This window comes from Amphiprion ocellaris, chromosome 1, assembly GCF_022539595.1.
Source record: "Amphiprion ocellaris isolate individual 3 ecotype Okinawa chromosome 1, ASM2253959v1, whole genome shotgun sequence".
NCBI classification, from domain to species: domain Eukaryota; kingdom Metazoa; phylum Chordata; class Actinopteri; family Pomacentridae; genus Amphiprion; species Amphiprion ocellaris.
The window spans coordinates 1281214-1425392 of NC_072766.1; the positions used below are offsets into that span (position 1 = coordinate 1281214).

The following is a 144179-nucleotide window of genomic DNA, read 5'->3' on the forward strand; positions in this document are numbered from 1 at the left end:
TTAATTAATTATTTAATGATGTATTTATTTATTTAATTTTGGCACTTTTAGTCCTCCATACCAATAATCCCCATGTTCCACTGTTAGCTGTCCACTAAACCGAACCTACTTAAAACAGTCCCAGTTTTCAGTTGGAATTAAGATTTCTGGAATTATGAGGCTTTTAAAACAAACATAAACACAAAAACAACAACAAAAATAATCCCATTTAGCAGTGATACAGCATGAAACCCTTCGAATCAAACTAAGTTCTACCTTTAGCTGAAAAAGACAGAAAACTAAGCTCCCTTCTTGAGCTTCAGCTTTAAACTCTGTGAAGTCAGAGATCCAGTTTTAACACATCAATCTGATCAATTAATAACTAATTAGTCTAAAATGCCAATCAGAAGTTTCCAGGGTCCCTGTGAATTGACCCTCCAACTGATTTCTGACTTTGTGTCTTGTTTCTGTCATTTTGTATCTGGTTTATGCCTTTTTTTTGTCATTTTATGTCTCATTTTTGTCGTTTTCTGTTTCATTTCTGTCATTTTATGTCTTGTTTCTGTCATTTTGTGTCTCGTTTCTGTCATTTTGTCTCGTTTTTGTTGTTTTATGTCTCCTTTTTGTCGTTTTCTGTCTTGCTTTTGTCATTTTCTCTCATTTCTGTCATCTTATGTCTCGTTTGTCTTGTTTTTGTCATTTTATGTCTCATTTTTGTCGTTTTCTGTTTCATTTCTGTCATTTTTCGTCTTGTTTCTGTTGTTTTGTGTCTCGTTTGTCTTTTGTGTCTTGTTTTTGTCATTTTGTCTCATTTCTGTCATTTTGTGTCTTGTTTTTGTCATTTTATGTCTTGTTTTTGACGTTTCGTCTCATTTCTGTCATTTTGTGTCTTGTTTTTGTCATTTTTGGTTTTGTTTCTGTCGTTTTGTGTCTCGCTTTTGTCTTTTGTGTCTTGTTTTTGTCTTCCAGTAACAAAGCAGGAGGCGTCTCATTGTGTGCAAGACAATCCCTACATGTGTGACCCTGAGCTGAACAACAGTCGGTCCTCGCCAACACAAACAAGTCAGCAAAGACTCCATGCTCCCTGCTGGACCAGAGTTTTTTTAATTGAAAGGCCTCCACCTCTCAAGTCTCGTCTCCTTGTCCTTCTTTGTCTCTGGAGACAAACATTTTGTGCCATCACAAGACGTCCTCCAATCCAATTAGCTGTAATCTCGTTAAGGCTGGAGAATCGCTGCTCTCTCTCTCGGGTTTCCCTGCAGCTTCAAGGTGTTGCTGCTGCTGCTGTTTGATGCAAATGGATCAAAGTTTCTCTTTCACGAGCTAAAGTCGGGTTTTTTAAAGGCTTATCTGTAGAAAGTGTCATGTCAGCTCTTCCTCTTCCACGTGCAACCTGCAGCTTCACACAGAGAGCAATTACAGCTAATTAAATCCACCAAAAAGCACTTCCAAATGAGCTACTGTAGCGAAGGAACTGAATAAAAACTGAAGATTTCTACCTGAAAGAGGCTCCCTTGGAGAGAAAACAGGCAGTGGAAGTGCAAGAGGAAGTGTGAGAATACGACACTAAATTATTTATCTGTTGGACAATATTTAAGTCGCCTGCAGGAGGTTTAGTGTTGCATCTTTAGTAAATCATTTTCAGAGCTTCGTTTCATGATTTGGCATCATCAGGTTTGTTCTTCTTGCCTTTTTTGTTTGTATTTTAACTTTATTTGCCTCGTGGCATTCCTCAGACGCTGTAAAAACCTGCAGCAGACGTCCAGCCTTTGGACTCTCAGATACTCTATCTGCACCGCTTGAGACCTCCTGAAATAACCTCCCCATTGTGCACAGACCTCAAAACAGCCTTTGATGGCCAAAGTGTGTTTTCCAGCCAGAACAAGCCTTGAAATGCTCGTCTGACCCAAATGCAGCACAATAATTAGCAATTAAAGGGGTTTAAGGGGAAAGAAAGAGGCACAGTTTAGTTTTTAAAAGACAACAAACATAAAATAATTTAGTATATTTAGAAATATATCACTTCGCCTGAGTCAGCTGGGATAGGCTCCAGCACCCCCCGCGACCCTAATGAGGATTAAGCGGTGTATAGATAATGGATGGATGGATAGAAATATATCAACATTTCTGTTATTTACCTTTAGTTTAGGCAGCATTAGTAGCTTAAACTTTCTGATGAAAGTGTTAAAAAAGCAAAAAAAGGTCACATTTACTCACATTTTTCACTGTAAACGTGCCTGAATACACATCATTCCTGAAATATATCTGCATGGACGGGACTTGTCTTTAAAAAAAAAAAATTAAGGCTGTCTTTTACGATCAAAAACTGTAAAGTTAGTCAAGAGAAAACCGGAAGAGGATCGATATTTCAAAAATAAAATTGGAAATTATGCAGTTTTGAAATTAAAAAAAGGGATTTAGTGCAACAAGTAATCACTGTTTGGTTATAATTTACAAATCAATTTAGATTTAATTACAAACAGATATTCTACTAGGGTTTGTGGAAAATATCCAACTATGATTTTATCGTTATGTATTGTGATTTGCATTCAATTAAATATTCACCGTGTCTCATTAAAACATACAAAATCTTCACCATTCTGTATTCTAATGTAAGATCGAAATACCTTTGGACATGAAGTGCCATTTTACAAAATGGCACAGAAGAATCATCACAGTGTCGAGATAAATAAAGCAACAATAACAAGAACAAAACAGAACTTATTCCACAAATTCAAGAAAATTCAAGAATTTCCTATAAATAATCTCAAAACACTGAAACAAGTGGCTCAGAAGTAATAAAAATACCAACGACAACAAAAACTACCAATAATTCGAGGAATTCAAAAACTTTAAATAAATAATCTTCAAATACAGAAAAAAGTGGGTCATTCAGGGCTGAAAAGTATCTGCAATCAACTTACAGTAATAAAAAATACCACGTCCAACAACTACTAATAATTCCAGGAATTCGTGAAAATTCAAAAACTCTTCTGCAAATAATTTCTAAATACAGAATAAAGTGGCTCATTCAGGGCTCAGAAGCAGCATCCGAGTGTTGCACAATCAGCAATCAAGTCAAATAAAGTAATAAAAATAGAAAAATGTACAAAAAAAATCTGATTTAAATTTGCAGAAAAATGTTTTTACTGAATTGCAATATTTAATATATACAAACTAGCAACTTGTAAAGTTTGTTTAGTTGCATATTCGAACCCAAACGCTGCATTTTTGTGGTATAATTTTGATTTTAACCTGTTTTAGCCACAACCTTTTTCTAAAAAAAAATATTTTTCCCACATTTTCTACTGCTTGAGGTTTTTTCATTAGTGTCTTATTTTGAAATCCCTCCCGGAAGTCCCCTCTCTCCCTCAAGCTTGACTCCAGCCTCCTACCTGTAGCTCTCCGACTCTTGATTCGTTCAGTTCTGGCCTCGTAGCTCCACTAAACTGTCCAGGTCGCTGCTGCATGTCTCGGTAAAGTCATTTTAGGGTCTTCATCCACAGAAATCGGCCTAAAAAAGCCCCTAGTTCGGCCTCCAGAGAGGAGCTCAGAGCGGACAGAGGAGCTCAGAGCGGACAGAGGAGCCGAGCTGTGGCCGCTGCAGAGGTGGGCTGAGCTTCACCTATCACAGGCTGTTTACAGCAGCAGCAGCAGATTAAAGAGGCTATTTTCTCCCACAGACGCCCGCAACAACACACACTGCTCTTTATTTACAGCTGCAATGCTCCCTGGGAAATAAAATCCATCAACACTGTAGACTAATTTAATTTAGAGCGGTTTAATAATAGAGAAAATAAACATTTTGACAGTGTTACTGCAAGTTTTGGTGGTTATATTTTGAAAATCACTGCAGTTGAATCATTTTTAGTTAATTTAATCCTCCTGTTGTCCTCATTTACAGGCACCAAAAAATTGTTCCTTGTCTGAAAAAATTCAGCAAAAAAATTCCCCAAATTTGTGAAAATTTGTAAAACCTTCAGGAAGAAAATTCCAATAATTCCTTAAAGTTTGACTGAAAAGTTTTATTTAAAAAAAAAAAAAAAAAAATCCCCCAAATTTGGCAAGAAAATTCTTGTAAATATTTTCAAAAAATAAGTTAAAATCTTCCAGAAAATACTAAAAATATCTAAAGTGATTCCATATATATCAGTAAGACTTCTCACATTTTCTTTCAGAACAGTCACATAAAAATCAACCAAAATCCAGCGAAATTCGCTGGATTGTGGTTGATTTTTATGTGAATGTTCTTAAGAAACTTTGTTAACATTTCCTTTTTCCACCAAAAAAAAATGGTCAGAAATTTCCCAAAAATGTTGAAAATGTGTACATCAGAAGTTTCACAGTGAAAATAATTTTTTTTCTCAACATTTTCAAACTTTAAAACGGGTCAATTTGACCCACAGGATGACACGAGGGTTAAAGATTATTTGGCTCATCCTCTTCATAGATTTTTACATTTTTAAGATGGAAACCCAAATGTGTGAGGTTATTCTTCTTCCTCCTCTAATTAAAAATAATAAAATAAATAAAATCCCCAGTTTGAAATAGAACCATTGTTAATAAAAAAAAGTCATTAAAACATCGATACAAACCGCCGTTGCACAAGTTCAAGCTCAGCAACCACAACCTTACTATTAATAAAAGCAAATACCTAAAAAAAAAAAAAAACAACCTAACTTTACACCCTGATTTGTCCCATTTTTAACATCTTGAACATTTAGTGATGAACTGGAGACAGCTGGTAAAGCTTCTTAAAGCTTCTCTGTAAACCAGTATAAACAGATAAATAAACGTTCACCACAGTTTAAATGTTTTTAAAGTCACCTTTTATTCAGTTTCAATGGACATGAAGCTGATAAAACAGCTCAGCTTATTTTTATTGACCTTTCTGATTCTGGTTACAGGACATAAATGTGTTCATCAGAGGTTTAGAGCTGCCTTTTTATGACAGATTTGAATAAAGCTTGTATATATAAACATTTCCAACTGTGGCTTTAGTCCATTAGATTATAAAAACAAGCTGCTCTTAGTTGTTCATTAATTTTTGGCAAATTTTATTCAGATATTAACTAATGTTTTTTTCAAACATTCTGAGCAGCTGGAAAATGCAAATTTATCTGAATAGTTTTTAAATGAGTCAATAATTCAGAAGACGACATGAAACAGCAATTATTTTAAGTTAAATTCAAAACTTCCTGATGGGATGTAAAACTAGACTTCCTCTTTTTAACGACACCAGACACAGAATCCAGTCAATAAATGAACCGAGACTCTGGGAAATTCATGGATTTATTCTTATTATATTTATTTGTTGTTATCATTATTATTATTATTATTATTATTAGCAGCAGCATTACCGTTGTTAGCATTATAATGATTATTATTAGCATTATTATCATGATAACTTTTATTATTATTATTATTATTATTATTATTATTATTATTATTATTATTATTATTATTATTATTATTATTATTATTATTATTATTATTATTATATAAAAAATCTGTTAAAATTCCTTAAATATGAACAGTATTTAATTTTGATGACAAAGCTGTAAAAAAAAAAGATTTACATTTCAGAAGCTTTTTTGCCTGATTATTTAGTCATTTAATTTTTAAATTTATATTGTATTAATATTTATATTTTAGATAATGAGTCTGTCTGTGCACAAAAATAATAATTTTTGAAAGTGATGTTTTATAGATAACATTTGATAAAAATCACAGAAAATGGTACTAATTTACATAAAAATACCCAAAACTGTGAATAATATCACATCAAAACTCAATGTATTTTAAATAGTAATTCATTCTTTTATGTTTGATTGTAAAATTCCACTATTAGTGGATTTAAAGCAGCAGAGAATCTGGTTTTCTTAACTGAGCTGCAGTTTCTTTTCACTGTTTTTGAATGTTAATTTTTTAACCCTCGTGTCGTCCTGCGGGTCAAATTGACCCGTTTTAAAGTTTGAAAATGTGAAAAAAATAATATATTTTTACAGTGAAACTTCTAATGTCCACATTTTCAACATTTTTGGGAAATCTTTGAACATTTTTTGGTGGAAAAAAAGAAATGTTAGAAATGTTTCTCAAGAACATTCACAAAAAATCTACCAAAATTCATCGAATTTTGCTTGATTTTTTTGTGAATGTTCTTAAAGAAAATATGAGAAGTTTTACTGATATATATGGAATCACTTTAGATATTTTTAGGATTTTTTAAAAAGATTTTTACTCATTTTTTGAAAATATTTACAAGAATTTTCTTGCCCAATTTGGGGGATTTTTTTTTTTTTTTTTTTTAAATAAAACTTTTAAAGGGAACTTTTAAGGAATTATTGGAATTTTCTTCCTGAAGGTTTTGCAAATTTTCATGAATTTGGTGAATTTTTTTGCTGAATTTCTGGATATTTTTTTAGACAAAGGAACAATATTTTCTTGGGTGCCCATAAATGAGGACATCAGAAGGGTTAAAGTGTTCTTTTTCAGAGTATTTAGTCTGATTTCTGAGATTCTCTGGGTAGAAGTGTGTCTCCAGCACTGACCTGGCTCTGCTGGCTGCTATCCTCTGGCTGCAGGTACCATGGGGGGGGCGGTAGTGGGGCAGCTGGTAATAGCGGTCCTGGCCCGGGGCCTCGTCGGCGGGCAGGGCCTTAGGGCTGGCAGCGTAGATAGTGCATCCCATGAACACCTCCTGGAAGTCGGCCTCAGCGTCCTACAGCGATGGAAGCAGCTCCTCCGTCCTCCGGTCCGTCCTGATGCCAACCAGCTGCTGGGAGGAAAGCCGTCGGCTCAGCATTTTGTCTCTTAACCCCTCCTTCCTTCCTCTGGATCTCTCCTCTCGCCTCCCTCCCTCCCTCCCTCCCTCGGCTCAGAGGATAATCAGATTTCACATTTACACTCAACAAAATCATCCCGGCGTAATCAGGGAGTGTTCTGTTAATGCAGCTCAGTTCAGCAGCATCAGGGCCAGTTATAAATACACTGGCTAAAGACAGCAGATAGAAGTTCTGCAGGTCCAGAGATGCTCTGAAGAGATGGAGGACAGCCGCTAGAACTCCCTGCACCTCACCTTCCTTCTGTTTTCAACTCTGTACCTTCTGTAGGATGGTAAAAATCATCCCTGCATTGGCAAATATTCCTCAACACCGCTGCAAGATCAGTTAAAAAACCTCACAGGGGCAAATGCGAGATTATTTTACATGATTATTGACTCCGAGCATGTTTTACCACATAAAAACTTTAAAGAACGCATCAATAACTTACTGACAAATTCTTAAAACTACATCTACACCGTCTGTAAATGAAAAAATCCTAAATCTGTGTAAAATGTCTGTAAAATCCAGCTTTACACCCAGCAAATGCCTGATTATCAACTCTCTGAATGTGTTTTACAACATAAAACTGAGGAATAGTTGATATTATGGAAGTTTTCCACAAAAAATTGAAATAACACCAAGAAAATACAGAAAAATTCTTCAAATCACATCTGATTTATATTAAATGTCTGGCAAGAAAAAAACTTTTAAATTCAGATTTGACCCGATAAAATACACAGAAATACATCGGTTTTAGTTTGTGTGTGTGTGTATATATATATATATATATATATATATATATATATATATATATATATATATATATATATATATATATATATATATATATATATATATATATATATATATAAAAATATAAAAAAATGTTTTCCTATATGCGGGTCTTACAGATTTAAGGTGATCCTATAAACATCCTTTCGGTGTCCGTCCAGCTGCGTATCAATAATTAAAGCCATATTTCCAGAGCAGAGCGTCAGAATAAGGTTTCCAGAGTGTTTCCTGTTTGAAGCCTCTCAGGTCAGAAAAAACCTGAAACTAGCAGAGAAAAGACATCTGATTGGGTTCAGAGACGCTGTTCTCCTGCTTGTTTTCCTGCCAACATCCAGCCTCTGCTGCAGGAAGGAAAGAGAACTTTTACTGTTTAAAGCAGATTTAGAATTTAGATCTGCACATTCTGAGAAAGAAAAATATTAAATCACAGTTATTAGACAGAAAAATGAGAAAAAACAACAACCTACTCAAATTATAAAATGTTACAATGAGATTTTCTGTAAAATGAAATCATTGTTTGTGATAATTTGACTTCCAAGACAGAAATGTAAAAATAAAATATGCAGAAATGCACTGGAATGCTGAGCCAGCGGTACAATAAAGATGAAAAAAAGGTCAATTCTGCTCTTTAATAAGACTTTGACTTATCAATGGGTCTAAAATGAGCTCTTTAACCCTGGAAGATGCAAATATAGACGAAAATTAGCAAAAAAATAAACAAGAAATTTTTTTTATATATATATATATATATATATATATATATATATATATATATATATATAAAAATAAAAATAATTGGTTTATATATATATATATATATATATATATATATATATAAAAAAACCAAATATAGAAAAAAATTAGCAAAACATAAAATAAAACTAAAAAACATAAATAAAAATAAGAATAAAAACAAATGTAGAAAAACTTGCAAAAATAAACAAAAAATTATATATATATAAACACAAATATAGAAAAAATATACAAAATATAAATAAATACATATAAATAATAATAATATCTAAACCAAAATATAGAAAATTAGTTTAAAAAAAAAAAAAAAAAGGATATATTGTTACAACTCGGTTCCTCAGTTGTAACAAAGACGCTGAGGCCACCACTGTACGATGCAAAAACAAAGCTTTTATTACCAAACAAACTAATCTGTCACTGCTGCCCAGGCCCAAATCAGCCGGATGTCTACGAGGGACTGGAGCTCCCCGGACACACCGCTCCTGTCAGCGAGAGCCCTCGACTAGAAAAGGAGAGCAATTAAATGCAGCTGAGCCACTGATTGCAGATCCCCCCCCCCCTTAAGACGAGGCTCCCCCTGAAAAACTCAACCGCAACACAAATACACAACCTCATAATTCTGATTTAAATTGGTTATCAATTCCCCATATCCCAGAACCTGTACAACCACGACACTGACAAATTACCTACCACTATACATCATATCCAAGCCATCATACCCACCAGTCCTACGTCCTACCGGCTCACAAACCAGGGGCTCGGGACAATGCATCGGCCACCACATTTTCGGAGCCTCTGATGTGGCGGACGTCCAAACAGTAGGACTGTAGAAACAAAATCCACCGCATCAGTTGGTGGTTTGGGCTGTGCAATGAGTTGAGGAAGGTCAGTGGGTTATGATCTGTGTAGACCACCAATGGCCCCCCTGAGTCTACATAGATATCAAAATGTTGTAAAGCCCAGATAAAAGCCAAGGTCTCCTTCTCTATAACTGAGTAGTTCATTTGGTACGAGTTGAACTTCCTGGAAAAGAAACTCACAGGACGCTCAACTCCATCTGGGCCAGCTTAGGACAACACTGCACCCGCCCCAACATCACTGGCATCCACCTGCAGCTGAAACGGCCGAGTCATGCAGGGTGCACTGAGGACGGGAGGAGAACACAGAACAGCCTTAACACTCTCAAAAGCTCGTTGGCAGGGAGCAGACCATACATACCTCACCTTGGCTTTAAGCAGGTCTGTGAGAGGAGCAACAACACTGGAGAAATTCCTACAGAACCCCCGATAATAGCCCACCAACCTCAGAAAACGCATCAGCTCCTTCTTAGTGGTGGGAACGGGGTAGCTCTCAATAGCAGCCACTTTGGCCTGTACTGGCTGCACCAGACCTTGCCCCACAACCTTCCCAAGGCAGGTAATTGTAGCCTTGGCGAACTCACATTTTGCCAGGTTAACTGTTAGGTGCGCAGCACGCAAACGGTCAAAAAGGTTCTGAATGCGGAGGACATGTTCCTCCCAAGAATCACTGTAGACCACCACGTCATCCAGATACACTGCACAGTCCTCCAGTCCTGCTACCACAATGTTCATCAGCCGCTGGAAAGTGGCCAGCGCATTCCGCAGTCCGAAACTCATCACATTGTATGAAAAAAGGCCAAAAGGAGTAATAAAGGCGGATACTTCTCGTGCCCTAGCAGACAGGGGAACCTGCCACTACCCTTTGAGAAGATCAAACTTGCTGACAAAGCAGGCTGAGCCCACCTGATCTACACAATCTTCCACACGAGGCAGCGGGTTGGCGTCTTCATCTTCATCAGTTACACCTGGCAGGAAAACCTTCATCTTCATCATTACACCTGGCAGGAAAACCTTCATCTTCATCAATTACACCTGACAGGAAAACCTTCATATTCATCAATTACACCTGATAGGAAAACCTTCATATTCATCAATTACACCTGACAGGAAAACCTTCATCTTCATCAATTACACCTGACAGGAAAACCTTCATCTTCATCAATTACACCTGACAGGAAAACCTTCATCTTCATCAATTACACCTGACAGGAAAACCTTCATCTTCATCAATTACACCTGGCAGGAAAACCTTCATCTTCATCAATTACACCTGACAGGAAAACCTTCATCTTCATCACGTACACCTGACAGGAAAACCTTCATCTTCATCACGTACACCTGACAGGAAAACCTTCATCTTCATCAATTACACCTGGCAGGAAAACCTTCATCTTCATCAATTACACCTGACAGGAAAACCTTCATCTTCATCAATTACACCTGACAGGAAAACCTTCATCTTCATCAATTACACCTGACAGGAAAACCTTCATCTTCATCAATTACACCTGACAGGAAAACCTTCATCTTCATCAATTACACCTGACAGGAATAACAGGTGCAGAACCTGAAGATGGACGCACAACCTGGAGACGGGAGCACAATCTGGGCGCAGAACCTGGTTATGCTTTTTTGAGCAAATCAAGTCATTTGGATTCATTTTGAACAGTTTTCAGTTATTTTAGCTGAACTTTTGCCAAATCTTGAGTAAAATTGGTGAAACTGTGTTAATTGTTGTTGTTGAGTCTAATCAAGCAAATAGAAGAATAGACATACTTCAATTTGAATTCACTTTTTAATCCACTTCTGCACAAATTCTTAATCTTTTTGGACAAATTTTGGGTAATTTCAGACAATTTCAAGTCAGTTTGGAAAAGTTTTATCTCATTAGGAGAAATTTTTGAGTAATTCTGCACCAAGTTTCATCTTTTTTTTGTCATTTTCAGACAGTTTACAGTTCAAAGAAATGTTAAAATATTTAAGAACATTCACAACAAAATCAACTAAAATCCAGCAAATTTCGCTGATTTTTTTATGAATGCTCTTAAAGAAAATATTACAAGTTTTTTATTTATATATATATATATATATATATATATATATATATATATATATATATATATATATATATATATATATATAAAAATAATCACTTTGGAAATTTTTTTGGATTTTTTGGGAAGATTTGTAAGATTGTAAATATATTTACAAGAATTTTCTTGCCAAATTTAGGATTTTTTTTTTTTTTTTTTTTTTTAAATAAAACTTTGCAAATTTTCTGAAATTTGGGGAATTTTTTTTGCTGATTTCTTTTCAGACAAGGTAACAATATTTTTTGGTGCCCATAAATGAAGACAACAGGAAGGTTAAGTTAGCTCAACTTGAATTCAGTTTTCTCTCAGCTTCTTTATAAATTCCAGTGTAAATTCCACGTGATGTGAAGTTGATGCTACATTATGATGTTGACCCAGTTTGGTTGACAGAAATAAGTGATAAATTTCCTCTCAGAGTGCATAAATAGAGTGAACTGTTGGTCTGTGGAAACTCTGATCTGTTAAATGTGGCGGCTTCCCGTCCTTATTTTCTGCCTCGCTACATAAACGGAGCAGCATCACGTGACTCTGAGTGTTACTAACAGTTTACACCTGTTACCTGTAATCTGCCCGTTACCACGGCGTTGCAGTTGTCTGTTCAGGGTGAAGCTTCCAGGAGGGATTTAGAAGTTCAGTCTGTTCAGAGCTGGATTTCCTCACATCAGTGGGCTGGGAGGGTGAGGAGAGGTGGAGGTTTTCAAATGTCAGGTCCAGAGAGATTAACAGACTCCCTCCAACATCCTCCAGTCTGGCAAAAAACGGAGTCGTTTTTTTCTCTCTGCAGACAAAGTTTTAATGCTGGAGAAGAGAGGAAAGTCTGAGTTAGAGCTCCGAATGTTAAAATACGCTCTGAAAAGCCAATAAAAGTCTGAGTTTATGTTAAAATATGCTCTGAAAAGTCAATAAAAGTCTGAATTTATGTTAAAATACGCTCTGAAAAGTCAATAAAAGTCTGTGTTTACGTTAAAATACAAACAGAAAAGTCACCAAAAGTCTGAGTTTATGTTAAAATACGAACAGAAAAGTCATCAAAAGTCTGAGTTTATGTTAAAATACGCTCTGAAAAGTCACCAAAAGTCTCTCTGTTTGTGGATTTAACACTGAATCTAACATTAGATTTGAAGCCGGGTTAAATCAGAAACCAATACTTCAAATTAAATTTGTGGGGGTTCTTTGTTTCCCAAGTTATTTACATCTAATAGAATTTATACAATGAATTGTGTTTTACAAAAACCTATGGCGCAACACATTAGTAGAAATATGAGAAACAGCACCAGAAATAGTACTAAAAACAGAAACATACGGCTGTGGCACCTAGTGGGCAAATAAAACCCACAGTTACCACACTGCCCTCTATAAGCCTCTGTTCTAAACACATACTGCAGTAACACAAAAGCAGTTAGAAATATCTCATCATTAACCAACACAAAAACACAATGCATATAATAATACATTCATATTTCATGGAACTAAGAACATCATGATTGATCAGCTTGGGTCAAGATGGTGCCAGTGTGTGTGGCAGCTTGTCTCTCACTGTCAGTTTTGTTGATGATTTTATTGTAGTTCACCCTCGGCACTCAACAAATCAAGTCGCTGCTCATGTATGATGGACAAACACTGCTGGAGCTTCGTTTCTCTGCTAAAGATGGAGTTACGCCCGCTGGGGGCTGGAGTGCAGCTTATAGGGGGGGCTCCAAGCCAAACAGGTTGGGAACCACTGCTCTAACTGTCGGTACTCCTCAGCACAGTACACGAACATAAAGTGGTTTTTTAATGCAAATAACAAACAATTTACCACCCTGTCACTATATTTCATAATTCAGTCTTTCATAGCACGGTATTATTTACATTTTCTTACTGTCCCACAGTAACCAGTAACCCTTTGTTCTGTTCCCACCACTTCCAGTATCTTGCCCTTTGACTTCAAAACTACCCCCAATACAACAATAACAATACGCCCCCTGCTGTCCAAAACGACAATCAGCAGAAGAGTCACAAACGGATTTCAGTGGTTTTCAGGATATTTACTTGCCTCTGTTTACCACCTGGTTACACCTGTATTAAAATTCAGGCCCAACAGCAGGAACTTTATGCATTTGGACACATTATGAGTCAAGACTGAAGTTTTCAGTGATTTTGTGCAGAACTTTAATTAGTCTGGGGCAAACTTTAAGTCATTTTGGTTGACTTTTAAGCTTTTAAGTCATTTCAGACAATTTCAAGTCAGTTTTTATCATTTTGAGCGGGTCACGATACATTCTGGTTATGAGACAAATATTTTAACTTGTTTTGGACAAATTTTGAGCTTTAAAGTCATTTCAAAGAATTTCAAGTCAGTTTTTATCTTGTTTTGAGGTATTTTGCACAATATTGTAACTTGTTTAGACAAATTTCGAGCTTTTGAGTCATTTCAGAGTCAGTTTTTATTGTTTTTGAGCAGGTTTTGAGGCATTTTGCATGTTTTAACTTGTTTTGAACACATTTGGCCTCATTTCTGTCTCCTTTTATTCCTTTTCTCTCTGCAGCAGATAATTTAATGAAATACTGGAAAAAAAGATCCCACAGAACAAAAGAAAAGGATCATAAAAACTCTGTTAAAACCCCTACTAGAAACCATCACCATCCTACCGGCTGATAAAGGAAGAACCACATTCATCATGGACACGGACACGTATGAACAACAGCTAACTAACATGTAGAAGACAGGAACACAGAGGAAATACTGGAAAAAAGATCCCACAGAACAAAAGAAAAGGACCCTAAAAACTGTGTTAAAACCCCTACTAGAAACCAAACAGATACCACAGGAAGCATAAAACCATCTGATACCCACAGCCAACGTTACCCCCCCCAGATATATGGAACACCCAAAATACACAAAAAGACACTGCACTGCACCCCATAGTGGACAGCATCATATCAGTCACCTACAACCTTTATAAAGCTCTGGTAGAAATCATCAAACCCCTCCTTGGTACATCACAACATCACTGCAAGAACTCCAAACAACTGGACAAGAACTAAACCATATCACAGTAGAAAAAGAGGAGATATTCATATGACATGACGTAGTTCATTCATCACTAAAACCCCGTAGACGTCACATTACACATCGTACAGGAACGACTCATGAAGGACAGGACACTGAAAAAACACACAAACCTCCCAGTAGACGACATCATCACATTACTCCGGTTTATTGCCAAATCCACCTATTTTCAGTTGAAAGGAATAATCTACAGTCAGAAACCAGGTTTAGCAATGACACATCTGGCCAGGTCATCATTGTAAAGGAGAAACTGTTCTCATCTGATCTTACCTGGTAAAATAAAGTTGAAAAAAAGATCCACTTTCAGCCATAATGAGTAACTTTTTCATGGAGGACCTGGAAACCAAAGCCATCCCCGCTTTGCAGACCCACACTCTGGAGAAGATACGTCCACGACATCCTGGAAATAATAAAATCTGGACACACACAAGAACTCACTGATCATCTGAACAACATGGACGACACAGGAAACATACAATCCACACACGAAGAGGAAATAAACCGGACCATTTCATTCCTGGACATGAACATTCACCACAGAGAAGACAGCAGCATCAAAATAACAGTTTACAGGAAACCCACACACACGGACCAGAACCTCCTCTGGACATCAGAACATCCACAGAACACAAACTACCAGTTAGAACACTATTAGAACGGACCAGAACCTCCTCTGGACATCAGAACACCCACAGAACACAAACTACCAGTTAGAACACTATTAGAACGGACCAGAACCTCCTCTGGACATCAGAACACCCACAGAACACAAACTACCAGTTAGAACACTATTAGAACGGACCAGAACCTCCTCTGGACATCAGAACACCCACAGAACACAAACTACCAGTTAGAACACTATTAGAACGGACCAGAACCTCCTCTGGACATCAGAACACCCACAGAACACAAACTACCAGTTAGAACACTATTAGAACGGACCAGAATTTCCTCAGAACACTGATACATTATCAACCAATCATATTTTGGTCATTTTGTACATGTTTCTGGTAGTTTTATCTCATATTTTGGTCATATTCACAGGACTCACCTGTTTTGAGAAAATCTCCACAACTCCTTGCACTGCTGGCATTTTCTGCACTTTTACAATTACATGTATTCCACAAGCCACTTTATGCTGATGTCACTTACAGTGTAGTAATACTGTATTTATTCATTTTTCATTCTTGTATATATTATTGTTATTATAATTATTATCTTTACTGTAGTAAACTGTAGTTAGTGCTGCTCTGAAAGATTTTTGCTGACCTGGGGAGTAATAAAGGACTGTTGTATATCTATGTGCAAGAACTGATACCTCATCTTCCTGTATATAGTCCTCTACATCAGTGTTTCTCAACTGGTGGGTCGCGACCCAAAAGTGGGTCGCGGGGCCGTTTTTGGTGGGTCGCGAGCCTTTTTCTAAAAAGAGAGAAAAATAAAGATAATCCAATTTAGTGGCGAGTCATTGTAGTTCCCCTCCGCACCCGCAGGGGGTCGTCGTGTCAGCAGCGACCGGTGAGGACACTCGTATTACTGTAGAAGAAACTGCATGTTTTCATAGCAACAGCAGCATGGCTAAACGCAAGTACGACAGCGAGTACATTAAATATGGATTTTCCTACATCGAAGACAAAGGAGTCCAAAAGCACGCATCTGAATAAACTTTTCGAGCGGTTTAGCGACTACTTTCCCGATAAACAACCCGAGGACGACTGGGTGCGCGACCCGTTTGGAATAAACATGGAAAGCATCACGTTGCCTAGCAGCGATGAATGTCAGCTGGTGGAGCTATCATGTGACCGCACTCTCAGAAAGAAATTCACAGAGGTAAGCCTTTCCCAGTTCTGGTGCAACGATGTGATGAGAGAGTATCCCTCCATTGCTAGTCGAGCTGTAAAAATCCTCCTACCATTCAGCACCACATACCTCTGTGAATGTGGCTTCTCAGCTCTTGTTCAGCTGAAAACAAAATACCGAAATAAACTGAACATTGAGCATGACCTCAGAGTTGCTTTATCATGCATACAGCCAGATTTTGAGACTCTTGTAAAGGCCAAAAAGCATCCTCAGCTAAGCCATTAGAACTTCATGTAGTTCTGCAGTACTTTTATTGTGACTTGTGACTTTTGTTTATTTGTAAGTGCTTAAAAACACACTTTTCTTTCAATATTGCACACTATTTTTTTCCCCAAATATTGGCTTTCAAATATAGTTAAGCCCTTTGAAAAATGTTTTATTGTGTTTACATTTTGAGATTGATCAGAACATTAAGCATTTCTTCACTTTAGTAATTTGTTGAATGCACTTCATCAGTTTTCATGTTTTGGACTCTTTTGCACATATTTCTATACATCGTTTCTCCAGCTACAACAGCAATGTTGCAGACTTGTGCAGTATTATGAGAAGCTACTGGTTTTGTTGAATTGCACTTTTTTTGTAGAAAAAAAAATGCACTTTTATATATCCTGAGAACTACTTGAGGCTATTGTTCTACTTGTTTCAAAGTCCTCAGTACTTGAATTAGTATTGCTGCTTGATTTTGAGTTGTTGTGAAGTACTTGAGTTCAGGTTTAAAAGTTTTGTCTTCGAACGCTCAATCAATAAATTGTTGATTTTTGGAGAAATATTGTTTGGGTCACGACTTGTCATTTCAGTTTTATGGTGGGTCCCAGGCCCAGACCAGTTGAGAACCACTGCTCTACATGGTATTTAAAAAAAATCTGTATATCCCTCAGGGCTCTATGCTGGCCATTTGTGTCCACTTTGCTTTTTTTTTTTTTGACCATTTCAGCTTTGTTAATGCATATGGAATGAAATTTCCCTAGGGTCTAGATTCTTTCCAGATCTTTTAATTTTCAATTCAATTCAATTTTATTTATATAGCACCAATTAGTCAAATTGTCTCAAGACGCTTTACAGAACCCATATGCCTGAACCCTAGAGCAGCCCTAAGGAGACAGTGGCAGGAAAACACCCTTTTAACAGGGGAAAAAACCCTTGAGCAGAACCCGGATCTAATGTGGGGGAACCCATCTGCTGCTGGCTGGACGGGTTGAGAGGGACAGAAGAGGTAGAGATAGAGGGGTAGAGATAGAGGTTTCCAGTCATTTTTATTGAAGACAACAGTGTGTAATAAAAAATAACTTTTAACTTGGTCTTATATTTGGGCAATTTGTTTTTTTCTCATTGTATGTCTTTATTTACTTGATTTAAAATTTATCAAAATGCACCGCAAAACATGGGGGCCTGGAAATGGTAGTCCCCATGAAACACAAAGCTCCTTATAACTGGCCTGTACATGCTCCAATCTGCCACAAAGTTTACATTGGTTATCGAATTACAACCCCAATGACATTCGCACAAACATTGACAATCAGTGATAGCACCACTTGATACATGACATAAAGTGCTTCCTAAATCGCCTATGCATTCTCCAATTTGCCTACAACTTCTCATGTGTGACCCTACTCCCCTCCTAAATGCATTCACAGGTAAATATACAGTCCCAATGATAGCATCACCTGATGGACGGAAAGATATTGCTACATAACTAGCCACTACGTGCTCCAATGTGTGATCTGAGTCTGGACCTTATCACATCCATCGGCCAAAATACAGCCTCTGTCGCAGCGCCACCTGGTGAACATGCGTGGATTCACTGACCAGCAAGAATGCGAGGACCTGTTCAACGCTGCTTGCAGCTTTAATTACTCCGCCAAGGAATGGGCGGACTTATGTGACGATCAGCGTACGTTTGTCTGTGAATCTATGAATCTGTCTGTGTGAAACATTACTGAAAAACGGAGCACCAGATTTGGATGAAATTTTCAGAGAAGGTCAGAAATGACACAAGGACCAAGTGATTAGATTTTGGCAGTGATGCAGCTTATAGTCTGGATCTCCAGCTTTGTTAAAGATCTCTTCTTCCTGTCCTTCACTCATTCCTTCACAGGAAGAGTTTCTCCATTGCAGCTGCTTCTAAGTTTAGACACATCCTTTGCTAGACAGCAACAGCTGGAACCGTTTTATTTCATCTTTATGTGAATTTTCTGACTTTTCGGCCGCGTCTTCGTCATGTCAAGAAACCGCTTCTTAGAGAATCACTTCCTGTGCTGCTGGAATGGTGACAAAATAAAAGCCCACAAGATTAAAAATACGTCTTCAAAATAAAAGCATGGAAGGAACGTTATTTTAACAGTAGCAAAACAAAGGTTTGCCAAAAGTGATGAACTGATCAACAGACCTTTATAAGAGTAATTTACCCACAATGTGGTATCCATACATAACATGCATAACACATGCCTGTGCTCAGCGCAAGGTCATTTTTCATTAAAGATTTCATCCGCCGAAAATGATACATCAGCTGAACAGCCTTGGAGGAGGACTGTGCTCTCTGACTGCATTTCTAGTTTTCTTTGTGGTCATATGTCTCTTAGTTGACATTTTAGACTGTGGCCGTTTTACATCTCTGTAATCATCTTACGTACCTTTGTGGCCATTTTATGTCTCTTTGTTAACACTTCAGTGCCTTTACGATCATTTTATGTCTCTTGGTGGTTATTTTATGTCAATTTATGGTCATGTTATGTCTCATTGTCACGGCGTAGAGAATGGAACGCAAGTGAAGGTGCACGGAACAGGAGAGGGATGGAGGTGAAAAAAATACAGATTTATTCAAAATAATTTAAGCTGAACAAAACCAAACTGGAGAGTATTATTAAACAGAACTCACTATGGGAATAAATGAGATTAAGAATTCAATAATCTAAATTAACAGTAAGCTAACCAAGGGAAAAAACTAACTCACAAATGGGGAAGGAAGGGGAGGTGGGCAGCAGGCTTCTAGGGACCGGCAGTCTGGGAGGACGCTCTGCGAGGCGGCGAAGAGCGGTGGTGGTGTCTGGAGGACGAGTCGGGAGAAAGCCGGTCCTCTTCGGGAGAGGGAGATGCGGAGGTCCGGCAGGCAGCCGGCAGGGAGATCCAGAGGCAGGATTTCCACTGATGATCCAGTCCAGTGGGCTGGAGCAGAGCCGGGCACAGCAGCCAGCGGAACTGTGGTGAGAGAAACAGAGATTAGACAGGTTTCACAAAAACACTGAGCAGAACATGTATGAAGCCAAGCACTAACTGTAGCAGCAGAAGCTACGACCTGGTAGGGAGTCTGTATGGTGTATGGTGTAGGTGATCGTACAGGTGTGCTGTGCCGCAGCTGCCCGGTGTTTCTGCTGATTAATGAGCGAATGATTGCAGCTGCTGACAGACAGCAGAGCAGAGAGGGGAGGAGGAAAGGGATGGAAAAGAGGTGAAGGAAAAGGAAGTCACGGGGGAGAGGGCCCTGACACATTGTGGACATTTATGATCATTTTACACCTCTCAGTGGTCGTTTTAAATTCCTTTATGATCATTTTATGTCTGTCTGAGGTCATTTCACACCTCTTTATGGTTATTTTACATGACTTTTGTAACCAGTATAAGAGGAATAAGAAAATAGGTAGTAGGAAATGGGACCAGTATCAGAAGATTTAAAGGTACGACAGGAGCCCAGATGCTGAATAACTATAGTGAAATATGACACAGACAATGCAACTAGAAAATACAGTTGTATTGGAATAAAACAAATAAAAGTTGCAGCTGCTTATTGTACATATTCCCCTTTTACAGAAACACAATTAATAGCATATATCACATCCAATCTGAAGTTTTAGTCTTTTGTCCTCAGTCCAAATAGTCCAATAACAGTTCAATAGTTCGTTCACATGGGTTGTGTGACACACACCCACAACACAGTTCAATCCTACCGCACGTCACGCCTGTAGGTAGGTTCTTTTGGGCAGTGGCTCGCCATCCATTAATGGAGTTCTTCAAAATGTCTTCCAGTAATCCTCAGCAGAATGTAGGAGACTTCAGTTCTCACACTAGTGCAACCTGGTATTGGAATCCAACTCAAAAAACCTGACCTATGGGCAGGGTCAGAATTCAGTTACACTTGTGTTTGAACAAAGTAACTGTAAATCATCTCTCATCTCATTTCTCAAGTTATCAAATATAGTACTATTTCACACATTCAGTTCAAAAAATATCCTGACCAGTTTTAACTAGTTTCCCAAGTTAAAGGTTGACATACTGCACTTACACACTTCAGGAAAATCAATTAACCTTGTGCAACGATACACAACAAACACACAATAATAATTGTTCACCGTACAAAATGAACTTATAAAGCATGAATACACCGCGTTCCATCTTCTTTTAACTACCAAACGAACACGTGTCAGAATGCTAACATCTTTAGCATAAGAAAATGTAACTTGCAAAGGTAAAAATTAGCATAGCGGCTAGCGCGATTATGTGCCGATTTCCACTCACCGAAGCAAAACATCAGACAATAACCGAAGAAATAGCCTCCCCCGGCTCTTATGTTTCACTCTGAGACAGGGATATCTGGTCTTCTTATGTTTAACTTTTGTACCAACATGAACAGTATATCTCTCCCATTCTCTCCCTCTTGCCGCGTGCCGTTCTCTTGTGTGTAACAGAACTTTATTTCAGAGCAACCAAACACGGGCGGGACCTTTCTAACCTTTCTAACATCAAAAATACTCATCCGATGGTTATGTTCTTTTTAGTCCTCGCCTACCACGGGAATAGGAGCCGTTTGGCCGCGGTATATGTCGGGATTGTCAAGGGAATTGGTGAGTCTGTCTGTCTGTCTGAAATGTTTGGTTGTTGGTTGCGCTAGCTTAGCATTAGCATGTCTAACCGATGCAATTCTATAGACTGGCTACGTAGCACCTAGCCTTTGACATGCTAATACAGCGCTCACATTTATTCAAATATAATCGTTCTTTATGTTAAAGAGCATTCAAATATTAATAGCATTTTGACAAAACATTGGTCAAATGATTTTGTGAACTTTTCTATTTGTTCTATTGTGGCGAATGGGATGAACTGACTTATGGAATGAATCATTGATGTTACATACTGTGTACACAAGAAAATAATTATTGGAAGTAACTGAACAATAATTTAGATTCTATGAAATGAACTAGCTAGTGTTGATGATTTCTGATGCATGGTCCTGTTTATATATATTATCTAGGCCAGGTCCCCTTGCATCCTGTTGGGGTAATGCCCAGATGGCGAGCTAAGTTACCTGGAGTCCCAGAACCTCGGTCTACACCTTCTGCTGGTACTGGTAGGAGGCTGTGGCAGCCTTTATCCACCCCCCACGTTTACTCACACCCACTCACTCGCACACTCGAGGCCTGAGGCCTATAGCCTATGGCCCATGGACATTGGCCAACTTGTGTGTGGGACCTTCAAGGACTCTTTGAATTATACCTGGTCGGAATGAACTGAACAACCTGTCCGGACCGAACTGTGCAGTCCTAAATCCATCCGTGCGTGTGACTAGATCCCAAACTGGTTTCCCCATTGTGGGCTGAACTGTTTTTTGTTTTGCTTATTATTTTGTAAATATTCCACTCAAGTGCACTAAACAATATCTCTGCAGATTGTAAATATTTGGGTTTTCTGTTTCTGGTTATAATTTATGGTTATATTTTGTATGTCAAAATCCACTTTAATATATGGTACCAACACCAACTTTGAATTCCTGTCTTGTTGTGTTTTATTATTGCACTATCACCTCCGAGAGCCGAGCCAGATCTTTTGAACTAGCCTACCTTTAAATTCTAAATCCTAAAATATTGAAATAAATATTTGGGCCACATGTACATGTTACACGTAGTAGACAATAAAATTGTCCCATAAACACTTTGCCACAGTTCTTGCTTTTTGGTTTGGCGTTGGAATGGCCACTGCAAACTTGGTAAAGTGATCCGTTAGAACAAGTATGTCTCTGGTGTTACTTGAGTCAGGCTCGAGGCTCAGGAAATCCATACATAGTAAGTCGAGAGGACGTGAAGAGATGATGTTGACCAGTGGAGCAGATTTATTGGGCAGCGCCTTCCTCCGGACACAACGACCACAAGTCTTGATTTTGTGTTCTACGTCCATGGCCATTTTGGGCCAGAAAAATCGGGCACGGACCAAATCAAGGGTTCGCTCGATTCCTAGATGACCCATGTCGTCATGAAGGCTCTTGAGAACAACCGGGCGGAGTTCTTCTGGAAGGACCAGCTGGTAAGACAAGGTATCGTTATCTTGCCGTTTTCGGTAGAGAACACCATCAATGAGCTCTAATCTTGTCCATTCCCTCAATAGAAAAGGGAGTTCAGGCAGCTCTGCTCGGGCTGTTGGAGGGACCTTTTCTCCGGTCTCCATCTGATGGATGAGCTCTCGGATGCTAGGGTCTTGTCTCTGTTTCTCTTTCAAGCTGGTGTGAGACATCGCAGGAACAACAGATAAGGGGTCTTCATCGATGTACATTTCAGGAACGGAAGCAGCTTGAATAGAGAGCGACTCGATAAGCGTCATGCAACACTGACCAGAATCAACTCGTGGAGCAGATTTAACCAGCTGACTCTGACAGATTGCGTCAACAACATCAGGAGTGATGGCATCAGAGTCTGCAAGATGTCTGGAAACAAACTGGTGGATCAGCTCGTGGTCTTCCAACGCCTCTTCAGTGGAAGTCAGGTGAGGGCGTCTGGAGAGTGCATCAGCGTCGTAATTGTGCTTTCCAGCCCGGTACAGCAACTTAAAGGAGTCGGTGGAAAGGGCAGCCAACCAACGGTGACCAGCAGCATCCAGCTTTGCGGTTGTTAAAATGTAGGTCAGCGGGTTGCTGTCTGTCCCTACAGTGAATTCGGCTCCATATAAGTAGTCCTGAAACTTTTCAGTGACACTCCATTTAAGGGCTAAGAATTCCAGTTTGTGAGCTGGATATCTGCTCTCACTCTGGGATAGACCACGGCTGGCAAGTGCAATGACTCTGAGCTTCCCGTCCTGTTCCTGATACAATGCAGCACCCAATCCAGAAGTGCTTGCATCGGTGTGTAATATATATGGAAGTGCAGGATCAGCGAAGCCGAGGACAGGTGCAGATGACAACTTGTCAATTAGTGTCTCAAATGCTCGCTGACAGTTCTCGCTCCATCACTCACCAAAAGGCTGGTTTGGGCTGCAGCGTGGCTTGGTGGAACTTTGGACCTTAGACTTCCCGAGAGGAGCGTATCCCCAGGTAAGGGTGTTAAGGGGCGTTGCAATGACAGCGTAATCTTTAATAAAGCGTCGATAGTACCCCGCGAATCCAAGAAAAGACCGCAGTTGCTTCAGGTTTTTGGGAACTGGCCAGGATTTGATGGAAGCAATCTTTTCCGGATCCGTCTCAACTCCTTTTTCCGACACAATATGGCCAAGATAGCGAACTGAGGATTGGAAGAATTTACGTTTCTCTGGGGACAGTTTCAACCCATATTCCCTCAACCGGTTCAGCACTCTGAGCAGGCGTCTTTCGTGGTCCTCTAGAGAGTTTGAGAAAATGATCAGATCGTCGAGAAACACTTCCTTTAGATTGAGATCTCCCATACATCTCTCCATCAAATGCTGGAACGTGCTGGGTGCATTGGTCACCCCCTGAGGCATCCTGTTGAACTCCCAGAAGCCTAATGGAGTGACGAAAGCTGTCTTGGGTTTATCAGATTCATTCATCTCGATCTGATCGTAGCCCGACTTCAGGTCGAGTACCGAAAACCATTTTGCACCAGTGAGGGCAGTTAAAGATTCTTCCAAATTTGGCAGAGGGTAGGCATCCTTTATCGTCTGTAGATTGAGCTTGCGATAGTCAATACATAACCTTACTTCACCGTTTTTCTTCCTTGCCACCACTATTGGAGATGCGAATGGCGATGCGGACTCCCTGATGACACCGGCCTCCAGAAGCTCGTGCAGATGTCTGCGCACGGCATCGATATCCTGGGGATGGATAGGCCGGGCACGTTGTTTAAACGGGTTGGATCATGAAGTGGGATGTTATGTTTGACTCTGTTGGTGCAGCCGAAGTCGAGGTCATGATGAGAAAACACCTCAGACATCGTGGCAAGCTTCCCAGTGACTCTCTCCTTCCACTCTGGTGGTATCGGAGAATCGTCAAAGTTCAACCTCAGCGTGGCAGATGATTGCTCGGCTGGAAGGCTGGTCACTTGATGCTGAGACAGGATGCACTGGTAAGCCTCAAGCTCGGCAATGACACTTGATGGTGGAAGGTGAACATCTTGTTCTGACTCATTGGTTACGATCACCGTTACTTTGTAGGGTGCATGAGCTGGTTGCGAAATCAGACAGCTGCTGACACATAACCCCCCAGGAAGGGCAGGAGTAGGATGGTGTAACAGGACAGACTGGCAAGTTGAAGGAGAAGACGTTCTGGCGGAGCCCTCGTTGACAAGCGTGCGGCCGGCCGGTACTCGCACAGGAACTTTGCTCAATAGTCTCACTACTCCAAGATTGCCTGTGTCCCTCTGCTGGTGTGTCAATTGCAGTGTCTTTAATACAGCTCTGTAACCAGAAGTACTGGGTTGAAAGCTCGGGAGTTCACTGCACAGGTGTTGCTCGTACAGGGGTTCAAGTGTATTCATCCCAATCAACACAGTAGATGGAGGATCGGGACATGAATCAGGAACCACAAGCGCCAAGGTGGAAACCTTTATTTCTTTGCCCAGAAAGTTTTTAGGGAACATCATTGAAAGATTAATATATCCAAGGTAGGGAACAGACTGACCTGCCGCTCCTTCGATCCGTAACAAGTCTTTAAGTGGATATATGGGTTCATCAAACAGATGGCTATTGTAGAATGATGAAGGTATGGTGGTCACTTGCGACCCAGTGTCCAACAAACAATCCACTCAAGTGCACTAAACAATATCTCTGCAGATTGTAAATATTTGGGTTTTCTGTTTCTGGTTATAATTTATGGTTATATTTTGTATGTCAAAATCCACTTTAATATATGGTACCAACACCAACTTTGAATTCCTGTCTTGTTGTGTTTTATTATTGCACTATCACCTCCGAGAGCCGAGCCAGATCTTTTGAACTAGCCTACCTTTAAATTCTAAATCCTAAAATGTTGAAATAAATATTTGGGCCACATGTACATGTTACACATGCATTTTAATGCAATTATAACTTCACTGTACATAGTTCAAACTAGTTAAAGATTTTTAACTATTTTGTATATAATAACTATTTATTTATTTTGCTAGAGTTTCAAGTGTCAGATTTTATCTACTCTAGTATATTGCTTTTTCTAGTAGTCTACTGTGGGCTACACTTTGTTGTCATTTTATGGCTCAACATGGACATTCTGTGACCCTTTATTATCATTTTGTGTCTTTTTGTGGCCATTTGATGTCTCTTTGTGATCATTTTACATCTCTTTGTAGTTATTCTATTTATTCTGATGTCATTTGATTTCTTTTTGAGCTATTTATGGGTGGGTTGTGCATCTCTTTGTCATCTGCCGCTGAGTGGTCTTTTTATGTTTCTTTGTGGTTGTTTTGCACCTCCTTGTGGTCATTGTGTGTCTCTTTGTGGTCAGTTTCTGTTGCTTTTGGGTTGTATCATACATTGTGGTTATTTTATCATCTCGTTGTAGATATTTTGTCCCAGTACAGTCATTTTATTTCTCTTTGTTTTCTTTTTGTGTCCTTTGTGATTATTTTAAATCCCTTAGTGGTCTTTTATATTTTTTTCAGGTTGCATGTCTCTTTGTTTTACTTCTCTTTGACATTGTTTTGCGTCTCTTAGTAGTGTCACATTTTTCCAAACTTATAAGACTATACCTGGATTTTAAACTGTCATCTGGATTTCATAATTAAACTGATTACATCTCAGTGTGTGTTCACAGACTGATTGTGTTGCTGAAGCAGACGGAGCCATATGTTATGACTACTTTGCATTTATTCCGAATTAATAATAGATAAAATAGTAAAGTGGCTGCTGCTGCTGCCTGTAGTTAAGATTAGCTTCATGAAGCAGGACGCCATGCTGCTTCTGTACAGCAGCTTGTTTGACACTAATGGACTGAAGCAGGGAGTTAATGTTTAGTGCTGAGAGTTGAAAAAGATGAATGTTTCTGAGGCTACAGAGGAAAATAACACCGTTACTGGCAGTTACCGCTTATCATCAGCCTGCACATTATTTATCACAAACCAGTTAGATGGACAAGGCACGCCTCCCTCCTGATAGCCAGTGGCATTTATTTTATATCTGTCTCAATAAAGCTCCACCTTGGTGAACATTTGTCATTGTTTTCTGTTCACATTAGGTTTTATTTTACTTAGAAAAGGCTTCTGGCTCCATTATTCCACTTATAGTCACCACATCATGCTAGGAAGTCACATACTCTTTATTTTTCTGAGTTCAACTGAAGTTTTAAACATCCTAAAGACGATCACTGTCTTTGCTTCCCCCTTGTGGAGAAGCTCTGCACAGCCTCACACTGAACTCTACTGTGGGTCTGATGGCACAAATGAATGATCGCTGCACCTGTTTCTTATTAGTTCGAAATGTTTGAGTCTATATAGCACCAACGCTTAAGAAATGTGAGAAATGGCTTCATTATCACAGCATCAATCTACACGCTGACAAATCTGTGCTCAGTGGAAGAAGAAAAATGCTCGATGTCACACGTGTGACGAAGAAAAATCAGATTTTTGAACATGAAGCTACAGTTTTATGGTCTTATTTTAATATTCAGTTACTTTATTTGATTTTTGTCTGCTCACACATTCATATGAGCTCATATTTTTGGTGGAAACCACTAATAAGATGTTTGCAATGTTCTAACATCATCGTTCTTCAAAGGTGGAGTCAACAAATCTGTATTACAGGACAGTGAATCTGGATTGTTTGTATTTTTATCCCACTTGGTTAATTTGTAATAATTTCAACATTTCACCTCTTCTTTTAAAGTCTTTAATGAGGCAAATTTTTGTTGTTATTGAGTTTTGGGGCAAGAAAAAAAACACAGAGGAAGCAGGTTATAATGTTTTTATACATTAAATAAACATATTTATATATGGCCACAAAAAAAGAGAGAAAATCTATATTTAGTGTAGTTCTTAACATTCCACATCACCTTTGTGTTATATATTATATATCATTCATGCTTGCTTTTATTTTCTTCCTTTGCTTGTCCATGTTCCATATTAGGTTAAATCGCCGGTATTTTAATTCTTATTTTATGAGTATTGAGATGAATGTATTATCTGCAAGCCGTTTTGCGACATATAGAATAAAGGCTCCATGAGTTCTCCGTAATTCACAGTTTAACACGAGGCTCCGATGTATGTGGGGGTTTAAGGGTGATAACTGAGCACAGACACTGTTCCCTCTAAGCTGCGCGCGTGCACAATTGCGCACTGCTGACACGGTCTCCGCGCACAGAAAAAATCCAACCAAAATTGTAAATAAAATAAACACGTAACAATTCATTCTGTGCTATTTTTCAGTGTGAGTCAGTGAGTGACCGGTGACTGGCTGCTGCAGCCAATGATGCGATTCACATACGTATTTACCATAGACTGTATATAATGGTATTTACGCAGCTAATCTACGTCAGACGTCCTTATTGTGTAGCCATCGTTGTTGTCATAGATATGAATGAGTAGATAGGACACGCCCCTTTGAGCTGCTGCTACAGCGAGGCTAAGCTAGTGGGGGAAAAGTTTCAGTGCATTCCGTTGATGTTGACGGCGTGAAAACGGAAACAAGAAGTATGCCGGCTCACTGTGCTGCATACAGTTACACACTACGTTGTACGATTGAGATAAGGAAACTTGGAATAACTTTTCATATGTAAGAATAGTTTTTGGCTCTTTTTCATTGTGAAATCTTGTTGAGAGCTTCCAGTCTATGAGAGCTAACTAGTTAGCCACTAGCAAAACGCTAAGGCGAGCTAGCAGCTTGACAACCAAATACCAGACGATTAATAGTAGCTGTAGTATAGTTGTACAAGCAGTAGTAGTAATACTAAAAGTACAAGCAGCAGTAGTAGTATAAACAGCTGTTAGTCGTAGAAGTAGTATCAGCATTTGTAAAAGTATTACAAGTTGTAGTAGCAGTGCCAGTATCAGCAACAGTTAATGTACTACTAGTAGTAGTAGTCATATTGCTATTACTACCACCAATACTACCAATAGTAGTTATAAAGCCTAAATCATGTATATCCAGATTACCATCTATGTTCTTCCTCCAAACCCATTTTATGATTGGGATTACAGGTAGTTCTTTACTACTGACTGCTCTCAAATAATTGAAATGTTACTAAACAAGGTTATACTTATCAAATTAAATAGCTCTGGTCTCCAGTATATTGGCAAATTCGGTTCTTTGTACTTAATTTATTAGCATGATTTCTTTTTAATATGTTGTGTACAGACTTATTTACTTGTCTGTCTACTTTTCTTACTCCATGTAGGTTTCCCAGAGACTATGGGTTGAGGAGGAATTGGAAGTTTGTCGGCTTAGACCTGGTGTCATTCCATCAGTGTTAAACTTCCCGGCTCATCTTGGAAGAGTACGTGCCAGAAAAACCACGACCAAGCAGCCTTGAGATCTTAGACAGCGTCTCCCTGAGGTGGGTGTCAACGGTGTTCACGGTCAGGTCTGTGGTAATCCTGTCAAAAAACAAAACAGAAAAAAATCTAGATTATAAATCAACATGTAACCAGAGCACTCTGTGTATAACGCCATAGTATAGGATGTAGTTCAGAAAATGTCAAAGTATAGTATGCTTTACTCAAGAATAACATAGTATGGCCTGTAGTTCATAGTACAGCATGTTGACAAGAAACAAACAAAACATAGATTATTATGTGGTTCAAAAAGCGCAAAATGATAGGATGTTGCCTAAAATTGTCATGCATGATATGTGGTTCAAAAAATGTCATAGTGCAATATATTGTCAAAATAGTATGTAATTCAAGAAAACATCAGAGTATAATATGTCATCTAAAAAATGCCATAGAATAATAATTTCATTGCACAAGTAAAAGTATAGTAACTTTATAGTTTCAATATCAGCAATTATCCTCTGAACATTTCTCCTCGTTTGAGTACGTAGCTCTTCAGCTGAAGTCCTTATCTCGAGTTGTGCTACTTAATATTTACAGGCCTCCTAAATACTGTGCAAACTTTTTTGATGATTTTAGTGAACTGCTGTCTATGACCTGCATTGATTTTGACTGTGTAATTATTGCTGGCGACTTAACATCCATGTTGACAATCCCCAGGACAAAGGGACTAAAGACCTGTGCAACACTCTTGACAACTTTGGGCTGGTCCAGCATGTAACAGAGGCCACACATGACAAAGGGCATACGTTAGACCTACTTATCTCCAAGGGTCTGAGTATTTCCAATGTCACAGTGTCTGATGTTGGCCTTTCTGATCATTCCTGTGTTTTCTTTGAGAGCACCGTCTCAGTGCAATCGACAGTTTTTACAGAGGTAACCAAAAAACGGTGTATTACTGAAAGCACCTCTGAGATATTTAACCAGGCTTTCTCTTCAACACCAGCTCTGTCTTGGGGTTTAGTCGATGAGCTGATAGGTAGCTTTAATGATAAAATTGTAAATATTATGGATGCCATTGCTCCAACTAAGGTGAAAGTGATCTCTGGTAAGAAAAAATCTCCATGGAGAAATGCCACACTGGTCAGAAATAACAAAAGAGAGTGTCGGAAAGCTGAACGCAGATGGCGAAAATCAAAACTTCAGGTTCATTATAACATTTATAAAGAGAAACTGTACACTTACAATTTACAACTGAGGAATGCAAGACAATCTTATTTCACAGATATAATCACCAAAAACAGTCACAATACACGAGCCTTATTTGCTACTGTGGACAGGCTAACAAACCCTCGTGTGTCAGTAGCCCCTGAGTTACATTCTACCAGGGCCTGCAACGATTTTGCATCATTCTTTATAGAGAAAATCCAAAACATTAGACAAGCAGTTAGTGTGAAGACAAACACAAAAATTTGTTTACCGGTAATGTATTAAAAATAATCAACAGAAAATACTTGAATATATCAAGGCAACAACAATAATCAAAATAATAATACAAAACTCAAAACAATAACAGAAAATCTGAATCAGAAAATCAAAAAAAATCAACCTTCACCTGTCCTTCAATCAATCCAATTAAGAATAAGCAGCTTCACTTTCAACAATATAAAGTGACTATGTGCTTAGTTCAATTATCAATAGTCCACTGACAATTCCTGGTTGAAGTGAACGATAAGCTGATTCAATAAACAGTTCCAACAAATTCTTACAAAGTCCAACAAATCCAACAAAGTCCTACCACACCATTCTGGAAGGGATGAAGCTGTGAGGCTTTAGACCTGCCAATGAGTGGGGTGGGTGAAGGGGTAAAACATGTCAGACGGTTGTCCAGTTTGGTCCAGGGTAGCTCGCCATCAGTTCAAGCCTAACCTGTTCAGCAGACAGGCTTAATAATTATCATCATCATTATCATCATCATCAGTCATTCATCATATTAGTTGCTCACCAATATTCAATGTTCAGCACAATGTGGGTTCAGGTGGGTGGCATCCAGAAATCCAAAAGCAGTTGCAGGTGTCCTCTTTGATGCTGTGATTTCCAGGTTTCCAGGCTTGTAAAAAGTGAATGGTTTCCAGAGATGAGTGCTGTGGGGTGATCCTGCTGTTCAGTGACTGTCTGTGACTGAATGAAGCTGATGGGCTTCAAACAAAGGAACAGGGGTGGATTCCAGGTGTGAGAGGTGATTGGCTGAGGTGTTGAGAGTGACTGCGAGAAGGTCCAATAATATGGAAGTGACTGACTGCAACTGATTGTGACTGATTGTGACTGATTGTGATGGGCAGGTGTCTGTTCATCACTATTCCAGAGTCACTGCTACAAGTGCCTCCACAGCAGGTTCAGGACATGTCCTGTGTCAGCGTAAAACCAATTTAAACACCATGACACAATTTAATCCTATCAATCGCAAAAACCTGGAGGACATTATACATCAACTAAACTCCTCCTCCTGCTGCCTGGATATTCTGCCTACAAGGTTTCTCAAAAAAGTTTCCCAGGTACTGCTGACAGATCTTTTATGGATTGTGAACTTGTCTCTTACGTCAGGTGTCTTTCCTCAGGCTTTAAAAACTGCTGTAATTAAGCCACTTCTAAAAAAGAGCAACCTCAACAAGTCACAAATGAACAGGTACAGACCAATCTCTAATCTCCCATTTTTAAGTAAGATCATTGAAAAAGCAGTTTTTCAACAGCTAAACAATTACCTAACAAAAAGTAACAGTTACAATGTTTTTCAGTCAGGTTTTCGGCAGCATCACAGCACTGAGACAGCCCTTATTAAGGTGATTAATGACATCCGCTTAAGTACAGACAGCAGCAGGATGACAGTCTTAGTGCTGCTGGATCTAAGTGCTGCGTTTGACACAGTCGACCACAATATACTACTCAACCGACTGGAGAACTGGGTGGGACTGTCCAGCACAGTACTCAACTGGTTCAAATCTTACCTAAAAGACAGGAATTACTTCGTGTCTATAGGTAATTTTACGTCTGAACAGACAGCAATTACATGTGGAGTTCCGCAAGGTTCCATCCTGGGGCCTCTTCTGTTTAACATCTACATGCTCCCACTGGCCCAGACTATTGAAAACAATAATGTAAGTTACCATAGCTCTGCAGATGACACGCAGATTTACATTACAATGTCCTCAGGAGACCATGGCCCTATACAGGTGCTGGGAAAGTGTATTGAACAGATAAATGAGTGGCTGTGTCAGAAATTTCTTCAGCTAAATAAAGACAAAACTGAGGTAATGGTTTTTGGAGCCAAGGAGGGGCGATTAAAAGTGAGCTTAGAGCTTCAGTCTCTACAGCTAAAAACCACAGACCAGGCCAGAAATCTGGGTGTGGTGATGGACTCAGAACTCAGCTTTGAAAAACACATCAAAGCAATTACAAAGTCGGCTTATTATCACTTAAAAAATATCTCAAGAATTAAAGGACTGATGTCTCAGCAGGACCTGGAAAAGCTCGTCCATGCGTTCATCTTCAGTCGGCTTGATTACTGTAACAGTATCTTTACAGGTTTACCTAAAAAAACACTCAGACAATTGCAGCTGATCCAAAGCTCTGCTGCTCGAGTCCTCACTAAGACCAAGAAAGTAGATCACATCACTCCAGTTCTGAAGTCTTTACACTGGCTTCCTGTCACTCAGAGGGTAGATTTTAAAGTCCTGCTGATGGTCTACAAAGCTTTAAATGGTTTAGGACCAGAATACATCAGAGACCTCCTGACTCAGTATATACCAACCAGACCACTCAGGTCATCTGGATCAGGTCTTTTATTAGTTCCCAGAGTGAAAACCAAACATGGAGAAGCTGCATTCAGCGTCTATGCTCCGTATATTTGGAACAAACTCCCAGAAAACTGTAGATCAGCTGAAACTCTCAGCACATTTAAGTCCAGTCTGAAGACCTACCTGTTCTCAGCTGCTTTTGACTAAGTTCTTCTAACAGTTATTTTAGATCTTATTTTATGACAAACTCTGCAGTGTAACTTTTAAAATGTCCTTGTTTCCTAACTTCTCTTTTTGATTCTTTTACTCTTCTGCATCCTTAAATTTTAATGACCTTTTTAATGATTTTATAAATGTTTTCTTTCTTTTTATAATTGTGTTTTCATCTGCTGTTTTAATGTCCTTGTGAAGCAATTTGAATCACCTTGTTGTTGAAATGTGCTATATAAATAAACTAACTTTAACTTTTAAAACTGTTCAAATTCTTATATGTTGCTAAAAAAAACAAAAAAACAAAAAAAAGGCACAATATGTCAATTAAAAAAGCCTATAGTATAGCATGTCGCCCAACAAACATCATAGTATAGCATGTCGCTCTAAAAACGTCACAGTATGGCCTTTAGTCCACAGCTGTCAGTAGGTGAGGAGCAACACAAAAACAGTCCAAACGCTGGTTTCCAGAGGGTTAGATGAGAATTTATTTGAAAGAGTAAGTTTACAACAACACAACATGTGAGGGGGTTAAAAACAAATGGGTGTTAGTAAAATAAAAATAAATAAACAGAACTAAAAGTGAACTTCACGTTGACATTGATGGGCATTCCAACCAGGAACAAAGTAAAAGATAATCAATATGAAAAAAAACTCTTCCTGTTCACCTCTTAAAACTCAAAAACACACCACAGTAGCACCCTAAACTAAAACTACCAATGGGTTCCCTGTTTTCCTTTGTGAACAATTCAAAGGTCCCTCTCTATCTCCCCACACATCCACCAACCACTGGAACACATCTCCAAAGTTCTGCTGGACCAGCTCAGCTTCCCCTCAGAAGAAGTGCCTCCACCTGCCAGATGAAGGAGCCTTTTGAGAGGCAGCTGGCATCGTGATTGGACTGTACTTTGGTCTGTTCCAATCCAGCTTCAGCTCCAGAGACGGCAGGTGGGACGAGTCAACGGAGGCCGGATGGACGAAGACATGCAGCTGAGTACAATCCAGAAAACAACAGAGGAGGAGTGCAGCAGCCCAGAGCCAGAACAACCAGAGTAGCATCGTATGTCTCTTAGAAAACATCAGTATAGCCTTTGCTATGAAAAAACACCATCATATACATCATATATTGTACAAATAACAAGTCAAAGAGACATACATTGTAGAATTGTAGTAATTGTGGGCTGACTGATTTACTGATTATCAGTATTTTATTTTTTACTGATTTACGGTAATAAATACATTTAAAAATGGTGCTACTTTGGCTCTGAACCTTTATCTACCTGTGGTCGCTCTGTCTTCTGGAGTGATGTGATTGGTTATACGTCATGAACAAAACTCCTTTAACTTAACATCTGTAAACAAAACAAAAACGTATCAACAAGGAGGTGGGGGAGTAGAGGGGGGGGGGCCGCCACCCACCTCCCCACCTACTCTCTGCCCTGACTCCACCCAGACTCCGCCTTGGCTCCGCCCATGTGGTCACTTCAGGAACTGCGATGCCAAAGGGACGACGAATTTATCTCTTTTCATCTGATCTGTAGCTCAGTGAGTTAAGGATTTGCCTATGGAGCTGCAGGTCGCTGGTTCAAGACCAGACCCTCCTTAAATTTTCTCAAAAGTGTGACAAAGACAAACAAAGAAAACTGCCACTGGCGGGTCTTGAACCTGCAACCTTCCAGTTGGTAGTCCTCTTCTTATCCTCCTGAGCTACTCGCTCAGATACTAATTCTTCTTTTTTTTGCGCATTTATCATCTATTTTTTGCCATTTTCAAGTTTTTTTTTTAATTCGAGTCTCGACTCGACCGTTTTTCTCAGGAGGTTGGACTTCAGCCTTTGTGCTGGAGGGTTGAACCCTCAGTTCCAAGACTTTCCAAAGCCTCCACACCTCCCGAGTCCTCAGGACCTGAGCTTTCACACAGTCTGGGGGCTGAAATTTTCTAAGTCAGACAGTAGTTCTCTGTTAGATTGAACCTTCAGACAGTCCGAGGACTGATATCTTCTAAGTTCCTGAGTAGTTCTCTGTTAGTTTGAACCTTCAGACAGTCTGAGGACTGAAATTTTAAAAGTTTCTCACTACTTCTGTGTTAGTTTGAACTTTGTGGTGAACAGAAGCCTTAAAACTTGTGACCATGAGTCTTGATTTCACATTTAGATCATTCATCTGAGTTCTTCTCAGACCTTCACCTGTGGGTTTTTTAGAAATCCTCAACAAACTTTGATTCTCTTCACTGAACAGTAAAGTTTGTGGAGATCCGAAATAACATTAGTTTGATAAATGCCTTCAGCTACTAGTAGACTTTATCTGGAAATCAGTTTTCTGAAATGAGTTCTTAGTAAACCTATCCACAATCAAACCAAGAACATAGAAAGAGGAAATGTTTGAAGAAACAACTTGATGTTTTCATTTCAGACTAGAAAACACTTTAAGGCTTTTATCTGTATTTTCTCTTTTGATCATTTTATTGTTTCTTCTGTTTAATTTGATCTTCTAAAGTTTAACTGGTGTCTTTTCAAAGGTTTTATCTTTAGTTTGATTCTTCTTAAATGTTTAGTTTTGCTCTTTTCTCACCTTTTATTCTGTTCTAATGTCTGATCTGATTTCGAAATGTTTTGTCTTTTTAATGTTTGTTGTTTTTTTCAAATGTTTTATGGGCTTGTTTGAAAAATGTCCTTTTCTTTCCCAATGTTTAATTTTTCGATTAAATCTTTAAGGTTTTTCTTTTTAAATGTTTTACCACCTTTTAATGGTTAATTTTCTTTTTTAATGCTTCATTGTATTTTCTGTTTAATTCCTATTTAAAGTTTTATTGTCTTTAAGATTTAATTTTCTAATTAAACATTTAATTTTTTAATTAAATGTTTTGACTTTTAAAGGTTTAATAATCTAATTAAATGTTTTGTATTTTTCTAAATGTGTAATATTCTTGTTTAATTGTATTTTTTAAATGTTTAATTATCTAAAATATTTCATCTTTAATGTTTAATATTTTTGTTCAAAATTTTTTGTTTAATTTCATAATTACATGCTTTGTATCTTCTGTTTAATTATCTAATTAAATATTTTGTCTAATATAATCTAATTGTATTTAATGTTTAATTTTCTTTTTAAAATTTTTATTATATTAAATTTTTTTCCCTTTGATTTAATTGCTCTTTTACTGTAGGTTATTTCTTTAATCTTTTTTTGTCAAGATTTTAACCCCAACCTTAAAGATGAAATAAACCCTTAAATCACAATGAAAATACTTCTGTTGTCACAATCATGAGTTAGTCAATTATACAGTTTATCAATTCAGCTTTATTTGTTTAGCACCTTTAACACAGATTACAAAACTAAACAAGCAAAGAGAAAAAACTATGCTAAAACTATGATTAAAACTCAAAAACAAAAAAAAAAAAAAAAAAAGATTTAACATGGTAATAAAATCTGTTGTGTCCAGGGGATGGAGGGAGTTTATTGAAGTCTTCTTGGGCTCACATGGTAAATCATTTAAAATATAAACTTGATATTCAGTCTAAGGAAACTGCAGAGTGACAGAAGAACCAACAATATCTCCTGTTTTCTCCTTTAACGAGTCGACTCTTCTTGTGCTTTCAGACCAAAGAACTACAGACTCTTCACAACCTGCTCAAACTCTTGGTACAGGACCTCACCACACGGGTTAAGAAGGTTTCCTTCTCATTTCTACTCTGAAGCTCACCTTCTCCTGCTCAAACTGCTGACAAATGTTTCTGCTGCTCTAAAGTCTGCTCTCCAGAACTTCCTAAAAACTCTCAAAGTCTCTTCTGCTGCAGGTTGCTTTGTAGAACTGTTCCAGAAAACCTCACTAAACCACATGGAGGGGCCTCAAGATAGTCGTCCAAATGAAACCGTACAAAAACCAAACTAGCACAACCCAAACACTAAAGTCTCCTGCAGCCTACCAGAGAACCTCTGAGAACAGAGAATCAGGACAGGAACTCTTACCTTCTGGACAACCAACGTTGGTTCACAAACAAGAATACAGAATGTGTCTGACCAGAAACCTCTAAAGACTCACTACAGCCAAGATAAAGACACAACTCAGCTGCAACAAATCCACTAATCACTGCACACATTAGCACCATGTGCTAACTGTGGCTAAAGAACCACATTTACCAAGACAACTATCCAGTACAAAGCCCTAAAACACACCAAGAAACACATTAAAGACGATTTTACTGCTGGAAGCTGCAAGCCAACGCCTAAAGAACAAACTAAAGTAACGGAACCAAACCTCAGTGGTGAACAGAAGCAGAGGAAATGTTTGTCTGCAGCTAAATAAAGCAGGAAGACACTGAGCTGCTCAGGTGTTCCTGATAACACCAAGCAGCCACCTGGACAGCCAATAGGAACACAGCTTACTGGAAGTCCAGAGGGCTGGCTTAGTGAAGGAAATTTAATTTAAAGTTGAAGCAGAAAGTTAACAAAGAAAGTTGAAAACCACCTTCTGATCCCTGAAATCTCTGAGTTTTCCCACAAAGAACACCTGAACATGTCAAACTGGTTCCATAGTAGAACCATCATTGTAAAAACGTCATAGTATGGTGTGTTGCTCAAAAAACATTAGGACCCAGCTGTCAGGGGACAAACATGTAAGAACCATGAGAACAGAGAGAATCCAACCAGTAGGTCACAGTTTATCATCATCTAATCATCTCCTGAAGTCCATATGGTGAGAGACATCAGTATCTGGTTGTTAATTTACCAGAGGATGCTTATAATCATGCTGATGTGGTCTGTACTCTACAGTATTTTAGTGACTCAATAAATGCCTAAGTTGTTTTTTTTTTTTAAATGCTTTTTAGTTTTTAATAAACATTTAACAGCCTATATGTAATCAATAAATGGCCTTTGCCTATCTTAAGAAAAATTCACTCAGAACTCTATGTTAACAGTACTAAATAAATCAATAAATACATGCATACACACAAAAATAAGTTAATACATTAACTGTGTTAAGATAAGATTTAGATATAAAAGAAAAGTTGTTTATATTTTTGTAGAATCCAGTATTGCTCACTGGTTGGTCATTACATTTTGTTAGTTTGATTTCACTGTTTAAAATGATGCCACCTCTTTTCAGACAGAACCTGTGATAATAAAACAATACAAAATTTTTAGTTCCGTGTTAATAAAGCACTTAAAGCTTTAAGTATGGCTAAATGCTTTTTTCAAAATTAAATATATCACTCCTTAGGTGGTAGTGGCCCCAAGTTCAGTAAAGTTGGAAAGATATTCACAGATTCGGACTTCCAGCATCAATAACTCATTAGATATAGGTTGTCAAAACATAAACGGTGCCTCTTTCCCATTGTTGCAAGGCAGACAATGTGCTACAAGCCCAGTTTTATCAAAAGTAGCTGTCTTTCAAGCTACAGGAATAACATTGGTGTCTATGGAGTGAACAGGGTCCGTCTGCAATTTACAAAACCGCTGCAACAGTAAAGAGAGACAAATATTCAATAACTTCACTCTTATACATTGTAGTGTCACTAAAATCACTGCAGCCTTCAACTGGCTCCTGTTGACAAAGTGTTTTAACAGAAATGTAAATGCTGTAATTTGATTCTTTTAATGAACCATGTAACTTGAATGGATGTGATGCTGGTGTGACCACAGTGCACACATCTGATGTTGCTCACAGTGGTCCAAGGAACGCTCAGGGAGTTTGTGTGTTTGCTCAGACTCAGGAAAAATTACAGGGAACATTGAGCACAGATGGCACGTTTGCAGACACTATAGGCAAAGACATTGTTTCATGCCCTGGACAAATTGGGGATTTTGAGATATTTTGCTTCCATAACATGTCTGCTTTCAGTCTAATAGAAAGGAAACATCAAAAATACACATTTAGGTGTTTATTTGAATATACTTTTCAGTCACTAGAGTTCAATTATACCACATATTTTTAGAGGCTGTTTCCTCAAAATTAGTTTTTTTTCCCTCAAACTCTCCACTTCAGGAGCACTTACATAAAACAGACTTTTTTTTGTTTAATTTTGAAAGGTTTGTTCATGTGCCAGTCATAGTCTGATTTCTAGAACATTCTGTTAATGTAAAATCAGTCCCTCCAAGATTTCAGGGCGTTTCTCTTCATTGTTTCTCCCTAAAATGTCTGAATTTACGGCAGCTTTTCTAAAAAATTGTGATGCAAGTTGTGATGTTTTAAACGTATTTGTTGTGATGAAATTGCAGGAGACAGTGACAGTTCCTAAAAAGTTTCATTTTTTTCAGTTTTTAGAACATGTTTCAACATTTTAATTGACAATATTTGTTCCTAAACTAATTCTTTAACGCTCCAACCCATTTCCACCAGCTGGTACACCACGGTGGGAAACTAGCAGCAGCCAGATACTGGTTTAACAGGAAGTGGTTGGTAGATTTAAGCCACTAAATGATCATTTACTACTGAATGAATCATATTTGGACATATCTGTCAGTGGCTTAAAAAGTTAATTTCACATCCTGATATTCACACACGTGTTCAATTCAATTCAATTCAATTCAATTTTATTTATATAGCGCCAATTACAGTCAAATTGTCTCGAGACGCTTTACAGAACCCATATGCCTGACCCCCAGAGCAAGCCAAAAGGCGACAGTGGCAAGGAAAACACCCTTTTAACAGGGAAAAAAACCTCGAGCAGAACCCGGCTCTAATGTGGGGGGACCCATCTGCTGCTGGCTGGACGGGTTGAGAGGGACAGAAGAGGTAGAGAGGTAGAGATAGAGGGGTAGAGATAGAGATAGAGGGATACAGATAGAGGGGTAGAGATAGAGAGGTGGGGGGTGGGACACAAGGACCATAAAACACAGCCACACATCTGAAGCATCCAGCATCCAGCTCTGGGACCAGGGACACTCGGAGAAAGGACACAGAAAGAAACAGAGTGAATGTAATGCAATAATGGTATATATAGTAAATACATAGGTAGTTAGAGAAGGGCTCAGTGCATCCAGAGAGGTTCCCCAGCAAGAGAGGGTCTCAGCAGTTCACACGCTCACGGCTCGTTACGTCCATTAATGAATCTAACTTCCCTTCATTGTTTCAGAGCTCCAACAGATCTGGATCAACAGCTTCCATCACGGTGATCTGTCTGCTCTGTTTCCGCTCCTTTCAGACGTTCTCCTGATATGTTTGGTGGTAGAAAAGTGTTTGTCAGTCGATGGTTTTTGTTTGTTTTCCACCACAATATTTCACGGGTGTAAAACAGTTTAGCTCTGCTTTGGTGAAGAACATCAGGAATTGTTTTTCACCGTCTTTAGCAGTAATTTTTGTTGGTAAATGAGAGACATTAGAATGGGACATACATGCATCTTCAGACCAGAAACAGGAAGTGAATTCAGTGACGTACGTGCGTTACGTTTAGGACTGCTATGATTGGTGGAACTCACGGGAGGCGGGACAAAATGGTGGAAAAGTTGCGGTGATTGGACAGAATTGCAAGGTCACGTAGAATTCATGGAGATTGGTTGAATTTGCATGAATTTGCATGAATTTGCGCGATTGCAACATCGCGAATTCCTGGAGGGACTGAAAAGCATGCCAAAAAGATGATTTTTTTCTGGCTATGTACAATATTATTTGATTTATGGAATTATAAAAAGACATATCCAGAATATATGAGTGTCTTGTTGAACATTTTGGGGAAACGCATTAAATTTCCTGGATTCGGGTGTTTTTATGGACCGTTTCGTAGCATTTCTGTGTAAATTTATAGTAAAAATGTCTTTATTTATGTAAAGGAAAACACTAAATTTAGGCCCCCAAGAAAGAATCCAAATAAAAAGTTAATTTAATGCATTAAGGGTCTCAGATATTCTACATTGCTTTGTAAGTATATATTCTCCTGGAGGTTAACCTTTCATATCATCCCTGCTGAGTCAAAACACACATATACACGTATGATTTACTTTTCTGTCCTCTTTTCTGTCTTTTCTTGGTGAAAGTAATTTTTAACAATAAACTATTTCATTTTAATTCATTCATAAACAACCAGATTTGAGAACTCACATCACACACATCTGGGTTTTGGGAGGATTTTTAGGAATCATTAAAGAACACTGATGAAATCTGTTATGGAATTACAGTGTGATTTTCAAAATAAAAATACGTGAAAGCTTCTTTTATGTTGAAAGAGGACAAATGCATCTTAATATTGAGTGAAATGTGTTCGAGAAATAATCCAAATAATAATTCCTTGCATGCCAATTGGGCAATTTTAGAAAACCTTATTTGCATATTTAAATTTTAATCAATATCGTTGTCTAGGGCAGGTTTATTGTAATCTGGATTTTTCCAAGACAAGTTCTTAGATATAATAAGTCACCTGCATATTGAACACAAAATTTCATAACATTTATCATAAAAAATCCATGTGTGTATGATAAACTGCAGACATTTTAATTTGAAGCTGGATTCATCCAGTGCTCAGTTTTCAGTTTTGGAAATAAATGTAAATTAAGATGAGTCTAATACCTGACTTACATATTAAATATATTCATAAAATTATATATAGTTTGTGTTATAAAACCTGCAACACAAAAAAATCTTTAGAGCTTCATAGTTAACTGGAGTTAACTGGACCAATTCCATCTGAAACTGAGTTTATTCATGTTTAAGTATCTGTCTAAAAAAAAAAAATACTCATTTGCGTGAATTTTTCTATATCTACAAAACCTCATTTAAAGACATACATTTTCAGAAAATGTGGAACAAAAAAAATCCTTAGATCCTTGTTGTAAATAGAGGATATTTCATTTGAAGCTGAATTTATTCAGTATTTGGACATCTGAAGAATTGATTTGAGCAAATTAATGCAAATAAGGGGCATTTATATGTATCCGTATACAGACAAAAATTTACAATAAAAAAAATCATTATTGCTTTCTAGTGAACTTGGTGAGTTTAGTTTGAAGATGAATTTATCCAGTGTTCACATATCTGTTCAAAAAAATTCATGCAAGTTAGGGCAATACCTAATTAGCATATTTAAAGAGTTTTTTTTTTGTTTTTTAAGAAAACTTTTAATAAAATATAATTATTGTTTTAAGGTGAACTGGGGACATTTAACCCTCTAAAACCAAAATATACAAAAGAGTTCAAAAGATCAAGAATAATATATGTATATATGTAAATAATAAAAACAAATAACTAAAATATTTTTTTAAATTACATAGTGTTTTTTAATAAAATCTGTAAAACCCAAATACAGAAAAAAATAGAAATAATATAAATAATAAAAATAGAAATAATAATTACAAACCAATAAAACTCATGTATTTTTGCAACAGTGGGTTTTATAGGGTTCAAATTAAGATGGATCTGTCCAATTAATGTAAATAAAAAATGAATGAATGAATAATTTTTAAAAACTTAATCCAAAAACCAATATGTGCTATAAACTTGTTAAATTTCATGTGAATTATCCAATGTTCAGATTTCTGTTGGGTGAATGATTGTAAATTATGGCATTTTTAGATATATAGAATGAAATTCATACATTGAAAGACGGATTATAAAACATTCTTTAATCCTAAAAAAATATATTAAAAAGCACTGCCTTAAAGTAAATTAAGGAAATTTCATTCTAAACTGGAAAATTTATGCAAAACATGGCTTAAAAATTGCATTGTGTGCGTGTGTACACACACACACATATATATATATATATATATATGTACACACACACACACACACACATATATATATATAAATATATATATATACACACACACACACACACACACATATATATATATAAATATATATATACACACACACACACACAGGCACTTCTGTAAATTAATGCAAATTGTGGCATTTTTCTACAAAAATAATACCTAATTTGCATACTAACACCTGATATTTTATAGAACTGGTTAACAGACAGCCACCAGCTCCTCACAGTGAACTGGGTCAGTTCCAGTTAAACATTTCCCTCCAGTTCCCTCTCAGCTTCTCCTCTGGGGTCAAACATCACCCTGCTATTTCCATGTAAACTTAAGTTAACAACCAAACACGCCAACAAAACCCCACCCAGGTGGATCGGGGCGGACTCATTGGTCCGTGCGTCTGTAAATCGGTTCCCTCTCCGTACGGCACCTCCTATTGGCCGCCGGTGACGACCATCGGGCGCGCAGCTCCCGCCCACCGAGCGGATCAAGTTTGAATGAACAGCAGCAGTCTGCTCCGGAGCTGCCACTTGCATTTGCAGTAATTATTAAAAGTGTGTATCGTGTCGCAAGGCGCGCACATCCACGATGGACATGAAGAAGCGGATTCACCTGGAGTTGCGGAACCGCACTCCGTCAGACGTAAGTTGGACCTGCTCTCCTCTGCGCCTCCCGCCGCTCCGCTCTCCGTTAATGGAGAATTATTTGGTGTGATGTTCTCAGATACTAAGTTTCCTCCTGAAGTTAAAAGAGAAGCAGGCGTCGGGTCACATTGTTGCTCCGCCGTCGCGTTTCCAGCCGGCAGGTGCTGCGGTTCCAACTTTTACGCGGCTCCTGCTTCACGTTTGTGGATGAGCAGTTTGGAAATGCAGCTCAGCTTTTATGAAAACATACAAACAAGCCGACCAGGAGCCATATTTGGAACTTTTGCACGTTTAAAGCCCCTCTGTGTTGTTGTTGTGTGCGCGCCGCTGTTGTGCAGCTTTTGGGCATTTTTACGCTTCGCTCTTGGCGCGGTTCGGGATGCGGATCCTCAAAGTCAGGAATTAGCAGCGATGCGTAAAAGAGCACCGCCTCGGTTCGAGCTGCACGCTGCTCCCGGGTGTTCGCTCGTAAAGTGTCCGGTTTGAAGCGGTGTGTTGGTGCGTTCAGACGAGCCCCGGCAGCCCCTCCAAACCCCAGAGCCTCGGTGCGCACCGGGGAGAAAGCGGCGTGCACCGGGATGGAGGAGAAAGAGGAGGTGGAGGGAGGGAGAGGGAGGCGAAAACACGCAGACATCGGACGCAAACACGCCCGTTATCCGGTCGTTTTTCACCGGGAGGAACTGGTGAAAACAAACAGCCGCGCTGTTGCTCCAGTTTTCCAGAACTAGGACAAGCCGCCATTTTACCGAGAAACAAAGGCAACGCACCGAAAGCCCGTTTCTACTCGACACCGAGCTGCGATTCTCGGTTACCTCCGCGGTAACAGAAGCCTACCCGCGCCACCGAGTCCAACCGGAGGGAACCGTTTGGCACCACCGACAATGAAACGCGGCTTCAGCGGCCCCTCCTACTCACGGACGACCCCGTGCACGACTCGTAGCCGCTCACTGCGCCGCGCAACACCTCAGCCTCCCGTTATAGCGGAGAAAACCACCCTCAGCCTCCCGTTACAGCGGATAAAACCACCCTCAGCCTCCCGTTACAGCGGATAAAACCACCTGCAGCCGCCCGTTTCTGCGGAGATTCTTTAAAAAGTGGCCAAATGTGGTGAAATTGCGCAGCGGACGGAGCATCGCGATATCTGCGGCGGGTTAAAACGCTGTGTTTTGTTTATTATAGTCCCGCTGCTCGCTGCTGATTGGCTGAGTCACGTCCGAGGCCGAGGTGAAAGATCCGATCAGTGCACACCTGTGACCGCAGAACAGCGTCAGTATCAGTGCGCAGAGCGGACAGGTGCTGCGTTAGAAGGTGAGCAGGTCTTCCAAAACTGTGACCTCAGAAATGATCATGATTCCACCTCTGCTCTGTTTAAAGGCTTTAAATGACCAGTGAGTCTCAGAATACACTTTTCTACAAAAAGTGAAAACTTAGCAACTGTTATTGATGCATTACAATGATTTAATTTCATTCATGAAGGTTGTTTTTAAAGATTACAGGCCAGAGAATGTCATTGTAAAATATTATCAATAAACAGGCATTGTAGGGGCTTCTACAGCAATTATTTCATTTATTCTTTTTCTAAAACAGTGTGATTATTTGCTCGTAAGTTTAAAATTGATGAGCCTAGTAGAAAAGTTTTAACTTTACCGTAACTTTATCATTACAATAATATACCTTAATGAACAAATAACAAGTTTGTATTGACTGAAATGACTTCTGAAGTTAGATTCCTCTCCCCTCTGAGGCTTCTGCCACTGTTGACTTATTTATATATATATTTTAAAAGAAAAATAGAAAATAGTCTTACTGCAGTTTACTTAGTTTTTAATTTCAGTAATATGCTATACTTATATCTGATGACTTTTCTATTAGAAACTGCGTTTATTCTCGTTTTCTGTAACTTTTCTGAGCAATAACTGGAACAACAGTTTCTTTTGAGATGAATAAAGTTCTATCTGATCAAATCTTATCATTGATTAAAAAAAATGCAGAAATTATTTGGGATTCTTGAGTTTGATTATTGCCAGTCAGTTTAGAATTGATGGACCAAGGACAAAAATAATGACTGTAGTACAACTTTATCATCACGGATATTTAAGTTCCACTTTTCTCACCAGTAGTTTGGTTAATCTTTATTTGATAAAATATTGTAGCATCTTAACTGCACTGCTGACTTACTCTGATAAATTTACAGAGTAAATAATAAAATAGGGTCTTACCTTTAATATTTAAACAACACTAATGTTTAAATCCACAGAGATTTTTAGTGACTAATATTGATGTTTTGCATGTTTTGTTTTCTTTTTTTAACTTTATCTTAATGGTTATTATGCTGCCATCTGGATATCCTCTTTTTGCTTTGTCTTTTAAAGCACTTCCTTAACTTGTTATATATACAAATAACCTTAAATCATGTTGATTACTAGGATATTAGATGCACCAAACACATATTACCGAATATAATCCTAATTCCTGTGTTTCATTATAAATTGCAAAAAAAAAAAAGTGAAAAAAAGTCATAATTATTCAGTTACAGGAAATAAGTTTCACAAAAAAAACTGTTTTGCTGCAAACACACAAAGTTTTGCGTCTTTGCACCTTATGGCTGTTAGATCCTGATAAAAGTAGCTGCCGAAGTTCTATAAACTGGACCAGGCAGCTTCTTTTTTTTTTAGCAGAATGACGCTTTTTGGCACGAAACTGGAATTATTGTTTCCACTGTAAAATATGGAACCAACTGAACGATATGCAAAAAAGTCAAAGTAGTTGAAGTTTGCAGCTCCTGCCATAAGGACATTAAACGTGGCCACGTTCTGATAATATTTCTATTAATTGTTCAGCTGTAGCACAAACACAGCATTTTAGTACCTACTCAGAGGACAACATTTTCTATTGTCTTTTTTATTATTGAGGGGAGCTTGGAATCAGTCTTTAAATCCTATAAGTAGCGGTGGAAGAAGTTTAGGTCCCTTTAGTTTAGCAAAATAGCAAAGTTTAGTAATGGTTAAAATTATATTGGCAAAATGTCATACACACATTAAAAATAAAAGTGATTTATGTTTTTACATGTAAATATGTCACATAGTGGACTGTTAGTAGTGGGTTAGGGTTAGGTCTTATAATGATGTCTTTTGTCAACGTGGACTGTTGGGCAGCTTCGTATTGGATCATATTTTTGATTTTTATGAAAAACCTTTAGCTGTCAAATGAATGCAGTGTGGTAGGAGTCCAATATCTTTCTCTGAGTGGGAGAGAAAAGTGGCAAAGTGCTGAACATTTCCACTTTTCCTGTCAATACGGTTTTAAGGTTAAATTAACTCATCTAGTTTGGGCCTTTTTCCAGAAATGAACACTTCATTTTACAAAAAATAAGAAACCTCGATGGGAAAAGTAGTTGAATGGCGCTTCTCAAAAGCTGAAATCAAACTGATTTATTGTGTCAAATAGTACTGAACATTTCTGCAGTAGATTTATTCTGCAGATCCATGAAGTCAAATTCAACTCAGTAGGAATAAGAGCTAGAAGACATCAGATATGACCACAAAACTTTCAACTTTAGATTCAGTTTCTATCCAGACAGGTTTTAAATCTTTTACTTCCTGTGTTTGACCTTTTCATGTTGACAAATGCTAATCAGTCCTATTGGTTCATTCTGCAGGTCAAAGAACTCGTGCTCGACAACTGTCGCTCAAACGAAGGGAAGATTGAGGGTCTAACGGATGAGTTCGAGGAGCTGGAGTTTCTAAGCACAATCAACGTCGGTCTGACAACGGTGGCCCACTTGCCGAAGCTAAATAAACTCAAAAAGGTGTGTCTCTTTTCTTCTATACACAACAATTCTGTATTTTTTATCAAGTTTTTCCACATTTGATTTGTTCAATCGATCCACAGCTCGAACTCAGTGATAACCGGATCTCAGGAGGGTTGGAAGTTCTGGCAGAGAAGTGCCCTAACCTCACACATCTCAACCTCAGCGGCAACAAGATTAAAGACCTCAGCACAATAGGACCGCTGGTACGTAGGAGCCCAGAATATCTGATGTTTTAAAAGTACAAAGCAGCTCTCTGATGTGTTGATCAAACCTTGATTTCTCTCCTGATAGAAAGAACTGGGGATCCTGAAGAGCTTAGATCTGTTTAACTGTGAAGTGACGAACCTGAACGAATACAGAGACAATGTGTTCAAGCTCTTACCCCAGCTCACGTACCTGGACGGCTACGACAAAGACGACAAAGAGGCGCCGGATTCGGACGCCGAGGTTTACGCCGAGGGTCTGGACGATGACGAGGACGATGAAGATGGTAGGTCTGGAGGAGCCTCGTCTGTCTAGCATCTGCTTTAAGGTTAAGACACATCTGGCTGATAATGAACTGGTTTTACTCAGATGTAGACGAGGAGGACTACGACGAAGACGCAGCACCGGGAGATGAGGAAGAGGAGGAAGGAGAGGAGGATGAAGAGGAGAATGAAGAGGAAGAAGAGGAGGATCTCAGCGGAGAGGTGGGATGAGAAAAGATGAGAGTTGTGTAATCGTTGAATAGAACATAAGTTAATTTTGTCTTTTTTAATAAAGGAGGAAGAGGAGGAAGATTTGAATGACAGAGAGGTCGATGATGAGGATGATGAAGGTGAGGAAAAAACATCACAGTATCTACCACATACTACTCATTATATATCATTTGATTTGCAGTTTTTAGACAAATATCTGCACAAATGTACTCACCAAAATCCACTGTATGTATCCCTGAGGCCTCATTATACTTTGAACATTTTTAGTTTTTATCCACGTTTGCAGGTTTGTGTTCTTCTAGTGGTGCTTTGATGCCACTTTTCTTTGCATGTTTCCACCAAAAAGCGTAAAACCAGCTGCAGGAATTTTGACTGTGATCCATATAAACACTCATCCTGGGTGGGTGCGTTAGTGTGCGTTAGTGTGCAGGATGCAAACAAAACTGAAGAAAAATAAAGGTTTTAGAGGAAAGCTATTTTTGCACCAACAGGAAATGGTACACGACTACCAATTAAACCTTTTCCAAAACTTCTGTCATTATTTTTGGCCTTCTGAAGTGTGTCCTGGACCCATTTCCACCACTAGTTGTAGTTTTTTCCAGCTGCAGAAAGCACCGTCATTTCCTTTTTTTTGTGCTTTGAGATTGCTGTAAAGGTGCTTCTGACACTCCTGAACACACAAATACTAAAAACTTGCTTAAGATTAGTAAACTGATTCTGAAAATCCCAGTAGTCCATGTAAACTTGCCTTTTAATGTGAAATTTGTGTGTTATTTGCTTGATTCTGGTGTTTTTATCTCTAGAAAGGCTAAAGGCTCTAAAGGCTTCTTACTGGTTTTAACAGACGACATCACATCTCCCCTGTTCTGGCTTTTCTCCACCGGCTCCCTGTTGGTTTTAGAATTGATTTTAAGATTTTACTGATCACTTTTAAAGCTCTCCTGGCTATATTTAGACCTGTTAACCCCGTACATCTCTACAGCATCCTTAGATCCTCGGGTGGATCCCTCCTGATTGTTCCAAAGTCGAGGCCTAAATCCAAGGGGGACCAGGTCGTCTCCATAAGGACCTCGGCTTTGGAACGACCTGCCTGAGGAGATAAGACTTGCCCAACAAATAACTTCTTTAAAACCACTTCTAAAAACCCACTTTTATAGACTCGCCTTCCAATAAAGTTCTCTTTTATTTCTCTTATCACTGTCTGCCCTTATGTTCACTGCTTGTAGTTTCTCTCTCTAACCTCCTGATCTTCATCTATTTCTATCTTTTATTTTCTCTTCAGCTTCTCTATTAACCCCCTGATGTGACGTCGTCCTTTTAACCAGCTTTTAGTCAGCGATCCATTCTGGACATTTTTGTCATTTTTTTATGTTCTACCTGTTAAAGCACTTTGTGAATGTTCTTCTTAAAGATGCTACACTAATAGAATTATTATTATTATTATTAACATGACTCTTTGTTTTCCAGAAGAGGAGCGAGGTCAGAAGAGGAAAAGGGAATTGGATGAAGAAGGCGAGGAGGATGAAGACGATTGAGAAGCCTCTTTAAGTTAAGTTGTGAACTGTTTTAAACTCATATCTCCCCGTCACTTCCCACCAGCCCCATGTACTTTCCCCCCCAGTTTCATATTGCAGTAGGAGTGTTTTTTGTTATCGGCCAGTCAGGTAGATGGGGTTCCCTGTAGGAAAGAAAAACCTACAAAAAAAGATACATTTCTGTACCTTTGATGCTCCTGTGTTCCAGTCTTTTCTGTCCACTTTTAACTGCTTCGTGGACACCAGTTTTGTAATCTGAAATAATAGCAAACCTTTTTGCAGAAATGTTTCTGTTTTCTCACCGTTTGTGTAAAACCAGTTTCTGATGTATTTTAAGACCTCCCTCCTTGAAAAGAAAAACAGAAAATCAAGCAAAAAGAGTGCATGTCTAATACATTCTAAAGTCAACTACTGGATTCATGTACTGCTGTCCTCTACTCGTCTTAAACTCGTTTGGTTTTTTTGCATTGTTCTTTTTCTTTCTTATTTTTTTAAGTTATGTGTTTGTAGTGTCACCAGTATGCCAATACTCTCTGCTGTCCTGGTGTGAATCTTGTGTCTGAACATGCACAATGTGACCCTCGCGGGACATATTTTTAAATCAAAGCAAACTAATGTCTGCCCTTGTCAAAGCTGCTCCTCCTCCTCCAACCCTCAGCTTTGATAGTTCGGAAATTACGTGTTCTTGTAAATAATGACCAAATATATTTTTTTGTATTCTCTTTGATGACGGCAGACATTGAACAGACAACTGAGGTGAAACTATGAATTGTAATAAGATATTAAATATGTATGCTGCTTTATCTTAAAAAAAAAAAAAGACAAACATACGCAGTGTGAAATTTCATGAATCTGAACATAACTTTGTATGCATAAGCTTTCCATAGAGAGAACATCATCGTTGCTTTTCCCATGTTCTTTTTTTCCCGTGACACCTCAGTTGGAAATGTTTGACTCCGTGGTGGTGGTAGTAGTGTAGACAAGTACTCGATATAAATGGAGGTTACAACTTTATGTGCATTGGAAATTTATTGATTCAAGTGTAAACTCTGGAAAACGGCCATTTATTTGGACGTTGTTTTCTCAAGTTAGACGCAACGGTCAAATTGGCCTACCTCAGTGATTCTTCACTCTATGTTAATTCCACTGTCATCAGCCAAATTCTGTTTCTTTTTTTTCTTCTCCTTCCCATTCACTTCAATAAATCCCTTTTATATATGTTTTTGAAGTTTGTGGTCCTTGTACAGCAACACAGTCCAGTCAAAAGGGTGAAATGTGTACAGAATTTCAGGTTTCAGGTGTTAATTTCCACACGGTAAACCAAACCAGGATGCATTTTCACAAGACTTGAGGCATAAACTCTTATTAAATATCAACTTAGCATACAAGTTGAAGCCAGGTTTTACTCAATTCCCAAAAATTTCAGCTCAGTACTAACAAATTTTGAGGTTCTGCCAGTTTTTCAAAGTCAAAATGCCATTTAGCAACTGTACAAAAAGACATTTTAAAAGCACATTTCTGCCTCGTTACCTTACCTTCTCCAACAAGAACAGCTAAAGGTTGATTTTTAGTCCTCGGTTCGTCTACATGAGAAGCCTTGTCAGTCTGGAAGATCCCTTTTCGCTCTTTCTACTTTCACTGTAGCTTTTTATTTTCCCTGCAAGAAACACACACATTTACCATTAGCCTGTCGCTAGTTCAAGTCTACTTTTCAAGGGTTCCTATGTTTTTATTTTCAAGCTTTTGACCCTTTATGTCCCTGCTGTGATGTGATCAGAGAAGACTTGTGACCTTTAATCCTTGACTTACTTTCTACATACAAATTCTAACTGAAAATGGCTTTTGAGCAGAATCTTTCTTGAACCTGGCCATTATATCGGAGCCAATCGACTGTTAATGCAGTCCCCATTTCTCTTAAAATGTAACACTAACGGAAAGCAATATTTGGTGGTAAAATTGAGGCATTTAAACTACAGTTTAGCCTAAAATCTGTTGATGGTACAAGTGGAGGAGAGGCAGATGACCTGAAGTCTTAAAAGCAAAATTACAGAGCTACAGGCGAACACGTCTCAGTAAGAGTAATATACTTAAGTTTAAATGTAAAAGGATGGTTATTAATACAGTCTGCACTGTTAGGAAGAGGCAAGAATATAGCTTTATAACTTAGCTTAAGTTATGCAGTTGGAGTCGAAGAACTAAATACTGTTTAAGGTGCCATTTCACACAAATCTCGCACCGTTTCAACCAGAAACATTCAGCAGAAATCTATCAAGCATCACAATCATTACTTACGCAGCCACGTCGTACAAAAACAGTGGGATTAACAATTATACATGTCAGTAGCCAAAAAGGTAAGATGTGACAAATAAATAGAAGCAAATATACATTACCCCCATCCTCAAAATTAGCCCTAAATACCAGTAACAGCCAATAAAGTCCACCACCTGGATCCAAGTTCTCCACTGCTTTCCCACTATTTAAATAAACAGGAAGAAGAGTGTGAGCTGTCCACCCTCCTGACTGCATTTCAGAGAGCTATGTGTTACTGAGTAGATCTATAGTCAACATTTGTAGGTGAGGAAAGCAGTTACAGGATAAGCAGCTTTGTGATAAAACACGATCCACCTCAGCAGAACTCTTCGGTCTGTCAGAAAACTACTTCACATCAGCCATGTTGAGATGCTGCAGCTCGCTGCAAAGTGCAGCAGGGTCTAAGGCCTTAGGGAAGAAGAACAGGAGCCGCTGATGGTCTGTTTCATCCTCCGGTTTGAACCTGGATGAGGATTCGTAGGTGGTTTGGTCGGTACGAGAGGATGGGAAACGGTGATCAAGGCATTGCCACGAGGACAACAGGGCAGGCATGGTGAGATGAATACCGAGGCGGTGTGGTGGAAATATTCAATCCTAACACTCATTTATAAAAACAGAAAACACCAAAACTGACTGGATCTCAGAATCTGGCTCTCATCAGTTGAATGTGTGAGCGGTGATCCCTGAACTGTCTCGCCTACATCTCTGATGATCACTACAAGACTCCAGTTAATCAGTCAACACTTATCCCAGTTACCATACTATCGTGAGCACTATGCGGGCAGCAGGAATGAACTTATGATATAATGACATATATCAAAAAAGCAGGGCGGGGGGCTCAGGAGCTTGTGGAGGTCTGAGTTGGGGGCAGCTTTGCCAGTCCGGGAGGCTCCGAGGTCAGACGTTGGTGGGACTAACGTTCTTCAGGTTGTTGAGCTCCAGCTCCAGCTGGCGTATTCGCACATCCTTGGTGGTCAGCTCCTCCTTCAGCCGCCGCAGCTCATCCTGCTGCCGGAAAAACATCCGCAGGAGCTACGCAGAGAGAAGAAGAAGAAGCACACATGCAAGAACATTCATGTAACGATACTTTGACTCATGGAGGAAAGCTAGAAAGAAGGCCAGAGGACATTTGTAGTGTAACTGTAACTGCTCCGACCTAAAACAACAGGCTGGTACCTGAAAAAACAACCTGATCTCAGGCTCCAGTTCTTATCTTTTCCAGATAACATCACACTGCACTGTTATTCCACTGAGTAAAGCCCTGCTGCAGCTAGAAAATCAACCTTGAGGTGAAGCTGTTTTGTCAACTCCTGTTTCAGTGAAGTTCAAGAATAAACTTTAAAATTCTAACAAAATAATACTCCTTTTAATAACCACCAAGTAGCTCTTCTCCAGATATTTTTTTCTCTTTTCTGCTGAGTCAGTCTGATGATTTATCAAATTCTGCAGCTGATCAAATGACTCCATGACTCTTGTGTAGGTTCTCTTCATTTCTCTGGGGTTTTTTTCTGCCCATATGGCATTTTTTATTGCTAGAAGACACATCAGCGAACACTAAGGCTAGTATTTCCACCTTAAAACTGCAGTGTACTGATGCTGTTCTAAAAAACACAGATTCACACTTCTGTGGATTTTGTACGGAACAAACCTAAGGAACCAATCCCTACTGCCTATTATTTCATTTTTTTTCCGATTCAAACTTGTATGACTGAATTACTTAAATATTACAACCTGCTATTGTGTGGTGAATAATTTGCACATTTGCAAACACATTTAAAAAAAAAATCCTTCAATTTGCTTTACTTGCTGTTGATTTGACTCGTAACACTTTCTGTCTACTGATGTGTAACACCTGCTATTGCTTTATAAAAATCTTTTTATTCTTCAAAGATTTTTTTTAAGGTTAGCTGAAATGCACCAAAACACAGAGTCAAAAAAAGCAGGGAGACAGGGATTTAACAGGTACATCTGAGCCATTTGTCAGGTTTTAAGGTATTTTTTCAGGGAAAAAAAAAAATCTAAACATGCAAATTTCATACACAGAGATAATATTTTAAGAATTTAGTTAATAACCAGAGAGGGACTTTTAATCAATTTAGACCAGAATTACTTAACAATACAGTAAAAAGCATCTTCACTGGGCTCATGAATATACAGTCATTGAAAAATGATCAGACCACCCTTCCCTTGTTTTCTTCAACTTCTTGTTTATTTTAATGCCTGGAACCATTAAAGGTATATATGTTTGGACAAATATGATGATAACAACTGAACTAGCTGATAAGAGTTTAATTTCAGAGCTGATATCAGACATTTTCCATGGTATTCTTGATAATAACCAAAATGATTTCAGTTCTTCCATCAGTATCTATGGCATTGTTCTGCCAAAAACAGCTTTTAGGATTCCATGTTTTCTTTTCTGTCTGTTTTAGTCACATGATCCACACAGGAGTTAATACTGATTCATAACCATTGTTTCTGATGACTGCATCCATGCATCTTGGATGTTCTCCACCAGCTTCTGACATAGTTCTGCTGTCACAGCAGCCCAGTCCTGTTGCCTAATTCTAACTAATCTGCTTTGTTTTTGGGCTGGTGGTTTTCCATTTAGTGTTTGATGATTTTCCACAGGTTTTCAGTTGGATTTAGATCTAGTGATTGAGCAGATCAAGGCATGTTTCCAATGTTCTGGTTCTCCATCCAGGCTTTAACTGACATTGTCTTGTTGGAAAATCCAGTCATTGGAGGCAGGAAAGAGTTTTCCAGCTGATGGAAGAAGACTGTTTTCTAGAGTAGCCCCAAACATGACCTGGTTCATTCTCCCTGTTCCACCCAGACTGAAACTACCTCAGATGGTCACTGATCCACCTCCATGTTTTACTGTAGGGACAGACAGTCTGGTTTGTAGCTTCTCCAGGCTTCCTCCTAACCAGTAAGTTGGCTGGAGTGGGTATCAACTGACATTTTTTTTTCATGAATATATATTTTTTAAATTAAACATAGAGAATTAAGTGATTATAATTAGATTTTAAGTTCAGGCATTAGACCCAATTACCTGTGAAAACAGTAAAACTTCTCTTCATTTGGTTCATTTGTACAAACAGATGAAGAAACAGTGAATATTGCAGATATGCACCACATGCTGTAGTATGCAGAGCAACCCGTCACACCTTTACAGAAAAGGAAACCCCTGTACAACAATAACAAAACGTCCAATACTTGTGGTATTATTGGACTCTCTAAAAGCTACTACAGCCACTGTCTAGGACATTTTTATTAGAGCGATTATCTGTGCTTTACCTCGTTCTCCGTCCGGGGCGGTACGTTCTCCAGGAGGTCGATCCCATTCACCACCACGCTCTTCTTCTCCTTCACCGGGGCCTTGAACACTAGCTGGTTTGGCCGGTGGTAACCGTCCTTCAGGGACATCAAGACGGGGTCTGTTTGGACCAAGGAGCAGAAACTCTTCTCACTGAGCATGTGAATACCAACACAAAGCACAAAGAGGCTAAAGTCCTCCACAGATCGCCACAGGGAGTCTCTTGTTGCTCCGTGCTGCTCTTTAACTGTGACAGCATTGTTTGATTGTCTACAAACTGCAGTTTCCTCATTAAATGCTTGGTAATGTTTGGGAAGCATTACATTTATTATAATTATTCCTTCCGCCAGCTCTTTGTTATGAAGGATACGAATGCTGAGAACACACACACCATGAAGAATGGAGGTGATGAAAAGAAAAAAAAAGATTTCCTCAATCCACAGTCACCTCCTGGATGCTCTCTTGGTTAACGCTGTAATTTTAAGGCTCCATGAAATGAATCAGAACCCCATTCAACTTGTATGATGCTGATTAAAAGGAAATATCTGTGGGACTTTGCGCTACAGCGATGACAATACAAGCCATATGCTGTCAACAAAACAAAGATTCTGTGATGGAAGTTGGCTGCATTTTAATTGCCATGCTCTTCTTCGGTTCCGTTTGCTTTTTAGTGTGAACGTTTTTGCCTAAGTTATCTGGAAAATAAGTTATAGCACATGATTGTGATCCTGGTTTACCTAACATAGGTTTATATTTTTCAGAAAGTGAAAGTAAAAGTTGATTAAGCCTCGTAACCCCAAACAGTTTCTGAGCATTTTTGGATCCTGTCAAATTTTGACTCAATGCAAGTTTATTTTTCACTGCAATATAAAGTCCTGCATCGCTATGGAATAATATGGAATATGCAATAAATCACAAAAAAGAAAGACAAAAGTTGCATTATTTTATTAAGATTGAAAGTACTTGAATCAGTTTTTAATAGTAGCTAATTTAAGTGTTCACAGGTGTTAGCCATACCAGTAAAAAGGTGGCTCCTCATGCTGTAGATATTTTACTTTTTAAAATATTTTTATAAACCTTTACATATCAGGCAGATTTCACACTACTCTGCACATCAACTCTCTCTATATGTATATTTAGATTTCACCATGTGGAATGTATCTTCCAACAACCAGCTGATCATTTTTCTACTCAGTTTTGCACATTTGTCTCCTTCCTACTGTGTGAAAACACAGCCTGCAGTTCAGCTGAATAGTGACACAATCAGTTGGTTGCAGCTCAGTAACTAAACGGTTCTCGTTGCACAAATGAGTGCAGAAATTTTAGTTTTTTACTGAATCTGGTACAAAAAAATGATTTTAAAATAAGAAATGTAGAAAAAAGTGATTTTGTTGATATCTTATGATTTTAACTAGACACGATTAAAAAAGTTAATCTAATCAATTAGAGGCTTTGTAATTAATTAATCAAGATTAACAGCAGCAAAGTTTATCAGCTCAACTAAATGTTGGTTGACTGAATGATGACTAGACATATACGTGAACTATAACAATAAAATTTTCATCTGTCTGCTACATCCACAGATTACTGCAAACTCAAAGCGACATTATAGCGATTATATTCAACATCTTAAGACTTTTTGTAAACTCAAACACTTTCAGCGTCTTCTGAAGTGGTCTATTATGGGATGGCTACACCGTTAGCCGGTACCTGGACTGTAGTAGCTAATGTATGGGGCGTCACCCTGGAGCTCGTTTGCATGAAGTAGTTTTGTTTATGCAAATGAGGCACAGGGAGCAGAAGTCCAACGCAACGCAAAACTTTCGTAAAATGTCGAAACCAGCCGTCATTGAACTGAACCCAGGACAGATTCTTTCAGAACGCTTTCAGAAATACTTTTTTTTGAACAGTTTTCAGAATAAAAGAGAAAGTTTGCGGCCGAGCCGCCGTGTTGGTCCGACGTTTATGCTCGGATTCACTCTTTATCATGGCTGGAAAAAAGACTTTAGGTTCATTAGCGGCACCTACTGGGCCGGACTGTTCATCGGTGTTACTGGTGGGACAGATATTAGGGAACTGAGAAAGGTGCGATTAAATGCGTTATTTTTTTAACGTGTTATTTTTTCTGTAATTAATTAATTGTAATTAACACGTTAAGGTTCCAGCCCTAATTTTTTTTAATTGAATTTTTTCGATGTTACTGCATGTCGCAGGATACGTTCAAAGACTGAAAGAAAGTTGAAAATTCTGGCTCTGAAATGGGGCAATTTTGGTGATTTTTAAAAAACAAAACCATACATTTAAAATCCGTCGGTGGGTTTTGGGCTTCAGAGGGTTAAAATGTGGCTCAACAGACCAGTCCATAGGTGTCTACTGTGTTTTTTTTTTACCTCTATCGATTCCGCTGAGCCATTCGCTGGCGGACAGGGCGGGTTCTGTCCCTGCTGTCATGGGGTAGATGTCCTCCTGGTATGTGTCGGACTGTGAACACACATTTTCAGATGTTTTGACCACATTTTCTGTCTTACTTTATTTGATATTCAGGTAATTACCTGAATGTCTGGATAAAAGGTCACACAGGGTCCCTTGCATAAAATGTCTGAAAATAATAAACAGAATCTTTTTACATGAGTCTGAAGGGACTTTATGCTAGCAAGATGCTTTAGACATCACCTTGACAATTCTGTGACCTCTAAGAACTTCAGCAGAAGTTAACTGAACCTCGCTCAGATTACCATGACTTGAGGACCTACATATACATCTGTCCTCTCATCAGCTAGATCTGGAAGTCCTTTCATGACAATAAAAGAGAAAACACTGTACGTGTAGCATTGCTAAGACATGTTAATTAAAGTCCGACAGACACTTTAAAAGCCTCTAAGTGTTGAATAAATGTAATATACTGCAGACATCGACCCTACACTCACCCTCCTCGGCACAATCATGGAAATTGGCTCAATCAAACCCTTCAGCGTCACCAGTTTGTAGAAGCGAAACACCTCGCAGGCTGCCACATCCAGCCCGTGCTTTGGCATCACACCTGCAGACAAAAACAGCAGCATGCGGTGATAAAAATCATTTCCACCACATAAAATCCCTTCGCAGAATTCATAGCTGTTTTGGAACCTCAGCAGCAAGTTCTAAAAAAAAAAGCTACAATGTGATGCTGCTGGACCAGTCAGAGGAGCCTCTTCAGCGTCATTCAGGGAATATTTGATTTCATCTTGCTCTTTTTTTCTTCAATGAATTTCATCCTTTCAGGCTCCATTTTTAGAGGCGTTTTGACGCCGAGCCCAGTTTCTCAGTGATTCACTGCCTCCATCCTCCTCTAAGGACTGCTAATGAAGTGGGTAGGGTTTCTCTTTCCTCTCTGGCAGGAAAGATCAGATATTGCTGATCAACAACTGACTTACCGAGTCCTTTCTGCGGGGCCGGGGACCGGAACTCCATTAGGTATTGGATGTATGGCTTCTCTGTGGTGATTTCAAAGTAACGGATGTTTCCATCGCCCTGCCAAAGCAGCACAATGTGGCCGTTACATTCTCAATGCTACAAGTACAGCTTCCTCTTATTTGCTGCTATGCTCGTATTCCCAGAACAAACTATTCACCCCTTAGAGAAAAGCCAGAACATCATAAAACCTCACAGCACTTCTCAGAGTGGTTTCTTCTTTAATCCTGTGAGCACTCGGCTAATTTCAAGGTAATTTCACTGCCTTTACTTTGAAGCTCTTATCTTGGTCATTATGAGGGCTATGCATGTTGTAGCTTGTTTTTTTCAGCCTAGTCTGATCTCCAGTGGACCAGACCAGTAAAACCACAGCATAATAACCTATGAATAACCACAACTCCCGATGGTTCCTTTGGTTTAGTGCAAAAATGTTCATTCTGAAAATGTTCACATTTAAGGATTATTATTTTTTTTTTACTAAACATCATGAACAACCTGACATTTCTTCAGAAAAATAAGTTCAATTTCAACAACATTCAGCCTCAGTTTATCATTTCCACATTACAACTTCCAGATCACAGAGTGTCGACAAAGGAACACAACATTTAGTCACCTGGAACTGAACCAGAGAGGATTTAACTTATGATCAAAATGACAAAAGTCAGACAAAAAAAGACAAACACAAGACAAAATATTACAAAAACGAGACACAAAATGAAAAAAGTGAGAAACGAACCGACAAAAAATAGACAAATGACGCAAGCAAGACAAAAAGGAAACAGATAACGACAAAAATGAGAAACAAGATGATGAAAACATGAGACAGGCAACAAAAGTCCGACAAAAAAAACAACAAGAACAAGACAAAATATGACAAAAATGAGACACAAAATGACAAAAGAACAATGAACAATCTAGTATTTTACTTCATGATCTAAACAACTTGTCATGGTCTAGAAATGATTTAAAATTTATAGTTTTACTAATTTACAATCTGTAGTTAATGTCTTCTCTGGAATTTTTACACTTTGAGTGTAAAAGTTTATAAAAAAAAAAGGGTTAGGGTGTAAAAAAAAAAAAAGTGATTAGACCCTCTGGAGGACCGCTTTTGGCCCGCAGGCTGCATGTTGGACACCCCTGGTCTAGAATATGGCAATAAAGGTGGGATCCTGTATGACTTAGAAATTGGAAAAAACATTTTTTATATATATATATATATATATATATATATATATATATATATATATATATATATATATATATATATATATATATATATATATATAATATATAATATATAATAGTTCACATACCCTGGCAGAATTTATAAAATATACCATTCTTTAGTGAAAACATGAATGATCAGAGCAAATGTGGCAATAAAAACTTTGTCTGACCACTAACCCTAAAAGTAAGAAATCCATGATCAAATATATTTTCTAAAAAGAAACTGACAATGCTTCATAAATTTTGTGAAAATAAGTTAGCACATGATTATGATCCTAGTTTACCCAACATGGGTTTATATTTTGCAGAAAGTAAAAGTTGATTAACCCTCTTAAGCACTGAGCATTTTTGGATCCTGTCAATTTTTATTCAGTGTTTAATTTTCATTTCTCCTCTCTGGAAGCAGCTCAGCCATGTCTGGAAGCAGAGAGAACTCAGAAAGTCTTTTGTGCTGAATAACATTGTTAAATGTAAAAAAATCACAAAAAAAAGAAACAAAAAAATGAATAATTTTATAAAGATTGAAAAAACTTTAATGTTAATTTTTTAAGTGCCCACAGGTGTTACAATACTAGAAAAAATGTGGCTGCACATGCTGTAGATAGTTTAATGAAAACATTTCTAAAAAAACAAACAAAAAAAAAAACTGGCAATGTTTCACAAATTTGACAAAGATATGTAAACTTATGAGCACATATACAACACTTGCTCCATAAATTTAACTCATACTGCTGCTTATTTGTTCTGCTTATTTAATTTTAACCTAAAATAATAAGATATCACGTTTTTTCTTCTTGTAATTTCAGCTACCTTAGTTTTCTTTTGATTATCTACGACTGTTTGCAGCATGTATGCTCTTGTAACTTCAAAATGGTTAATTCTGGACCTCCACCCTGTTACTGTGTTACCATGTGTGTTTAATGCTCCTTTTACATCTCATACCAAGAACAAAATCTTTTATTTTCTGCAAAAAGGTGTTTTTTCTGCATCTGGTGCCATCTGTGTGCAAAGGTGCAACTGCTTTTCATGCAATTTAAAATCCCACTGCATTCTGTAGAAAAAAAATTAAAGTAAAAACTAGAGCTGTAGAAAGATCCTGGTGTGACCCAGTGAGCGGTTCTGACCTTTCCTGCCAGGTACAACATGTGGGTGTCGGTGTCATAGAACGGAAACAACAGTCCCGAGAGCCCGTCTATGTCCTCCTCCACAATCGGCATCGACAAATCCTCCTGGGAAGAGCAACGCATGCATGGAGTTAAACTCACAAACACACCGGCTCCGCCCAGCGTGGCTTCAGACATACGGAGGCGCTTCCTGACCTGATCCCAGAGAGCGATCTGCCGGGTGTTCCAGCGAGAAACTCCCGTGGTGAGCAGTCGCTTCATGTTGCCCAGGAACACCACTCGGTTCACACGGTGGTTCTTACAGCTGGCTTGCTGTTGGAGAAGCACACAAAGATCAGCCTTTGATGCTAAAAAGCCAAAGCTCTACTATGTTAACAGCATTTATTCTGCACATTCTTGTGACAGTAGAGTGTAAAGAGTCCACTGAAATATTTTACTGACTGCAGATACACAGGTAGCAAAACTTTACATTACACATACAGTTAGACTAAGAGCTTTGCACACCAGCATAAACATAATTATAAGCCATTACTGGTACTAAAATAACGCACACAGAGCCATAATCTTTGTAATTCTGTATTTCAGGTACGGAACATTTTCATGATTTCTCCCAGATTAACTTTTAACTAACCCTAACCCTGCCGCCTTTAACTTGGTGCAGCAGGGGAGAAGCAAATGGGTCTAATCAGAAGTTTCTGAAAATATTGTGTTTCAGGAGTTTTTTTCTTTATTTCATAGCTGCAGTAGAAACATAGAAAATGCAACAATGGTCCAGCCAGGTCCGAACAGTGAATTAAACTGCTAGAGTACCAGGATGTCTGTAAATCATCAAAGGTCAGACATCTAGAGGTTGAGCAGGGTGGCCAAGATTTAGTTTAACTTAACAGAAGTCAGGATTCTACAATATAGAGGCCAATAAAGCGCTTCCTAGCCATGTTTTATGAGCCATATTTGCTAAACTATCAAAAAAGGTTTTCTCCAAACCACACAGATGGAAGTCAACTGTTGTCTAGGAGGTTTAAGATTTTTTTTTAATGGAACTTGGAAGCATGGTCTTTGAAATGGAAAGTAGTCTAAAAATTCTCAGAGGGACTGTCCCCAACTACTATATGGATCATTTTAATTAGTAAAATTCTTCATGTTTGCTCAGTTTTTAATACTGTAAATATGGTAGCAGCAATCATGCAGTAAAAAGGAGACTTGTGACATAAAGCTGCATCAGTTGTTCCTCCTAACCTGAAGGACTCTCCCGGAGCGTGGCTCAATGACGCGCAGCTTCTTGTCTTTGCAGCTGGTGGCCAGCAGGCTGCCGTCTGTATTGAAGGACATGCTGAGGATGACGTCGGTGTGGCAGTCGATCATCTTCACCGGCTCCCCGATCTCCAGGTTCCAGATGAGGATCTGACACAGACGGGAAGGATTGTTGGGTGGAAACGTTAGATGAACCAGTGGTGTGACTGTGTCATGAGCTTGTGAATGGAACTTTCTCAGCAGTGATTAATCCGACACGTCAACACATGATAGACTGTAATAAATTTAATTCAAGCTGTGTTGATTCAAGCTCGTCGGTACCTTATAGTCGTATCCTGCACTGAAGAGGATGCCGCTGCTGGTCGGGTGCCACTCGATCAGACCCACCCGTCTGCTGTGACCGTACAGCTCCAGAACCGCCTCCGTCATGTTTCGCCTCAAGCCGCCCTCTGGGATCTCCCATACTCGGACCTGTTTATGAACACACAGAATGTGAATGAATACACAATGGGTATCTCCAATTAAAATGGCACCAGAATGAGAAGATTCAAGGCGTCAGTGGTCCATCTGGCTCTATGGATCTGACTCCTGGTCACTAACGAAGTCAGAAAGAACCGATGGGACTAATACCAGAGTGTTAGGGATGGAACAAAACATCTCCCGGAAATCACACCTCACCAACAAGTCCCTATACGGTCCACATCCACGCTGGTCAACCATCATTAGACAGTGTAGACCAGCCCTGGATGGACATGTGGAGACCCAACGATCAGCTGGTCATTGCTATGGAAACCTGATAGTATCAGAAGGGCTGGAAGGTTCTAGAAGAAGACACTGGTCTGGAAGGAAAAGAATGTTTGACTGCAATGCTGGACAGAAGGAGTTGGAGGAAGAACTTTATTCATGTCACCAACTGACTGACTTGACTGACGAGGCTAATTCAGAATGTTTGGTCTCATCAGAAAATGTCACAGGAGAAATAATGTTCTTGCAGCATTTTTCAGCATAGTTCCATAATTTCGATGCACTTGGTTGAAGTTTCACTATCCCTTTGCAGAAGAGGGTGTTGAAGAATTTTCACTCTTAGTCCTTGTTAGTTTGCTGTACTGGGGTGTTTACAGGTATTCTGGCATACAGTGAGCTTAAATAAACACAGAGCAGCAGTCTGTGAAGGTAAACCATCCAGAACATTTGCAGAGGACACATTTATAGGGATGGTCAGAGGATAGGGAGGGGCTGTATGTAAATAGAAGAGTGAATAGTGGTTCATTTGGTCGCTAATCAGTAAGACAACGAAGAACAAAGGGTGGCTGAATCAAGGAGTCTGGCAGACAACAAAAGGTGAGAGGGGAGGTCTGGCAGACAGTAACAGATAAAAGTTTTTTTTTTACTTCTATTGTAAATATGTTTAGTTTTCCATGTCGTGTTAGAAATGCTGAGTAAACACATCTTCAAACCTGAACCTTTCTGACTCCGTAGGGAACTCTTCTATAATGAAGCTGAGCACTAAAGACCTATTCTATTCTATTCTATTCTATTCTACATGGCAACAAAGATACACTATATTGCCAAAAGTATTGGCTCATCCATCCAAATAATCAGAATCAGGTGTTCCAATCCCTTCCATGGCCACAGGTGTATAAAATCCAGCACCTAGGCTGCAGACTGCTTTTACAAAGATTTGTGAAAGAATGACTCACTCTCAGGAGCTCAGTGAATTCCAGCGTGGAACTGTGATAGGATGCCACCTGTGCAACAAATCCAGTCGTGACATTTCCTGGCTCCTAAATATTCCACAGTCAACTGTCAGCTGTACTATAAGAAAGTGGAAGTGCGTGGGAACGACAGCAACTCAGCCACCAAGTGGTAGAACCATGTAAACTGACGGATGCTGAGGAGCATAGTGCCAAGAGGTGGCCAACTTTCTGCAGAGTCAATCGCTACAGACCTTCAAACTTCATGTGGCCTTCAGATTAGCTCCAGAACAGTGCTTCAGCAGAGCTTCATGGAATGGGTTTCCATGGCCCAGCAGCTGCATCCAAGCCATACATCACCAAGTGCAATGCAAAGCGTGGGATGCAGTGGTGTAAAGCAGCCACCACTGGACTCTAGAGCAGTGGAGACACCTTCTCTGGAGTGACCAATCACGCTTCTCCATCTGGCAATCTGATGGACCAGTCTGGGTTTGGTGGTTGTCAGGAGAACCATACTTGTCGGACTGCATTGTGCCAAGTGTAAAGTTTGGTGGAGGGGGGATTATGGTGTGGGCTTGTTTTTCAGGAGCTGGGCTTGACCCCTTAGTTCCAGTGAAAGGAACTCTGAATGCTTCAGCATACCAAGACATTTTGGACAATTCCATGCTCCCAACTTTGTGGGAACAGTTTGGAGCTGGTCCCTTCCTCTTCCAACATGACTGTGCACCAGTGCACAAAGCAAGGTCCATAAAGACATGGATGACAGAGTCTGGTGTGGATGAACTTGACTGGCCTGCACAGAGTCCTGACCTCAACCCCATAGAACACCTTTGGGATGAATTAGAGTGGAGACTGAGAGCCAGGCCTTCTGGTCCAACATCAGTGTGTGACCTCACAAATGTGCTTCTGGAAGAATGGTCAAAAATTCCCATAAACACACTCCTAAACCTTGTGGACAGCCTTCCCAGAAGAGTTGAAGGTGTTCTAGCAGCAAAGGGTGGACCAACGTCATATTGAACCCTATGGATTAGGAATGGGATGTCACTTAGGTTCATATGCCAGTCAAGGCAGGTGAGCCAATACTTTTGGCAATATAGTGTATGTGAACATAAAATAAACAAAATGTTAGAGCTCACTACTGATTTTCCTTTCACACCTCGCTACTGGGATTTCAGTTTGTGGAACAGATGGAGGTTAGAAGCTGCAAGTCGGGTGAGGAAAGGTTCATGAGGCGACAGTTTGAAGCCACGTTTGGCTGTGTCCACCTATGCTGTGTGTCCTGGAGCAACAATAGCCAGCTCCAAACTTTCCTTTTTTCTTTGATTACTTCAAACATCTGAGTTTCAGTGGGCAGTGATATATGGCTTTATAATATAAGGTTATACACCCCTTTGTTTCTGCGTGAGGCTGAATGCTTTATGAAGTATCCTTGACTCCGAACACATTCACTGCTGAGTTATTATATTTTTGCAGTTATTGTTATTTAGTTATGATTTTCATAAACCCTTACTGTGAACTCCAATCTGTAATCATTACGACACAGCTAGAGATCCCTCTGATCAGAAATAGCACCGCTATCATTGTAGCCCATGGCATTAGGATTAGAGTGGATTACAGCTGTGGCCAGAGGCTCTGTTTGGACCAGATCAGATTATCCTTCAACAAGTGAAAGTACTACACAGAACACAGTACTATCACGGCCTTACTGTACTCAGCAGAGTAGAGTAACAGGTGCATGTACTGGAAAATAAATGGACCCAGAGGTATATGAAAAATATGAGATTAAGAGAAACAGTGATTTAGATTTGATCTCACTGATGCAGCCAGCTACTGACCAGCTAACAGATTTGTGCCTTGAGTTTTAAGTTCTTTTGTTCAGACATAAGGTGAAAATAAAGATGTTGATTTCTGGCCTTCTTCAGAAGCGTCTCACTGAGAGGAGGTCAGTTAGACGCTATGTCTGAACACAGCACCTGAAAACTCCTGCATTAGGAAGAAGACATGATGAACATTTTGGAGATTTGTGCCTTGCTCAGAGGCAATTCACTTTTGCCATTTGTCATTTTCAAGCCACTGCTTCACAACAGCAACAACAACAACAAGAGGAACCAGAGCACCTGCCAAACAAAATCCAATCATGAGCTTGTGTCCAGTACAAGCTCAGCCAGTCAGTGACCCTCTGACCAGAACGTTGAGCTCTTTACCTTCTGTTGGCTTTCAACCTGGGCATCTAACAAACTGTGTGATTTTACAGATATGAGACATTTGTCAGAACAGACGGCTATAAAAAAGGCTTTGGGTCACTAACCGAGGTGTCCTCAGAGCAGGATGCTATGATGTTTTCAAAGAAGGGATTCCACTTGATATCGAGCACATTGCCCTGGTGGCCGCACACTTTGGGGTAATGAGAGTCCAGGCGTCCAGACTGAAACAGAGCCACAAAAAAACATGACTTTAAATACACTTTTTCACATGTCAGTGAAAGAAATGGAAATATGAGTGTGTATTAAAATCCTCTGTATGAAATAATGTCAATGTTAGAAAATGAATCACATAAAACACTTTTAGCAAGGGAACTAATGTAATAAGCAAAGCCATGGGACAGCTGATTAATTCCCCTGCAAAAGTGCATTACTGTACCAAACTCTTCCTGCTGTTATTGATGTGAACATGAAAGACTAATAATAAAAGTGAAATCACTTCAGCGAGGCGGCTCCATAAATCCTGAAACAAAGCAGACCTGTTATTGTACGGGGACGTCTGGGGCGCATGATTGTTATTGCAATAACCCTGAGAGTCCACAGAGGGGCGCTGGCTCATAACAGCAGCTGACGGGAAGTCCTAATGTCGGTCATGATGTCATCAATGTTTGATGTCACTTCAATCCACTGACCTCTTTTTTTATTTCCTCAGAGATTTGTTTCACAGCGCCGGGCAGAGAAGTGTGTGTGTGTGTGTGTGTGTGTGTGTGTGTGTGTGTGTGTGTGTGTGTGTGTGTGTGTGTGTGTGTGTGTGTGTGTGTGTGTGTGTGTGTTTTTACATGCCGTATCCTCGCTGAACCCTGACGACTGACTCTGGATTTATGAACAGCCTCTGCTTGTAATAATAAATAGTTTATTTTATTCATCCTGAACATGTAGCGGCACTTTAACCCTCAGGCAGAATCAAACACAGAAATGAATTTCCCTGCTTTAGAGACGTTTAGTTTTACAACACTAGGAGGCAAAATGGTGAAATACGATCAAAAATATAATATAGAATAAAAGATAATCAAAAGCTTGGATTTAAAGAATTCTCAGTGTCTATATTAATACTTTATTTAGTTATCTGATAGTGCTGAACCAACATTAGCTTCCTACTGACAGGTAGGTGTCAAGTTAGAGAGCTAAAATGTTTAATTCATATTAATATAATCCCAGCAACACACACAACAGACAGTAATATAGCAGGGATGTCAAACTCATCTTAGTCCAGGTTCCACATCCAGTCCAGTCTGATCTCCAGTGGACCAGACCAGTAAAACCACAGCAGAATAACCTAGAAATAACCACAACTCCTAATAGTTCCTTTGTTTTAATGCTAAAAAGTACATTCTGAAAATGTTCACATTTAAGGAATTCTTTTAACAAAACATCATGAGTAACCTGAAATTTCTTCAGAAAAATAAATTCAGTATCATCAACATTCAGCATCAGTTCATCATTTCCACATTACAACTTCCAGATCACAGAGTGTCTACAAAGGAACACAACATTTAGTCACCTGGAACTGAACCAGAGAGGATTTAACTTAAAAAAGACAAAAAACAACAAAAACAAGACAAAATATTACAAAAGTGAGACACACGACACGAAACAAAACAAAAAAAGAGACAAAAATGACAAAAAAAGCAAAAAAATTAGCAAAAATTTTTTATTTTTTTTATATATATATATATATATATATATATATATATATATATATATATATATATATATAAATAAATAAATAAATAAATAAATAATTTTTGCTAATTTTTTGCTTTTTTTCTGTATGTTTATATATTATTATTATTGCTATTTTTTTGTTTTGTTTTTTTTCCTATATTTATGTCTGACAGGGTTAAGGAAACTAGTAATACCCAATCATTTCCGTTTTAATGGTTTACAGATATAACATCTCATTTAAACAGTGCATACATTACTAGAATCACCATCGCTGCTTCAAAACTGAACAAAATGTTAACAAGCTTAAAAAATCCGCAAAGCTAGAATTCTATTAGGAATACGTCTCATGTTTAGTTCTGTTGTTGATTAATCTATATATTATTTGGCCGATTGTGTGCCAAAAAGTGCTGAAAAAAGTCAATCAGTGTCTCAAAATAATGTCGTCAAATGCTTTGTTTGGTTCACAGCCCAAAAATATTCAGCTGAAGAAGTAAAGAAACCAGAAATATTCAAACCCAAGAAGCTTTTTTCTTTAAAAAAAATACTCAAACTGAGTAAGAAGTTATTATAACACTTGGGGATTCTGTTAATAGTTGACAACTGATTAATCATTGCAGTTCTAAAATGCATGTTTCGACAGGAACACGTTGTAACAGACAGCGAGGGCTTTGCTAACAAGCTCGAGGGGCAAACGCCAAAACTAATCGAAATCAGTCTCTGCCAAAACATGGCAGCTGCCAAGAGGAACATCAGTTAATATTTAGTCAATATGAGAGAAGAAGAAGAAAAAAACAGGAGACAGAGTGACTCAGCTATGTGGAGCACTTCAATAACCACAACTAACTCAGATGATGTGATTTTATAACTGATCCAGACCAGGAGGGAGATAATCGGATCTGTCTGACGTCAGTCTCCTGTCAGGTTCTCAGTGAGACCTTAGATCTGTCTGGGTGTGAATAAAGCTGCATTCAGTGTTTAAAATGACCAACCAGCCCAGTATAAGCTCTGATGACTCGTTCAGAAGTGACGGTGACAAGACAGTTTCAACATGACCCTGAAAACACGAATAAGACGTGATCTGGGACTCCGCATTCAGAGCAGCTAATTACCTACAAAAAGAGAAAGTCTGCCGGGAACCGCTGAGTTCAGAGCGTGCACGAGGTCTGATGAGGAAACCAGAATTATAACTGAGCATGAAATGAATAACACTAAGACTTTCTACAGCAGGGTGTCCAACATGAGGCCCGCAGGCAGAAAGTGGTCCTCCAGAGGGTCCCTCAAAGTGTAAAAATTCCAGAGAAGACATTAACTGCAGATTGTAAATTAGTAAAACTATAAATTTAAAATCATTTCTAGACCATCACATGTTGTTTTGATCATAAAGTAAAATACCGGATGGTTCATTGTTCTTTGGTCTCATTTTTGTGATATTTTATCTTGTTTTTATTGCTTTTTGTCTGATTTTTGTCATTCGTCTCATGTTTTTGTTGTTTTGTCTTTTTTGTCTCACTTGTCTATTTTTTTGTGGCTTTGTGCCTCGTTTTTGTAATATTTTGTCATGTTTTGTTGTATTTTTTTGTTGTTTGTCCACGTTTTTGTCGTATTGTTTCTCATTTTTGTTGTTTTGTGTTTCCGTTTTATCTTGGTCATGTTTTTTGTCTTATTTTATTATTTTTGTTATTTTGTTTCTCACTTTTTGACAATTTTTTTTGTCAGATATTTGTCGTTTGTTCATTTTTTGGCGCTTTATAACATTTTTATCTCATTTTTTGTCATTTTGTTTCTCGTTTTATTGTTTTGCGTCTCATTTTTGGAAGATTTTGTCTTGTTTTAAGTTGTTGTTGTCTAACTTTTGTCATTTTGATCCTTCAGTAAATCCTCTATGGTTCAGTTCCAGGTGACTAAATGTTGTGTTCCTTTGTAGACACTCTGTGATCTGGAAGTTGTAATGTGGAAATGATGAACTGAGGATGAATGCTGCCGAAATTTAACTTATTTTTGTTCATAACTTTCAGGTTGTTCATGATGTTTTGTAAAAAGATAATTCCTTAAATGTGAATATTTTTGCACTAAACCAAAGGAACCATTAGGAGTTGTGGTTATTTCTAGGTTATTCTGCTGTGGTTTTACTGGTCCGGTCCACTGGAGATCAGACTGGACTGAATGTGGAACCTGGACTAAGATGAATTTGACTCCTCTGTTCTACAGTTTGGATTTAATTTATTTCACATTCTACCTTTTAAAATGATGTGGAAGCTGTTACAAACTGCCCAGCACCAGCTAGCATTCATCTGACAGGAAAACACCACAGGCCTCGTGGTCTTTGTGCAGATCATTTCCTGAGGCCGTGGCACAAATGAGTTGGTCAGGTACCAACGTCTGCCATACGACAGAGGCTCCCAGCGTTGATCAGTCATCAATAAATCATTACTAATGGAATTTACCGCTGCTGCTCTGTGATTACAGCGTCACAAGAGCTCATTTCATCAGCAGACAAAGCAAAATATAACATGGCTCCTCTGGCTATGATGTTGAACAATGCTTGAATTATAAAACAGCAGGAACTCAACAACTACTCTTCTCTGGAAACCTCACTGATGCTGCATGCTGATTAGAGACTATAAATATTCTGTGGTATATCCTCCCATATGGTGTGCCACACCTCAGTGAACCCATACAACGTGCAACGAGTCATGCCTATCAAACTGAACTGACTGAATGTTCTGCTGCTGTTATTTATCTCTTGTTGATGGTCCAAATATATATGCTATGTTGTTTTTTTTTCTTTGGAAGTGCCGACAAATTTTCGTTGCAGAAATGCAACGACAATAAATATCCTTGAATGTACACTTTTGTTTGTAAAATGGTTTGAAATAACTCAGATTTCTGTCAAACAAAGGAACAGAGGCTCACTGCTTTTCCTCTCCGTTAGGGCAGAAAGATGTTCAAAAAAAGATCATATAGCAATCATTGTGGCAGACTTTGCGAATGCAATATGAGAGCTGATGTTAGCGGGAGTTGCAATTTTTGATTTATTTTCCTCAGAAGAAGTATGTTTTTTCATTATTGCTTAGGTTTGTACCAAACAAGCGTGCTTCCTTCCATCTGGAGAGTAAGATTTATAGGCTGGAACATCTCTGCAGCGCCACAGTGCTTCTTAGAGCAAAACATTGCAGGTTTGTAATTTCGATATTGCACTTGTTTATAGAGCGATTTTGCTAATATTATGAATAATTGTTCAGTCCTACTTACACACAAAGTAATAAATGCTTTCCGTCATGCATAGTCGACCTCTAAAGCTTCGATCTGAGCCAGAAAAACCCTTTTAATTAATTTAGCCCAGATAATAGCACAAAAAAAACGCCTCTTAAAATACCACAAGCAGAAACTGATGTCCGGAAATGACTAGCTTGTTCTATCACCAACAAAAACAGAAAAATTTTCTCACAATGCAGAAGCTGGAACCAACACTTAATTTTCATCTTTGCAGGAAAAATGACTGAATCCCAGATGTGGTTCCCAGCGCTGCATCATGCATGGTGGCGACAGTAGTAGCAGCGATACAGAAAGCACACCACCCACTGACTCTCCTCCTTTGTCTGAGGAGATGAAAAGGTGTCTGTGACCTTCTGTCATTCTCTGGGAGGGTCTGTGTGCCAGGTGGTGCCAGCGGTAGGCCGTCCACTCGCTGTGGTTCCGTCTGCAGGCCACCATATGGCCGTCATCGTAATCTGCTCAGAGCTCACCGCTAGCTGAAGTGTCACACACCAGCCTGATGACATAGAAAGCCTAATAGAGTTCTAACGGAAAATTGGAGCCAGTTTTAAAATAGTAAATATACCTTTTAGTGCTCGTCTTTTCAAACTGGTCTAAATATTCATGTCTAAAGCTCAAAGTCTGCACTCTTTCTGTAATTTTTATATTTGAGTGTCTTGATGAATCAATCTATAACTGAGGGACTTTTGAAGTCCATGGGATATGTCTGCATATATTTTTATTAAAAGTAAAAAAAAATAAAATAAAAAAAGAATGTTTTTATGTTCATTATGATCATGTCTTTACAAATTCCATCATTATTTATTATGGAAACAATCATTTATTAATAAAAAATGACTGGATATCACTAAAATGTCAACTAAATAAGCGTCTGAATTTAATACCAACCACCTTCTAATGAGCTAAACAATAATAAACTGAGCTGATTCAGAAATAGTTTGGAATGTGTTCTTTTATTAAGCTGAGATAATCATGATAGATGTGTCTTTTTTGGTAATATATCAAATTTTATATGGAAAATAACTAATCAAATCCCTTTCCACTAAGTTCCCCATTCCAGAAACACCTCTCCAGGAAGTGTGTTAATTCCAGATCACATGACCTGCTCCACATGATGTCATACTAAACATCAAACATGTGTAATGTAGTAGAATTCAGCTCTAATGTTTTAGTGTATTTGGAGCTAACTGACCATTAATATTTTAGCTGTATAATAATCCCCTCATAAAGAAGCCATTAAAACCAAATAATTATCTGTGCATCTTATCCATTTAACACCATTCTTTCAACATAAACAGTCGTCCTCCTGTAAACGCTGCCTCATTCCAGGTCACCTCAATGAAACGTAATAAAATAAGCTGTTTGTTATTTAACCTTTTGGCTGACTGTCTCATAGAAAGGACCAGTTTTCTGATTTGTTGTTTAGATCAGCTGATATTGCATCAAACAACAGCCGTCCTGCTGCTGCTGAAATATGATAAATGCTATTTCTGAGCTCGTCAGCTCAGCAGAATACCGTGGAAACGCCTCAGTGCAATACGTGGAAATCAATCACATCATGGTCTTTAGACGGGTCGAGGATGGAGTCAGCAGCATGAACAAGCTCCACAGGGAAATCTAAGAATTCTGAGCTGCAACCTAGAATCAACATAATAATACAAGCACTTGCTTTAATCAGATTATTTCAATTTAAAAGGATTAATGAATGAAAATACCCAGAGAATTACCCTCTTAGCTGCTTTTTTACTGATGCCAAGTACAGCTGATACAATACTGCTGATTTCATCTTTTAGTTCGCTGTTTTCTGACTCACGCGACTCTTCAATGACTAGACTGAAAAGAATCCTCTCTTTCTCTACACCTGCCATCAGCATTTATCTATTTTATTTAAATCACTAAGGAGAACAAGTGCTCCATGTTCACTTCTACAGATCTCTTAGTACTTATTATGGACTTCATCAGTCCTATAAGTTCTGAGTTACAGCTGGGGAAGGCATTATTTGTTTGGCATCATTGGGGAGAAATTCTATTCTAACCTTTCAACATATAAATTTAAGTGGTTCTGGCAGCAATTTATTTATTTATTTTTATTTTAGCCAATCACAGGGCTTCTCACAGAGCAGATAATACAGTATAAACAGCAGCAGAGTTAGTGGGAGAACAGGTTAGTGAACTTTCACTGGGGAGAGTGGATGGTGGGTGAAGCACCAGACGGTTGCTGACGTTGAGCTGGACTATCTTTCATGTTTGAAGCTCATCTGATGGACGTCTGAGGACTGAGAGCTGGAGGAGGAGGCTGAATAGTTTGAAATTAGGGTGATTTCTGTCTACTGTAGCGTACAGCAGTGGAACTACAAAGAATGAAAAACTGCAGTGTCTGGTTGTGGGACTAAGGTGGTTTGGGTCCTGGGCACCTGCTGATTGGACTTTTTGTTTTGGAGCATCTCATGGACACTTGATTGAGAAGGGAACTAGGGAATTTGGAAGCCGGATCATTGCCTTGGGGTCTTTGTCGTGCTCCTCTAGCTGTTCCTGAGCATCTTGGAGGTTGTGTTTGGTCTCCAGCAATGTTCAGGTGGGGGTCCAAGTAACATCCACATGAAGACCAGGACACAAGATTTCCTAGCAGAACATTTGGATGTTCTTCATTTCTCCTGGTTTTAATGTTGTGGGTGATCCATGTCTAGCAGGGGTGTCCAACATGTGGCCCGTGGGCCAAAAGCGGCCCTCCAGAGGGTCCAATCCGGCCCTCAAAGTGTAATAACTACAGAGAAGACATTAACTGCAGATTGTAAATTAGTAAAACTATAAATTTAAAATCATTTCTAGACCATGACAAGTTGTTTGGATCAGAAAGTAAAATACTAGATTGTTCATTGTTCTTTTGTCATTTTGTGTCCCATTTTTCTAATATTTTGTCTGTTTTGGGGGTTTTTTTGTCTTGTTTTTTGTCAGATTTTTGTTGTTTTATCATGTTTTTGTCATTTTATGTTTTCTTTTTCTTTCACTTGTGTTTTTTGTCCTTTTTTGCCATTTTGCATTTCACCTTATTTGCTGTTTTTGTCTCCTTTTTGTCATTTTGTGTCTTTTTTGTCTCTCTTGTGTCGTTTGTCCATTTTTTTTGTCACTCTGTGTCTCATTTTTATAACATTTTGTCTTGTTTTTGCTGTTTCTTGTTTTTTTTTTTTGGTCTGACTGTTGTCATATTGATCATAAAGTAAAATCCTCTATGGTTCAGCTCCAGATGACTAAATGTTGTGTTCCTTTGTAGACACTCTGTGATCTGGAAGTTGTAATGTGGAAATGATAAACTGAGGCTGAATGTTGATGAAACTGAACTAGAATGACTTTGACATTCCTGATGTATAGTAATTTTATACTTCAACTGTAAAACCCATCACAGTTTTACCTGCAATCTAAGGTATCATAAAAAGGCCTGTTTTAAACATGTCAAGTCACTTTTCTTGTCAGCACATTTCTAGTTTGTGGCATTTTACTGTAGGCCACCGCGTCCCTTAATCTAACCTTAGCCATTTCATGTGTCAAGTAAACACTGAAAAATGTCACACAGAAAGTATAAAACGCAGAGCAATGACATGCAAAATATGCCAGAAGTGGTGTGCTGATTATACACAACTCCATGATGTCATGCTGGTCAATTGTGGTGATTAAACTGCAGTTATCGGATGAGACATTTTAATGCACTCTGTAGATAAACTATGCAGCACGGCAACAGCAGCAGAGTTTTCTAACATCACAACATTATTAGTTTGTGACCTCAAATCTAAAAAAACCCCCAAAAAACAGGTCTGACATCATTACACACACGCACACGCACGCAGACACACACACACACACGCAGACACACATGCAGACAGGCAGCAGTGTTTTTCCATGGCAGAACGGCTGAGCTCACGATGAAATGAAGCTGAGGTGTCTCTGCTTCTAACTGCTCAGCTTTCTGAAAACTTTCTCTTCCTGATAACTGCTCGACTCGACTCCGCTCGGCAGCTGAGAACGTTTCCAGCACCTTGGACCGGACTCTTAAAGAGGCAAAGAACTTTACGGTTTCTGTCATCTACGGATCTGAGTGAGATGCAAACTAGACGGCAGCATCATGCTGTTAGTGTAATGCCTTCAAAGTGTTGTATTTCCTTATTAAAATCAGGAATAGTCTTGTATAATCAGTGAGCCAGAAGTAAATCAGTAGAAATGTGTTAGTGAGAGAAACACATTCCTGTTTGCTATAGCAGGAAAAAGAATTTCACACGTTCCAATACAACCGGCCCCTTCTTCGTATTTATGGGCATTATTCCTTCATGTGCTCCTCTGTTAAAGGCTGGTTTAGATTCTGGCTGGGAGATGTAGGGTTGGCATGCAGGAGCAGTTACAGTCTGTACTTCATTTGTGTGGAAACTGGTTTGCAGTTTTGGATTTTATGATGCTGGGAATCAGCTGAAAACAACAATTTTACACAGATATAGAAAAAATGTAAGGTCTAAAGAATATTATTCAGAAAAAATCCTAAAAACAGAACTTATCTAACAAAGAAGCTCACAGTGATGTAGACAAATAAGAGAAGACTCCATTCACTCTTGACCCTGGTTGGCATAGCAACAGACAGCAAACCAGGTGTGTCAGTTACCTGGGATACAGGTATAATGATGAAGGATCCCCCGCCGGCGCTCTCCGTGACGACTGCCAGGAACTTGGAGTTGACGGCACAGAAGTGGTTGTCGTGGACGTTCTTGGTGATGGGGATGCCGTCGTAGCAGTGCTCCCTGTTGCCCACTTTTCCGTAGACGTTTCGAAACTTGGAGCTTCGGTAGGTCGGACGCCATGACATCTGAGAGGGAAAAGTATACAAGTTAAACATTCAGATCGGTCTAATAAATAAACAGACGTTTTATTTCCACTGATATAAAAAGGAGGTAAAAAGCAAAACCTCAGATTTTAGAAGCTGGAACCAGTGAACATTTGGTATTTTTTCTTGATAAAACTGTTATTTCCCCACATATGTGGCTGGGTGTGGCGGTGAAGCGATAGCTTTAGATGACAGCTCTGTTTTTAACCTCGTACCATCTTGTGAGTGTGTGGAAGTAAACTGAGTAGCAAATCTATCATTGTGTAGGCAGACTGTAGAAACACACCACGCTGAAACACCAGATAGATGAATGTAAATCACTTTGCATGGAAAAAATATCTTCCTTCTCTAAGTATTATTAGAAACTGGACATAACTACGACTGTAAAGACACAATCACTGAAGACTAAAATCACATTTCCATCTTCCAAACCCACCGTCTCAGGGTGGGCTGATCCATCTGTGCTGACATGGTAACAGTCACACATGCAGTTGTGGGAAATCTTCCAATTTGGTCATGGGTGCAATTTTGGAAGGGTGAAAACTGGGTGAAAACTGCTCTGACACTACTTCACGTTGCACTAGAGCCAGCGACAGATGTGTCAAGAAGGAGAAGCTACAGTAAAAACGTTTCTTCCAAATAACCCAATCCCAAACAAGATGATTTATTTCTGACAGAGACAGTAAATCGCAGTAAGCCCTGTTGTTTGTCGCTCTATTTTGGTTTGCATAGTTCTTGGGCAACAGTAAAAGCAGCCATTGTTTGCAGACGCTTCACACAACAAAAGAGAAGTGGTTGCGTTTGACTCGAGATGCTTCTTTTGTTTGTCACTTTACCACAAGAATGTACTGGAGGAGCTCTGGATTATTGCTATGAGCTGCCTCTGCAGAAGTTCACTCAGGATGTAGATATCAAATGACCTCAGCACCGAGGGAATTCCTCACCAATGAATAAGGCCACGTTTTGAGAAATGTTCTGTTTCTGAGATTTTTTTCAGACACTACTGATGCAGACTATATCAGGAAGTCGGTGAGAGGATGTACGACTCTCAGTGGCAGCAACGGCGGATGACATCAGGCAATCCTCTATTCAGTATTGTTCTTCAGATGAGGAGGGGAACTGGTAGGAGTGGTGTGTACAAGCAAATAGAAACATCCCCAGACCATTGTCTCTGCCTGGCATCCAGCAGGCTACATGAGTGGGTGATCACTTTCCTCTCACTAATCAGCCACTAAAACGTGACCCTTTGCAGTTCCACTACATTAAGCACAGCGTTTGTATTTTAGTTTTACGTTTAGCGCTGAAATGATGAATTGCTTATTTGAATACTGTCATGTATTAAGACAAAGTGGAAAATATCAGAATATATTTACATAAATACTGAACTTATTGACAATTTTAGGATAAATGCACATTTTTACTTCTATTCCACTGATTGTTGAGCTTCTCTGCATTTAGCTGGTAACTCGCTATATCTGACAAGTTTTGAAAATACAACATATTTGTAATGGATTTAACTACATGTGGAAGTTGTTTTTCCATAATTCAAATCAAACAAACTTGAAATCAAAAGGCAAATGATGCACCATAGCAATGAAATGAAGGCCAGCAAGAGAAGTCCGTTTGCAATTCCGATGTTTTAGTGTTTTTCTTGTGGTTTAACGCCACCACATTAAAACCACCTGCTTAACAATATGTATGTCTTTCTTGAGCCACTAAAACAGCTCTGATTCACAGACACAGGACATCTGGGGGTGTTTCCTTTGATTAGAGATCCACTGGTCTTATCGGTTGTGGGGACCTATTGGATCTAATCCCATATAATAGGTACACAAAAACGATCAGGATCATGTCAACATCTTGGGCTTTTCTCAGGGTCCTTGAGCCATTCCTGAGCAGTTTTTTAGATGGGGTGGGACTCTTAGTCTGTGTTTCGGTGGATGTTTGTGTTAAAGTCTGAATGGCAGGTCTCAGGCTGTCCCAGAATTATACCAAGATGATCAGTAGTTGGCTGTTTTAATGCTGGTTGTACCATAAAGTCCCCTATGTGTACGCTGGTCCGACACCTGCCTACTTACATGAATCTGTAACACCTGAGATTATTAGAAAACAAAGAACTAGCCCAGGGGTGTCCAACATGAGGCCCGCGGGCCAAAAGTGGTCCTCCAGAGGGTCCAATCCGGTCCTCAAAGTGTAAAATTTCCAGAGAAGACATTAACTGCAGATTGGAAATCAGTAAAACTATAAATTTAAAATCATTTCTAGACCATGACAAGTTGTTTGGATCATGAAGTAAAATACTAGATTGTTTTTGTTGTTTTTGTCTTTTTTTGTCTAACTTTTGTTGTTTGTTTCTGTTTTTTGTCGTTTTGTGTGTCCTTTTTGTCTCGCTTGTGTTTTTTGTCTTATTTTTGTCATTTTGTGTTTTGCTTTATTCATTGTTTTGTGTCCTTTTTGTCGTTTTGTGTTGTTTTTGTTTCATTTGTGTTTGTCTATTTTTTTTGTCGGTTTGTTTCTCGCTTTTGTCATTTTCTCTGTTATTTGTGTAATTATTTGTCTCTATGTCGTTTGTGCATGTTTTTGTTGCTTTGTAACATTTTTTTCTTTTTCTGTTTTGTTTTGTGTTGTTTGTCACACGTTTTGTCATTTTGTTTCCTGCTTTTATCATTTTGTGTCTCGCTTTTGTCATTTTGTGTCTCATTTTTGGAATTATTTTGTTTTATTTTTGTTTTTTTTGTCTTTTTGTCTGACTTTTGTCGTTTGATCACAAAGTAAAATACTATACAGACACCTGTGTATCTTGGAAAATGTGAAGTTGTGGTTATTTCTAGGTTATTCTGCTGTGGTTTTACTGGTCTGGTCCACTAGAGATCAGACTGGACTGAATGTGGAACCTGGACTAAGATGAGTTTGACACCCCTGGTCTAGCCAAAAAAACTGTACAACGTCATGGAAAGTATCTTAAATGAATTAAGTCCCAATATTTTACATTCCTCCTACAATACCCAGCATCAAAATGCCTCTTCCATGCTAATGTATCATCGGTAATTATAAAATATACTGTATATCTGATAAATCCGCCAGCCACTGTAGTGTAGTACTTAATGGTGTTTTCAATGTGGATATTTTGAGACATGTAGCATATAAACATGTCATCCCATTTAAGCACAGATCAGCTGTTCTGAAGCAGCATAATGGCAGCTTGTTAAAGAATGAATGTAGAACAGAAGAGCAGCAGAAAGTGGCCTGAGGGACAGTCAGAGGAGACTCTTCTGCTCTGAGCTCCCTTCACAACGATGCTCATTGATTGGCCAGCGACCGGTGTACGGCACAGAGAGGATGTCTGTCTGAGTGTTTGTGTCCTTCTCATCTCACAAGACACACGGATAATGAACACGCACACACAAAAACAGGAAAACATAGCGGTTCAGAGGAGAAATGACTCTGGATTAATCATATCACAAGACTTGTGGGTTGTGAGCGTGATTTCCTCTCAGTCTGAGGCCTTCCTAACTTTGCAGACAGGCGATGCTTTTGATGCCAACTTGGATCCATATGAGCCTCATTTTCTATCTACTAACAGCTCGTATCTCTACAGCAGCTCATATCCTGTGAATCATGAGACTGAAAATATCCTCTTACCTTACCGGTGTCCTCACAGTGGCACTCTGGTCGCAGCAGACATCCACCCTGCCTTCTAACCACCAGGATCTCCTGCTCTCTTCCTTCCTTTCCTTTCCAATGGAAGCAGGCGGCCTGTGTCTCTCTCATGTTTTTCTCCCCCCTCCCCTTTAAAGCGGCTCTTCCCTCCCTCTTCGCCTCCTCCTCGTCCTGATAGCTGCAGGGTTAGCCTCCCCCTTCCTCCTCTCCTTCCTCCCATCCTGCCACTCAGTCGGCCTCTGCATCGCTTTCAGTTGAAGCTCAGAGAACGGCAGCAGCCATTCATCTGATTTCCTCTCCCTCCCGCTGCTTGTTTGGAATCACACGGCCCTTCTGGATGATTCCCAGCACCAACCGCTAGCAGTTTTTCACTCCTTGCATCCTTTTCTGTCATTTAATGTCTCATCTCTTCACTTTTCAGTCACCCCCACTGCTATGAAGCCAAACTAATTTGTGTAAAGACAGGTGGAAGCCAGAAGGGAAACTGAGGAAATGTTGGCTGTAAATTTGAAACAGTAACCTTCTCGTTAAAAATACACAATCCACAGTTGTTTTAAAGCTAATAACAAACTCTACATGTGTGTTTTTATAGGTACAGTCCATCTTATCTACCGTCGCTATGTTTAGAAATCTTGGGTTTGAGGCCGCTTTTTACTTTTGCTGTCATTAAATCATAAATTTGTTAACGGGAAACAAAAAGAGTCTCACATTTTTTTTAACAATATTAATACACATGAAAATAAGAGTTAAAGTTTGGCAGAGAACATTTTGTAGTATTTCATGGTATTTATTAGGCTTGTAACCAACTGAAACCATCATAACAGTTATATATATTCATACTAGCAAGGTCAAGCTGTCAAGTTATTTTGTTCCTGCAATTTTTCTATTTTGCTGAGTGAGAAAAAAGATTAATATCTTATACTAAAACTAGTCCTACATTTTATATCCTGTTATAAGATTTATGATTTAATGACTAATATATTTTAACAGGTTTCTTATGATCAATACCAATAAAGCTTTACTTTACAAATTGGCACATTTCCCTGTGGTGTCAGAGTGTGTTTATACTGTTTAAGTTAGTGCGACTTAAGAGCTTAAATCAGATTTTTGCTGTCTAAAATCTTTGACCTACATCTTACGATCATTATGCCACTGTGGTTTAAAATCAGTTAATAAAGTACAAGCAACAGTTGAGATAGCTAAAGCTGATTTGAGATACATATATATATATATATATATATATATATATATATATATATATATATATAGATAGATAGATATATAGATATATATATATAGATATAGATATATAGATATATAGATATATAGATATATAGATATAGATATGTGTGTGTGTGTGTGTTTTGCTATTTTTTTCTGTATTTGGGTCTTACAGGGTTAAACCTGCACAGTTTAAAAACTTGTTTTCATCCTGTTTGAATGCATATCTAGAGAGTTAATGGAGGCAGAGATAAATGCGTAAATCCCTCTAGAGGCTGAGCTCTTTCACTACAAACAGCTTCTGGTATGACCCCTGATCAGGTGGATCTGGTGAGGCAGGTGTTGTGGTGAAAATTGCCTCCCCAGATGATTGTCTGGGTGTCTGAAATGGGGCCCTGCAGGTTCCGGGGAAGGAGGCTGGCCTTGACCTCTCGGCTTGCTGAGAATGTGTTTGTTGCTACGTGTGTGTTGGTTCTCATACCTGCGTCTGACCAGGTGTTGTCTGTTTGCACCGGCAGACGTTCTCTGTAGCCGTGAGGCAGAGCACTCCCGAGAGCAGAGTGTGTTTATTGCATGTTTTTTACATGTTGCCTCCAGACAATACTGCTGTTCTGGGCACCAGTTTCCTACTCTCTCTGTGAGACTTCAAACCTTTATCCTAAATGCACCACATCTCTATTTTCTGTTTAAAGTACACACTGAAATATAAAACCACCAGTCGAACTGCTACAGACCACATCAAACCCTTTTAGATAGTGATTTTCATGAGAACATTGCTTCGCTTTATGATTCCAGTCAAACATGGACTCTCTTTTCAAACATCACACAGTGAACGGCAGCAAACCGACTCATTCTGAACCCTAAAAGGCCATTCAAACTGCACCAAATCAGATGAATGGGTTAAATTATTCCAATCTAGATTTTCTCAATGTTGGTGCCAAATAAGGAAGTAGCACCATCTGAGCTCACACTGAATCCACACAAAAGGGAAATCCACGGGCGACTGCATGTACTGTCAGTCAGACACAGTGAAGTCCTGTCAAGCCTCCATGCCATGCTCCATTTTTATTTCCTCTGAGTTGGCAGGGACACTGTTCACTCATTTATGATGACTTCCCGTCTCCGCCAAGAGTGAATTTCACAAAAAGAGAGATATCCCATTGGCTCCCGCAGCCAAATTTTCTCTCAGCGTGAAGTGGGTTTTGTATTTCTGACACACAGGAAGTATCACAGCTTGGCTGAAAGTGCTGGAATGTTTTCTGCACTGCAATGGTGATGCCTGATGGGACAGTTGTGGCTATAAAGGGCTTTTGTTTGCCGTGAAGCTGCAGCTTATTAGAGCGTTTTATGAGTGACCAGCTGACAGTCAGCATCACTGGTTGGTGGTAATCCTCGTAAGAGCAGCAACACTGACTCCAACTCTATTTCCAACAGGTCAGTCATATTCTCTGGTACGTTTACTGACATTTAATTCAATATTAAACACGATTATGCATAGTCTAGAGCAAGGGTGTCCAACATGAGGCCCATGGGCCAAAAGCGGCCCTCCAGAGGGTCCAATCCGGCCCTCAAAGTGTAAAAATTCCATAGAAGTCATTAACTGCAGATTATAAATTAGTAAAACTATAAATTTAAAATCATTTCTAGACCATGACAAGTTGTTTGGATCATAAAGTAAAATACTAGATTGTTCATTGTTCTTTTGTCGTTTTGTCTCATTTTTGTCGTTTGTCCATTTTTTTGCTGCTTTGTAAAATTTTAGTCAAATTTTTTCGTCTGTTTTTTTCGTGTCGTTTGTCTCATTTTTTGTCATTTTGTTTCTCACGTTTGTCGTTTTGTGTCTCATTTTTGTAATATTTTGTCTTGTTTTTGTTGTTTTTTGTCTTTTTTAAAGTAAAATCCTCTCTGGTTCAGTTCCAGGTGACTAAATGTTGTGTTCCTTTGTAGACACTCTGTGATCTGGAAGTTGTAATGTGGAAATGATGAACTGAGGCTGAATGTTGATGAAATTGAACTTATTTTTCTTAACAAATGTCAGGTTGTTCATGATGTTTAGTAGAAAGATAATTCCTTGAGTTTTACTCCTCTACTTTATGCACACCAGCAGGTCAAAGTTTACACTTTTCCAGTGAAATCTCTCTACAAAATGGATTTCCACCAAAGAACGACCATTCATATTGCCCTTTACGTCCACCAAGGTGGACATAGAGTTTTTCATGAGAAAGTGGAGCTCAACTAAGCCCGATGAAGACAGGAAAGGCTCCACTAACACTTCCACTAGTGAAATAAAAGCCATACCATGTTTGCTTAAAGCATCACACTAATAGAAGCAAGGGAAAGCACAGCAGCTGTGAGTGAGTGCCACACTGAATAAAATAAAACAGAGATAATAGATTTAACACGTGCTCATGTTCATGTGCTCAACTGGCAGGTGGTGGGTGGAGGTGACGCTACGAGAACGCCACATGTCACATCTGCAAAACTACAGCAAAAAGCTGCATTTTAAAGCCTATAAACGGGACATACATACGATGTCTGTTAAAGAGTCACAGCGGAGCTCTGCAGATGCAACTGATTTACTGTGAGCTGTGTAGGACATCAGTGAATTAAGGCTCACGTTACTGGGTCCAGTGCAACTACTGAGCAGTTCCAGAGGCTACGTACATATTTTATTCTAGATAACTTCAATGGCCTAAGCCAGGAGAGTCAAATTCATCTTAGTCCAGGTTCCACATTCAGCCCAGTTTGATCTCCAGTGGACCGGACCAGTAAAACCACAGCAGAATAACCTAGAAATAAAAACAACTCCTAATGGTTCCTTTGGTTTAGTGCAAAAAGTACATTCTGAAAATGTTCACATTTAAAAAACTATCTTTTTTATAAAACATCATGGACAACCTGAAATTTCTTCAGAAAAATAAGTTAAATTTCAGTAACATTCAGCCTCAGTTTATCATTTTCACATTACAACTTCCAGATCACAGAGTGTCTACAAAGGAACACAACATTTAGTCACCTGGAACTGAACCAGAGAAGATTTTACTTTTAAAAAAGACAAAAAACAACAAAAACAAGACAAAATATTACAAAAGTGAGACACATAATAAACAAAGCGAGAAACAAAACGACAAAAACGATACCCAAAACAACAAATAAAGCAAAACACAAAATGACAAAAATGAGACAAAAAACACAAGTGAGACAAAAAAGAAACACAAAACGACAAAAAACATGAGAAAAACGATAAAAGTCAGAGAGAAAAAGACAAAAAACCCAACAAAAACTAGACAAAATATTACAAAAAATTTGACACAAAATGACAAAAGAACAATGAACAATCTAGTATTTTACTTTATGATCCAAACAACTTGTCATTGTCTAGAAATGATTTTAAATTTATAGTTTTACTAATTTACAATCTGCAGTTAATGTCTTCTCTGGAATTTTTACACTTTGAGGGCCGGATTGGACCCTCTGGAGGACCGCTTTTGGCCCGCGGGCCGCATGTTGGACACCCCTGGTCTAAACAGACAGGTACAGGTGCTTAATAGAGGGATGTATTTGTTGCATTTCTTTTTGTTGTACTTGTCAGTGTGTTAGTCTCTCAGTTTGCATAAATCCGGCTGACTTTGGTGATCTCCTGACTTTGATGATTGTGATTAACAGTCAAACTATCAACCGTGAAATTTGCTCCCGACATTAAAGTGGCCTCAAGCATGATTTGTAATGGTATTTTATTGACCTTGCCGAGTGATTCTCAGCACACAGCTACACTGACTGCAGAACAAATGTGGACCCTTTGCAGATCAGATGTTGCATCACTATGCTTCCATTAGAACCAATGAAGGTCGCCACACCAGACAGGCTGCAAACATAAAACTACATCAGTGTTCTTATAATTATACACTAGATGTGCAGTGCCTTTGGACATAGAAATAGGTCAAAAACTGTCAAGATTTTTGTAGATTAAACTGCCAGCTAGGGGTGGGAATCTTTGGGCACCTCGCGATTCAATAACAATTACGATTCAGGGGCTACGATTCAATTATACATCGATTATTGATGCATCTTTAATGTATGTATATTGTAGAGCGTCGGGACGGCCGTGTCAGTGAACTAGCGTCTGGATGGGATGGAATATCTGGGCTCCAGTGTCTGCAGCAGTGCATCTATACAGATAATGTGGCTCTGGTCCAGTTCCCTTTTGCCATCGACGTTGTAGAAGCTGAAGTGTTTCCACACGTCTGCTTTTAAACTAGAAGGATGTGTTTGGATCTAATGGTGAGGCGGGTGGAGGTCAGACAGGTTTGTTTTCCTCTGTGTCGGCATGTTGCTTCAGGTGGTCATCCCAAAGTGTCCCGGAGACGACGCGTACTGCGCTTCTTAGTTCCGCATTATTTAGAACCTCCTGCATTACTTTAACAGATTTAAATCATTGAAATTTGGATGTTTGTAAATTGATTCAGATTTGTCCACGTCCGAATCACCATGCATCAAAGAATCGGAAATTTCCCCCACCCATACTACCAACATAAAGGTAACGGCCACTTTAAAACAAACAAGGATTCCACTTCCAAGTCTTGATTATCCCGTCCACATTTATGTTCCTATATCGGTAACTTTACCCTCTACAGAGTCCATGTAGTCTGTAGATGTGAACATACTGATATCACACAAACCCAATAAACCATTTAAGCTTCGCAGTGCTTTTAGGCTGTTAGGCATATGGATTCTGTAAAGTGTCTTGAGACAATCTGACCTGTAATTGGCGTTATATAAATAAAATTGAATTGAAATTTTATGGGTCCAGAAACTGAAGACACATAAATCCCAACATGAAATATCACTGTCTTGTTTTGCCACAACCCAAAGCTACAGGAGTACGACAGGTGTAGCTGCTAAAAAGACATAAACAGTCTGCATATGTGACGTGTTAAGACTCAGACAGGGATGTGTCATCTGACCTGTTCTCCACTACAGTGAAAACATCATGAGGAAAATACAGGGTTTACCAGGAGAATCCATCAGAAGTCAGAACATAAATATCAAACGTTATGCAGACGACACAGTGCTGATAGCAAACAGTGAAGAAAACTTGCAAACCATCGTATCTATAACTAATACAGAGAGACTACAACTGGATCTGTCTTTAAACAACAAGAAAACAGAAGTAAAACTATCATCCCAACCTGTAACATAGAATTAGACCCAGAAACACTGAAGCAGGTTCATTGTTTCAGATATCTGGTTCATGGACAACATCAGATGGGAGGAGTGAAACAGATATCACATGTAGAGCAGAAACGACTGGAACAGCATTTACAAAAATTAAAAATATACTGACAACTATGAAAATAGCAGTTAGCATCCGTATGAGGACTCTCAGCTGTTCCATCCTACCAGTTCTGATGTACGGATGTGAATCTGGGAGCATGAATAATAAAATGCCAAACAGAATCCCTGAAGCAGAGATGTGGTTTTACAGCTATTCAACTTCATCTGATACAGACAGAATAACCAATGAAGACGTCTTAAAAACACTAAACACTAATTATACGCTACTGAACAAAATTAGGAAACAACAAGCAACATTTTTTGGACACATCGTAAAGAAAGAGACCCTGGAATAAATTGTCACAAAAGGAAAAATGAATGAGAAGAGAGGAAGAGGCCGACAGAATGAAGATGATGGACGGACCGACATCATGGAGACACATGGAGCCATCAACAGCCACAAACAGAAAGGAAAAGATGGGATTAGATGGAGGGAAATGATGGATACGCTGAATGGCATGGACCTGGACTGATTGATGTGACGTGTTCAATATAGTCACAACGTTAGACTGTTCCTTTAGGGACACCAGGAGGTCAAAGTTTACACCTTTCCAGTGGAATCTCTTTACAAAATGGATTTGCACCAAAGAACGACCATTCACACTGCCCAGATAATAAGCATTATTACACCATGAAGTGTATGTTTAGTTGTGGGCTGACAGAGCAGTAAAATGTCTGTAGTCTCGTCATATAAACTGTGTGTCTTAGCTTCAGTAGACAAGCACAACAGTCTGTAGAATTATTTGTCAAAGTGCATGTGTCATGACACAACAAAACAAGCAAGTGTCCATCAAAAGTTTGCTCTACTCCACCAACATCCTTTAACCTTAATATACAGTGAAAAGACCATAAAACTCACTGAAGACCAACTTCCTGCATATTAAGGGTTGTTGTCTATGTCATGGATAAAGTAGCTGCCTGGGTTTAGGAGTGTGTGTTCATTTAGGAGTGTGTGTTCATGATGACAGGGCAGTACTCTGGATAATGACAGGAGATGCAGCAGCTCAGCTAATGGCAGCTCTCAGGCCTTAAGCCAGCCCCATTAAGCAGCCGTAATGCAAAAAGCTCACTACCAAGGACAGGAAACACAGGAGCCCGGCTGAAGAGCACTTATCAGAGCACCAGTACGAGGAGGAGTGAGTGTCCCGGAATCCATGCAGTGCTGCCAGAGGCTGAAAGGAGTTTGTTATCATCCAGGTAATATAATTAGCATGAACATATACCGTATCATTTCCTAGATATTCTGATATTCTCTTCATCCTTTCCACTAACGTGTTCCATATTTTCCATTTTAGCACAAATCAGAGGCACATTTTTCCCTATTCCACTTAGGCCAGCCATCCAAAAGCCACAAGAAAGGTCTAAATTAATAATCTCCCCTGTGCTTGGCTTTCCTTTTCCCCCAGGATTTTGTGCCTCATGCTTTTTGGAGCATAATGATGCAAGCTGGGCCTCACACCCTGCACGGCAGGAGGGGGTTGGAGACCGGAGGTGATGGAAAAGTCCAGAGAAACAAAGGATGGCATCTGAGGCACGGCGATATGAGGCCGATACAGACGAACTAAAAGAGACGACGAGGTGTTTAAGGGCAACGAGAAGCCAAGATAAGTGGAGAAAAGAAAGGAAGAAGGGGCAGGTTGGCCAGCAAAGACTGATGAAATATTTAAAGAAACAAAGAAAGAAGCAGACAGAGAGGAGGAGCAGACAGAGATTAACTCCCCTCTGTCAGACCACCTGGCCACTCTGCAGCATAAACACACACTGAGACGACTTCAACTGTGTGATAAACGTTGATATTTTCAGTATTTAAACACTTTCCATGGCAGCATCAAAATGACTGAAATACTATGAGGCACTTCAGCTTTATCGCTTAATGAACAATATGCATACAGCAAGGCCTTTGGAGGACAAATTCTAGTGATAGTTTAGATATATACAGGTTATTATAAGGCAGGGGTGTCCAACATATGGCCCGCGGGCCAAAAGTGGCCCTCTAGAGGGTCCAATCCGGCCCTCAAAGACATTAACTGCAGATTGTAAATTAGTAAAAATATAAATTCAAAATAATTTCTAGACCATGACAAGTTGTTTTGATCATGAAGTAAAATACTAGATTGTTCTTTGCTCTTTAGTCGTTTTGTGTCTCATTTTTGTAATATTTTTTGTTTTGTCTTTTCTTTGTCTGACTTTTGTCATTTGTCTCTCGTTTTTGTCGTTTGTCTTTCGTTTTTGTCGCTATTTTTTTGTCTCGATTGTGTTGTTGGTCTATTTTTTTTTTGCCCATTTTTTTTGACGCTTTATAACTTTTTTCTCTTTTTTGTTTTGTGTTGCTTGTCGCATTTTTTTGTCATTTTGTTTCTCGCTTTTGTGGTTTTGTGTCTCATTTTTGTAATTATTTTGTATCATTTTTGTTGTTTTGTCTTTTTTGTCTGACTTTTGTCATTTGGTCATAAAATAAAATACTACATAGATACCTGTGTATCTTCAATGATTTTGACACCCATGTTGTAAGGCAAACCTTTTTTTATTATTTCTACAATTTAAAACACATAAAGAAGTTCCTTTCTCTGTGGTGGACATCTGTCTGAGCTGCACTGTTAGATAAAGATGACTGAAACTGTGTTTTAGGAGAAAGCTTACAAATATTTACAGAATCAACACAAAAGAAAGTTGATTCATGTCACAGTACACAAATCTGATTGGCTCTTAAATGAAATCCCTGCTGGTGGTGGTTCAAACTGAGAAAACAAAATGGCAGTGAGCCGGAGACACAGCAGGCTGTGGAGGTACTTTCATCAGATTACTGACATACATCACTGAAGTAAGACCACAGCAGCATCCGTCGGGGATGATTAATCAGCCAGTGATGGACGTTCAGAGACTGGAGGTGGATGAGCTGCTGGTTCATTGTGTCTCTGCTGTCTGAGGTATAAATGAATGTACTGCAGAGCAGCTTCACGCTGAGAGGTTCAAAAGAAATACTTGTAGTGCCACTGCATGCACACAGTTCAGCAGTACCACAGGGAGAAACACACATATGATCCTCTCTGCTCTGTTATCAGGGGTTAGGTAGCCAAACATCCCCCAAAGTTTAATTATGAGCAAATTTATCAGTGCTAAATCTCTGCAGCACCGAGCTGAATCATCAGCCTTTTCCATGGAAGACATTTTGATATGATACAAAAGGGAAATTCCAGGTGTAAATAACAACATAAAATTAAAAAAAACTTACTCCTTCAGTGTTTTAATAGTGAAAACGCCATTATTTGATAAACCAGTCTAGGTAAAGTTATAGAACCTCTAACTGTGACTAATTCAAGCAGCAGCATCTTTGACTACAATACATTCATGCAACGTTTTAAGCTTCATTCATACAGAAAAGAGGCCTAATTTCACACAAACAGCTGCTACAATTAATAAAAATCCAGACAAACAGCAGTCTGCAAAGTATTAAAAAGACATTACTTCTCAACAAAACAATCAGAAACAGCTGCAGTCAAACCAGTGATTCTGAAAAATAAGATGTGATAAAAAACTGATAGATAAAATAAACCTGCCAAACAAAAAAATTCTAACAAATACTTCAGCCACAGTGTCAGAAAACCACTGAAATCATGCAGTCCTCTTACTTTGAGCTATTTTATATCCTGTTGACAGATGGGATGAATAAATTCTTGCAGTTGCGGTACAGTTTAACATGTTGGCATTCTGAGTCTTCTGCCTGATGGTAACACCTCACATTTTGGATACAGGACGTGTGTTTTATTATTTAGAAGCTTCTGTGCCTCCCTGAGCTTAGATTTTACAAATAAAGATTGACGGTAGTGATGTTCTTTTTTCCAAAACACAAAATTAAGGATGGTTTATTTCAGTTTCAGGATCCTGTACCATTCACACTGGTTCCCTGTCATACTGTTAATGTTATTAATTAGTATTGTTTTTAATGACACATGTACCCTATTAGTGTGGCAAGTCAACATGTCTGCTGTGACCCGCTGGAATATTGCACATTATAACGGTGATTTTAAAACTAACTCTAAGCAGAACGACTGGCCAGCCACCAGCTTCCCTCCTCCTAAGAAAAACATCAATCCATCCACTGCTTCATGTTTTCTCCAACAAAGGGTACAGAGTGTTTATTATCCACTTTCTCAGGAGTCTGGGAAAAGCTACTCGTTCATCCAAACTGGACGAGGCAACGCTGTGAAGTGGAGGACGGCAGATGGTTGGTATGCCAGGCTATCCTGCCACCCTGTGGGTATGTCTGCCTCCTCAATCCTTCACTGCCTGTCTCACTCTCTCACTTCTAGTCCTTTCTCTGTCTGTGTTTGCAGGATTGGAAGGACGGAGGATGTGAAAAAGCAAACCTAGACGGAGCGTTGCCAGACCATCTGCCAAGCCAAGGACTCCTCTCTTCCAGACACTGACCATCTGAACCTTGGCAACAACCGCCTCTCCTGCTAGAATACTGGTCTTCCTCTAATATATAGCGCTGCCTGGATACACAAGAATGTATTAATTAATCCTACTAATATTCCTTCAGTTTATTAGTAAATAAATCCGAAGTTCATCAGTGTGGCACCAAAAATACAGAAAGCAAACTTTGTTTTCATTTTAGTCTGTAATTAGGCTGTAAATAGATTATTTAAGACAGTTTTTAGTTGTTAATTTATAAAGTATGAAAGCAACTGTAGAAATATAATCAAGAACTAGCCATAATAAGAGAGTAAAGTATCCCTGGTCCCTTGAGGCTGCAGAGTTCCTTCTATAATGTACAAACACATAACATAGTTTAATTACATCTCAGTATCATATCAAAAGGATTCATCCACTGGGGAGCAGGAATCCGTATGTTTCATGGTCTATCTGCGCTCTAGTTTTGTATTTATGTGAAGTGAAGCTGCATAATTTTATCTTACGATCTGGTGTCTCCTGGTGCGCTTTTTTTAAGCCATTATTAGCATTCAAGGAGCCTGATGATAAATATCTGGAACCAGAAATTTCCACTAACTCCAGCACAGAAGCCTTTGGTTTTCCCTTCATATTAGTTTACATTGAAGAGAACTGTTCAATAATTAACCTTCAGTGCTGATTGACTGTTAGTCGTAGTGTGTAACCAGCCAGATAGTGCTGTAGGCAGGACCTTCACTAAATATCATATCTGATAAGCCTTAACTGGTTGATCTCTGCTAACGATGGCTGACCAGGAATTTAAGGATTCATCAGTAGGTGACCTTGAATTTTTTTGCCAGTCTGTTGAGTATTTGTTGACATACATTGTCAGAGATTTAAGTATTGGAGAGACTAAAGCTGTGATTCTACTCACTTCCAGACACTGACAGCTGTAGCACAGACATGTAGTTGTAGGTCTTTTACTACATTTAGCTTTAGCTGCAGCACTCTGGTCCATAAATGTGCAGTATATCGTGGCTACATATTCCAGACATGCACACTGCTGGCCTTACAGTGTTGTGGCTACGTGGACCCTCACAAACACAGAATAACACCGGCCTCACCTCTAACAGTATATGTAGACTGAACACCAGTGTTAAGCTGATATGAAGCTAATTGTCTACTCTAGTAACCCAGACCAATAAGGTAACTAATATCCTTCTATGGGAACCACTTACATGTCAATATCACATTAGCACAGTGGGTCAGTTCTCTAAAATCTCTTTATTACAATTTAATGAACTAGTTGTTCTGCATGGATGGTCAGTCAACGGAGTAATGACGGGCTTTGTGAAATAACAGAAAGAAAAGTTCAGTCAAATATGCAAAACTCATCCTATTACAAATTAATTTATCATTTGGACAGGGTGAGCTGTTGTTTGCTGATGCTGGAGAAAATGAACCAGTCACCAGAGAGAACAGGAAGGAAAATGCAATAATAAGAGCTTCTTTGCAATACTATTAAGGCTAAATGGGGGGGGGGGAAATGTCCTTTTGTTTATTCTTCAACACACACAAAAATGGGCAGCTTATTATCATGGGTCGGACACAAAGGAGATGCAATCTGTGGAAGACAGACAGACAGGTTGCAGCAGTTCTGGCATCTTTGCCAGCTTTAAATGGAGGAAGGGAACTCCAGATGTTCCTGTTTATTCAGGGCAGGGGTCACAAGGAAAGGTTCCTAATGAGTTTTTTTAATTAAAGTAGGCAGGTTGAACTACAGACAAAAGCCAGTGCAGACTGTGAGTGTTGATGGTGTGCTGATAAAAATCTGACCGATAAGTGAACAAAGAGATGGCATTTTCCACTCCTCTCTGCACTCCAGCACATCTGGGATCATTTCTCCAGTGCCTCTGCAGTATTGTCCTCTACAGCTTCCTGCTTCAATAAAAAGAAAAAAAAAAACGGCCAAAAAAATGTGGGCACACGTAGACGGAAACAGGCGGCAGTAATCTATCTATGTGTGAGCTGTGAAGCCCCATCTGAATGACAGTATTCCCATATGTGGGTGAAGGTTAATGTGTTGTGGATTTGACCTGATTCTGAGGAACCATTGTGTTGATGAGATCACTGGGGAAAGCAACCACAGAACTACGGGACTAATGCTGCTGCCACTCTAAATCCACCTGCCTCCATACTGCTCATATCATTTTTGCACTGTTGAGGAACTTTATTATGAGGTTTACAAAAGAGCATGCCACTCACACGGCTACTAGCTATCTGCTGGACATCTATTAGATGTTCCCAGCGTGTTGCATTGATCTATTACCAGACCGTCGATGGGACTTCCGTCTGTATAGTCGACTTATGTGTCCTACTTTGGAAGCCTGATGTAAAACACAGACCTAATTTCACTATCCTCCATGGAGACAAATATTTAATTTTGGATGTTATTCCATAAAGGAGTCTCTATTGGCACCATCTACTCCCAGCTGAATATGCTCATTTCCACTGTGATACTTCAGCTTATTTTATTTTCTCCATAATCCCTGTTTCTGTGAATCACAGAAAGTGATTCATTTTTGAATGAACCAGACAGCAGACTTGTCAAATTGATCAAATACACAGGTGTTATAAAGCCATCTGTATGCTACATTTTCAACAGTCAATCAACTAATCAGGTTGTCTTTTTACATCTGAGTTTATTAGGAACCTAAAGCTAATGCAGCTGCTCCTACAATAACGCTTATCTTCATGGACGTCATAAAGTTTAGATTTTTAAAATTTGTTATTAGAACATGTTGATCCAACTGTATGGTGATTTTGGAGCCTTTAGTTTGGAGCGTTCTTGAGTTGTATTGGAATATTCTGCCAAATGCTATTATTTTGTCTACCCTATTAATAAGATGTTTTTGCAGGGCTGATGTGTTTGATTGCATTACTTTTAGCCAAGTGTACCTAATATATTGGCAACTAGGGCATCTTCACCAATATTCAAAATGATGAAATTCCAAGGACATTTATACAATATATGATGTATTTTTCCTATAAATATAAGACATACATGCATCTTTTTTCTTTATTCTTAATATAAAAGCTCATATAGGTGAGTTGCTTCACCATTCAGTGCATCAAAACCATTGTCTATATATAACCTATATACAGCAGACATTACTCATATCTTCTCTTTCTGAGTCATTCTGTGCATTTTTTCTTCACCAATATCACAAAAGTCAAGTTACTGCAGCTAATGAGTCTGTCACAAGGAATACTGGAACTTTTGCAATCTCCTGTGGCTGTTTAATTTGAAAGACATTGCGATCTATTGTGGTTGAAGTTGTGCAAAGACACAGAGGTTTCCACTGTCTGATCATTCAGTTTTTTGGTGGAAAGAATTCACTAATCAAAAGATGCCAACTTCACTGAGTAAACATTGAATTTCTCTACCGTGGTTGAGCAGTGGCGGTGAGGGGGAAAATATTTGCTGACCTGAGATAAGAATCAAGGTTAACACTTCAGTTCCGATTGTTCCACGACATAAAGACCTGCTTTACTTAGATTTGCAAGTCATAAAGTGGCTCTGAAGCTCCACAACCTGGGACTGTCCACACCACTGTGCATCTGGATCCTGGACTTTCTGCCCAACAGGCCTCAGGTGGTCAGATCATCACTCTGGTCCTGAACATGGGAACACCGCAGGGTCGTGTGTTCAGTCCAGTCCTCTTGACTCTGTTCACACGACTGCATCTCCACACTTCAAACACCATCGTGAAGTCTGCAGACACACAAGTGTGGTGGGTCTGACATCAGACGATGATGAGACCCACCACAGGGAGGAAATCCAGCACCTAACCGACAAACCTTTTCCACCAAAAAGAACCAGGTGCTAGTTCGGTGCTTAGTTGGTTCAAATCTTGTGCCTCCTCAGAACCAGTTTGCTTTTCCATTGGAGAGGAGTCCAGGTAGAGCCACGTCATTGCGTCACTGTAAAACGTCAGTGAGTCACTGCATGTGTCGGTCAACAACGTTCGCACATCGTAGCCATGGAAGTGCCCTTCCTGACTTTGCCTACACTGCAATCCAGAAACAAATAATCTAACTGTCAGTCTAGGCAATGGCGACTACCTTAGAGAAGAGAGGTAGCTGTCAGAGATGATTCCCAACAGTGGTGTGTTAGCGTTAGCTTAGCTGCTTAGCTTCAACTATGTCTGCATCCATTACATAGCGGTTAAATAAACACAATAAGCTGATGATAGTATCCATGTTTATCTCTATAGATGATCTGAAGGTTAATTGTGAGGCAGAGTTTACCTGTTGCCTGGACACATCTACTACTACTACTGATACTACTACTGATACTACTACTACTGCTACTACTACTATGAGTTTAGCTGTTGCCTGGACACATCTACTACTGATACTACCACTACTACTGCTACTACGGATACGACTACTACTGCTACTGATACTACGACTACTACTACTACTACTAGCTTGGTTGTCTAAAAGTGGTGGTTCTGTGTTTCCGCTGTTCATCGTTGGTCACTGTAACCCGTGACGTACTCGGTTCTTAACTCTGGCCCACCAGACAGTTTTTGGAGCCTGGAGCCGGTGCTTCAGAGGTGGAAACACAAAGAACTGGTGTGAAGTCAGGCTCTGGCTCTGAACTAGCACTGGAACGAGCCTGGTGGAAAAGGGGCCCGAGTGGTGTTCAGACAAAAACCTGATCCTGAACACTAGGAAAACCAGGGAGGTCACTGTGGACTTCAGGAGATCCAGGAAGGTGGTCCATGCTCCTCTTCTCATACAGGGAGGAAGTAGGGGCAGCTGATAATATCAGGTTCCTGCACATCCACATCATTAGTGACCTCACATGGACCCTGAATGCCTCTCACCCGGTAAAAAAAAAGCCCAGCAAAGACTCTCTTTCCTCTGGAGGCTCAGACGGGCTGGACTCCATTCTCGGCTGCTGACAAACTTCTATAGAACCACCATATCCTTCTTTGCCTCGGTATAGTGGTCTGCTATGGCACAGTGCAGGACAGGAAGGACTTGGCCAAGTGGTAAAGACAACTCAGGAGATTGTGGGACGCCCTCTGCCAAACCTGGAATCTGTGAGAACTAAATGGATAATGACAATAAAGTTTCTTGATCTTGAAGTCTTTATTTGCTGCTACTGTCGAGATCCTTCCACTCAAAACAGCTCCCATTTCCTCAAGATGTTATGAAGTCATGAGTTCTTTGCCTTTTGTTCGCATTCTTCTTTGTCAGAAGCACTAGGGTGTTTACATTGGGTGACCCACAAAGAGAAAACGGGGAAATTAGTGATGATCAGTTCATTTAATGACTCCAGCTAACTGTTGGTCTACTTAGCTAATCACATTAAAGGTAAACATCACCAAACAGATGCAAATGGAAGATGTATTTTAGGTTGTTTTACCTAATTTGGCCTCTTAGCAGCATGTCTACAAGTTTAATTGTGTCTAATTGTGTGTAAAGAGATACGAGATGGTCTCAGGAGGAAATATTCAAGTTTAAGTCAGTCAGCATGGTCAATAAGCAGCCAAGTCGAGGGGGAGAACTAATCCTGTTGGCCTGCAGTTAGATGCATTAGCATGTCCCAGATCTCATGTTTACACCACAAAAATAACATCTTCAGACAGTTAGTCCACATTTATTGGTGATTCAGACATATTCTTACATCTGTGACTCGTATAAATTGTGTACGGAAGAAAACAAGACATATTCTCTGTGATTTAACAGCTGATAGCAAAACCCAGCAGCAACAACACAATCCAGCACTCCTTCAGCTGTTAACGCTGCCATGACAACAACGTCATCGATGAGTAAAAAAAGTCACGTAAAAACCGGGTTCATCTGAGGACACAATCACTGAGAATAATCCCCATATTTGAATCAATCAATAGAAAACTTGTTTTAAAGAACAAAATCTAACACCACATACTGATTATATTCATAACATGAGGTATGGGTTCGGTCCAAAACCCTGATCACCACTTTAACTGTCTTTCATAGGCATAAATCTAAACCCAACATTGGTAACAAAAGAGTTGGTTTACTGGTCAAAGTTTAAGACAACAGAGTGTCACATTATTCCTTCTGTAGTCAGAGACATTAATGAAAATAGACAGAAGACTCCACAAACATGAACTTAAATAATTCATGTCTTCAGGTCTTTGTGTTTTTCCTTTTCCCTTCTTGTTGTGACGTATGTTATTCTCCTTCTCTCTACTTTTTCTCTTTCCACGAACCATCCACATAAATAAATGACCTGGCACATCAGCATAAACCCAGCCAACCCTCTCAGCAATGAAGAGGCCAACAACTGGAATGCAGACACAGCTGGCTCTCAGCTGGTGAACCAGTCTGGTAAACAATAACACACGGAAAAAGCATACAGCAGGTCCACATGTGGCATCCACAGGGTTTCTACGAGTATGAGGCCTTGCTGTCATTTAGCTGGAAAAGTATGGAATGCCAGCATAGGATTATAAAAGCCTTAAGTTTTTTGTTTCACTAAAACTCAAACCTCATTAGATGGAAGGTTCAATGTACTTTCTAATAAGCCTGCAGGGAGAGAAATGCAGGCCGCTGTCCAGTATTTATGAATATTCTCTGTCAAAGTCATAAACAGGGTCATAAGTTTCAAGAATCAGCGAATACAGTTCATGTCTGAGGTAACTTCAGCAGTATGAATTCTAATGTCCAACAATTTCCAAAGGCTCTTTGTTTCTCAACTCGGTTCCTTCTCAGACAGACGGGACAACCCACTGTGTTTCCATAGCGACGAGCAATTGAAATCCAGATAGCTGGAATTAACAATTTCTCCAAAAACGAGAGCTGATTGACATTTGTGCAGACGTTTCTCACTTGTGATGTAAAATATCTGGTGAAAACTGTGAAGGACATCTGAGATAATAGTCCTGTGAAATAAATTCCAGTATTCACAGATGAACCATAACATTCAAACCACCTGCCTAATATTGTGTAAGTCCCCTTCATGCTGCCAAAAGAGCGCTGAATGGTTGGGTCATGGACATGGGACCTCTGACAGTGTCCTGTGGTGTTTGGCACCGGGACGTTGGCAGCAGATCCTTTGGGTCATTTGGCCTGCAGGTTGGAGCCTCCATGGATTGGGCTTGTTGCGATGCATCCACCAGATGCTCGGTCCCATTGGGATCTGGGGAGGATGAAGGCCAGGTCAACACCTTGACTTCTTTGACATGTTCCTGAGCAATTTTTGTGGTGTGGCAGGATTCACTGTCCTGCTGGGGGAGGCCTCTGCTGGTACCATGGGGAGTTGCACTTGGTCTGGAACTATGTTTAGGTGGATCAAACTAACATCCACGGGAATGTCAGGATGCAAGGTTTCCCAGCAGGAACTTGCACTGTGAGAGGATTAATGCTATTCACTGAACCTAGCAGTTTAAATGCTGTGGCTGATCAGTGGAAATCAAACACAGAGCTGCAGTGTTACACTGCTGCTGACAAAACTTTATATACCAAAATATAGACTGGATGCTTTAGGATTATTAACATTTAAACTTGTTTTTCCTCATGTTTCTCCCATTTGGACAGTTACTGAATACCCTATTGGTCGGAAAAGAAGGTAAACACACATTTGATTCCTATAGTCACTCCAATTATGTTATCGGCCCCTGATCCCGTTTACTACACAAAACACTTGGATCAACCATTAGAAGCCACTACTGAAGCAAGACGCTTGGATCAACCACTAGGTGTCACTACTGAAGCAAGAAGACGACTGGCTGCATTCCAAACTGCAGATTTTTTACATTTAAGTTTGGGCTACAGCCGCTCTCACAAAGTGCATACTGTTTAATGCAGTTTGCATAGTCACAATAACGCATCTTAAACTTTGACTGTTACAGCCTTTAATGTGATGAAAAAATAGCACACCTTTAGATACTAGTGTCACATGTCACCCCCTCACCCTCCTCTTACCTTTTGTTGTCACACCTTGGCTATTTGCAACTGTTTGCCAGATCTCTTGATTCAGTTACTCGTTGTTCTTTTGTCTTTCCCTCTGTCACTAATTAGCAACCATACACAAATTAGTCACTATACTACTCCACTGACCATCCCTATAAATGTGGACCCTGCAAATCTTCTTGGTCTTCTTACCTTGACAGACTCATGCTCTGTGTTGGTAAGAATACCAGTAAACACCCCACTACAGCAAACTTCGAGAGACTAAGAGTAAAATTTCTTCAACAAATGGGAAATAAAATGTCATCTGTCACTGCACTCAGCTGGTTCAAGCTTGTTTCTACTTCTACTACTATTCCTGTTTGTTGGGATACTTTCTACCTGAGACACTGTGACTTATGTAATGTAACCGCACAGCATCACAATGAAGAGTATGCTGGCTACATACTGTAAAATTCAATTGAATGTAGCAGGACATGAATATTTTTGGCATACTGCATCTGACATACTCTGTACTGAGACATACTACAGCTATTCCTGGCACACTGTATAGAACAGTAGTATGGATGTGGAACACAGCTTCTCTTTTAGCTAAATTGACCTGTTAGTAGGATTTGATGGCTACCAGTGGTGAGGTTGCAGACAGGTTGCAACAAACTCCATCACACTGCTGTTTTCAAGAATGCTGAGGAACTTTTGGTGTCCATACTTTAATGTAAAACCACACAAAGACCCTCTCTAGAGCCAGTGTTTGGTTTCTACAAAGTGAGCTGCTGTAGAAACACAGTCAACTCCATAGAAGAGGACTCCTATGTAGATAAGCAAGGCTCATTCCACTGAGACCATAATTATGAGCACTACTTTCCATTTCTGCTGATAGGTCCTCATAAATCATGCACACTGGTCCTTTAACTCGCCACTTATGAACACTGCTAACACCTAAAGTCTGTTGGATCACTGGAATAAGTTTAGGTTTCTGCTGCATCATTTTCTTTCCCTCTGCACCACCTGGTTCCTCATCTCTTCAAATGTCAGTTGAACTCAAACAAGCCTCGCTTATAAAATGGATTGCTTCGGCCAAACTCATCTACCAAACTGCTGACACACCAGGCCTTATCTGTGGCTCAGAAGCTTTCACCATATACTGCAGCCTTTATAAGAGGCTTATGTATTTATGGTTCATGTGAACATTTCATGGGTTCATCAGTTTGTGCAGAGCAGCGACCCACCAGGACTAACCCAATAAATGTTTATGCTTCTCATGGATCTCTGTAGCTCAGATTGTATTGTGGTTATTAAAAATATGTGAAGACTGAGAGAGAAATGTGGAAATATGAGGTAAGCGAGATGGCACATGAGGAAAGAAAACCATAAAAAAACTGAAGCATCCTGTGTTCCAGAGACTAATATCTATATTTACACTATGATCAGTGCCCAGAGGCAAAGCGCAGAGCTGAATGTGACCATGATGAACTCCAGGGTGGAAGTCTGTGTTTGTGTGTTGGAGAGAGTGTGGGTGGTTGTATCATCCTCCATGGATGTACTCTCACTCGTTGCCCCATTCTCCACTCATTGCTCTCTTATGTTCACTCAGGTCTCGAGCAGATTCTGTGTAAAATACCAACAGCACACAAGAATGGATTCATTATCTGAATGTTCGCATGTGGAGTTAGAAGTGTTGTTTCCCTGTTAAACTGTAAAAACAACAAAACCTCTGTGATCTGACAATTGATAAAAAGCTGTTTTAGATTTCTTCAGTATGTTTGAAACGTACGAAAACTGTGAATTTATGCCTGTTGAAGACACAGTTAAAAATGCATAGCTGTCAATAATCATAAAATTGACATTTTTTTAAACGAAACCTGACATTTTTTGTACCACGGAAACATCCAAGAATATATTGTCACAAATGTATTTATTTGTGTATGTAAATATATTTGTCAAATTACAGACAGTTAATGTCGGTTAATGAAAAACGAAGCATTGGTTCTGCAATTTTACAGGGATTTAATAGTTAGATGAATAATATCTTGTACAATTATGCAAGTTTTCACCACAAAAATGTTGTTATGATTATCTCTTAGTGGAGGCGGACACCCTCTCTAATTTTAAGACCAGGCTTAAAACTTTCCTTTTTGACAAATCTTATAGTTAGGACTGACTGGGGGACCCTGAGGGGGTCAGCTGGAATCTTCCTCTTGGACGTCCCTTAGTTCTGCCCCTAGTTCTGCTGCTACAGGCCTAGGCTGCTGGAGGACCTCTCTGGATGCACTGAGCCCTTCTCTATCTACCATTATATTTAATATACAGTATATATACCATTATTGCATTACACTCACTCTGTTTCTCCCTGTGTCCTTTCTCCGAGTGTCCCTGATCCCAGAGCTGGATGCTTCAGATCTGTGGATGTTCTCCCACCAACTGGCCTAATCTCCATCTGTGGGATGCTGCTGCTGCTGACCTTCCTCCAGCCCACTGCTTCCAGCTGTCCATTTCCACCAATCTACTCTGCATCACCATCACTATACTTGATTTGCTCATCTAGTTACTGTTTGAATGTTACCATCAGCTATATATGTAGTATATTTATGCCAGAGCCGTACATAATAACAGTAAACTATGAATCAATTTCAATGTTAGCTTCTACTTTGTATATATCATCTATCTGATCATACATGTATCCAACTGTATGTTATATGTTCCTTGTTTCCCACCCCCCTCTTCTCCCATCCCTCCCCCTCTACTCCTCTACCCCTCTACGTCTACCCCTCTACCTCCACCTCTACCCCTTCCTCAATTCCTCTATCCCCACCTCTACCCCTCTACCTCCACCCCATCCCTCTACCCTCTACCTCTACCCCTCCACCTTTACTCCTCTACCCCTACCCCTCTACATCTACCCCTCTACCTCTCTACCTCCACCTCTACCCCTCTACGTCTACTCCTCTACCTCTACCCCTCTAACCCTCTACCTCTACCCCTCTACGTCTACCCCTCTACCCCTCTACCCCTCTACGTCTACCCCTCTACCTCTACTCCTCTACGTCTACTCCTCTACGTCTACCCCTCTACCTCTATCCCTCTACCTCTACACCTCCACCTCTATCCCTCTACCTCCACCTCTCTACCTATATCCCTCTACCTCCACCTCTCTACCCCTATTCCTCTACCCCTCTACCTCTCTACCCCATCCCTCTACCTCTACCCCATCCCTCTACCCCTCTACCCCTCTACGTCTACCCCTCTACCTCTATCCCTCTACCTCTACACCTCCACCTCTATCCCTCTACCTCTCTACCCCTATCCCTCTACCTCTACCTCCACCTTTTCTGTCCCTCTCAACCTACCCGGACAGCAGCAGATGGGTCCCCCCACATAAAGAGCTGGGTTCTGCTCAAGGTTTTTTTCCCTGCTAAAAGGGAGTTGTCCTGCCACTGTCGCCTTAGGGCTGCTCTGGGGTTCAGGCATACGGGTTCTGTAAAGCGTCTTGAGACAATTTGACTTGTAGTTGGCGCTATATAAATAAAATTGAATTGAAATTTAATTGAATTGGTGGGACACAATTAAAAGCATTTATTAAATAGAGGCTTTGTAATTAATTAATTGTGAATACTCGCATTTTTGGCTCCACCATTAGCTGGTACCTGGACTGTCCTAGGTAACGTATGGGGCGTTACCCTGGATCTCCTTTGCATAAAGTAGTTTCATTTATGCAAATGAGGCACAGGGAGCGGAGGTCCGACGCATCGCAAAACTTTCGTTAAACGTCTAAACCAGCCATCGTTGAACTGAAACCAGGACAGATTCAGCAGATTCAGATTATTTCGCACCTCAAATGCTTTCAGAAATACTTTTTACTGAACAGTTTTTGTAATGAAAGAGAAAGTTTGCGCCCGAGCCGCAATGTTGGGCCGACATTTCTGCGCTGATTCACTCTTTATCATGGCTGGAAAATAGACTTTAGGTGCATTAGCGCCACCTACTGGGCTGGAGTGTTCATCGGTGTTGCCGATGTGCCAGAAATAAGGGACCTGAAAAAGGTGCGATTAAAAGCATTACTTTTTTAACGCGTTATTTTTTCTGTTAAGAATTAACAGTAATTAACACAAACTACCAGCCCCACTATCTATCTTTCTATCTGTAGTCTATCTCTCTATCTAGCTATAGTTTATCTATCTATAGTCTGTCTATCTATCTATAGTCTATCTATCTATCGATCTATCTATCTATAGTCTGTCTATCTATCTATAGTCTATCTATCTATCGATCTATCTATCTATAGTCTATCTATCTATCTATCTGCAGTCTATCTATCTATAGTCTATCTATCTATATCTATCTATCTATCTATCTATCTATCTATATGTAGTCTATCTATCTATAGTCTAGTTATCTATAGTCTATCGTCTATCTATAGTCTATCGTCTATCTATCTATCTATCTATCTGTCTATCGTCTATCTATCTATAGTCTATCTATACTGTTGTTACTTATTTGTACTGTTCTGACTATTCTGCACTAAAGCCATCACTTTATCTCATGGTCATGTTTACACTTCACTGCTTCCTTTGTTCTTTTTTCCCTTTAATATCTTATTTTCTAAGTGTTTATTTAATGTCTACTGTTGCACGAAGAGAGAGTAACGAAATTTCGATTCTTGGTATGTCGTACATATTGAAGAATTGACAATAAAGCTGACTTTGACTTTGATATATATAGTCTATCTATCTATAGTCTATCTATCTATAGTCTAGTTATCTATCTATCTGTAGTCTATCGTCTGTCTATATATCTATCCATCTATCTATCTATAGTCTATCCATCTATCTATCTATCTATCTATCTATCTATAGTCTAGTTATCTATCTATCTATCTATCTATCTATCTATCTATCTATCTATCTATCTATCTATCTATCTTGTTGTTTACTGTGACATGTCCAAACATCTTGGATTGCAAAGGCTGATATATTTATTATTTACATAATTAATTGACAGCTGTCAACATATTACAGTTTTCATTTTTTTTTAGTTTTTATAAACAGTGTATAATGCATCATACTGTTCCTAATCACCACTCCACATGGGAGGAACAAACAAATTACCAGACATTAAGCAGCTGCATTGACAACACAACGCACCATAAATGTGAGTTGACATTGCGTGAGCTAGCATGACATGGAAACTCAGGGTTAGGGTTAGAAACATGGAAACTCAGGGTTAGGGTTAGAAACATGGAAACTCAGGGTTAGGGTTAGAAACATGGAAACTCAGGGTTAGGGTTAGAAACATGGAAGCGCAGCGCTGCTCCGGTCAGCCTGGAAATGGGCTAAAATTTCACAGGTAGATTCAATGACACTTCATCAAACCTCCAAACTGGGCAGCTACAGTTTCAGAGAGAGAACAGACCACCCTGATCCTCGCTGCAGTGGCACTGCAATACTCTGCATGGCTGACATGCACTGACCGCTGCGGCTTCATCAGGGCAGCTGTAGCGACACATAAAAGGAAAATAAGTGCATTCCTTTCAGAGAGCCTCGCTTCACTAAAAAGCACAACTTTATTTCTATTTAATTCCTGCTGTTGAGCTATTTCACTTGCTCTGTGACTGTCAAAGGGAAAAATTGGTTCCTGGGGATGGTTCCATTTTGAAATACAATGTGGGTCTTATGACCATTATTCCTGCTCATTGGGATAAATTTCTCCTCAGTAAAATTCAGAGCTCTGGAAACACGGCAACATCACCACACCAGATGAATAAAAAAAGAAATGTCACAACTGACTAGGGTGAAAACAAGCTCACATTTATGAGAGATTACCCACCATTTTAATTGGTGGAAAAAGCGAAAGGGAGCAACCAGAGATGGCAGTAATTTCTAACTGCAATGCATAAAAACACTACGAACAGAAACCAAGAACCAGGAAACTGATCTGTAAACAAACTATAATGTTTATGAAAGACAGTTTTGGTCATAATTTTACAACTTACCTTCACTTTTTCATCAAAAAAAAATAAAACCTGTCCATTCCACCTAATGTCTGTGTTTGTTGCATTGCTGGATGTCACTATAGCAATGCCAATGGGCTCTCAAATCTCAGAAATTTGGTGAATCCCAAGTTTTTGGACACTCAGAAGCCAGTTTATCAGCTCCATCCAGTCTAATACAGTACTGCCTTATTAAGCTAGAATGCTCTATTGTTTAGTTTTATTGAAGCTGTTTTGGAGAGGTGTCAAATCAACTAAATACGGTAGGTTTTCAGTTTGAGTTTATACCTACATTCACCAGGCACTTTATAAAGAACACCTGCTCATTCATGCTGTTATGCAATCATGTGGAAACGGTTCAGCACATTAAATCCTGCAGATCCAGGTCAGTGGCTTCAGTTAATGTTTATATCAAACATCAGAACGAGGGAAAAAATGTGTCCTCAGTGACGTCGACCGTGGCAGGACTGTCGGTGCCAGATGGGCTGGTTTGAGTTTTCCCTGAAACTGCTGATCTCCTGGATCTCTTTACACAACAGTCTCTCTGGTTTATTCACCATCGTAAAAAAAAAAATGTTGGGTTGGACGTTAGAAAAAACACCCTGTGGATGCATCAGTTGCTGGACTAACTGGACCAGATAGAAGGACTATGGTAACTTAGATGGATGCAGATAAAGAGTGAAATGTTGGTGTTCATCAGCCAACTTTGCAGACTTTAGGCCCCATAAAACCAATCAATTATCACTCGAATGCTAAAGCCCACCTGAGTATTGCTACCGACTGCCTGCATCCTTTATAGCCATGTCACAAAGCAACAGCCATCTCAAACTACTTTCAAGAATGCGACAATGAGTCCAACATCTCCCCAGCTCTGCTCTGAATCCAGATGTGGTGGGACCTCTGAGCATTCCGATATATATAACACTAATCCAGCTGCTGCGAGACACTGAGTCTGTTCCATTGTGCCAAAGCCAGAAACTATTTGACTGGAGAGCCTCTTCACTGTCACCAAAACTCTGTTGTCATAGACACAGGACTTTAAGGACCCTCGAAATGAGAAAGAAAGCAAGAAGGACACAGAAAAAAACAAAGGCCGATAGGTAGGCAGACATAAATATAATGAAAAGAGCTGCGGCTTGGAGGTCTAATAAGCAATGACAGCCAAAAGGACATTTATAAGAGGAGACAAGAGGTGGCCGTTCATACTAATATGCAGGCAATTAGGAGAGTGGACTGAAAAAAAGAAAAGACGACTGTGATAAATGAGTGTTGCTCAGAGAGAAAGGACAGGACACAGAGGATTTGAATCCATCGAGGACAGCGATCATCTCTGCAAACAATCTCAACAGTTAGGATTATGTTTTACAATCAGCTTCTTCATCTAAGCCAGTGGTTCTCAAATTTTTTCTGTCGGGCCCCCCTTTGGAGGACAAAAAACTGCCGTGCCCCCCCAATAACTTTGTGTGCATATATATATATATATATATATATATATATATATATATATATATATATATATATATATATATATATATATATATATATATATATAAACTGTGAAAACATGAATATGCAGGGCTGTGTTATTTTATCTGATTCAGTAAAGATCAGGGGTGTCAAACTCATTTTAGTTCAGGGCCACATTCAGCCCAATCTGATCTCCAGTGGGCCCCACCAGTAAAATCACAGCATAATAACCTATAAATAACCACAACTCCAACTTTTCCCCGTTGTTTTAGTTTAAAAAAAGTACATTCTGAAAATGTTCACATTTAATGAAGTATCTTTTTACAAAATATTATGAATCTGAAATTTCTTAAGGAAAACAAGTTCAGTTTCAACAGTAGCCTATTATGCCTCAGTTCATCATTTACACATGCATTGTAACTGCCAGGTAACAGTTTATCTACAAAAACACAAAACATTGAGTCACAGGTATCTGGAACTGAACAATCTAGTATTTTACTTCATGATCAGAACAACTTGTCAAGTTCTAGAAATTATTTTAAATTTACAGTTTTACAAATTTACAGTTAATGTTGTTGTAATTTTGATCATTTGTAAAGTCGTCCCCGCGGGCCGAAATGGACCGTCTGGTGGGCCGGATTTGGCCCGCAGGCCATATGTTTGACATTGCTGGTAAAAATAATCGGAGGAGATGAGCCGAGTACGTGACGTGATCGAGTACGCTGGTGTTCCGACTGCACATTAACGATACGTTCTCCCGTTCTCTGGAGTCTGAACGGCCAGCGCATATACCATAGATATATATAGAAGATCATTATTATTAATATTTTTTATATCTATGGCATATACAGTCTATGGGCCAGCACAATTTCAGTATTGTTGTACGCCGCGAAAAACAGGCCGACGTTAAAACAATAGTTCAGCTAATTAGTTCCGTGTTGAAGGACCTTTTCCTCCCAGTCGCCCGCGCCACCCTGACATGCCTCTGTGCCCCCCAGGGGGGCGCGCCCCACTATTTGAGAAACACTGATCTACGCAAAGAAAAAAGTCAGACGTGATGAGATAAGCAACATTTCCTTAGATGCTAAATAAATTATGACAAATCCTTAAATGAACTGAGGCTTCTCTGCAAAAGTTAACATCTCATCCTACTTATATGCAACTTCATTTTATACTGCACAAATTACAGTTTTACCACCAATCCACTCGGATACACAGTGAATGTCATGAACTTCGGGTCATTTTAGGGTGTCCAAATGCAAAAATCGCCCCAAATATCGCCCCAGTAGAAACCATAGTTGCCAAGTCCACTAATTATAAGTGACTTTGGGCTTCTTTTCCTGGTTTTCAGGCTTGTACTTGTGTATTTGGGCTTGCTTTGCTGCCTGTATGAACCCCTAATGAAACACGTTAGTTTGTCCTTTTCCAGGATTCGTCCACTCCCCCGTTTCCTGGTTACCGCCCCCATCCACTCCTATAAACAACAACGCCTGAGAAACAGACAGCGATAACGAGTGTGGAAAAGTGAGGGAAATATGGCAAAAAGTACAGTAAAGAGTGGAGAAAGAGAGCGCACTGAAAGACTGGATCCGACTTTATGTGGGAGATAACTGGAAGGCGTTCTGTCGAAGTGGAAATATGAGAACGTGCTAACCATGCAGCTTTACTACAGCGTGCTGGCACCGAAAAGCACAAAAACCTCTACACCCCGGTAGCTCAACAGGTTGAAAGGTGACCCATAAACAGCAGCCATGGGTTCGAATCCAGCCCTTCGCTGCAGGTTTTCTCCCCACTTTCCTCTCTCTCACTGGCAATAAAGAAGAGCAAGGAAAAAAATAACTAAAAAAGTCCATGAGGCTTACAGACATTGGTTTCACCACCACAAAACCAACAAATGAGCTAAAGATAGCATTTACACAGCCCGTCAGAAATCAGCTATTCAAGGATTTTTTATACTGCATTGTCTTACAGTGTGTAAAGTCATGGAAAAATTTGGTTTCCACGAGAAGTTCATCAATAGCATCAGAACATTATATACATCCCCTATGGCCCGAATCAAAGTAAATGGAGGTCTCTCCAGAACAATACACCTGCAGCGCGGCTGTCGCTAGGGCTGTCCAGCCAGCCCATTGCTCTTTAATCTATTTATTGAGCCACTTACTCCAGCCATTAGGCAAGACCTAGATTTAGAAGGTATCGTAATAAAAGAGACAGAGTATAAAATATGTATTTATGCAGACGACGTTTTAGTCAGTCTTAAGAACCCAGAGTCTGGAGTTCCCAGGTTAAGGGATTTGTTGCAGACGTATGGAGCCTTGTCAGGCTATACTCTTAATATTGATAAGACACAAGCTCTGGTGTTGAACTTTACCCCATCACCAGATCTCAAAAATAAGTATAAATTTAACTGGGATTCTGCTTCTATTAAATATTTAGGCATGACGTTAACAAAGGACAGATCTCAGCTATATTCTGAAAACTACATGCATATTAATAGACACATAAAAGAGGACCTGGACAGATGGGTCCCTCTGCCCATGGATCTTGGTTACAGAATAATGGCGATAAAAACAAATATCTTGCCCAGACTACTTTACCTGTTTCAGTCTTTACCCATTCATATTCCAGACAATCAGTTTAGAGAATGGGACAAGGTGATTTCTCAGTTCATCTGGAACTGCAAAGCCCCTAGAGTGAAATACAAAACTCTGCAGTTGCTGAAACACGGTGGAGGGATGGGCTTACCGAACCTCAAAGACCATTATTTAGCAGCACAGATAAGGCCACTCATGCTCTGGTGTAACCGAGAATATGTTTCAAAACGGAAAGCCATGGAGCTGTCACTGTTAGATAGGCCTCTACAGAGCCTGCTTGGATGTCCATTGACTGCTAAACAATATGATATCCAGAGCCAGTGGGTTAGGTCTTCTATAGATACCTGGTTCAATATAGTAAAACAACTTAACATTCAGAAAGAAACTGGAATCTTAACATGGCCAATATATGACCCAGACTTTAAAGCTGCTGGGGATGGAGGAGGGTTCATTCAGTGGGAGAGACAAGGTGTCATAGCACTGTGCCTAGTGGTCAATAACAGGGAACTTTTAGATTTTAAAACCACGTCGGACAGATTTGGTTTTACTTGACAGGATTTTTACAGATACCTCCAACTCCATCTTTATTTTGATAAAAATGTTAAAGGACTCTTACCAAAAAATCTATCGGGTGTAACACAACTTTTCATCAGGGCCTATGTTAGAAGAATTATACTTACGTTCATTGTGGTTATCATTGAATGACTGTAAAGGTATCTCTATGCATATGTAAGCACTTCTTGTTGAGAAGTACATGTACATTTTAACTGTAATCTGTATGTACTCACAGTAGAAACATGAGAACAGGGTTAACGTGTTCCATATGATAAGATAATGTAAGTGACACTATTCTCTGTTAATATATCTTATGCTAACGCATGATGCCGCCCCATGTTACATGACTGGTTGAAACTAAATAAAAGACGCAGAGGAGATACAGACTCTTCGGAGAAGGAAGGCTGCAGCAGCAGTGCATACAGTCTCTGTCTCCCCTTGCCGCAAGTAAAAGATCTGAGCTCGTGAGTACTGTCTTTCCTTCCTGTGCTGTGTGTTTACTTTTTGGGTTTAAACCCAACAGCCTACAATACAAAACTGTCCAGAAAGATTATTGAAGAGTTATGCAGGTACATAAAGGAATTAAGAGGCCACTCAACAAACTACATAAAGACAAAATGGGAAAAAGAACTGGGGATTGTAATTGCCCCTGAAAAATGGACAAACATAATTAACACACAACTCACAACTACTGCCTCACATACATGGAGGGATTTCTCATGGAAAAACTGCATTAGATATTTTATAACTCCAAAACAAAAGGCCAAACAGACTGGGCACAACCCAAATGCAGGAGAGGATGCAGCCATTGTGAAGCAGATCATACACACATATTCTGGGGATACTCTATTCTTAAACCCTTCAGGGACAGTGTTCATGGTGCCGTCAGAAAAATCCTGTCTTACGATACTGAATTCACTTGCATGTCATTTTATTTGGGGATATGGACACAAGCTTACCTAAAGGTGTCCAGTATCTCCTAAAAATCTTCATGGTAGTGAGTAAAAAGACCATAACAAGGCGATGGCTCTGTGGGGAACCTCCTACTATTGACCAATGGGCAGGAATAATCACAAACATCCAGTGTATGGAACGCATGACTTTCAGTTTAAGACTCCAAAAGGATAAATACGATGCTCTCTGGGAAAAATGAGACACGTACCTCACAACAAGAGGTGATAACCCACTTTGTTTCTGATATATGATTTGTAAAAACAATATTATTATCTTATGGACTCCAGTACTGTGCTTCAATCCTCTGTACCATTGCTGCTTGCGACACTGTTACATATTTGTTCATGTATGTATTTGTATCTTGTTTAGCTACTGTCTGTAAAAAATGTTCCTTGAAAAAATAAAGTTTAAAAAAAACAAACAAACCTGAAACATTCTCTTCTGATGCACTTATTGCTCTGTCCCAAGGCACAAACAGGACGCACATCCTATGTCCTGATTATATACACACACACACACACACACACACACACACACACACACACACACACACACACACACACACACGCATACACACACACACACACACACACACACACACACACACACACACACACACACACACACACACCACACACACACACACACACACACCACACACACAGCAAGGAAGCTTTCGGACAGGCAATGAGCTCATGAGATCTGAATGTCTTCCTGTGGTGAATGCTTTTCTGTGGCTTTCTCACAACTATTCCCCTTTTTCCTCGTTTTTCTCACACTTTTTTGTTTGCTCGTCCTCTTCACACGTACAACTTGCTCTCCATGTGTTAATTCTTCATCTGCTCCATTTAGAGGGAATTTGAAGAAACAAAAAGAGCTTATTTTTGGATTTAGTATTCTGAATCTGTTGTGTATGATTCCTGCTTGAGGAATAGCAGGTTTGAGTTGCCAGGTTGGTGGTGTACCGTGCCAGGCTGTTTGTGAGAGAGCGTGCGGGTAAACATGAAGCTTGACAAATAGCCAGCGGTCTAAATCAGACTCAGTTAAGATTTATGGTAGGCGAGGTACCGAGTAAAGAATCTAGACCAGGGGTGTCCAACATGCATATTTAGTTTTTTTGTCAAATTTTTTGTTTTGTTTCGTGTCGTTTGTCTCTTTTTTGTTGTTTTACGTCTCATTTTTGTAATAGTTTGTCTTGTTTTTGCATTTTTTTTGTCATTTGATCCTCCAGTAAATCCTCCATGGTTCAGTTCCAGATGACTAAATGTTGTGTTTCTTTGTAGACACTGTGATCTGGAAGTTGTAATGTGGAAATGATAAACTGAGGCTGAATGTTGATGAAATTGAACTTATTTTTCTTTATAAATGTCAGGTTCTTCATGATGTTTTGTAAAAAGAAAATTCCTTAAATGTGAACATTTTAGCACTAAACCAAAGGAACCATGAGGAGTTGTGGTTATTTCTAGGTTATTCTGCTGTGGTTTTACTGGTCCGGTCCACTGGAGATCAGACTGGACTGAATGTGGAACCTGGACTAAGATGAGTTTGACACCCCTGCTTTAGACAATTTGAGTGTGGATATGATTGGACTTTTTACTTTTTTGGATTTTGGACATGTAAAATTGCTCTAAAACCATATCGATTGAGAAAATGATGGCAAGCTATCATATCTTGAACCAAATCTTGTTGCTTTTGTTTAATGCTATGAGAGTTTTAACGGCCTTCCAGTTAACAGCAGAAGCGGTACAATAAACACTCTGAAAATGGATTTCAGGCATCTTTCCAACCACGTGTGTGCCTGACATCAGAGCAGCGTGGGCTTCCCTCATAATTGGGGTGTTTGCAGATATATAATTGCAAACACACCCAACACAGCTGCAATGCTACTTTGAATTATATAGGATTCACGTCAGTAGGTTACACGTAAAGCTTTGCAGAGAGCAGCACGTATTTATGTGTGTGTGTGTGTGTGTGTGTGTGTGTGTGTGTGTGTGTGTGTGTGTGTGTGTGTGTGTGTGTGTGTGTGTCCTCTGGGAACAGACAATCATTTATCACCACATGGCTCCCTTTAGTGGTAGCTGGGGAGCGTTTTTGCTGGTGTCTGAAGGAACAAAAAGGGGACTCCAAAAGGCCACTCCTCCCCTCCCTGTCTTGGTCGTCCCCCCCCCCCCCCCCCCCCCCCCCCCCCCCAGCGTCCCTCTGTCCTCCCTCCCTCCCCCTCACCAGCCGGGTGACTGCTTCTTCCTTCTATCCCACCACAAACAACTGGACCATTTAAGTTGCAGCTTTCTAATCAGGGGGTATTCAACACAACAGCCCAAATAGTCTGTACAGCTGTCGCAATGCCAGCAAATGCGCTTCATGGCACATTTGGATCGTTCAGAAATAGCTTCAATATGAAACAGAATTCAGCCTTTCTGAGGTTTTACTGGCCAGAGTTTCTGGCTGGAGGTCATTTGGCAAACTGAGCTCTGGGTGACCTCAGTCTTCTGGAGAGATCAGCTTCTTTCACTGATAAATCCCATCGAGGCCATTATGCTTCTCCCTCGAGCCCCGTGGACTCAGAGCAAAACTAAAGCTGACAGGAAGGTAACTCTGGGCAACAATCAATACGACACCAAGTCTCTGTTGCCCCCTGTGTGGTTGGAGGACACTGAAGAGGTCTTTTTATGACCAAACCGGAGGCTGAGTAGTTTTACTGTATGGGTTTTTGAGCTGCAGGGTTTTATCTGGTGACTTTGTGATAGAAGTGAGCAGCCTGCAGTACAGAGCAAACATATTTGAAATGTTTAAGGCAGGAATTTTAAAAATCATCATAGTCCAGGTTCCACATTCATCCCAGTCTGATCTCCAGGTAACCAGACCAGTAAAACCACAGCAGAATAACCGATATATAACCACAACTCCACATTTTTCATCATAAAATAAAATACTAGATTAGCTCAACAACGTTCATCATGTCTTCTTGTTGATATTTTAGTTTTTGATTCTTTTGTTCAGACATCAGGTGAATAGATACATGCTAATAACCTTCTTGACAGTTTCGGCGAACACTTTCACCTTCATCAGAAGCGTCTCACTGACAGCGTGATGTGTCAGCCGGCAGACTTTGACAGCCGGCATTTGCAGCACGCCCAGTAGAGCCGCCAGATTCGTTATTGTTATTTGTCAGTAATACAGTGAAAATGAGAGGAAATGTGAATATTTACTTTGCAAGTCGATTTCGGTGTGCGCCCCTAAATTTTCTGCTTGTACTCCTAAAATTTTAAGTTAGGGGCCACTCTACTCCTAGGGAAAAAGTTAGTCTGGAGCCCTGAAACTTAAAAATGTTTAGAAATAGGATATGGCTTAAATGGAGACTGCAGTGACTTTTCTCTTTTCCCAAAGGACAACACTTTAAACATATTGCCGTTTGAAAAACCCAAATAACCAAAAAACAACTCTTAACCCTGAAATTTAGAGGTTTGCCTTCCCCATAATGTGACACTGAGCAGGTTTTGTTGATATATTTTCAAACCAATGAAACTTAAAAACATTTAGAAATAGGATATGTTTTGCCATATGTGTTAGAAAATATAAAAAATATAAAATACTTGAGTCTGCTGCTCCTACGTGCTGTATGTTTTCTCAATCCCGACAGTTCATACATGAAGGTTACTGTGACTGATGCTTTCAGCTACAATAAAAATAACACTACGTTGTGTTCTTTTGTGATGCCGTAATGCTTGAGTGTGAATTAGCCACCTCTGAGCATGTTGGGGATCAGGAGTATCTGGTAAAAATATATCAAGGTCAGGGTCTGAATGTTTGGAAACTCTGGTCTAGAAGGTTAAAAAACAAACTATTCACTTTCAAAAGTGCACTACACCACAGTAACCGATGTGTAAACAAATGGTAGCTTTTAGAGGTAAAACACGCCTCAAGAAAAGTCTGACCTTTAAACAAAACAGGTCAAACATTGCTGTTGACCTTCAGAATGCTAAAATCCAATAAGTCCGAAGAGAATAAACATTTTGTGGGTTTGTGGAGAAACATGAATACAAATGAGTTGAGGGAAAGGATTGCATAATTATCTTCCTTTCTCTCCTTTTTCAGTCTCTATGTGGCACTTTTAAACAAACCAAGGCAATAATGCTGGATAAAAGAACAGACGCTGAACTCCAGTAAGTGTTTGGAAACTCCTAATCAAGGCACTATGGCAGCATTTAGTAGAGATTCAAGACCTTTATTTATCACAAATACTACATAATATAAATGTATTATTGTATATAGTTACAAACAGCAGATTAATTCTGCTCACAAACCTACAGTATAAAAATATCGTGAAGCTATTTAGGGATGCAGTATTCTCAGGTAGTTTCTAAGTCATACTATGATTTTTAATTTGAGGTATTACCATGTTTGGGAACGATATATGGGATAAACCTCTAGTAGTAGACTGAAGAGTCGGTCTTAAAAAGCTAAAGAGCTTCCGGTCCCGTCTCACAGAGGCCATGTTTGAAAGCCATGGATTTAAACTTCCAATGACCTATTTTCTCGGTCAGCATTTTTTTGAGAATGGCAGCTTCTCTCTGACTGTCAGCTGATCTGTTTATCTCAGCAGGAAACCGAGACTTTTCTCTGATATTTACAGTTTATATCCATTTCATTCAAGACGGAAATCTCTGAGCATATAATTTCTGGAAAAAATAACCTTGAATATACTTCAGTGCTGCCACGAACGATTGTTTTCATAGTAGATTGAAATGTAGACTTTTCTCTAGATTAATTGTTCGTAATTTGGTCTTTAAAATGTCTGAAAGAGTTTCCCAAAACTCAAGACGACGTTCATAAATGTCTTGTTTTGTCCACGACCAAAAGACACTCAGTCTCCTGTCACAGAGGAGGACAGAAATCAGAATATATTTACATTTAGGAACCTGGAATCAGACAATTTTGAACTTTTTTTCCTAAACAACTTATTCAAACCGATTATCAAAACAGTTGTAGATGAACACATACCAGCTAAAGGAATAATTTACTAAACGTTGCAGCTCTAATTTACTGGTTTAGACACGAAAAATAACCCAAATATGCTAACTAGCTACAGTATCCTGATAAATATGGATATTTTTTGTCTGACGTCCACAAGTGTTGCCATTCTAATGCTTTTCTATCATAAAATTACGTAAGCTTCCCTCGGGATTAATAAAGTATCTATCTATCTATCTATCTATCTATCTATCTATCTATCTATCTATCTATCTATCTATAGTCTATCTATCTCTCTATCTAAAATATACAAACACATGCTGACGTTTAATTGATTCTTTCCTCCTACTTAATGTTGATGCAAAATGTTTTACAGCAAAAACGCAGTTAATAAATTAAGAGCAGAGAAAGTTGACATCCCAGGTTGAGTGGCAGCAACTCACTAATGCAGGGGTGTCCAACATGTGGCCCACGGGCCAAAAGCGGTCCTCCAGAGGGTCCAATCCGGCCCTCAAAGTGTAAAAATTCCAGAAAAGACATTAACTGCAGATTGTAAATTAGTAAAACTATAAATTTAAAATCATTTCTAGACCATGACAAGTTGTTTTGATCATAAAGTAAAATACTAGATTGTTCATCGATCTTTTGTCATTTTGATAATAAAGTAAATCCACTCTGGTTCAGTTTCAGATGACTAAATGTTGTGTTCCTTTGTAGACACTCTGTGATCTGGAAGTTGTAATGTGGAAATGATAAACTGAGGCTGAATGTTGGTGAAACTGAATTTATTTTTCTTCAAAAATTTCAGTTTCTTCATGATGTTTTGCAAAAAGATAATTCCTTAAATGTGAACATTTTAGCACTAAACTAAAGGAACCATCAGGAGTTGTGGTTATTTCTAGGTTATTCTCCTGTGGTTTTACTGGTCCGGTCCACTGGAGATCAGACTGGACTGAATATGGAACCTGAACTAAGATGAATTTGACTCTCCTGCACCAATGTGTATAATTCAGTGCCATTTGTTTGACCAACTGAATGTAGATGATGGTGGGTAAATGTGTGTCCTCATTATAAATCATTGTAAATCTCTTCTGTCGTGACATGAGGTCAGGCCAGATGATGTATATCTTGGGTCTGATACTGAGTGGACACTGCAGGGTCTTGCTGTCCTGAATATTGTCAGTCTGTATCTGCTGCTGAGGGAAGAAAGGCTGTTTAGCCCCGTCAGCATAGAAGCTCTTGTCCTGCATCCCTCCCAAGGTGACTTCTGTGCTGTTGGCAGGCAGAGCCATGAAAACAGCTCCCCAGACTCCCTCTCTGCTTCTCCCACACACCCGTCATCTCTCAGATACCACTGTGCTTTCAAATCTTTTTTTCCCTTCCTCTTACAAAGATGTCAAAGCATGTTTTTCTCTTTCTTTTATTTTCTCACTCCTTCCTCCTCAGCTAATTACCATAATTGCAGGTAGGAAAATGCAAGCAAAGACTAAAAAGAAAGGCTCGAATGCATTAAAATTCCCTTCCATACCTCTGGCCTCGTCTACAGTCAGGTTGGGGCCGCGGCTCGGTACCAACACATGAGCACCTGACCTTTTCCTCTTCCAGTTCTCACAGTGGAGAGCCTCCACCAATGCAGCAGCACACACACCTCCTACACAATCTCTCACACACACATGCAGGAAAACTGTACTTGGAAAGCTGTTGTCTGTGAATGTGTGTGGTGTCAGAAGATACAAACTTCCCCGCTTTCTATAAACAGAACTTTGAGTGGAAGCTGCAGGTGTGCCACCATAAGTGTGAGTAAATAGGCCATTGTCCCGTGGCGACAGTAGGTCATCTATTTTGGTCCAGGTTAATTCTCTACGTGGGAGTAGGTGTGCTAATTTCCTCTTTCTATGTCTGTCTTCCGGTCTCTCTCTCTCTCTGTTAATTGATTAAGAGGATTCAACTGGCTGCTGCACAGACGGCGACCACCAACACACACTGAGGCACATTAAACACTCACCCTGCTGTAAGATCAGCTGGAGACTGCTAATACAGGCACACATAAGCTATTTTCACTTAAATGGAGACTACAGTGACTTTTCCCTATCCCCAAAGGACAAACCTTAACTTTAACCCCAACACTTGCCCTTACATTCACCAAAAAACAACTCTTAACCCTTAAAGTTGGAGGTTTGCCTTCCCTACCTATTTTACAAGTACTCATTAGACAGAGGCTTTTGTCCACAGTGTTGTACAAATGAAGTATAATCAAAGCTACAGTAGATCAGAGGGAAGTCACAGTTTCACCACAAAAACTAGAAACAACCCAAGTTATGCTTTCATGTCCAGAGCTTCTAAGTTCACTGTACGCCCGTGTTTCCATGTGGCAGAGAGGACCTTTATGTTAACTGCTATTAGAAATCACTTTTCGCCAAAGCCACAGTGCTTTAGGATGGAAGTTTTACTCCTGCAGCTGCTAGCAAGCAACCTGATTATTACTTCTCACACACTTAATAAAAGAAATGAACCCAACCAGCACTACTGTCACCAGTCTAACATGTAAGATAACTGACAGGCATTACAGCACCTGATTTGTCTTTAAATGATGTTTAACTGCTTCTTTTTGGGTGAAGTTTGAAACACGCAGATAAAAAAGGACTTTGTGAAGTCCAGGATGAACTGCTGCCAGCTGGAAACACACTGCAGTTTTGAGAATGCAACTGATTTTTGTCTCATCATCACCAGACTGCATTACTAAAGACAGGACAATCATGGAAACACACAGTCTCCTAAAAACGGGCTCTGCACAGGAACTCCAACACTCCTCACAAACTCATCCTCCCTCAGGCACTGACATTAAACACACACATGAGAATAAAGCTTTAAATAACCTCGACATGGCCCTCCTAAAAGCAGAATCACTGCTGACACCCTGGAAGTAGTTTTCCATCTTAAAGCAGGTCTTACCTTTGTGACAGTCATGCAGAATCAGTGGGTGAGGAGCAGGCCGGCGTCCCCTTCCAGCACAGAGCAATGCCGCAGGAGTGGCAAAGTGATGAGGAGGAGAGGAGGGCAGCTCTGCTGCATATGCAGAGAGAGAGAGAGAGAGAGAAAAGAGGAGGGGAAAGGCAGGTTAGAGTCTGGCTGATTGCTGCTGCAGTGAAGTAACGGCTGGCAGTCGGTCGGTGGGTTTCTACAACAAGGAAAAGCTTCCCGCTAGGATACACCCTCCCTCCTCCCACACAGACACAGAGGATGATGCACTGAAACACCGGCTGTCCTACTCTCTCTCTCCGTCTCTATGATTAGAGGACGGCTAATACAGCTTATTGATGAGCAGCAGACTGCAGGAGGAAGCAGCGCTGCCTGGCTGGGACAGCAGAGGACTGCAGGAACACAGGGAGGAGGGAGGTGGACGCTGTGTCGCAGTCTGCTACTCAGGCTGGAAGCTAGCTGCACGTCATCTGGTGTGTTTGAATGTGAGTCTGTGGAGGTGAGCGGCAGGCATTAACCAGGAGAGCAATTTAGAGTTCAAACTACACAAACTCTAGGAATGTCCAGATGATAAAAAGATCAAGACACGTAGTCAAGGTCAAAGTTGTAGAGCTGTACTCAAGAAGACACGCTTTTATTTGCTGAACTCGCAGCTAAATCCGACATGTAACCTTCAACCTAACTTTTTACTTTGACCTCAGTAGAATTTTAACATTAATTCTGAACAGCTACGAGGTTGTGATCACACCGCATTACTATTTTACCTCATTGCATTGTTTAAATTAAGGAAAGTGGAATTACAAACAACCTAAATCACCTCTTATCGTGCATATAGGTCTGAGTATTGCATACTTTTGCAATACTCAGACCTTAAAATTCAATATTAATGCAAAACAACCTTCAGCAGAACAAAACTATAGGATTGTACACATATTATATTAATATTTTACTTAATTCTGTAGTTTAAATGAAGGAAATTAGAATAAAAAAACTAACAGATATAATGTCTGGGAGGAACTACTGATCATCAGTTTGATTTTATTTTGCAGTATTTACTGATTTAAGCCTTTGGAAAGATTTCCAATTGATTAAATTCCAATCACAACTTCAAACAAAGTAATTAGTAAATTGTAAAGGGTGTGATTTAGACGGGACTATTAAACAAAGAGAAGAATGTGTTCCAGATCAGTTTATCTTGTGCAAATTGAGACTTTCAGGGCCTGTTTTTGCTTCCAGTCCAGCACAATGTGGTTCAAGCTCAGTCTCATTATTTAATAGTCTCATATCTCATATATCTGATTTTTTTAAACCAAAATAACCATCACAACATCAGTCAGAGAAAGCCCACTTCCCCAGATTGTCCTGCCTTAAACTTGACGCTGATGCTGTAACTGTGACCTGACATCCCAAATCTCAACCTTCTACTTCCAAACACAAAAGTGGTTCTAGGTTTTATATCTGCACCAGAGAGGGTACAAGTTTGACATCTTCATTTTGGAGCATAGTTGTTTTGTTTCCTCATTAGGACACTAGTAGCACAAAGGCCTCCACCCACACCCACAGTGTAACACATCTTTGTCGTACTAATTATCTAAACAGAGGGACGGCCAAGATTCCAGCTCAGTTACCATGGTTTAACTTCCCACCGCTGAGTGAGACTCCCAATCCACAATACTAGCTTTGTGTTGTAGACGTACATGCTACTACTGCTGTGTGTGTGTCTGTGTGTGTGTGTGTGTGTGTGTGTGTGTGTGTGTGTGTGTGTGTGTGTGTGTCTGCTGGGGTAAAGGTCACGAAGACAAAGAGACTGAATGATTTCACAGAAACTTTCCGTTGCAGATGATTTTCTGTCTTATTGTGGTTTAATCACTCATATTGATTCAGTGGTGACTTTGTTCCTCAATCTCAGCCTTTAGTATGGAGTAGTGAGAGTACCAAATTACAAAAATAAATCTAAAAAAAGAATAAGCAAATAAAAGTGGAAATATAAAGATGAATAAATAAATTTAAAATAAATAATGTGCCAATATAAAGCAATATTAATCCATGAAAGAAAAGGCTGATGAAAGTAGAAATATAAAGACACATAAATAAAATAATAAGAAAAATAATAAGAAATGTGCTTGTAAATAAAATTTAAAAATAATGTGGCTGTTTAAAGAAATATAAATCAAAAAATTAATCCATAAAAGAAAATGCTAATGAAAGTATAAATATAAAGAGAAATAAATAAAATAATGAGAAAAAAGCACATTTCTTCTTATTTTCCTTATTTTCTTTTGCTTGTAAAATGACATTATAATGTAATGTCATTTTAAAAGTAAAGGAAAAGGACATCTCTTCATCTCATTTTTTATTATTCTACTTATCTTATATATTTATACTTTTACTAGCTTTTTATTTTATGGATTAATTTTTTGATTAATATTGCCACATTATTAATTTCTTTTTTTTTATTTATAAGCACATTTCTTCTTATTTTTTTGAAATTATTTTATTTATTTGTCTTTATATTTCTATTTTTATTAGTCTTTTTTCATGGATTAATTTTTTGATTTCTACTGCTTTATATAGCAACAATAGTTATTTTTTATTTAATTTATTTCTTTATATTTCCACTTTTATTTGCTTATTTTTTTTATAGATTTTTTTTTTTAATTTGGCACTCTCACTTGGAATCACTATTTTCATTTCAGATGTTTGAGTTTTGACTTTTGAGTCCACTTAAATCAACAGAACATAACTTTCTAAGTCATTGCTATAACCGTGAGTATGACTTCGTGTGAAACTTACATGCTGTGCCATAGTGCTGCCTCACTCACTTTAATTTTGTGTGATCTTGGAAGTCTTTCCAGTTTCCTCCACAAATAAGGTGTGGGAGGAAAAGACATCATCCGCTGGGTGGAGGTGACAAATCTGAGGACCTGCTGGAGCCACCAGGTCTCACTTATTCCACCACATTCTTTGTGATTCTATTCAGAGACAGAGGATGGACAGGACAAAACAAGCAAAAAATCTAAATAAAAATCAATATACACAGATGTCAACATAAACAACAATAAACAAGTGTGGTCTGAACTGCACACTTCTTTTCTGTTCCAGGGAATTATTCCATGTCTGTTTCCTTCTTTATTGTCTGACCCTCTGATAAATTTATTGCCTGGAGAAATCCACCATATTTAACAGTTTGCTGCCATCTTGTGGCGAAACCGTGTCATTACCTAAAGCCTTACCCATCAAAAAATAACCAGAAAATTCTATTTTTTGAAAATGAGATGTTTTCTGTTAACTTGTACACAATATTTTCTGACTTCGTTTACAACCAAAACCAATGAAATATGATGACAAGAAAACGTGGACCATAAATGGCATGAAATGTTTCATTTAAGATTCTTACAAAAACTCCAATTTTCTCTCCAGTTAACTTGTTGAAATATGAAGCCTGTTCTTTCGAACTGAAGTATTCTGACACTTCTTCTCTCCTAAACATGCTGGTTCATCTTTGGTTTGGCCAGTGTAAGTTTTGTTTTAGGTGCTGAACCATTTAATGAAGCTTCTGAGCTGCTTTTTTGTTACGATTTTCTTTGAGGCTCAGGCACAGGAACAGAGATTGAGACAAGCAGATGCCAACAAGAACACTTTATTGACAAAGCGCAAAGATCAAAAGACTACAACTCCCAGTAGCTGGTCCCCAGAAACAGGAACTCAGAAAAAAAAAAAAAACAACACTATATACAAGGGCAAGGAAGTCCCTAGTGGCGGGTGGACTAAATGGTCATTACTAATACAAAACAAAAAGGAACAGCAAACCGAAGAACTTGCTCTAACACGATGACTCATGGAGATGATAAATACTTGTGGTAAAACAGAACCAAAACCAGGATCTTTAAGAGTTTCTAAACTCACTAGAAAAAAATAACGCAGACTCAAAGCTGAAGAGCAACTAAGCTCACTAAAAATGACAGGGTCTCAGGTAATGCTTAACTAAACAACTCTAAATACCTTAACCTGGCTCGTGCTGGGGACGGACTGCTGACTAGGAGAGGTAACAGGTAGAGGACTGGAGCTGAAGGTAGAGGCAGCGACGGCAGAATGGAGTCCAGAATGAAGACGGAGGAGTGGGTGGAGAGGATCCCGGTGTCTGCTTGGAAACTGTAGCTGTAGATGAGTCCAGAGAGGGGCAGATGGTTCGGCCACAGGAGCAGGTGAGGTTCCAACTAAAAGCAGAAAACAAAATTACCAAAAAGTCCAACTTAGGTTTGGCGAGCGTGAACAAACTGCAGAACTAACTGTGTGCATTCACAATCCGGCATCCAAGTGGTGACTGGCGTCTGAATATATGGAGAGGAGGTGGAAGACTGACTGGCTCCGACACACCTGTTCCTGCTTCAGCTGATGCCCCTGATTGTTCACCTGCCGCTGCTGCCACAGCACTCTGAATACCTAAAAAGGAAAAAACACAGAAGGAGGGAGGAGCCCTAGCCTAACTCCACTGCAGAAGCTGCTACAGACTGGAAGACGCAACGCTGCCAGATGCACCAGGAGATGGACGAACTGCAGCTGCAGCTCGATGAAGCTGGTAGAGATCTGGAAGAGCAGGTGGCCAGACATCAGGAGAACCGAGAGGAACTGGAAAGGGAAGTTGAGCAGCTGAAAGCACAACTGATGGAGCAGCAGAAGGAAAGCAACACAGTGACAGAAGAGGAAGAAACCATCAGTAAAACCAAGGAGGAGGTGAAGTCTGCCTTGGACAAGAAAACCAAAAGGAAGAAGGGGCGCTCAGGTTGTTCACCGAGTTGAATCATCTGAGCAGCTATGTTTCGGTGGAACAAATTCAAATAAGACACAAGACCAGAACACTTTGGTTGAACACAAAAAAGCTACATTTCTAACCAAAGTGCCCAAATATAACTGAAAGAGTTCAACAACAGCAATTCTAAAAATTATGGATTTTTTTTTTTAAAAGCTGAAAATATTTCATTGTAATGGTTGATTTATGTAGAAAATGTTTCATATTTAAACAAGTTTACTGCAGCGAAAATATGAGTTTTTTTGTGTAGATCTCAAATGAAATGCATTTTTTAACATTTCATACCATTTCTTGTTCACATTTTCTCACTTTCTCTTTTTTGATATATTTGTCTGATGATTTTAGTTGTGGGGCTGCACAGTGGCGTAGTGGTTAGCACTTTCGCCTTGCAGCTAGAAGATCCCTGGTTCGCATCCCGGCTTTCCCGGGATCTTTCTGCATGGAGTTTGCATGTTCTCCCTGTGCATGCGTGGGTTTTCTCCGGGTACTCCGGCTTCCTCCCACAGTCCAAAAATATGCTGAGGTTAATTGATCATTCTAAATTGCCCGTAGGTGTGAATGTGAGAGTGCTTGTTTGTCTTTGTATGTGGCCCTGTGACAGACTGGTGACCTGTCTAGGGTGTCCCCTGCCTTCACCTGAGTCAGCTGGGATAGACTCCAGCCCCCCCCCATGACTCTAGTGAGGATTAAGTGGTGTATAGATAATGGATGGATGGATGGATGGATTTTAGTTGTTTTAAGAGGAGAAAAAGTCCTAAAAAATGCCTGAATGTCCTGAAGTCCAGCAGTGTGCTCAAGAACAAGTTAAAAACGTGTGTTTTCAGTTTCTCCAACATTTCAGTAAAGATTTCATTTTTACTGCACGAGATGCATTTGATGACTGTAGTTTCAATGAGTTCAAGAATAAGGTTTAACATAGGGCTGGGCGATAAATTGATTTTATCGATTAATTCGACTTTGTACTTAATGTCGATTTGTTCTAATGAAAATCGATTTTCTCATCAACATCCGCCACCAACGCCTTCCCGCTGGGCTCCCGTAGTTCAGAGTGCGCCCCCCTCCCCCCCACGCTTGATACACAGACAACATGGCGGCGAGCGCCGCAGATCTAAAGGTGTGTCCACTAGATGCTATTTTCTCACACGGCAACGCACTGCATCTGAAAATCACACGGACATCGGGTGGTCACTAGCGGACCACAACATGGTCACATGACAGCGCTGAGCAACAGCAGGCTGCTACGTGGTCACGTGACCGAGCTTTCAGCTGGACAGTCCTGCAGACAAGTCGGATAAACACAGCGGCTCGGCCGCAAACTTTCCCTTTTATTTCAAAAACACGTCAGCGAAAAGTATTTCTGAAATCATATGAGGCGAGAAATAATCCGTGCAGCAGCTGAATCTGTCCTCGTTTTAGGTCACTGACGCCTTTTTTCAATATCGGCCATCGGCCGATATTTACAAATAAAAAGCCGATTTGTGATCAGGCACCCATACGGGCAGCTGCCGCGACCGCTTTTCCCTTAGAAGGACCCCCGGCACTCAGAGAGCGGAGCATGAGCGGAGCGAGTGAGCCAGGCAACAACAAGCCTCGCTCCACACCTGCTTATTTGGTAAAAACAAAAAAAAACAGGTAACAGATTTGTTTCTTGGTAAGAGAGAAAATGCAATGTTGATTTAGCCTTTAAAAGTCTTTACTGTGTGATCATCAAACTGTAAAAGTTAGCTGTTTAAGTTTTAGAGTCAGGGGTAGGGTTAGAGTTCTACTAGTGTATTTAATTTGTAATATATACATGTATATACTTTTAGTGTTTAAATTGCCTTTTGTAATCGATGTGCTTTAAAAAAAATGGATATCGGCCTTAAAAATCAGCTTCTACAATCGTCTTTAGACATCGGCCATCGGCTGAAAATTTTTTAAAAAATCGGTATCGGGATCGGCCTTTGAAAATCCCATATCGGTTGACATCTACTGTGAATAGAGAAAAAATAGGAAACTCTTATCATCCCATTACTGCTTCTTTCAAAGCAGACAAAGCAGATGGACTTTTCAAGAAATTCAATCCTGTCAGGGCAACAATCTCTAAAACACCAAAAAAATCCCAACTTTTCAGGCTACTGTGACTTTCTATCCCTGGATTTCTTTATCTTACTAAAATACATGACAGGAAAATACGGTTCATGCGCATTTAATATTAGTTTACAGTTCATTAGCGTTAATTTATAGTTAATTTATGCAATATTACAGCTTCCTCTGTCAAAACTGCTTTCAATTTTTGCAATAGCAATGTTATACAGCTGACGTGAATGTACATTTCATGAAATGTTTTTAATAGAAAGGTTTTTATTATGTTGTTTTCCCTGTTTTTGTTGGCGCATAACCGTGTAAGCTAACGTTAGCTTAGCATCTGTTTTCGTCAAAATAAGCAAAAATTACCTTTAAACAGGACACATAGGTTGTTTTGATTTTTTTTGAGATTCCATCAAAACAAATTTAAGCAGTTGGAACGATACAAAAGAACATAAATACTATTTTTATTTTACTATTTTAACTCACTTCCGCTAGCTACGAGCAAGCGAGCGGATGTGACGTATGAAATGTCTGGACGTCAGGAAACGTTTTTTTTTTTTTTTTTTTTTTACTAAAAAGTGGCATTTTTGTACTTTTTACCCGACTGTCTCTGCTGCAGGTGGATGGTAGAATCTCCAAACAAGAGATAAGGTAAGACTTCATGTGTGGCTTTTTCTGAGTTTTTTTGTGTATTTTTTTTCTTAATCTTGTTCATTGGCTGTCGGAGCAGAAGGTAACGTTAGCTTAGTATCTGTTTTCGTCAAAGGTCAAAATAAGCAAACATTACCTTTAGAAAAGACGCATAGGTAGTTTGACAATACTTGCTGTCACTTTAAGTAATTTTGTAGATTCCGCCAAAACAAATTTCGGCAGTTGGAGCAATACAAAAGTATATAAATACTATTTTTATTTTACGATTTTAACTCACCTCCGTTAGCTGCTAGCAAACCGACCGGATGTGACGTCTGAAATGTTTGGACTTCAGGAAACAATTATTATTATTATTATTATTATTATTATTATTATTATTATTATTATTATTATTATTATTATTATTATTATTATTAATAATATTTTTAACCAAAAAGTGACGTTTTAAAATTTATTTGTTTACGGACTATTTTTTGCTGCAGGTGGATGGAAGAGTCTCCAAACAAACAGGAATTATCTTTAAAGTAAGGTAAGACTTCGTGTGTGGCTTTTTCACAGTTCTTTTTTTTTTTTTTATTTATTTTACCGTTAAGCCAAACAGTAGACTAGTCTAAACATAATAGAACAAGAGAGGCACAAACAATGGTTAAAGAGGAGGGACACTATATAATTGAAGGACTTCTGAAGTCCATGGGATATATCTGCATACATTTTTATTAAAAGTAAAAAAATTAATGTTTTTTTATGTTTATTATGATCATGTCTTTACAAATTCCATCATTATTTAGTATGGAAACAATCACTTATTAATAAAAATGACAGGATATCACTAAAATGTCAACTAAATAACCGTCTGAATTTAATACCAACCACCTTCTAATGAGCTAAACAATAATAAAATGAGCTGATTCAGAAATAGTTTGGATTGTGTTCTTTTATTAAGTTGAGATAATCATGACAGATATTTCTGTTCTGGGCAATATATCAAATTTTATATGGAAAATAATAAATTAAATCCCTTTCCACTAAGTTCCCCGTTACAAAAACACCTCTCCAGGAAATGTGTTACTTCCAGATGACATGACCTGCTCATTTTGTTTTTCTGTGATCATTTTCATGCTGTTTTGTGGTCATTTTGCATTGTTTTGTAGTTATTTTGTGTGTCTCTCGTCATATTATGTCTTTATATGATAATTATCTGTCCAACTGAGTCATTTTGTGTTTTTCTGTGTTCATTTTGTGTCATTTTTTGCATTTTTATGGTCATTTTGTGTATTTTTGTGGTTGTTTTGTGTAAAAGTGTTCATTCTGTTTCTTTTTTGGTCGTTTTCAGACTGTTTTGTGGTCATTTTGTATGTCTCTGTGGTCATTTTGCATTTTTTTTTTTAGATATTTTGTCTGTCTCTCATCATTTTATGTCTTTGTATGATAATTATGTGTCTCATTGAATCATTTTGTGTTTTTCTGTGGTCATTTTGTGTCTTTTTGAGGCTTTTTTTGTTGTTTTGTGTTTGTCAGTTTATATCTCTCTGTAGTCATTTTGTGTTTCTTTGTCAGTTTGTGTCTCTGTGGTCATTTTTGGTCATTTTCAGTCTGTTTGAGGTCGTTTTGTCTCTTTTTATGATAATTTTGGATCTCATTGAGACATTTTGTGTTTTTCTGTGGTCATTTAACATATGACACCATTTCATCTTTAGCTGCCTTAAACTCAAAGTATCATACAGCAGCATTTCATAAATAAGATTGCTGAGCTATATATATATATTAATTGCACTGCTTCTGCCTTCTGAAGTGAAATGTCCAAACGTTAGACTAACGCATTCACCAGGACTTGTTCTAAATTTCTAAATTAGCTTTCAAATGATTTCTCTTTCAAAGCTGATCAGTCAAACAACTCTTCTGAAACAAGTGATCTAAACTAGGTTTAATGCAGGTTTAGTGACAGGTTGTTCTATCTGGGCAGTCCATATTTGCAAATTTATCAAGATTATTTCTAGCTATCACTCACCTCTCAGACTGGTTTGATAAATCCTCTTAAATAAATAAAGAATCTTCACAAATGAAAGGCTGTAATTGTATATGCTGGGTGTGAAAACAGAGTGGTCTTTCCATGCAGAATGATTTAGTGCTTTCAAAACACTCTCAGCAACAACTGCCATGTCTCTTTCTATCTAATGTTCTCTTTAAATGCAGTAGAAAGTATTCTTTAAATTCCTTAGCCTTGCACCTGCAGGTTATACTGGATCAGAGGGATGCAAGTTCGACATAGTCAACCTTTGTCTTTGTATGCTGGTTCAACAAAATCTAAAACCTCAATCAGACATAATAGGCATCAGAATGGTGGTTGTTAACTTTCCTTGTTTTTCTTTATTATTTTCTATCTTCTTCATCAGGCTTTGTGTGTGCTCCCATTTGATGATTCACTTTTCATCTGCATCAAATAGAGAGATGGTAAGAAGAACAGGTTGTTACAATGTAGAACTATGAAGAATATGAAAATTTACTATGGTGATAGTCGACACTTGTACTGCAAATGATGCAAGAGAGGAATGCTGGTGGGAAACTGTTAATCATGTAAGGTAATACATTTATTTGACTCTCCATGGAGTCTCTTATTTATAACCTCACAGCTGCACATTAGAGCTCTGAAACTTAACACTTTATAAATTCAAACACGTTTCTCAAGAAGTGTATTCAGCTGGAAATCACTTTAGTGTTTGGTCAAATCAGAGAGAAATTCATGTAATTTCTTGAATATTCTTTGTGATCAAAATAGACAAGCTCATCAAATTCTCCAATCTATTAGCTGTAAACTAGCAGTCTAAAATGGGCCTCCAGGACATACCATAAACACATTTTATGCATTTTCTGCATCACCAACTGAATGCTTGTGGGTTCCCATGGCAACGAGACACATTCAGTTTGCCTGCTGTAGCTGCACAGCTTCATTCACTGACATCACTACTGAGCATCTCAGCAGGTTAGCAGATGGAAAATAATCCCTCCGCTGAGAATGTGTATCATTCACAGAGAATATAATAGTTACAGTTTAGTGTTCAGACAATAACCTTGCACCTGAACCTCTTCACCAATATATTCAAAGACAGAACAATAATAGAGTAACGAGAAGCACAGTGGAAGGAAACTGCAGGATTCAATGCCGCAGCCACTTTTGGACAGTCTGCTTTTTCAATCAAAGGTTGCAAACTTTGGAACATATTACCAACTGAAATAAAATCAATAACTAAGATTAAAACCTTCACAAAAAAGTTAAGGCATGGCTTAAAGCAAACCAGAGCTGTACTCATTTTTAAAGTGTTGTAGTTTAAGTAGTTAAATTGGATTGAGTTGTAACATTTTACTTTTTCTTTTCCTTCTTGCTTTTGTTTTACAGATTTGTGAGGATTTTTAACTTAATTTTGTAAGTTATGGTTGTATTTGTTTAGGTTTTTTTGTATATTGTACTTTTAAAGGATTGTGATCAACTCCTTCCCCCAACTGGGGGCAGGAGTTGAGAATTAGCTGTAGCTAAAACTCTACATGCAACACATTGGATTCATGAACTGTATTGAAGCTATGTTAATTGCATTGTCCCTATTAAATAACAATTAAATAAATAAAAAGACAGTTAGTTGTTACAAAAGACAATAATCTGAAGTGAAAATCACTGACTGACTCCTATAGAAAATCAGCAAGGATGTGCAAACCACAAGAAAATACAGAAAACTCACCTTGGGACCCCTGTTGTTTGGCCCCTCTGCTGACTCACCATTCAGAACCCACAGTGAAATAACACTCAGTGAGATGACTAATCCTGCAGACCAGAGGCTGCTGGCAGAGAGAATGTCAAAACTATTCATATGCTTCATGTGAAGCTGACGCACTGAAATATTCCATCAGACACTGATCTGCAACATTAGCTGCTAATAACACAGATAAAACTACTGTGGCTAATTTGTTCTGTGTCAGTCGGGAGATAATGTGAGCTCAAATTAGCTGCTGTATTTTCTGTTAATCAAGAATCAGTGAATTCTCTCCACAGCATCTCTTTATAGGGCATAAACATGTTAGTTTGTTGTGAAGTTAGTAGTAAGTAGTGGCAAATTCCATGACAAAAGTTTAGAGTTTTGCAATGAATTCAAATGAAACACAACATATAACAGCATGTCTTGGATTGAAGCACATCTGAGTCAATATATAACTGCAGGATTTTTAGTATCATAGTCGACATTTTAGCTTTGTTCAGGCCTAAAATTAACATGACCACTTATAACCAAACACCACATGACATTTTAGAGAAGGATTCTTCTAAATATTAGAGATAGATAGATAGATAGATAGATAGATAGATAGATAGATAGATAGATAGATAGATAGATAGATAGATAGATAGATAGATAGATAGATAGATAGATAGATAGATAGATAGATAGATAGATAGATAGATAGATAGATAGATAGATAGATAGATAGAACCTTTATTGATCCCACAGCAGGGAAATTGGAAATAGAGCAGAGACTGAGAGCCAGACCTTCTGGTCCAACATCAGTGTGTGACCTCACAAATGTGCTTCTGGAAGAATGGTCAAAAATTCCCATAAACACACTCCTAAACCTTGTGGACAGCCTTCCCAGAAGAGTTGAAGCTGTTCTAGCTGCAAAGGGTGGACCAACGTCATATTGAACCCTATGGATTAGGAATGGGATGTCACTTAGGTTCATATGCCAGTCAAGGCAGGTGAGCCAATACTTTTGGCAATATAGTGTATATCCCATGGACTTCAAAAATCCCTCAGTTATAGCTTGACCCTGCTAGAGGTGGTGCTGTGACCATTTCTGTGTTCTAAGTCATTCATCCTCATACATGCTCTGCAACTGTTTTCTGTGTTTTTCCCTGCTTTGCTGGCCAGCTGACAGCAGAGGGAGAGAGAGAGATAAGAATGATGCAGAGAAAGATGAAGAGATGCAGTAAAGGTATGTGGTCAGATTTTTACAGATCTACAGTAGATGGCGTGCACCAAAACCAACAAGAACCACCAGAGTAGCCGAGTTCTTCTTCCTAGTAATGAGCAGTTCCCCCTTATTACTCCGACTGTGTCTCCTTTATACCCTGACTGAGCCCCCCGCCCCTCCTGCCTTCGGATCCTCTAACACTGGCCCACCGCATGATTTCCCCTCACAGAAATTGTTGCTCTAGTGGAACATTTAATGCACAGGGGCTCGGATTTCGGCTTCCCCGGTGCACAGCGCAGTGTTCCAGCCAGCCGCAGTCTGCACACAAACCACTTCCTGCATCTGAGACAACGTGAAGAAGAAGAAGAAGAGGGGAGGGCATGTGGAGGACCATGAAGAAATGTCGAGGCAAGCAGAGCAGCTGATAGAGTTGAAGGGAGAAAGTTCAGATCAACAGTTGAAGAGATTTCCCAGCAGTAGGTGCTGCATAGCTTCACCAGCAGCAGACCGTTCAGTCTCTCAGTGGATCGCTGCAGCCTCCCTTTTAACCCATTTTCCACTGTTTTTAATTCATCTGAGTCCTCCCAGATACGTTTCCCTTCCCAGAGCCTCTCATTTGCTCCATTTTTCACCTGCTGGTCATCGAGTCCTCTACACCAGGGGTGTCCAACATGAGGCCCGTGGGCCAAAAGCGGTCCTCCAGAGGGTCCAATCTGGCCCTCAAAGTGTAAAAATTCCACAGAAGACATTAACTGCAGATTGGAAATTAGTAAAACTATAAATTTAAAATCCTTTCTAGACCATGACAAGTTGTTTTGATCAGAAAGTAAAATACTAGATTATTCATTGTTCTTTTGCTGTTTTATGTGTCATTTTTGTCATATTTTGTCTGGTTTTTGTCGTTTTGTTTCTGGTTTTTGTTGTTTTGTGTTCCCTTTTTGTCTCGCTTGTGTTTTTTGTCTTATTTTTGTCATTTTGTGTTCTGCTTCATTTGTTGCTTTGTGCAGCGTGTGTTTTTATTGTCTCGCTTGTGTTGTCTATTTTTTTGTTGTTTTTCTAACGTTTTACATTTTTGGTCTTGTTTGCATCATTTGTGTAATTTTTTTTCATTTTTTGTCTCGTGTCGTTTGTCTGATTTTTTGTAGTTTTGTGTTGCATCTGTAATATTTTGTCTTATTTTTGTTGGGTTTTTTTGTCTTTTTTGTCTGACTTTTGTGGTTTTGATATTAAAGTGGTTGTATTTTAATTCATCCAAGTCTTCCCTGATACATTTCCCTTCCCAGAGCCTCTCATTTGCTCTATTTTTTCACCTGCCGGTCATCGGGGCAGATTTACAGAGTAGTCTCATGGAAAAAGCCCCCCATCCCTTCCAGCACTTCCTCCACCCTGAGTCATGTCAGTGTCGAGGGGAGATGCTTCTTACACTGTTAAACTGTTGTTCTGATTTTTAAAACTTTGCATAATCTTTTTTCCCAGTCTTTAAATGACCTCGGTCAGCCTGATATTGAGTTATAGGAGGCTAGATTTATAAAGGCGATAGATGATGCAATAGAGATCCTGTAAGGAATGAGGTTTAATCACTGATTTAGGGGTTTAGTGTTGGAAATAAGACTCAAACTGAGTCACCAGACGCACATAGACATTCTTTTTTAAAACTTTTGTCTCTTTGTCATTGTGTATCTGCCTCCCCTCACATTCACCACACACAGTCTGGAAAACAACACACTCACATTAAGTCAATGACAGCAGTACAAAGGCAGACATGTGGTAGCAGTTAAGCAGACTTAAAGTATACCTAAAGTCAAGAAAAAATAACTGGAAACGGCTCACGGCTCCCTGTCAAATATAAATCAGCAGAAAGAGATACCTGTTGCCCCACATCCTTTATCAGGTTGTAATATGAATGCTTTCTTCATTATGTGAGATTAGCAGAGACATATACCGCTGCTCTAATTCACTAATTTTGTCTGTATGATCGCCAGAGAATATATATTTGGTTGGCATGAAATCCGGTAAGCAAAGGGAAAACACTTTCAGAGTTTATGATTCCCTGAAGATCCGAGCTGATTGCATGAGTCAGTTTGGAACATGATGTACATTTAAATACTCCTTTGGTCAACTCTGTCCTCACCAATGACTGAAGTTTTATGTTCATTTGGTTTCCATTTGGGGCCACATTGAAGGATTTACCACACATTTCTGACTTTACATCTTAAAGCTGAGGCAGGCATGTAGGAGTTCCCAAGGTTATTTAGATGTTAAATAAATCTTAATGTAAAGGCTTGAAAAGGCAAAAATATAATACAATTATGTGTTTAATAATCACTCACGATTAATGTGTCAGTGACAATGTAAATCACAGTTTTATATGGTGGAGTAAAGATTCAGTTCCCACCATGTATCATGAGAGAAACCATAATTTATCTATAAAAAAAAAAATCTTAATTCCATTATAGCTGCCCTTTCCATCTTGAATCCTTAAGATACATACATTTCCTTTCAAATATCTGTAAAATAACATGTTTTTTGCTGATTTAAACCCACTATGCGTAAAAGGAAGCAGCAACGAAATGTTATTTTAAAAAAGTATGTTAAACTGGAATACTGTAACATTACATTACTTACAGATTAATCATGATGATGGATTAATCCGCATCAATGCGTGCATTTTGACAGTCTTAATATATTCTCAATAGTTTTGGTTTAGGTTGTTTAAAAATAATGAAAAAAGAAGAGCTAGATCAGGAGAGTCAAACTCATCTTAGTCCAGGTTCCACATCCAGCCCAGTCTGATCTCCAGTGGACCAGACCAGTAAAACCACAGCATAATAACCTAGAAATATCCACAACTCCTGATGGTTCCTTTGGTTTAGTGCTAAAATGTTCGCATTTAAGGAATTATCTTTTTACAAAACATGAACAACCTGACATTTCTGAAGAAAAGTAAGTTCAATTTCATCAACGTTCAGCCTCAGTTTATCATTTCCACATTACAACTTCCAGATCACAGAGTGTCGACAAAGGAACACAAGTCATCTGGAACTGAACCAGAGAGGATTTACTGTATGACCAATACGACAAAAGCCAGACACCCCCCCCCCCCCCCCAAGGAAAAAAACAAAATATTACAAAAATGAGACACAAAATGACAAAAGAACAATGAACAATCTAGTATTTTACTTTCTGATCAAAACAACTTGTCATGGTCTAGAAATGATTTTAAATTTATAGTTTTACTAATTTACAATCTGCAGTTAATGTCTTCTCTGGAATTTTTACACTTTGAGGGCCGGATTGGACCCTCTGGAGGACCACTTTTGACCCGCGGGCCGCATGTTGGACACCCCTGATCTAGAGGAAATCTTTAGTAAAGAAGTAAAAATTAAACACAAAGTTTGGTTTACATTTTTGAATAACTGCATCTTTTGCAAGTGCCTTCATTGTTTCAACTGTTAACTGTAAAAAATAAAAAATGTCCAAACCATAGTATATCTAAAATCCTCCATGAATACAAAGACAAAACTTCTTTCTTTTTTCTTGCTAAGCTGTTCTGATCATGTATTGAGATAATAGTCCTATAATAACACCAGTGGAGGACATGGCTGTGTGGTCTCCTTATCTCAGAAGCAGGAGGACAGACTGGCTACCTAAGTCAGACGGTCTTTCTTCCATTAGTGAAGCTCCTGTTGTTGCTTTCACAGCTTGTTGGCCGGTCCGAAGTTTTCTATCCAAGGCTCAGCGCTAACAGGCTGCAGCTTATCATGAAAGCAGAGGAATGCTATTGAACCTTCAGCACAAGTCTGCATCTCTTCCAGCAAACTGCCAACATTGAAAACAAAGACTTCAGAATCATGCTTGCACACTCGAGGGTCAAAACGTTGAGTCAGATGCTTAAAAATATTCCAAACAAAAAAGCTAATTTCTGACAGAACTGCATGTGGTCCTGGAATCACAGAATCTGTGTGAAAAACCGATGCTATGATTATGTAAATGTGTGTTTTCTGGCATGTTGTTGCATTGTTTATCTCAGCCAAACGTCATTCCTAACCGCTATGGATTGATTCCATCCCAACATTCTTCTTGATTGTGTTTGATTGAGCCGTAATCAGGCTCTGACCGAATGCAAAGTCTGATTAGTGCCAGAACCCTGAACCTGGTAGCAGATTTCTGCCACATGGAACAAGTGACACAGTGTAGTTGGGTTTTACCTTGATTCATTATGACACTGAGCAATTTAGGAGCAATTTCCTTCCAACGGGGGTTTTGGATCACGTTAAAAAACTCCAGGGAAGACTCAAAGATATCACACAATAAACCCTTCCTCCAGGCAGTGTGCTGCTTGAATACATTATTAGGAACACTTTTGTTTTGTATTCACACAGGAGAATACGCCTTTTTAAAATGTGAGTTAATGACTAAAATAAGCATTTCAAATGTCTGAGAGCTTCTAGACTGACAAATGAGAAACTCATGCAAATAGTTTGGAGAATCTGTTGGTGTCCAACAACCACAAGGCATGTTTTAATTAAAAAAACTGATTAAAACAGTGTGTCTAGTCTTTACGACTAAAAGGATCCATCTGCTCTCGATCATGTGTAGGGCTGCTTAGGAAAGGCTAAAGTACTAGCATTTATTAAACTTAAAAAGAGTCTACCAGGTGAATGAACACCAGGAGAGAAGACCATCATCCAGCCTCAGCTCTGCATCACCTGCTCCAGGAAGCTTTATAATTCTGATATTTGGCAGAAAAAATTTCTGAACTACAGGCAGAACATTTCACTGTTTTACACACTTTGTCCTTCAGTATCTGTTTAACTTTACAACAGAGAGGAATTTTCAAGTCCAAAAACCTACAACAGAGCATTAAACCTCTGGGATTTAACCTTAAAAAAGAGTCAATCGATGAATGAGTTATGAAATCCATCTTGTCTGGTACTTCTAGTTGGTGTAGGTTAGAGGCAGGTAATACATGGTATCACATTTTCTCACATTATTATTATTTTCTTCGCCATGAAGTCAGGACTCATATGAACCAAAATAAAAACCAGAGATCCTTTCTCTGACAGCATTTTAAATCTATAATGGTCACAAATATGTTCCTACATAACAGTGCAGTGAATTTCTCTTCCAGTCTGGGTCTCTGTGTTCTAGGATTTAAGACAAATAAAACTGAGGGACATCCTGACAGACAGTAATATTCATCATTTTACTGAATAAACCTCCTCTCTGCGTTCACATCCTCCTCCTTAATGATCCTCAGCAGCAGCGGATGGAGTGATGGACGCTCCTTCTGATTTAGTGATGGATGCTCCTTCTGATCCTTCTGAGGGAGTGATGGACGCTCCTTCTTATCCTTCTGATGGAGTGATGGACGCTCCTTCTGGTCCTTCTGATGGAGTGATGGACGCTCCTTCTGATGGAGTGATGGATGCTCCTTCTGATCCTTCTGAGGGAGTGATGGATGCTCCTTCTGATCCTTCTGATGGAGTGATAGACGCTCCTTCTTATCCTTCTGATGGAGTGATGGACGCTCCTTCTGGTCCTTCTGATGGAGTGATGGACGCTCCTTCTGATGGAGTGATGGATGCTCCTTCTGATCCTTCTGAGGGAGTGATGGACGCTCCTTCTTATCCTTCTGATGGAGTGATGGATGCTCCTTCTGATCCTTCTGATGGAGTGATGGACGCTCCTTCTGGTCCTTCTGATGGAGTGATGGACGCTCCTTCTGATGGAGTGATGGATGCTCCTTCTGATCCTTCTGAGGGAGTGATGGATGCTCCTTCTGATCCTTCTGATGGAGTGATAGACGCTCCTTCTTATCCTTCTGATGGAGTGATGGACGCTCCTTCTTATCCTTCTGATGGAGTGATGGATGCTCCTTCTGATCCTTCTGATGGAGTGATGGATGCTCCTTCTGATCCTTCTGAGGGAGTGATGGACGCTCCTTCTTATCCTTCTGATGGAGTGATGGACGCTCCTTCTGGTCCTTCTGATGGAGTGATGGATGCTCCTTCTGATCCTTCTGAGGGAGTGATGGATGCTCCTTCTGATCCTTCTGATGGAGTGATGGATGCTCCTTCTGATCCTTCTGATGGAGTGATGGACGCTCCTTCTGATCATTCTGATTTAGTGATGGACGCTCCTTCTGATCCTTCTGATCCTTCTGATGGAGTGATGGACGCTCCTTCTGATCCTTCTGATGGAGTGATGGATGCTCCTGATCCTTCTGATGGAGTGATGGACCTCCTTCTGATGGAGTGATGGATGCTCCTTCTGATCCTTCTGATGGAGTGATGGACACTCCTTCTGATCCTTCTGATGGAGTGATGGACGCTCCTTCTGGTCCTTCTGATGGAGTGATGGACGCTCCTTCTGATGGAGTGATGGATGCTCCTTCTGATCCTTCTGATGGAGTGATGGACACTCCTTCTGATCCTTCTGAGGGAGTGATGGACGCTCCTTCTTATCCTTCTGATGGAGTGATGGACGCGCCTTCTGGTCCTTCTGATGGAGTGATGGACGCTCCTTCTGGTCCTTCTGATGGAGTGATGGACGCTCCTTCTGATGGAGTGATGGATGCTCCTTCTTATCCTTCTGAGGGAGTGATGGATGCTCCTTCTGATCCTTCTGATGGAGTGATGGACGCTCCTTCTTATCCTTCTGATGGAGTGATGGACGCTCCTTCTGGTCCTTCTGAGGGAGTGATGGACGCTCCTTCTGATCCTTCTTATCCTTCTGATGGAGTGATGGATGATCCTTCTGATCCTTCTGATGGAGTAATGGACGCTCCTTCTGGACTCTCAGGTATTTTGGACACTTGCGTTATTTATTTGCATTATTTGACCTTTGACTTTTAAAAAAATAATAATTTCTGCCATTACTGTCTTTAAGCTGTTAGCTAACGCCATGCTAGGTTAGCATAGCTACAGCGATGCTATTGCTAACAGAAACAGACGGGAAGTAACTGAAGCTTGATTAGCACAACTTTAGCAACATGGTTATAAACTTACCTGTTGGCTCTGCCAGCTCCTGTAGTGTTACCTGGCTGTAGGTTACTCCTGTACCTGATTGAGGACTGATGGAGTCAGAGTTCCTTGTGTTAATGAACGGTTCAACGACATCACTCAACAGCGTTTAATCGGCGGCCAATAAATCAGTCGGGACCTACTGTTAGTAAAAATAGCTCATCATTAATCATGGATGTTGACTGAAATGAAACATTATCAGGATACTGAAGTACATTTTTCAGCTTTCCAGATGCATAAAATGTCTGAACTTGTGATTCCTTTTGGAGCAGGTTAAAACGTGAACAGCTCATCACTAGTAGGTGAACCTAACCTGTTTCACTAGAGTCTAACCCATAGACTGTATATAAAGACATAACCTTTATATACAGTCTATGGTCTAACCCCAGCTCACATTCCTTATTAGAGGCTGAATGTTTACAAGGTGCCGAAGCTCGCTGGTGTAAAGAAAAGGAACCTCTGGGTCAGAACAAGAAAAATAAAGTGCCTCATTGCAAAACTAAAGGTGGCACAATTACCCAGTTATCATATTAGTTTATTGTCGTGATAGTTTATTATTAATCCAGACAGGAAATAAAGCTGAATGAATCCCAGGGTTATTTATTGGGGTGTTTTTGTCTGTCTGATGCTTCATCATGGAGCCGCTAATAGCGCCCATGCTGTCACATCTGTGTGGAAACAGCTGGTGTTAGGAGAAGTATTTGAAGCTGTGAGGGAGATTACAGCCTCACTAATTAGGTGAAAGGCCTTTTTCCTGGGTTGAAGACCAAAAACAATAATCTAATTGTCTGAGTGTGAGTGTTCCTGGTTGGGTGTCTTTGATCCGACGCTGATGAACGGTAAACAATGATAAAAGTGTTGTCCTCCAGACATCTGAAGGCATGTGGCTGGCGATATAAAAGGAACAACTCATGCACCTGAACTGAAGCCCTGTTTGCCACGAGAAGTCTTCAGGCACAGAATTGACTCATTGCTCATAAAGTGTGTAATCGTACGGGGGTTTCCAGCCGTTGACGTCCACGGGGGCGTATTTACCTGAGTCTGGCAGAGGAAAGGCGCTCAGCATTCGGGGACCTGAGCAGCTCCAGGAATCGTGCCGTCCCCTTACAGTAAATCACGTAGCGGTAGGGGTCGTTGAAAAACTTTAAACGTCTGAGTTGGTATTTCCAGCTAAACATCTCATTCCTGGACACCAGCTGTTTGGCAGAGCAGAAACGGGGCCGTATATCTGTGGTGGGTTTCTGCTTAAGGTAGCAGTGCTGTGGATTCTTTTTCAGACGTTGTTGAGGGTACGAGATGTCTGTTCTATCTTTAGTGAGTCTGGTGTAAATGACAGGGCTGTCTGCAGTGTGTGTGTGCCGATTATTGAATGTTAAATCGGCCAGATACCAACCAGAGCATCACCTGTCATCATGTAACTTCATTTTAAGCCTATTCTAAAGGTGGCACAGATTATCAAATGTTTAACTTTATGATCAAAACGACAAAAGTCAGACAGAAAAAACAAAAAGAACAACAAAAACAAGACAATATATTACAAAACAACAAAAACAAGAAACGAAATGAGAAAAAATGAGATAAACGACATGAAACAAAACAAAACAGACAAAACGAGACAAAAAACAACAAATAAAATGAAACACAAAACAACAAAAACAAGACAAAATATTACAAAAATGAGACACTAAATGACAAAAAGAGACACAAAATTACAAAAATAATACAAATGACACGAAACACAACAAAACAGAGACAAAAATGAGATAAAAAGTTAGAAAGTGACAAAAAAATGGAAATGCTAACCAGCTAAATATCACCAATCTGTCTCCAGAACCACTGATGCAAACTGGCAGCTCTGAACTGTAATGTGTTGAACAGTTGTCAGCCCTGGGAGTGACTTTTACTGAATGTCAGCTGGGATTAGATCTGTGAATGTATGGACTGTTCTATTTACATCATAATCACAAATATCCTTTTCTGCTGTTTCTGTGTGTGCGTGGTGAGCATTTAAATGCATGCAGAGGTAATCAGACTTTACAATGAGAGCAGGTTGTGTTCCCTGAGACGCCCTCAGTCTTCACAGATGTGTTTAAACACAATGTACAGCACAAAGTAGAAGTGAATCAGACACCTTCTGCTTGCCAAATTAAATAGTTCTATGAAAAATACAAACATAGTTAGGGAAACTGAATCTGTCTTCTCCAGAGCAAACCAGCTGCCAAGCCTGGAACGATAATAAACAGAAGGTCTAAACCCTGGTCGGAACAGTAGCTGCCAGGGTGTAAAACAACAGAAAATATCGTCACACGTAGACGTTCCCTTTGGAAATACCACGCCACAAGATGTGTTGAATTAACCGTTGATGTGTTGTCATAAGGATTGCATTTAAAAGGGCTGTGAGAAGGGCTTAACTTGGTGTTTGCGTGGTCAACCTGCAGCAGATAATTACGCATAAGCTTTGTGAAACCTAATAATTACAAGCAGAAAATTGTAGACGGTTTGGTTTTCCACTGAGATCCAAGAGGAGAAGAAAGCCTGCTAGACTTTTTCCATCTGCCTCACAATGAATGTAAATCCAAGCGCAATGAAACACGAGTGTGTGTTCTCTGAGGATGAAGACATGACAGGCAGGAGTTTATTTTAGGCCACAAGTCAGAATGACCGAAGTATCTGAGAGAGTTGTGAGCTGCTTGATTGGATGTAGGAATGTGGTGAGTGACTGAAATTCAGTTTTTGTGTGTCTCTCCTGGAGGGTAACACTACAAGGCTGAGGCTGTATATTATAAGCCTCTGAATGTCTGTCACCCAGAACTATATGGTTCACATTCTTAGGAAGCAGACGGGGGAAGAATCCTTCCTGACATATAACACCTTACTGGGTCTGTGGAAGTAACTCCATACGGGCAGCGAGGCTTTGGTTTAAGCTGGGTGTTGAGAGACATGGCTTTGCCCCCAATCTGGATGTGTGAGCTTTGCGGTGTTCCTTTGTCGTCCATCTTGTGGCGTGCAGCTTTAGTTTCCACATTAGTCTATTTCCCACTATTGCTACTGGCACAACTCAACCTGCACAAGGCTCCGCCAGAGATCTGGAAAAGTTAGCATGACTTACTCAGGCTCAGACAGAAACATTTACGTCTCTCTTTCTCTGTAGGTGTTGCTTCAATATGTTTATGTTTTTCTGTATATTGGGACTCATTATTACTAATGAGCTTGTATAAATGACCAAATAATAAGACAAAGCTGTCAGACTGCTAAGAAAACTTAATATTGATGAAAGAAGCATTTCTTTGATTCCTCTAAAGATTCTGGTTGAGTTTCCATCTAAATCTCTAAAACTGATTTGGACCTCCACGGTGGCTGCATGCTGAGTAAAGCGCTCTGAGATGGATGTAATTACATCCTCAGACCAGTTAATAAGAGCCTAATAACTCAGCATTGCAGAAACTCCAACCAAAGTTTTTGTTCTTCTGCTTTATGTTGTGTCATCGGGATCAGTGCTGCGAGACATTTTTGGCGTTTTGAACCAGGAGCATTAAATGTCACATCGAGACTAAAAACTAAAGTTAAATCCAACATGTCAGGATTCATTATGTGACGATGCAGAGGAAGACTTTGGTGATTAACGAATGCTGGACAGTTAAAGGTGCAGAAAGAGATCTGTTGTTTTCCTTGGGCAGACCAACTCCACAGCAAGCCGACAAAACCACAGCTATGATATATTCTGTCATTAGCTACTGAATGTTTGTCAGGGGATGAGAATTAACCCGTCTCTGAAGACGTTCTGCCACCTGACGAATATCAGAATCTATCTGCATAAAAATATCTGAAAATCTTATATTCACTTTGTTTCAACTCTGCTTTGGTCTCTACCAGCTGCTGCTGTAGGGACTGTCTGGTTTATAATGATGTTGGATGGAAAACCAAAAAGTGTCTAAAAGAGCCACACAGATCTACAGGGTATGGCGTTAGTAATTAGTCATCTCATTTTCTTCTAAACATAGTGAAGTATGTAGATTTTACAGCATAGCTTTTATTTCAGTAATAAGCAGTGATAGGAATAATGGCATTATAATAAACAGCGTTACTAACAGCACTATTTTTTCAGTAACGGGTAATCTGATTACTATTTTCATCTTTACAACGGCGTTGCGACAATTAAATGGGACTTTATAAACTAAAGCTGCTCATTGAAGCTCTTGTCGTCTGACTTGGTTTTCAGCCACAGGAGCTGGAAAGCTGTTTATTATTTTCTTTGGTGAGGGAAGGCGAGATAACCCATAAATGATGACGACTGGCTCAGATAGAGGAAGCTTTCATGGTCAGCCAATCAGAGGCAGAGTTCAGTTTACACCCAAACTAGCAGAGGTGAGCTGCAGCAGTCTGCAGGGAAAGTTGGCATTTTCAAAGTGGAAGTACCGACACTACTTTATTCTGCTTGATCTAAAAGGCCAGAACATGCATGTGAAGTGAACTTAATGTCCTGGAGAGAAGTGTTTGTCTGTTGTCAAAAACTCTAATCTAATGAAGCATCTCTCAACGACATCGTTTCTACTAAACTGGAGTCCAAAAACACGTTGTTGACTCTGTTGATGATGATAGCAGGACAGGTGTGGCTAACCTGAGCTAATGGGAGCCACGCCGTCCAAGCAGCTGAAACTGGATTTTTCTGCTTCAGCTTCACAAAAACATGACACAGACTGAGCTGAATGGAACGATCGGCTGGTATGTTGTAGAGAACATGCTCCAATATCAACAGCTGACTCCTTCAGTGCTCTTGTAAGTAAAATCCCAGGGAGATCAGGAGCCGGACACCATGCAGAAAGACATTTTCTAAATGCATCGATGCTGAGTAGCTAAAGTTAATGCTGAGCTCAAAGGGATTTACAGAATTAGAATATGTAACTTTATGCAACCGACTGTGAAACCTGTTTAGAAAAAGTCCAAATTCTTGGACATATTTAAACTAAAAGAAAAAAAGTAATGCAGTAGTTACCTTCCCTGGTAACTAGTTAGTTTTAAAGTGGAGTAATTCAGTTACTCACTCAGTTACTTTTGGAAGAAGTAACTAGTAACTATACTTACTTTTTAAAAGTACCATGCTCAACGCTGGTAATAAACAAATATGTCAGGAATTAGTTCTGTGGTCGCCTCTGGTCCAGCAGCATCTAGCGTCTTCGATAAATCACCAACTTCAGCAGCTGCCGGAAGAAGCTGGAGTCTTTTTTTGATTTGAACCAAGATAAAAACATTCACTCCTCCAGGCTGCACAAAGAAACTACATCTGCATCAGCGTTTGTGTTTATCTCATCATAAACTGGTTTTGAATCCATATCATATCCATAAAACTCACCAGGTCACTTTAATGTTGTTTTTCTTCCTTCATAGCAGTAATCTCTGAAACCTAGTCTAACCCTAACCCAGCTTTTGTTCGTCTAGTTCCTGCTGTCTGAGCTCGTGGTGATCCCTGAATACTGTCTCATCTCTTCATCAGACTGTGACTTGATTTATCTGGAATGGTGTTAAAGCTGTGTGGATGAAAAAAACAGAGATATTTATTCCTTTTCTGGACACGCTGTTTGAAAAGCTCCTGTCCACAGCCTTATATTTGTTTCATCTTTGCATAGTTTAAACTTTTAAGGGATTTTGAATTCATTTTTTTTGTTCTTGAACAGAATCTGGAAGTTTGCTTTGCTCTCTCTTTGTCACTGTTAAAAATATTCATGATGTTTAAATCTGGAACTCCCTTTAAAATGGCCTAAAGATGCATTCCTCTAATGACCAGTCAATGCTGAGGTGACTGAGGAATCAAGTTCTCCAATCCTGAACACACTATGGGGCCTTTTTGATGTAATAGTCAAGATACTGATGGAAGGCATTGCCCCAGTTTATCAATTATCTGCTTTATTGTGACATTCTTTGGCATTATTTATGGTAACTTCTTTCTTGGGACTGATTCAAGCTCTCTGTGATCCTGAAATGAATCTTCAGGCAAAGAAAATGGATGATAGAATTTCTATTTTTCTTCCAACCCTGCTGATTTACCCCAGAATTAACTGAAGTCCAGCGTATAACTGTGTGTCCGACTTGGTGTTCCCAGAGGTACCACAATGACTTACACATAGCGATATGTGGGATGTATTCCATGTTTCTGCTTCAGCTTAGCTCTGAGTACACCGTCTCTGAAGCTCTCAGATAGAGTTTACATGTATGATAGTTTGTTTATTCTACACGCCATCTTTAGGAAACATCAACAGAACATGCACAGAACAGACACAGATGCATCCACACAGAGATGCTTTCTGTGTTTGTTTTCTCATCGCAGTATAATGTTGCTCATATGTGGAGTCCACACCGAGGATTCATCCTGAAAACATACAGAAACATGAAGAGACGTTTCCAGATTCACTGTAAGCCTCAAAATCATTCAACAAACAGCTGGTGTTCTGCAGAGTAACAGAATTCTGTGTTGTGGCCTCAGAAAACCCACTGAATTTCTCCCAGCCTGCATTCTGTCACTCAGGTTCTCCTCAGGCTGCTTCCATCTGTGTTCCTGCAGATGATTTCATATCTGCTGAAACAGACACGACTTTAACCAGAAGTTACTGGGATAAGGACACACTTTGATGTTGGATGTTTTTATTTGTGAGACACTGTGTTTAACATTTGCAGCAGTGTTTTTAATTTAGGTACAACTTGAAATTCCCTTTAGTATCATCTTCAGGGCCAAGTTAGGCCACTTTATGTTTTTATTTCACAACATTTCAAATTCTTCCTGTTTAAAACTTTTATATGAAAACTGTGGCTGAACCCCAGGAGCCTAATGATGAACTTCCTCACCAGTGTAATTCAGTTCAGTTCAGTTTTATTTAAATAGCACCAGTTACAGGTCAGATTGTCTCAAGATGCTTTCCAGAACCCA

General features: G+C 39.3%; 3 protein-coding genes across 4 annotated transcripts in view; 2 read left to right on the top strand and 1 right to left on the bottom strand.

Moving 5' to 3' along the window:
* The first annotated feature begins 43009 nt into the window (after window positions 1-43009).
* Window positions 43010-50448, top strand: anp32a (acidic (leucine-rich) nuclear phosphoprotein 32 family, member A). Its single transcript, XM_023279273.3, has 7 exons — window positions 43010-43180; window positions 46841-46990; window positions 47074-47196; window positions 47285-47483; window positions 47567-47682; window positions 47756-47810; window positions 49159-50448. The coding sequence occupies exons 1-7, from the start codon at window positions 43127-43129 to the stop codon at window positions 49224-49226; spliced, it is 765 nt and encodes a 254-aa protein (XP_023135041.1). The 5' UTR covers window positions 43010-43126; the 3' UTR covers window positions 49227-50448.
* Window positions 50449-50609: 161 nt separating this feature from the next.
* Window positions 50610-118040, bottom strand: coro2ba (coronin, actin binding protein, 2Ba). 2 transcript variants are annotated; one of them, XM_023279271.3, is made up of 12 exons: window positions 117725-118040; window positions 75449-75649; window positions 65910-66026; window positions 62229-62378; window positions 61893-62057; window positions 60852-60968; window positions 60657-60761; window positions 58269-58365; window positions 57783-57895; window positions 57246-57336; window positions 54837-54976; window positions 50610-52568 (listed from the first exon to the last, which is right to left on the bottom strand). In XM_023279271.3, exons 1-12 carry the CDS (start codon window positions 117737-117739, stop codon window positions 52434-52436), a joined length of 1446 nt encoding a protein of 481 aa, XP_023135039.1. In that variant the 5' UTR covers window positions 117740-118040; the 3' UTR covers window positions 50610-52433. The 2 variants fall into 2 exon arrangements, with proteins under 2 accessions (XP_023135039.1, XP_023135036.1); XM_023279268.3 differs by lacking the exon at window positions 117725-118040 and adding an exon at window positions 79310-79466.
* A 5759-nt stretch (window positions 118041-123799) lies between these two features.
* itga11a (integrin, alpha 11a) overlaps window positions 123800-144179 on the top strand; it is a 101861-nt gene continuing 81481 nt past the window's right edge. The window contains exons 1-4 of the mRNA XM_023279279.3: window positions 123800-124193; window positions 125251-125282; window positions 125765-125811; window positions 130193-130256. The gene's annotated coding sequence lies outside the window, so the exon portion shown is untranslated. The remainder of the gene's footprint in view (window positions 124194-125250; window positions 125283-125764; window positions 125812-130192; window positions 130257-144179) is intronic.

What these genes read in the sequence shown, in the direction of transcription:
- anp32a (XM_023279273.3), top strand. Translation starts at nt 43,127, where the DNA reads ATGGACATGAAGAAGCGGATTCACCTGGAGTTGCGGAACCGCACTCCG. An exon ending in GGAACCGCACTCCGTCAGAC is followed by an intron (nt 43,181 to 46,840) that starts GTAAGTTGGACC and finishes TTCATTCTGCAG; the next exon opens with GTCAAAGAACTCGTGCTCGA. An exon ending in AGGAGGATCTCAGCGGAGAG is followed by an intron (nt 47,683 to 47,755) that starts GTGGGATGAGAA and finishes TTTTTAATAAAG; the next exon opens with GAGGAAGAGGAGGAAGATTT.
- coro2ba (XM_023279268.3), bottom strand. Translation starts at nt 79,438, where the DNA reads ATGAGAGAGACACAGGCCGCCTGCTTCCATTGGAAAGGAAAGGAAGGA. An exon ending in GCTCAGCGGAATCGATAGAG is followed by an intron (nt 54,977 to 57,245) that starts GTAAAAAAAAAA and finishes TGGTCCAAACAG; the next exon opens with ACCCCGTCTTGATGTCCCTG. An exon ending in CGCCCCGGACGGAGAACGAG is followed by an intron (nt 52,569 to 54,836) that starts GTAAAGCACAGA and finishes CTCTCTGCGTAG; the next exon opens with CTCCTGCGGATGTTTTTCCG.